The following is a 121,896-nucleotide window of genomic DNA, read 5'->3' on the forward strand; positions in this document are numbered from 1 at the left end:
TAAATGTTTTATTTTATTTTATTTTATTTTATTTTACCAGGAACAAACCTCTCCTTTACAAGAATGTCCTGTCCTGTCAAAATTGCAGACCAACAACATGTAGAAGTTACAATTTAAAAAAACATCAGAGCCACAGCAGAACAAGAAACCAGGTCAACATATACTGGATCAGACAGAGGTGTTATATAACATTATGTGACATTATAAAATCATCAGTGTTTGGTGACAGGCCTGCATGTTACTGAATGAGTCACGGCACACCTTTTCATTTTATTCTAGTGTTTATTTGACTGTTTTTACTTCTATCTCTGTGGCATTGTGGTTCTGTAAGTGATACAGAGTAAACGTGCAGCATACAGAGAGCTGTAAATTTACATGCTAGTGCTTTCGGCAGCCTGACTAGAGACAGTGATATGTATCACGTTCGGTGACATGTAGCCTGCAGACTAACAGAGCCTGACTTCTGTCTTGACAAGTGACTGCTGGAAACAAGTGTCATGAGTGTGTGTTTGCAAGAAGCTCCAAAAATCCTTCAATTAGGTGTGTGTAAATAATAAAACACTGACAAAACCCCCATATTAAGTTAATACAAACATCACATGTAAAGATCTACTGGCTGTTAGCTTGCTTAAATATTTAGTGCAGTTTAAGTTGAAGTACTGAGACATTATTTATTATATTAAGTACGTTGTGTGTTCATTATATTAATTTATAATCTGAATGTGTAAACAAATGTGTAAAAAAAGTAGTTATGCCTTATGACAGTAGATGAACATTTATGTTTTCAAATGATTATGAAAAAGGTTTTTATAATGACATTATAATTTGCTAATTAATAACAGTGACGTGGAACAACAGCATAAAGTGGAGGCCCAGTATAAACTCAGTGTGCTATAATTTTAATAATAAAAATAATTCCTTATTCACACGTCCAGTCAGTATTTCATCCACATTCTTATTCTTGTTGTTGTCCCTTGTCTTGTTACGATTTTTAATGTGTTACCTTTTGTATAAACCATTGTTTTGTACTTTTGTTCTGAGCAAGGAACAGATCGCAGTGTCACGGCAGCTGCGGCCTGTAGCATACACCATACACCATATACCATTATACTATAGGAGTACCCAGTAGAAACAATGGGGATGAACATGTTTGGGTGTCTGCTGCATGGTTGTGTATATCATTACGCGCAGACTCCTCCTGTTAGCAGTAATTACAGACACGTCCTGCTGGCAACACTCGCATTTTATTGGACCTTATGGCTTTGGTAAAGCACCTGGACCCAAACAGTGTGTTTGCCAATCCGGACCACTTTTTTTTTTTTTTTTTTTTGGTTAGGCCCATTTCGTCCAAATTTGCTGTTTTTCTTCCACACGCAGAGAGTCACCGTGAACTCAAAGATTAACGCAGACTGATATTTTATACGCGTAGGCCTATTTCAGCACCAAGTATAAAAGTGTTGAGTCCTTTTTTTTTAATAAACTCTTGTCTGTCTTTGTTTCTCTTTAATGTGTTCATATAGATTGCTTGTTGCAGGACCACTTACAAGCTGAAATCGCTGCATGCTCAGAGGGGACACAATGTTAAAATCATTTACGCAACTTTAAGTAATACAAAGAAAATGCTGCGTTTTAACAGCGCAACTATCGCAGAATAAACTCTCATTGCAACAGAATATTCTCTGCAGAGTGATGAGTTATTGATGCAGGTGATCTGTCCCGTTTGATAAACGCTCATATCTCCAGAGATCACCGTGGCTCCTCACTCTGCACAATGAAAGAGGCCTGCTCACGCGCCGCTGCTTCAAAGTCGCAGTCAGATTTTAAATGCATGCTCTTGCGGATGTTGGCTGGTGGGTTACAACGTGTTTACCGGAGTGAACAGTGGTTCACCGCTTCACAATTGGTGTGGGCTCTGCTCGCTGGGAGCAACGCGACAGTGCCACATTTTTATGAAGTATGAAGAGAAAAATGATGAGTCTGGGCTGATGGTGCAAATCCTGCAGATCCCGTCCTTCAGCACAAATAAACGGACTGAGTCAGGATGACTATATTAAACATTGTTGGAAGATACTGCAGCAGGTTGGTGTCACTGTGTCATCAAACACGAGCCTCAGTGACGACACGAAGTCCATTCATGATTTGCACTGGGTGCTGAGGTTACACAGTGTCATTATGAATCTTTTTTTTTTAATATTAATATACAAATACTTATAATTTCTCTACTGGCCTATTTGCTGTTTTCCAACTCGGCCTATGGTCCTGCTACTGACCCTATTGTCTCGTTGTTTTCCGCTTTCTTGCACAGAACACACGTTAAATTCACTCAAATCAGCAAGTTCGATTAAAGGTGTAGATTTCTCCTTCAGTAGTTACAACATGTGCATTTATCCCCCCGTAAAAATATTAAAGCAGCATATACATTTTATTTTTGACAAAATTAAAGACATTTCAATTATAAATTGGTGCATAAAAATTCACCAGAATGCAGGAAACGGGGTGTTTGACGGTCAAGAAATTTTGCCCCAAACCCTTCATATGTGTCCTCCCCAAATATTGAAACGAAACCTACGCCCTTATCATAATTATTATTATTATTACGGACGTGTACAGTCAGGGTTTTTTGCGAGTATTTGTGCTTTTTTTAAAAAAATGGGGACGACATGTTTTGTTTTGTTTAAAAAAATGCATAGCCCACATCGCTCAATAAATACTAATATTATTATATTGCTCTTTTACCATATAACATATTAAAATATTTTTATTAGACTAATCATGGATTCAAAGCTTTTGCTAGATTAAAACTGATAACAATAAAAAGAATAATATAATACAATTACATACAACAATAAGAATAATTTGATCATGTGTTTAACATTAAAGGACAGTTGAACCTGTTTTTTTACAACGTCAAATCCTTAAGTAAATAAGGTCTAACTTAAATAAGGTCTATAAACGATAGGTTTTACTCAAGAAACGCTGTTTTATCCGAGCACCGGTGGTCAGGTGACCATATGAAATTGTGGAGCTTATAAATACATGTTATTCCTCTGTGTAAATGTAATTATGAACACCTATTCTTTCGCATACTTGTTTATCCAGCTTCGTTGTCCTTGTTCTCATAGCTGTTACGTCCTTTTATCTGTAGGCCTAAATACACTGAGAGCGATGCAAAACCCGAGTCATATCGCTTGTGTACTTGGCCAATAAAAATGATTGTGATTCTTCAGCATCGTAATAAGTCTCATAGAGAAATCACTGATGTGGAGCATTTATGAAATTGGGCCTGTCCCAAATAAAATATCATTACACTCAACACACACAAACATTGGTGTGGGTTTTGTTTTAAGGCTGGGAGTAAGGCAAGAAAAAACTTACTATCCTACATTCTGGTGATTTTTTTTATTATTATTCTATTTATTTAATTTTTGGCAACAGTTTGTGCATTTTCTGCGCCAGTTTATGGTGTTAATTGGTGTCTTAGATTTTGTCAAAATAAAGGTCTTCTGCTACTTTCAATTTCTTTATTGGTCTAAATATTGAGGCGGATGTGTCCCCTGCGTCCCCCTGAAGTCTACAGATATGGCGACATGAAATCCAATAAGTGCACTCATGTTGTGTTCTCAAAAAAAAAAAAAAAAAAAAAAGTAGGCTATCATGGTGTATAACCAGGGGCAAAACTGTGGGGGCATTGGGCTGGAGGGGCCTGTAGAGAGAGCAGGCCCTTGCATGAGATTAAGATCTTCAAAAATAAATAAAAACCAAAATAATTAGGCCTATAGTGTCCTCAAAAAGGTGAACCCATCTGTTGTGGGTCTCTTTTTTCTTTTTATTTATTTCTTTTTAAATATGCTTTATATAAAATCTAAAAACTATTCAATGGAATGATTCATTTCTTACCTTTGTTATTTTTGTCAGATATGCAGGGATGATTGCTGGGTAATATTTATGTTGATGTTGTCCAATTTGTTTCAAGACAATAGGCTACATATAACGAAAACGATTTCCGTGGTGCTGTTTAGCTCTGTTTTCTGTCGTATAACCCATATAAAGTTGATTTAAACACGCATCAACGTGCGTAAAATAACTAACACCAAATGTCTTGTGTGCGCAGGTGGAGATCCCAAAGACAACGTCATCATCCTCATCGTCATCCTCCTCGACAGCGGGCGATAAGAAGAGTAAAGGACGGACAGGATGGCCTCAACATGTCTGGGCCCTGGAACTCAAACAGTAGCGCCTCCTTCCCTCCATCCCTCACTCCCTCCGTCCTGACAGCACCCTGTCCCTCCTCCAGCTCCTCCGGGAGAGTGATGGGACAGTCATAGCGCGCTCTGATGAACTGTACCGGCGCTCATTATCATCATCATGACCTCTCTGGATCGATCGAGAACGGTGGACGCTTGTGTAGCTCCGTTCATGTTGGTGAGACACGAAGAAAGTTGGAGTTCCTCGTAGAGCATGATTTCAGATTTATAACTCCCCACACCTTTCATCAGCGACCCCTGATTCCCTCCTTAAATTGTACCCCGAGAAAAAAAAACCCTCATGAAAATTTTAACCAAAAGAAGGGGGTCGCCAAATGGAAATATCCCGCATGTTTTATCAATCATCATTCCCCTATAATTCAACATATTTGATGTCAGTGGAAACTTTAGGACAGGCTCATTTAAAATACAGTCTATAAGCTTGGATGTGCGTCACAGCAGCTGGGTTGGATAGGTTTGATAAAATCCATCGTACATTTGAATCAACAGGAAACACTGCAACCAGTCCAGTCTAATGAAATAGGTGCTGTTTGGTGGATGGGATGTATGCCGAATTAAAGAGTGGTCTATAAAAGCTCTCAGGTTCTGTTCTGCCAGATGTGTAGGGCCCTACGTTTCCACTGAGCGAATATACCACTGCTTAGATAATGAACGGAGACCGGCGGAGTCTCTCTTCCTGCAGAGGGGAAACAGGACCGGGATAGGCGGAACCATTTCTCCCCTTTCTATCCAAACACCTCCCATTAAAACCACCACCACCACACACACACACTCTCTCTCTCTCTCACACACACACATATATGCACGGGGTGTTGACGTGCTCTCTGCTTTATTTAACGGAATATATTTATGTGCAATGCGGCCGTGAGAAGGACCCGAGCAGCCACTGCGCTGACTCACACCGGACATTTTACTGAGCAGGCCTACCTTTGATTAAACGACAAGGTGTATGTGAAGTCTCTCTCTCTCTCTCTCTCTCTCTCTCTCTCTCTCTCTCTCTCTCTCTCTCTCTTTTCTCTCTCGCAATTTCTGGGTTGTAAATGTATTGACGTCACGGTGATGACGACGTGTCCGTGTTGTGGTGTGAAAAATGTGGTGGGAGACTAAAATAATGCTTTATGTGGGGTGTAAACAGTGTCATAAATTTAATAAACCACCACCTGGTGATGCAAAGTGGATGATTTCTTACTTTCAGTGGGTCAAAGTGGATTGTGTGTAAATTTAATACTGATGTCTGAGAATGAGTCAGAAGTAACAAGAGAAAGTTTCCACATGTAGCTCCAATGAGCATTTGGACTCAAGGAAAAAAAGACATCAGCCTAAAAGTGTGTGATGTGCAGCATTATTATGAACATGGCTCCCTATTTCAAAGCAAAAAAATGACCAAAAAATAATTTGAAATAGTTACTTTCATGTCACGACAAAAACGGAGCCAGGATTTAGTGTTAGAATTCTGGACAGGGACAAAAATTAGATCATATGTGTGGATTTTGTGAACTTGTGCATTTACCCCCACCCTCCCCCCAAAATATAAATAAAGAAATAAAAATAGAAAAACAAGAAAAATAAATTTCCATTATAAGTTGATGGAAAAAGGCACAAATTGGTGCAGAGAAATTTACCAAAATGCAGAAATTTAGTCTCTGATGCTCAAAATTTCCTGATGAGGACCCCCAAACCCCACTTCATATGTTTCCCCCTACAATTTGAAACAATACCTACGCCCCTAAAGAAGATTACAGCCTGTGTTGCATAGAAAATGTGTGCCAGATAATAAGATACAGATATTTAAAATTGTAGGACATAGTCTTAATTTATTTTTTAGGCTACCCTTTTTCTTAAAGGCATCTAAATTTTAGTTACAAGCACAAAAAAATTAGTGTGACTTCATGACATAAATACATATTTTCTAATGTAATTGTTTGTTCTCAACTTACAAAAAAAAATAAGGGTTTCGACTCTGTGTTTGCAGCTACAACTGCAGCCTACAAACATCTAACAGCCTCATTAAAAACTCAGATTTAGTTAGACAATATGGTTTAACAATAGTGTTAATCCTATTGTAATAAAGATCTGAAGAAGTGCAGTTCATGTGCCTTATTCACAGCTGAATTACAGATCAGGCCTTCAATAGGCTGTATCTTCAAGTTTGCAGTGCAGTGTGAGGCGTATTAAAATAGTGCAATTGTTAAGTTCAAGTCTTGATAAGCTGGAAAATATGTGAACACAAAATGGCATTCTTTTTTTTTTCTTTAAAAAAGGGGGAGCAGCGGCCCTGCCTTATGAGGTCAGATATTAAAATTATTACCCAACATCCAATGAACTCCCAGCAGATCTTGCAGACGGTTCCTGGTTCATCTTTTCACTTCCATGTTTCTCATGGTTGTGTGACATGTAGTTTTTCAATGCAGTGGATGATTACAACAGATATTTAGCATGTTTTCCCAATGGAGAAGCAGTTTAGAGATGACTGGGTTGAATTTGTGATTTGTTCAATCTCTTAGGCTCGATTGTAAAGCTTCTGTGCCATGGTGTGAGTATAGTGATCATAACCAAAGAATGATGGAAAAAGTACAAAAAAGTCTTCAAGTTGGAAGAAAAAACATCAAAAGGACCAGAAAGGGCCATAGTTTACACAACAGGGCCCAGTTTGAAGCCTGGGGTCCACCTTCAGGAAAATCTGAGAATTAGCATTTCCTGCATTCTGGTGACTTTTAATGTATGTAAACAACCACAAAACCTAAAATCAAATCAACTTGGGTCAGAACTTTTTTGAAAACGCAAACAGAAAGTTCAGGTACTAGTAAACAATGTGATAAAGCCTCCTAATCCCATGGTGCTGACTCTTTCTCACACTTCTCTCACATTTTTATCGTCCTGAGGGATTCATTTTACACAGTGTTAGGAACCTGGAATTGTTCGTCCATTAGCAATGCATGGATCGGCTCTGACGTCATCTGTACACATAAATTATCCACATGAATGACTTATTTTCTCCAATTTAGAGACCTGCACCCACATGGACATTTCACTCCCCCTCCACCAGTCCCGATAGGCTTTGTACTGTATTGATGTATGAGTGTTTTCTTTAACAACATGATGATTACAGAGGCTGCTTTCAGTAACTGTAACATTTCCATGCGTGCAGTGATGTCACTGCTGCAAATATCGTGGGACCAAACTAAAAACTGTAGCCTTAAACTTGACAGAGGAAACAGAGCTAAACTTATAGCTTGTGAAATAATCAGTGATGTCACCGTGCTGTTCCTCGAGGCGCACAGTGGGGATGCACTTCTAGTTTCTGCTGTGGTGATGGCTGCAAGTATTTAATAAACCCAATATCATAAGTGTGACGATATGGTATCATCCATCCATCCATCCATCCATCCATCCATCCATTTTCATCCATTTATACGGGGCCAGGTCAGGGGGGCAACAGGCTGAACAAGGTACTCCAGACGTCCCTCTCCCCATGCAAGGTTTTCCAGCTCCTCCTGGGGGATCCCGACATGTTTCCAGGCCAAACAAGATATATAATCCCTCCAGCATGTTCTGGGTCTGCCTACCAGTTGGATGTGCACCCAGGAGGCATCCTGATCAGATGCCCAAACCACCTCAACTGGCGCATTTCGACACAAAGGAGCAGCAGCTCTACTTTTAGCTCCCTCTGGAAGTCTGAGCTCCTCACCCTATCCCTATTCTGAGCCTAGCCACCCTACAGAGCAAACATATTTCAGCCACTTGTATCCGCAATGTCATTCTATCGATCTCTACCCAAAGCTCATGACCATAGGTGAGGGTCGGAACACAGATGGACCTGTTAATAGAGAGCTTTGCCTCCTGGCTCAGCTCCCTCTTCACCACAACAGTCCAACACAATGCCTGCATCACTGGTGACGCGCAGCAAACTGCCTGTGCATGTCCTGTCGTGATATGATAACATCTACAGTAGACACATCTTTCAAAATTCAGCTAATGAAGTGCTCTGAAACAAACAGGTTAATGTCCCTGTGGCCTCGCTCCTGGATCTGGCCATGCTAAGAAGCATCTACACCTGAAAGCATAGATCAGTTTGTGTGTCTGCATACTGTACGTCTCTGTGATGTCCATCTCTCTTCACATCAGGAAGAAGGAGAAAAACAGGTGCTAAGCTTCAGGAGACTTGATGTATTTAACTATTCGCAACAGATCCAAGATAGTGTATCATAAATTCAGCAGTGAATGACATTCAGCAATTATTGCTCTCGTTTTGTTAGCAGTGCCGGTCGTATTTGTGTAACTGTTACATATTACGTTGGACAGCAGGAGGATTTGTTGCTGTGTTTGCTGCCTGTGTTGACACACTTCTGTGATTTGTGACACAGATGAGGGAATATCGGAGCCAAACATTCTCATATTCCACGTGAATAATAACCAGGAGACTAATGTGAAAAGTTCTTCAAAGCAGACAGAAGGTAATAAATTGGATAAGTGATGTAAGTCTGTTTTGCTTCTGTCCAAATATCAATTGCACGAAAAATGTTGGCTTTGGACGTTTCAGCAAATCACTGATATGTTACATTTGCATGTTATTATGAAGTGCATACATTGAAACTTCACATTGAAACTTTGTGTTTCAATAATGCTGTGGTCAATGTGTGGTCAGGTTTAGGCACAAAAAACACTTATGGTTACAGAAGGTCATATTTTGGCTCAAAATACCTGGTTTTTGAGGGTACACTCCCAGCAGGAAAAGCATTGATGTCTTCGTAAAAAGCAAACTGCTTTACATGCCTTAAAAGCCACTGGAAACACAGCAACAGGTCACTACAAAACACCCACATTTGGTGCCTAAAAAGCTGTTGGAAACACAGCAGTGACTCATTAGATTTGTTTTTTATTTGTTGGTCTTAAACAGTGGTCTGCAGCTTGGCAGGTGTCTCGCCTGGGTGACACACCATCCACCATCCTCTCCTCTTCCTGATAACAAAGTCAGCTCATTTACTATGCCACTTTAGAAATGTTGATATGATATGAAATGTACAAATGTAACGTATTTGTTGTTTGCAGAAATGTACAATGCCAACATCATCTGGAGGCTGGGCTGCGTCGACGTTAATACATCACTGTCAAAGTCATATGACTTTGACAGTGATGTTTGCTGCTGCACCTGCTGTTTCAGACAATAGGCTGAGATTCTTGCAAGCAAACCCTGCAACATTCTTCCCAGCAAAGGCCTTATCATGTTTCTGTGGCAAACTCTCATGTGGAAAGTTGTGATTGGTTTCACTCACTTCTATAATTTTCGGCTGCATTTGATTCTGGTGCTGGCAGCATTTTTTGCTGTAAAGACCACAAAGGAAATACTGAGGATTTTTTTTGTTTTAAGTTAGGCTAGGTTTATTTTAGGGATGCACAATATTGGATTTTTTGCTACTATCCAATATGCCAATATGTAACAACTCATTTGAGCGATAACCAATATCGAAATATCCACTTTTGTCCCCAACTTATTTCAGTGATCATCTAGTCTCTTCTGTAGTGGAATTAACATCATATTATGCATGCATACTCTTATCGTGATGGCCCACCAGTAGATGGAGACATGAAATACAGTACTTTTAAATGTATGTAATATTCATTCATTGTGCAAAATAACAATGAGCTTGTCATGTAAACCTTATCCATACTGGAGAGGGAGATTTTCTTTATCACAGATAACCATTTTCCCCCAACATGGGACAGGTTCTGTTTGGTGCATTTTGACCAAAAATAAAATTGGCTCAGAATGTGAAAAGTTGGTTCCCAGCTGCAACAAAAAAAGCAGGTTTTCCTTGAAGACATCAAAAGGCATGTCATATTCTACAGCTTAGAAAGAGAGTCCTGCAGGAACAGTCCTCTTCATCTCCTTACAACTGATAGTTGGTCCGTGCTTTTTTTAAAAAATAAAAACAAACGTGTGATAACAGAATAAATCCCTGCGGGAAATCAATGCAATCCACTATATTGCTACTGTTTACTTCCATTGTGCAGTCACTAAAAATAATAATACATTAATTAATTCATTCATTTTCCATAACCAGTTATCCTAGGGATGTGGAGGGCCTGGAACCTATGCCAGCTGACACTGGGCGAGAGGTGGGGTACACCCTGGACAGGTCGCCAGACTATCACAGGGCTGACACATAGAGACAGACATTCACACTAACATTCACACCTACGGCCAGTTTAGAGTCAACACTTAACCTAACAGGCAATTTAAAGTCACCAATTAACCCGCCCTGCATGTTTCTGGGTTGAGGGAGGAAGCCGGAGTACCCTGAGGAAACCCACGCTGACACAGGGACAACATACAAACTCGGCATTGGTTGCACACAGATCGTTTGCTTTGGCGGCAACTTACAGAATTGTGTTAGATTAACACAAACTATTGATGTTCAATCAACACAAATACTTCATATTGATACAAAGTAAGTGAAATTTGATTCAATTAAGTAACTTAAACACTTTCATAATATTACTTAAATACAATTTGATCACTTACATTGTGCAGCACCCTCGGTTGACACATCCTTGCTAAATTGTACCAAGGTTTCAGAAGTCCTGAAAGGAACCATTTCAAGATTTCAAAAACTGATAACTACTGCAACACTCCAATACAAAAGCATTATCCCATCTTAAGACTCAGTAGCTACCTAATTTAATAATTCTATCATAAGAGCCACTTAAGCACATATTTATATTTAGTAAAAATGTCTGTGTTGATGTTGCATATCATATAGGTTCTGCTATTATTTAAGTTTTTAGTTTAATATTTTTACTAGTAGTAGACTATGCTAAGGTTATGTTTACATTTATTTTATTCATGTGTTAGAATATAGGCAAGTTTTTATGACATGCATGGTGCCATAAGGCAGTTTAGTGTGCATGACAAAAAGGAGACTGTTGACAACGACATGAAGTTTGTATTGGTTTGGATCGTAATAAGTTTTTGACCAGGTTATGCAGGGTATAAGTGTATGATAACGGGTAATACAAGGGAATATATAGAAATAGGATATCAAGTCATTAGTTGACCGTACGAGATAGAATTTCAGAAGGACTTGGCCTGTTGTTTTGGGGTTTTTTTGTATTCCCAATAAACGTTGTTCAACTTTTTCCCTGCCTCATGAGTACCGTGGATCTTCTGAAAAGGAACAGAAACACGAGTCAAAACCGAGACATCTCACAGACTTTGCGGCCGAGGAACTATGGAACTTTGGTGTGTTGAAACGGCCACTATATCTGTTAACTTAAAAACTTAATGTCAAAAACGATTGTTATCAATAGTTGTATGGCGTACACTGGTAACTAATATAGTGACAAACAGACACTGTGTATTTAGGCATGATTTATGGATTGAATATGAGTTTTAGAGCTGTATCGTTTAATGATTTGAAATGTTTCTCCACCCACACAAAATTAAAATTCTTTGGTTTGTGGTTGATAAATAATGCTAAACTTGTACCGGTCAAACCCAGTAACAAATAAACTCCACAACTGTAGTTTTGTCACATTGACAGCTAAACACTGACACACATTCAACCAGCCCTACAGAACAGTTATTGACATGCTCCCGCTCTTCACATCACCATGGTATCTGATGGAGCTGTCACTCAGTTATCCATTGATAAGGCCTTATCTCTCATCCCAGTCGGTATGTTGTTGGGAGACGGGGGGAGAAAGAGCTTGAGAGGATTTTTCTCGTCCTGACAAAGACTAACGTGAGATGTAATGGCCTGAGTCTGGCCTCAGGTGAAGACAGGAGAGCAGATAATTAGTGAGAGAGCTGGCGTCAGACAGAGTTGACCCCACAGTGACCGGGACACAAAGAGACACGCACACAAATACACACGCTTCAACCTCAGGAAGCTGTTTGTCTCTGAGTCAGCTATGGGGAGCAATGAAGCTAATGACTATGAATTTACAGTATGACAGTATGGATTCATATTTTACTGCACAGCTATAAATATCTTGTAAAATACCACCTCTACTGTTACTATTAGACACTGAGCAATTATCGTGTAACAAAGCTGAGCCAAAGCTGTTCCTGAAATAATAATATAGCAGCAAACCACTATTTGATATGTAAAGCTATGGTAGTGTTAAGGTATAATGAGCAGAATAAATGCAGTCGCCATAAGAAAATGTTGGAATTGTACTTTTCTGTAAACCACAAATACTTTGCATTTGTGGGTCCATGTGTATCATATCAGCATTTCTAAAATTACGTAGTTAATAAGCTGACTTTGTCATAGGGAGGAAGAGGGAATGGTGGACATCTGCCAAAATGCAGATCACTGTTTGAGACCAACAAACAACAAAACCAGTTGTGATTTAGCGAGTCATTGCTGTTTTTCCAGTGGCTTTTTGGGCACAAATCCTGGATGTTTTGTAGCGACCTGTTGCTATTTTTCCAGCAGGGATTGTTCCCCCAAAACAGGTACTTTAAGATAAAACATGATCTTTTCCTGGGTCCATGTCATTGGTCCTACAGCCCATTAGTCCAACGCTCCGCGGTGCTGAACGGCTCCCAGTGGGCGTATTTCTGCCTTGATGGTGCGCTGCGACCGGCTCTGGGTCAGCTGGGAAAGACTTGAGGCGAAGCAGGCTCACGGCTTATGTGTTTGACACAACCCTAACCAAGTGGTTTTTGTGCCTAAACCTAACCAGACCTTAACCACAGGGCATCATGATGATTTCACAACAACGGGGATGTCGGAACAATGGGCTGTCGGACCAGTGGGCAGTTCCCCTTTTCCTATCTATAATAGCGTTTTTTGTGCCTAAATATAACCACACATTAACCACAGCTATGTTGAAATGTGAATGTGATAATGAGGAAACATAAGGTAGCCAAGGTTCACAGAGACAGACACTGCCAAAGAATTTTCTGGCAACTGGGGCAACTAATCTCACTCCAAAGTTGTCAAAATCCGGTGCTTTGGCAGTGACTTGCGATTTCAGACACTTACGAAATAAAGCTGTCCCTTAACGCTGGCATGGTACGTGGCCGGTCGCTGTTATAGTTAAATGGCATTTGGCAGTGTCAGGGGGAAACGCAGCAGGACAAGAACAAAAGTTAAGGCGGTGGATGGGTCAAACAAACACCAACCTTCACCCGGGAAAACTGTGTTCATGTCCCATAAGATTATAAAGCCAAACCCTCCTCTTTTTTCCTAAACCTAACTATGCACTTTTGTTGCCGAAACCCAACCGTGTGCGTAAGTTGTTGAAAGAAAAAAAAAGGTCAATTTTCATTGTTGTACCGACTTAGTGCGTTTATTTTGAAAGAGACTGTATGTAAATGGTACATTTCCTGTGAAAACGGAAGTGTATTTTGAAGGAAGACAATGCATGTAACAGGCAGAACTTGACATGGCGTCCCAGAACGTCAACAACCAACACATCCAAGGTACCTTTGACATCGTATCTGGACGTGGAAAGCCCATGACCAAACTTCAATATGAAACGAGGTCGAAGTGAGAATGTGTTGATTGGGTTGGCAGAGAATGAAGTCATGCCACCTCTCTGTGGGTTGTAATCCAAGCTTCTCCGGTATTTTTTGTGGTTGATGGTCTGGCGTTGCGTGCACATGAATTCCTGTGAGTCCTGTGTGTGTATCCCTAGCTAATCGCAACCGCTTTGCACTATGGAAGAAACACTCATCACATATTCACGTGCTTGGTCATGGACTTTCCACGTCCACATACAATATGCAACGTACCCTGGGTGCATTGGTTGTTGATGTTCTGGGACGCCCTGTCAAGTTCTGCCTGTTACATGTATTGTCCTCTTTCAAAATACACTTCCGTTTTCACAGGAAATGCAACGTTAATACACAGTCTTTCAAAATAAACACACTACATTGGTACAACACAACGGATTGCCGTTTTTTTCCTTCAGCAACAAACTATATAACTATATTTTACCAGTTGTTCTTTTTTACACACTGTTGCTGTTGAGCATGTGCCAGCCTTGCGACCTAGCCATCCATTCACTTTTGCCTGCATCTTCTGATACCTGGCCTGGACTCACTATCAATGATGTATCCTGGGACATTCAGGTGTGTTGGGTATTTCAACATCAAACACTTTTGCCCAGGTGACCTAGCTGAGGCTGTGTCTTTACTGTATTGAGGAAATGATGCTGAGTGCTACAGTGTAGCCACAGCCCTTCAAAGCCTGAGGAAACAACCTCCACATGTATGTACCATGTTAAAGCCTCATCTGTAGCAGTGACAAACCAGGCCTTTATACTCACCTTCTTCTGCTCAAAGGCTTCCTCAACCAATTGACTCCAATGAGCTTGGGCAGCGGGATGAGGATCTGAAGCCCCACACTTGTCCTTGGTGCTGGGCTGCCTGGCAGTGATCATACTTCTCGGGTTTCAGCCCTCAGCTGGTGGGCTCACAGGTGGTCCTGAACCTTGAGTCTATGATGATGATGATGATGATGATGTGCAAATCAGAAACAAGTAATGGTGATCCTCAATAATGTGACATGCAGGTTCGGAGCATGCTAAATAGTGCAGTAAAACCATGGCTGAAAGCACAATAAAGATGGACCACCAACTAAACACAGCACAGACAATGATGTTTCCTAGATATGACACAGCACCCCCTTTGGGCCAATCAGTGATAATGATAGGATGTGACTTGTTGGCTGTGTAGTCATGGTAGACTATTGGTGACTGGTTGAGTCATGTAAGTAGCTGTCTGGGGCTGGTGTGTGAGTCTCTAAGCCTAAACTTCATCTTTCAGGGTAAATCTGAGTGTTGCTTACACACCAAAGCCATTACTCCCAGTCCAACATGTCCCTCCTCTCCAAGAGATTGTGAAAGTCATCATTGCCTCTCTTGAGATTGCAAATTGAATACGTCACCCTGTATTATGTTGAATTTGTGGAGAAAACATTTTTCTGGCATGCTTCTGTTGAACAAACTGAATAGAAGTCATTGTGGGCCACATTCAACAACAGCAAAATTATATCTAAACATGCTTTAACAAACTCTCAAACAACTCAAGCAGTATAATCCAAGTCATGAGCCCTTTCCAACACTGTGAATCATCTTTCACTTTCAGTCCCAGTCAGAACAATACTACACCACATTACATTTTACATACTACATTACAAAGAAGACATTTCTGAAATAAAGATTTTGACATGACTATCCTGTCCATTATGAGCAGTGCTGACATCACACCATGGCTTTCGGGGGAACCCTATTTTTCAGGGGGTGGGAGGGTACTGCAGACATGCATGCATGTACATGAATTTGCCCACCTATGTGCAAAAATTCCATCAATACATCTTAATTCCTACAGCAATATTTAGCCTGGGACAACAAAGAAATGGAAAAGGTGTTCACCATCCTACATTTTTTTTTTTTAACCGCTCTGTGTTGAGAAACACTACAAATGCCAATGCACAGTGAACAGGCAGTGGTTTGCGTTACTTCATTCAACATATCTTCATACATTGGTTCATATGATATCTAACATATTAGTGCCCAACAAATTAGCGACCCTACTGGTTGGGTTAAAGAAAAGACTTGGTTGGGAGTCATCACATTACCTATCTGACATAAAGTTATGTAGGCTGGGTTTAAGAAAGTAAAGTTACATACTTAATTTTAAGTTAGATTCTTAATGTAAAGTTACGTCGTAAGGTTAAGGAAAGTAAAGTTAAAGTGACACTTACCTTTCTGGAAATTTTACACTTTTCTTTGTTTAGGTTAAAATGCTGATGGCAAACTAAAATGTAAGTGAATTCCACCAGAGATACAAATTCATAATTATACCATTCTCATATGGTTCTAAGAAAACTCCAAGCGTCCCATCTGTCTTCCCCACGTGGAGGCCTCTGACTGACGTAATCGGCTCGGCTTTTGAGCGTTGGCGAAGACTGATGCAGCTTCATCCTGAGCTAGAAAGGGACGAGATGGACGCAGAGTTTCTGCTGGACAGGTATTTTTAGTTTGCCTCTAATGTACAGTACAGGCCAAAAGTTTGGACACACCTTCTCATTCAATGCGTTTTCTTTATTTTCATGACTATTTACATTGTAGATTCTCACTGAAGGCATCAAAACTATGAATGAACACATGTGGAGTTATGTACTTAACAAAAAAGGTGAAATAACTGAAAACATGTTTTATATTCTAGTTTCTTCAAAATAGCCACCCTTTGCTCTGATTACTGCTTTGCACACTCTTGGCATTCTCTCCATGAGCTTCAAGAGGTAGTCACCTGAAATGGTTTTCCAACAGTCTTGAAGGAGTTCCCAGAGGTGTTTAGCACTTGTTGGCCCCTTTGCCTTCACTCTGCGGTCCAGCTCACCCCAAACCATCTCGATTGGGTTCAGGTCCGGTGACTGTGGAGGCCAGGTCATCTGCCGCAGCACTCCATCACTCTCCTTCTTGGTCAAATAGCCCTTACACAGCCTGGAGGTGTGTTTGGGGTCATTGTCCTGTTGAAAAATAAATGATCGTCCAACTAAACGCAAACCGGATGGGATAGGATGGCATGTCGCTGCAGGATGCTGTGGTAGCCATGCTGGTTCAGTGTGCCTTCAATTTTGAATAAATCCCCAACAGTGTCACCAGCAAAACACCCCCACACCATCACACCTCCTCCTCCATGCTTCACAGTGGGAACCAGGCATGTGGAATCCATCCGTTCACCTTTTCTGCATCTCACAAAGACACGGCGGTTGGAACCAAAGATCTCAAATTTGGACTCATCAGACCAAAGCACAGATTTCCACTGGTCTAATGTCCATTCCTTGTGTTTCTTGGCCCAAACAAATCTCTTCTGCTTGTTGCCTCTCCTTAGCAGTGGTTTCCTAGCAGCTATTTGACCATGAAGTCCTGATTTGCGCAGTCTCCTCTTAACAGTTGTTCTAGAGATGGGTCTGCTGCTAGAACTCTGTGTAGCATTCATCTGGTCTCTGATCTGAGCTGCTGTTAACTTGCGATTTCTGAGGCTGGTGACTCGGATGAACTTATCCTCAGAAGCAGAGGTGACTCTTGATCTTCCTTTCCTGGGTCGGTCCTCGTGTGTGCCAGTTTTGTTGTAGCGCTTGATGGTTTTTGCGACTCCACTTGGGGACACATTTAAAGTTTTTGCAATTTTCTGGACTGACTGACCTTCATTTCTTAAAGTAATGATGGCCACTCGTTTTTCTTTAGTTAGCTGATTGGTTCTTGCCATAATATGAATTTTAACAGTTGTCCAATAGGGCTGTCGGCTGTGTATTAACCTGACTTCTGCACAACACAACTGATGGTCCCAACCCTATTGATAAAGCAAGAAATTCCACTAATTAACCCTGATAAGGCACACCTGTGAAATGGAAACCATTTCAGGTGACTACCTCTTGAAGCTCATGGAGAGAATGCCAAGAGTGTGCAAAGCAGTAATCAGAGCAAAGGGTGGCTATTTTGAAGAAACTAGAATATAAAACATGTTTTCAGTTATTTCACCTTTTTTTGTTAAGTACATAACTCCACGTGTTCATTCATAGTTTTGATGCCTTCAGTGAGAATCTACAATGTAAATAGTCATGAAAATAAAGAAAATGCATTGAATGAGAAGGTGTGTCCAAACTTTTGGCCTGTACTGTATGTAGCTATAACGTTATATAGTTACAACGTTATCTTCTCTTGGCGTGTTACACTCGCTCTCCTCTTCCGTGTATCAAACGTTACCTTGCCAACGCCTACGTCTATCATAGACGTAATGAGGATGTAATGGAGGAGGGGGGAGTAGGCCTTTGGAGGGAGGTGGGAGTTGTGGATGTTCAAATTTTTTCTAAGTGCTGTGTGAAATGCAAGAAAGGTAAGAGCTGCTTTAAGTGAGTTAGGTTTATAAAGTTAAGTTACATAGGTTAGTTTTTGGAAAAGAGTCATGGTTGGGAATCATTACGTTACGTACTTAACATAGTTACGTACTTAGTGCATTAAGTGAAGACATATTGATGTACCTTGAAATAATTCAAAGTTTACTTCGTTTAACGCGGGACATAAACACCAGTCTCCTGAAGGAAAGTCCTGTGTTTGTTTGACCAATACACCACCACAATCTGTCTCTTTACGCAGACTTTCGCTGTTTATAGTACTTCCATCTTTACTCCTATCAGCGCATTTGTCACATGATTACATGGGTTACAAATTCTGGTGCATTACTTTTTCTAGGTCTGGCTGTTGTCACAACTTTTTCGTATGTTTTCCTATAAAAAAAACAATCCAAAGTCATACATATCCCACATAATTTGAAAGGCTGCGATCACGTGTCCAGTGCACTCATGGCAGTAACAAGGAAGCAGTCTTGAGCACTTGTTAGGAGGCAGGTTGGGGTGGTGGATGGGTCACAAAAAACAGGACTTTCGCCCAGGAATTTCTCCTGGGGTCACGTGTTCGGATCTGTGTGAACTTTCAGTCAATTTAAGGTAGATCCTCACCAAGTTTCTTTTCCTGACCTCCATAACCTTACATTAATTATGTAACTGTATGTTAAGGACGTAACGTCATTCATGGGGCACAAATTCATAGGATATCACACAAACCGTTCTATGAGAACACATTGCATAGGCATAGATAAGAGCAGTGTGTGAGAACAGCCTGCTTTGTTAAACAAACCAGAGCGAGGCTGCATCCCACGGCCATTACACGCCCACAGGCTCAAATTTTAACAATATACGGCGTGTGAGTGCACCTCTACGCATCTATGGCCACAGCAGGACTAGACAGGAAACTGATATGCTTGAATAAACACACACATTGAAAAGTTCTTATTGGCCTATTATTTATTTTATTACCTAAATATACAAGAAAATAAGCATTTATACAGGAAAAAAAGCAGCAGTGACCCCAAAAATAACAGTTTTAGTGTTTCCCCTGAATTTCTTAAATGAGACTGTCTGGGGAGCTCATGTCTCAGAGAGCATATTTCAGACCCTAATTATAAGTAAAAAGAAAAAAGTATATCCCAATGGTTTTAATTCATAAATGTATTAAACATTTCAAATGTTTATAAAGACTTGATATAACAATACATTTCTGAGAACTCACAAACAACAGATCACACATTTAAGACAGTGAAACATTAAATGCTCAACAGGACATACCAGTATCTAGGTTTATAATTACAAACCTCCACAAACAACACTATCATTACACACACACACACACACACACACACACACACACACACACACACACACACACACACACACACACACACACACACTTATCTCCCTTCACGTCTCCTGTCTGTCTATCTGCCGGGCCTCTAAGTGCCGTCGACTGGCGAACATGATAGATGACTACGGCTGGAATAGAATTTTTCCCTGCGATAATACCAAAACATCTGGCAGCCATTACTTCATGCAGACCCCTCCCTTTCTCCCTCACCCCTCTTCCTCTTTCTTCCCCTCTCACCTCCCCACCATTTTGTGCTGCTGTGATTCCCCTCCACCAGGGGGCCTCATTTCTTACAAGTGACCTGGAAGGGTTTTTTTTAATCTTTGAAGGTTCCACTTTGCCCCCGAAAAGAAAGATAAGGATGATGCTTAAGATACTGACCCCCCTAAATGAAGACAGTAAGTGTGCATTACTGCAAAACAGAGGGTAACTGTGGCTGCAGATGATGCTTCCCAGATTACAACTCTTTGCAAGGCACTTTTGACACTTCAGAAGCCACTGTTTGTTTGGTGGCTACAGTAGTGCATTACCAGTGAACAGCAGTGGAGATAGGTGATGATGTAGCGGCTTTCATTGGGAGTGGAGGGAGCACATACAATTGCAAATGTGTGCGTTGGTGTTTTCAATGAGGGAAAAATCAGCACGTTGAGGGTCGAATGGAAAAAGATGAGAAGCAGAGGAGGAGAAGAAAAGAGAGGTGGAGAGGAGAGGAAAACGGAGAGGAGGGTGGGCCCTTGGCAGCCTTTGAAACAAACCCCCAGGTCACTTTATTCACCCTATAACTGCTATGACGCAACACTTTACACACGCACACACACACACACACACACATACAGGCATGCACTCACACCACATAGACAGATAGGGCTTTCCATCAAAAGAGACTATGACAAAATGTGTTTTTTCTTCTTCTAATCAGCCCTTGCCATAAGGGGGAAGTATTGGATTCATTAGCAGCCAAACCAAAGACAGCCAGCCCATTGTTCCCCTTTTATAGACGGTAGAAAAAAAAACAGAAAAGAGAAAAAAGAAAGAACCAGGAAATAGAGAAAAAACTTGATCTGGAGAATTTATAGCTTCTTACCATATGGAGCCTTCTTTCAATTAGGCCTGTGGAGAGCAATCAACAGCACAGCATGTCTTCAGCCCCACGGCCTGGGACACAACATGGGTCACGCTGCTTTTTTCCAGCTCGGTTCCAATGCAACAAACACAAAGTAATGGAGTCAATTTAGCCTTGGGGTTTTTTGCGTGTGTTTTGTTCATTTTCATTTTTAATTATGTTCTCAGCAGAGAACGAGTTACTTGGCTAGATTGTCAGTTTACAGGCACTGAAGGGGTGACAGTGGTGTCAGCCATGAGATGCAGGAAGCATTGGCTCTCCATCATAAAGAAGACGCCGCCATCTACATATGTGCATACATATCTAAAGTCTGAAGCTGATTTATGTACAACTCAAATACTTACGCTTGTTTGCTTGCACAGACAGTTTGCAGCCTTGTGTTCTGTCGTGTCAGCCATTTTAATTTTTTGAACTTTTATTCAAGGGCGTAACTTTGATTTAACATTCTCAGCCAAACTCTGAGGGCGGCCCACATAATAGCATATTAGCACTATTTCTGTGGTTTAAGAAATAGTGCAGTTTTGGGGACACAAATGGGACCAGTGGAAATTCGACCTCAGCTTTTTATTTATTAGGTTTTTTTTTTATCTTTGTCATGCCAAACTTTTAGCCCATCTCACACAGAATTATAAGACATCATTATTTATCAAACATAAAATAAATACGCATGTTACAGTTACAGCATTATATATTCTTTCAAGTGGCTTTTTTACTTCTCTCTCAGGCCTTCTCTGAATAATTGGCTGAAATTAAGAAATGGTTCATGTCTCTTAGTCAACTTTCCGTAAAAAGGACAGCAAAATATAAAATCAGCATCATTCACACAACACATTGAACAAATCTGCTTTTTCACACCTATGTACAGCTCACCTTTGGTGTCACTTCAGCAAACACCAAATATCCATATTTTATTTTGTAAATTATAGATATATGTAAACTATAGATCTATATCTATAGATATAATTATCTATAGATAATTATAGATACAAATTAAATTTTTGACAGTCCACTAGATACAGTTTGCCAAAATAAAAATGATTTAAGTGAGATGAACAGACTGAAAACTTTCTCTTTATCTAGATAAAAACAGATGTTGACAAAGTTTTCTTTAGGGACCTAATTTTCTCTGGCGTTCCTACATGTGAGGAACATCAAAGACATCTGATGTACAACTTTATGTGTCGCTTGGATGAGTAGGAGAACGACATCATAAAGGCTCAAAACAGCCCAACGATGAGCTGGTTTTAGTACTTTGGTACTTGGTGCTTTTTATTTCATATGTCTTGTATGTATTTTCTTTTATTGCTTTGGACCGTCTTGAGAGTCTGAAATAAAGTTTGAGTTGAACTAAAGTTAAATACATACAGCTTGTGATAAAATGTTAGATCTCAGCAGGGCGCATAAAGATCTTTGCCTCTTAGTTGAGCGTGATATAATTCTCTGTATCATATTCATATGCTATCCTGCTGTGAATGCGGTTTTTATTTAGTACATGTATCATCAGCTAATTCAGATTCTCTTAACAGACTAATGGTCTTCCTTTTATTATCAAAAATGTGTCACCAAACGCAGGGTTGTACATCAGTGTGGACACATTTTTAACCATAAATCTAATTTATATCTATCTAATTTAATAGATACTGAATTGCTCCTTAAGGTTGTGCCATCACTGTATGAATGTGGGTGTGAATGGGTGAATATGGCTCTGTCGCATAAAGCACTTTGGGTGATTGGAGTCCATTTACCATTTTATTTGTGTACATTTCTAGTTAAGTGCTGTTTCATTGCTGATGTCACCAGAGTCATCTTATAGCATCACTCACAAAGCAGCAATGATTCATAACCTATTCTCATTTTTAACGCAGTGTCTGTGACTTGTTGCTTCGTCCTGCAGTGTCGAGTTTTAGAGCCATATGTGTGAGCTTACATCACTGCAGTCACATGAGCACCAACATGTGTTAATGAGCCTGGCTTCCACTGGGAAGAATTCCATTCAATCATTTTGGGTCATGGACTGGAACTCAACAGAGCAGTTTAAAGGCTGCAACATTTTTTTGTTTTCTAGTTTTGTAGTTTTCATGCTCTGAATCAACTGCAGAGGTCAGTGAGGTCAGACAATTATATGATGACCTCCATCCAAATCATAAACAGGAAGGGTCACCCCGTCAATGCTCCTGCTATTATCAGTACGGCTCTCTAACCGTGTCGTGGTCGAAACAAAACCTCTGAAATGAAGTACATCTATAGTAAAGCTGTAGAGTCAGTCTCACAAATATTTACCAACCTGTATTTTTATAATAAAATGAAGTTCATCTAGCATTAACACTAATAAGTGTAGATAATTTCCCAAACATTTTTTAAACAGGAGGTGATTTTACAAACACAACAGTGTGATGACTTTGTGGGGCCATTACATTTCTGCTATAGGATGTTTTTCAGTCTAAGTCAGATAAATACAGTCTGAAAGGCTTTAAAATAAAACCTGTTGAAACCTGAAAGGGCAACCATATTTAAAGCTCAGGCGACACCCAGTCCTGAATGGAAATTCAAATTAAAGCCACAACCCTGTGCTTGTCAATACCTACACTGTAAGAAAATGTTTCCTTCTTTAGCAATATTTTGCATATAATGATATCTCAGTCTACTTCTATGGTTTTATATATATTAGACTTTCATGAAACATTTCATAAAATCATTCAGTCTATAACTGTTTTTCATTTGTACATGTTTTATTTGATTTTTGGCGTACAGATTTAACTATAAATTGTTTTTACTTTATAGAAATTTAGACATAATGACATTCAAAGTTGGAAAACAATAATTACATATTTTTGCAGGTTTATAACTTGGGCAAAATTTTGTCACTTCTTTTTTTTTTAACGTGGATCTGTACATAAACATATGTACAAGCTAAAAATATTACAAAGCAAAGCATTCCAAAAAAAGAATTTAAAAAATCAAAGCCATACTTAGGCAATAAAGAGTAGCACTGATAATCATCTCCAATCTGATGCTGGAAGCCGGTCATCTGGAATTTAGCTGCCCTTTTTATTCGCACATTTCCCTTCATGATCACTGGGAAAAAAAGGATTTAGGTCCTGGATCTTTAACAGGAGATCCAGGACCCCTTGGGTGTCCTTAAAGGTGCTGCAGAGAGCCGCCAAATTATTGTGTGATAACTTTTTTAGAAAAATGTCTTTTCAAAAATTTAAATACGTCTGAAAATACACACTAACATGGAGCTGACATATTTTTCTTTTTCTAAAAATGACTTTGTGAAAGCAGATTTTCTTCCCTCACGCACATGAAAAGCAAATACAGGTCAAGACAACCAGATATGGCCCTCTGCCTGACACCCTCCATCGACCCAGGTTAACATGTAGTTTAATACAGTATATGTAGCAGGGGGTCCCTCCTTGGTCTCTTTTTCAGCTAAGGCAACCTTGGCGTAAAAAGCACTGAAGACCCCTGATATGGGAAAATTGCCAAATTCAGAATGTTCTATCAATTTAAGTGAGTACCTTTTTCCATGTTTATTTGTATTGCTCAATATCACATACTATACCTACTTGCTGACCCAGCTGAGCTCTCTGAGAAGACAAATTAAAACCTGAACACATAAAAGTGAAAACAGCAAAAACATTCGGAGAGGTTGCTTTCATTTTATTCTGGCTTAATTCACCTTTTCTCTGGCGACACTCCTAAAACAATCTGCAGCCTTACTTCCTGCTGCTGATGGACTTTTAGACATTATCACACTTGAGTTACATCAGTCCACTCTTCACTGTCTCCCTCTGAGTGTTTTCTTATCTTAATCTGAAGATGCCTCTATGTTATGTTCATCCTCTGAGTCACAGACCATTTAGTACAGACCACTGGTTCTTCCTGCAGCTTCCAGGTGTTGTAACTAGTCTTTCATTGGGTGACTTCAATCCTAAATCCTGCAGCTTTGTGACTTCACTGTCTGAGCTTGTCATCAGTATCGACTTCAACATAACAGTATGTATGTGATGTCATGCTTACTACTGACTGCACTGATGCCTTCTTATCACCAGTGAGTTCTACAGCAACATGGCTGCATCATGTATCAGTGAGTTACTGAACTCACACAGGTCTGATCGGCCTCGGTTTGAAACACTCACAGAGCTTCCTGTCTTGGCTCGCAGGTTATGAATAGTCTCCCCCTGGGGGTCAGGTCAGTAAACTGAGTGTTTCAAATCTGAACATATGTTTATCGCTTGTAACTAACTGTGAAGCACTTTGTCATCCTGATTTTGGAAAGCGCTACATAAAAAAGGTTTGTTAATGTGTATACGACTGTATGTTTTCTCTTCAGTCTCATTTTCATGAAGCCAAGATTCTTGTTCCATTTTGTTGACCCATATGAGTCAGAGCTCTTTAGAAAGGGGATTTTGCATATCTCTTTTTATCTCTCCATAAAGAAAATGTTGTCACGTTTATATGAATTAAATGATATGTAAATGTGGCTATGAATGATGCACCTCTCTGTGAAAACCATCAGAATATAGACAGGAATAAAACTGAAAATGGAAGTGAAGTAAGAGTATGAAGAAAAAATCTCATTTTAAGAAAACGGCCTTTAAAGATATAAAATTTCAAACATTTTACACCAAAAATAAGATACTGGAGGTGAAAGGGGTAAAAGCTTTAACTAATAGATATCACCATGACACTTCCGCCATTGGCTAGTGACATTCAGACAAGTTTTCTGAATGATAAATATCATCTGCATCATTTCAATAAATTTCCAGGACAGAAATTTGAGCAAAAATTAACACCTAAATAAGTATTTTTGACATTTTCTTTCTCCTAGTCTGAAAGAAGAAATGTTGTCAAAGCAAAATAGACTCAAAATCTCAAACTGACCAGTACCTGAAAATGTTTTCATCTGTAGTGTCTCCCCTTAAAGTTAGTTTAACCTCTTTGTTCTTTATTTATATTCATGTTGATCTGTTCTTCTGTTATTCTTGCTTTGTGGTTTTATTCAATTCAGTGTAATAGTTTTAATGTGTTGAGTTTTGGTTGTTTGTGTGACGTGTGACACAAATGAAGTTATTGCTACTGAGGCCATGCAGAGACGATTAGAGCCCATCCAGCTGAGACGTGTTGACTGAGTGATTGTGTGTTTATGTGCTAATAGGAATGTCTGATGTCCCAGACTTCCCAAGTCAGCTAAATTACATTCATGTGTCATTGTTGTTGGTGAATCCAGCAGTCAGTGTGAAGTAATGAAACACTGCAGTGTTTAATTCACACACTGAGGGCTTCTTCCTTCTGTTTAAAGACATCATTTATATTATTTCATTGAACTATTTTTTAATTTTGAATCATAATTTTCTGCATCAAAGTTGCATTTGAGACAAGAGCAAGATTTTTATGTGTCATTTTGTTTGGAACGAGCTGGAAGGAAAGGTGATTTCAAGATTTGCTTTTCGCTTACAAATCAGACCCTTAATGGAGTCATGAAAGAGTCTATTCTGCATTTTAGGATTGTTTATTATTATTATTATTATTATTATTATTTGAATGTCAGTAGTCATGAATGCAGTGTTGTAGTACAAGATTAATCTCAGTACCAGTTTTTGAATGTCTTGATCTGGTCTTGAACTCGAAAGCAGTTTTATGTGGTCTTGTCTCCGTCTCGGACAAAGAGGACTCTGGATTTTAATTTACTCCAGTTCAGAACACAACCATGAAGATATCACTAAATTGCCTGCACAAAAAAGAGAATAAAGATGATGAAGTTGATTTCAGAGCGTGAATGGTTGTCTGTCTCTATGTGTCAGCCCTGCAATGGTCTGGTGACCTGTCCAGGGTGTACCCTGCCTCTCGCCCAATGTCAGCTGGGATAGGCTCCAGCTCCCCCCGCGACCCTCAAGAGGATGAAGCGGTTAGAAGATGGATGGATAGATGGAAGTTGATTTCAGCTCCTTAGTGTTTGTATTTGTTTGCTTGTAGAAAACAAAGAAAAATTCCCACACATAAAATTCACCTCTGCAATGCCTTTCTGATTATTTTATGAAGATATTTTTGATGCAACACTTACACACACACACACACACACACACACACACACACACACACACTGATGAAACACATGACTAATATCATCTAACATACGATCTATTATATATTAGAAATACTGATGCCAGGTATTTTGCATTCATGCAGTGTTGCATTCACGACCAGCTAAATCGAGACCAAGACAAGACCAAGACTGTGAGGGGTTGAGATCAAGTCAAGACCAGACCAGTACGAGTCACACACTGCAGGACACTCTCACAATAAAACGTGGGACATGCAAACCATAGGCCCTCCTCAACTTCCTCTTCATCTTCTGAAAGATCCACATGAAAAACACTGACAAAAAACACATGAAGATTCATGTTCATTTACCTCTTTCATCACCATACTGTATATTTGTGTGTGTGTGTGTGTGTGTGTGTGTGTGTGTGTGTGTGCCCGGCCTGTTGTCAGATCTGATGTTTACCAGACGCATACGCTACCGTAAGAGAGATTGAATTTGTCCCTGACGAAGCAGACAGGCGCACAAACACTCACCTCCCTCTCCTGCTGCTCAGGCCTCAAATAAAAATTCAGATAAATTTCTATCACTAATTACAGCAGCAGTGTTAACAGGAGCAGGGAAATCCAAATTAACATTTTCAAACAATGGTGGTATCACTAACATGTAGGCAGCGACACCTGACTTTAAAACATGGGACGTGTGTTGCCTTATGATGCTGACATTTCATATTATGGATTTCTAACAGGTGACAGGTTTAGAAGACTTCACTTTACATCGGGGATGCTGGGGACATGTCCTAAGTGGAAGATTTTGTCCTCTAATTTTTAAAAGCATAATTTCTCAAGCCCTGAAATATGCTCTAAAAAATAGATTGTTCCTGAATGTTGTGTTTTGCTGTTTTGCTTTACCTGTATCTCTATTAGGTGTGCAAAGTCACCCTATAATCCCCTTAATGCACCACGCTAACCTGAACCACCATAACTATCATAACCATCTTCCTGTTACATTGCCCTGTTTCAAAACCTTTATTTGACCAGATGAAAACCAGCTGAGATAAAAAAAAAAACTCCTTTTCAGTGGTGACCTGGCCAAGAAGGCTGCAAGGTTACATCGAGTACATGTCAATTATATACATGCATACAAAAACAATACATCATTAATGGCACAAAATTCCCAAAAAGTATAAAACAGAACTGCCATTCCCCGTGGTATTTAACATATGTCTTAAAAACATAGATATGAATGTGTATGTGGTTGTGACATTGATGTGATGACCTCATGCAAGTGTGTGTTGGTGCATGTGTACACATTTATATGCTGCTATCTGGATTATCTAAGCTTTGTTGTATAACACACAATAACAATAAAGGATCTATCTATCTATCTGTAAAAAGAAAAAGTTGAATGTACAGGTAATGTTCAATACATACAAATAAAAAGGCATCAAGACATAACAGAATTGTTATTCATTTTGGCAAGAGCACATTATGGTAAGGACGTCTGTTAACTTTTGTTTAAAGCTGGTTAGAGAGATTGAGTCCAGGAAGCAGGTCATTCCAAGACCAAGGAAGCCACAATAATATAGACTGGCACCTAAACAATTATTGGATCTAAGATTTTGTGTATTTTGTACAACTAAAAACTGAGAGTATCTGCCTAAAATATACCATGTCCTGCATCATTTGACCAGACTGTACAGTGTGATGTGACGAGTCCTGTAGCCCAAGTTTGATATGTCTCAAAGCAGCATGATAAAGAGGGTCAAGTTTGGCTAAAGTAGTGGGACAAGCAAATCTGTAAACTGTATCACCATAGCCTGAGACAGGAATGAAGTTGAACTTGAACAATCACTCATACGCTGCATAGGCTAAGTGAATAATTCAACTTAATTATTGGGAGAATATGTAGGTATATTCAGGAATTTTCACATATACTCTGTAAATAATCTGTCAATTGAAGATTAAAGCAAAACTGTTGAATTGTTAAATCTTAATTAAAAAATCTGTATAAACTTTCTGTGGGCAGACTATACAAATATAATGTCACTGACTTAAATCATTCCTCTATAGCAGGGGTGTCAAACTCATTTTAGTTCACGGGCCACATACAGTCCGATTTGATCGCAGGTGGGCCGGACCAGTAAAACCACTGCATACACCTTAAAATTTTTCCTTATTTGTTTGTTTAAAGAAGTAAATTTTAAAAACACTAATCAATTTACAGATGACACACAGTCTGTGATGTATCCAGAAGTATAAATGCAATTCCAACAATATTTCTCAGTTTTTCCACGTTCAGTCAGTCGACTACTCACTGTCATCACATGTGCATTTTTCTACACATTTCCACTCCTGTGTCGTAATCCTGACCTCACCACACCAAACTAAAGTGAAAGAAAAGAAGTGTATCGTGGACGGGGTGGAAAAGCCTCTGAAGCAGCATTTTACATAAAGTTAACTTGCTCCTTAAACCTGGCACCTCTTAGCCTTCACAGGTGTATCTCTATTAGGTGTGCAAAGTCACCCAGTGGGTCAGATTGGTTGTATTTAGTTTGTATAACATCCCAGTGTACAGCTGGTGGTGCATTGTGTTCAAATGTGTTTCCAATATTTTTGCCCTCCCCAAATATGTAATTGGGGTGGACAAATTTCATATAATTCAGTATCTATATAAAACACCACCACCCCAAACAACCTTAATACTATAGAGAGTCAATAAAAACTTAAAGGAAAATGTATAAGCTTTTTTGAAAAGTAAAATTAATGGCAGAGCTGTTGTATTTGGCTGCATTTGATTGTACTGGTGTATCTAATAAAGTGGCCAGTGAGTGGCCAGTCAACAACTGAAACATAACTTTGTACAGAGAGAAGTTGAAGGATGTTCAGTGTCAATGCGTTCAGCGTTTTCTTTGACCCGGCATTTACTCAAGCGACATGTGAGCACAGGTGATTGCCACTTTGGTTAGACTTCAAAATTCACTTGTCTTGTTTTGACATCACTCCATCAGAAGATTCTATATCTTAATTTAAATTACCTTTGGGAAAAAAAGCCTGACATGAATTCATTCCCACCTTACACTCACTCTTTTCTGTCCCTCCTTTATTCTCCTTTGATTTACTGCAGTGTGAGCAGGTCAGTCGCGCTGGCAATTTATTGGTCATTAGTTGCAATGTTGGCAGGTCTCACACCTCTTAATCCTGGGTGGCCCTCTGCCTGCCTCGGCCTCACTAACAGTCCAATCCAGGAGTTTGTCTGGGGGGAAAACCAACCCAATCTGCAGAAGAAATGTTGGCATTGTAGGTTTCTGCAAACCACGGATACGTTACATTTGCAGGTTATTATGTAGCGGATACACTGAGCATTGACATTTCAACAGTGCTGTGGTTAGCATGTGGGTAGGTTTAGGCAAAAAACACTTGGTTAAGGTTAAGAAAAGATTGTGTTGTGGCTTAATATAGCCAGTTTGAATGGCACAATCCATGCTGGAAAGGTTGCTACAGTACAACTACGGTTGGTGCCTGAGAAGCCGCTGAAAACACAGTCTCAAACAGTGGTCTTTAGCATGGCAGGCATCTCGCCTAAGTGACACAGCATTCACCATCACCTCCACCTAAATTATTTTGTTTAGAAAAAAGTCTCTAGTGGTACAAATTGTGTCCGAATTGCAACAACAGCTATTTTAACTGTTGTGTTGATTGAAAATACAGTCACAACATGTCAAGAGCAAAAATGCAATACATTAATTTCTCTTATGCTACTGTAAATACTCAAATAGAGCACCGTCAATATTATGGTGTATTTGTCATATGCAACCAGGAGAGTTGTAAGGGAAAGAAGGGGCATTATTTTCTGTGAGAGACTGCACACAAGAGGCCATCTGAAGAATGAATCGGTGACTGTTAAGTGCACGAGTGGCGACTTCAGAGACTAAAACCATTGGAGAAGGCTGACTTGTTGCAACGTTTGCATGAGGCACACTGCACATTACTTTTAAACTCGGTTTAACCGAAGTCTTTGATTCTTTCACTTATTTTTTTTTCTTAAAATCCAACTTTAATTGACATTTTATCACTGTTTTTGTGTAAAGGAAGACTGGCAATTAAGAATTTCATTGTACAGTGTAAGTCGCTGACTTCTTTTACTGTGCATATGACAACAAACTTCTTGAATCTTGAAAGACACAAACCCGAGAGTCAAGTTTATCACTGATCTCTTTTTAAATCACAATAGTGATGATGAATATTTAAATAAATATGTATAATACCCTGCCTAAAGGATGCTTGCACCAGGCACTGCAAGAATAAGGCAAGGAGAATCGTTAAAGACCCCAACGACCCAGATAACGGCCTTTTCTCCCTGCTGAGGTCGGGAAGAAGGTACCGAATACACAAGGCCAGCACGGAGCCCTCAGGCCACAAGGATCCTAAATGAAGACCCTGCCTTAGACTGCCCAATCTTATCTTCACTTTTAAAGTCTTTTTTATTGCACAAAGTGAAGGAACTGACAGGATTACATTTTACTGAGATTACTCTAATTTAATTTGTCAAATAAATTGATGAATTGAGTGAAATACAGTTGCATACTTTTATTTCTAGGGGCGCGACAGCTCCCATAATCTCTTTCTTTAAGTAGAAATACAAAATGCGCTCCAAGAACTTGCTGCTTCTTTCTGTACTGAGCTGGAGTGTTCATTATGGCCACACTGTAAATTTAAGTCTTGGACATGTTAAGGACTAAAACTGGTTCTTATTTATTATTTTCTTTATTTAAGGAAAGGAACAATGTGCATTAATCAGCATTTTAACAAATATAAATGCACCTGGATTAGCTGAAAGGCTAGTTTTCATCAGCAAAGGAGAGTGTAATTCAGAAAATAGTTTGCAGTGCTTTGTTTGATGTTTTTATCTCTTGTCTTAATTAAAATTAAATCTCAAGAGAGCATTTTGGTTGCATTAAAGTTCAATAAAACCAAATTAAAATTCAAATAGAGCAACATCACGTTAAGCATGGTATTTAAAAATGAAATGCGGATGTCATGTCAATAATACACATATAATATTGCATAAATAATCCAGTGCCTCTTGAATTATGTCTTTCTCTCCATTCTCCCTTTGTCTCCTTCCCCGAAAAATATCTGGTTGCTTTTTATCTATTAAGTGTAGTGCTCTTTTTGTAGACTTCGTACACTCATATTTTAAGTGTAATTCATTCAAAAAAATTAACTTTTTCCATATATATCATGATAATATCTTTATTTTAAACTCTTTTGGCCTCAATAATCATGTGATGAAAGTCTGATATCATGCCAGCCATATTACAGATAGCACTGAAATATTAGAAACATGTTTCTGGGGTTTAAGAGGAAAATTTTCACCAGTGGAAAGTCTTACTAATTGATAAATCTGACCAGTTACCCACATGAGACACTAAATATTTCTATCAATACACATTTTTATTTCGTAATGTTCTCAAACCAATTTTAATCCACTAACTGAGGGAATTAAATCAAACAACTAAGGTCAGTGATTTTAAATGAAGCAGATAATGACAAACACAATGAAAAATTCAGATGACGCAGTAGAAATAAAAAGACTACTGACTGTTTCCGGAGCCAGAGGGTGCTGATGGCAAAACTTCAGTCACCTTAAGTCTTTATCCTGGATTTGAGAACAGCAGAGAGTTCCTGTTTGCGGATCTCGGGCAGACAGATGAAATAAAACCAGGTATAAGCCTGTGTTGCACTGATGCACTCGCTAGAGGCAAACAACAACCACTCCTGGTGATTCACCCATTTTCTCTCTTTCACTTGAAATGGAAGGAGACGTAATCGTTCAACAACACCCCTGGGTCTCTGACACCCATCCAGCACACTTGATCTGGAAATGAGACTGTTGAGAAGAGATACAAATTATCCAACAACACAGGTAACTAACAACATCCCCCAGCACACACACACACACACACACACACACACACACAACTTGCTATAAATCCTGAGACCACCCGGGTCTGGACAGACCACCAGGCCGCCCAGTCCACCACTGCATGTTTTTGATCAGCAGGTCTGGGAACACACATAAAACCTGGTAAAAGGTGGACACACACACGTATACAGAGCCATAACACTGTCACACACACAGCTACACACAGACACACATGGACAATAATGGAGCCCTGGGTTTTATGTTTATAGTTATGTCTGGCTGTGAGTGCATGTGTGCGCGTGTGTGTGCGCCTAACACCATTAGGGCTGTGTGTGACATGATGAGAACTAATGGGCTGACTGATAGAGGCACACACAGTAGGGGAGTGGGTGTGTGGATGGGGATTAACATGAGGGACACCAGAAACACGGCCGGGGCTAATTAATTAGAGTCGAGCCAGTGCAGTCCACAAAACGATGTTGAGATATTTTTGTATTGAAGCTGCTGAAAGTGTCAATGATGTGGTGCAAGAATGAGAAATTGGATTTAAGTCTCTTTAAAAGAAATTCAGTTTGTGAAAAACAAAACAAGCTTCCTGTTTCAATAGAGGAACAGTGAGTGAGATTTAGGGGGATTTAGCGGCATCTAGTGGTGACGACTGCAGATTGCAACCAGCTGAAACTTCTCCTGGTTATGATTCCTTCAGTGTTCATTGTTCAGGAGGTTTTTTAGGTCTCTTCCTTTCTAAAACAACAGAAAATCAGTGTTTCTCCTACACTGTCTAACACATCGCAGACTGCCTGCTTGTCCAGCACCTGCTAATGTGTGCTCACCTCTTTTCTTGGATAACCTAATGTGTGCTTAGTGTGTTGTTTCTGATCCAGACATTCAGGAGATTTTTAGTGTGAGCTAAGTTATCCACAGAGGTCTCTTCCTCTCCAATTATCACACCCAATGATTACAAACAATAAAAACACTGAATAAAGTTGTTCACTTACAAATCGGTGATTTTCAGATGCTGTTTGGCATGTCTTAGATGGCACGCTAGCCCAGCACCTGCTAATCTGTGCTCACCTTTTCTCCCTGGTAATTTAAGATCCAGACACTCAGGAGGTTTTTATTAGGAGCTTTATTGAGGTCTCTTCCTCTCAAAAGCAAATGGACTCAGTGATTTCAAGCAGTAAAAACAATGAATGAAGCAGTTTCATGTTAAAAAAAATCAGTGTTTTTCTGATGCTCTTGTCCAGGAGGTACTGCTAACTACAAAGGAGAGTGCAAAAACATGAATAGCCCTACCTAAGGCCAGTACTTGGTTTGTCTACTCTGGGCTAGTGTAGAAACATGAGGGTGCAACATGGAGATCTCTGTAAACAAGGACATCCTTCCTAGGTAGATATAAATGGCTCATTCTGAGGTAACTAAAACAACGATTCTTATTTTCAGGTAAAAGAAATTATACTGATTACATTATATTCTATTTCTGCTAATATACCTCCCTAAATCCTACACACTGAACCTTTAAAGATTTTGGAGCATTGATAAATAACAAACATGTCTTCAGATCTCTGCAGTGAAGTAAAATGTGACCATCTGATTGTTCACTCATGTGCACCAGCTAAGTGCATTAGCAGCACACAGCTACAGCTGTTTATCTTTGAACTAAAAGCTGTGTATTTAGGAAAAAGTAAAGAAATGAATAAACTATGCCTCCACCAACCAGTCAAGTTGCAGTTTACATCCATGTCTGTACAGACTCACGTGAAGCCATGACAGAAGAGAATGCTTCAAATGTGGCTGTTGATGAAAAGAAGCTACAAATTTTAAAACATGGATGCTTCACACACATCTCCAACCTGACAGCACAGAAGATCTGTACAATCAGCACAGTTTCAAGGTGGACACCCAAGATTAGTGACACCAATTCAGCCAAACGTCTCCCTTTCTGTTCCTGAGTTATAACGTTGAATAATGGTCAGCAATGTGTTCTTAAAGAACATTATGATGTCACAGTGAAGCTGACCTTTGACCTTTTGGATATAAAATGTCATCACTCTATCCTATTAGACATTTGTGTGAAATTTAATCATAACTAGTGTATGAATCCTTGAGTTATGGCCAGAAACATATTTGTGAGGTCACAATGACCTTTGACCTGCTGTAGTTAGTGTGTGACTCCTCCTTTAAAGAACAGACTTTTCCAGTTGGCTACACTCACATCTGCACTGTAAAGCTGCAGTTAACTAACTGTTCACATGTCAAAGACCCCTGATGAGAAGTGTAGAGAACCACTGTTTGCTCCCAGGAGTCTCTTCAGTGACACAGTATGGATCACCTGTGGTTAAAATGGATGTGAAGCACTGCTGATAGTGGACACGATGAATTTACTAACAGAGCCAGTTCTGAGTCTAAAACCATGCTAGCACCCTCTGGAGGCCCTGAAGCTCACTACATGCACCTGGTCTAAAGCAACATCACCAACCATCAAGCGCTGCGATTCCTCTACTACAGTGGTTCTCACACTGTTGGGTGCCCCATATGGAAATGAAACAAAGCTGAACAAATATGATTTATGTAGGGAAAATAAATATGCTGATGCTATCATGCTCATGTTAGTTACTTCCCCAGTTATTAAATAATGATTGATAAAAAATTGTAGGCTGGTGGGGGCACAAAAGAGGGAGGACAAATTTGAGAACCACTGCCATAACAAAACACTAAATGGTAGCCTCTCACACAACAGACTTGGTGTAATACATTTTTTCTCTGGTTTGTATTGACAAAAGCCAGCGTATTGTAGGCTATTACTTCTGTTATTATGAATGATAAGGTGTTATATAAAAGTGATGTGGAAAAATAGGACATATACCATCAACTTGTCAAATAGTGACGTTATTTTATTAGTTATTTTTATTAGTTGTTTTTAGTTTTAAATCCTCCCTTTTACTTATTTATTATTATTGAATTAAATTTGATTTTGTTAACTGTGCAATGAATTTTAATCTGTCTACAAGGGCACAAGTTTAATTTAAATATTGTGGAGAAAACATAGAATTAATTATGTTTGGGGGTCCTCCGTCAGAAATGTTTTGACTGTCAAACACGTAATTTTAATGCACCAATTTAAACCCTTTCTGCATCAGTGTATGGTGTAAATGTCTTTAATTCTGTCACATTAGACTTCCTCTGCTACTCTGATGATTTTTTTTGCAGGGTGGACACATGCACATGATCTAAATATTGCGGGGGACGTGTCCACCAGTCCCACACCCCCATTTACGTCTATGTCTGTCAATTCTTGTGAAACTCAATAAAGATTTAAAAAAAATAAAAATAAAAAGAAAGTTGTGTAGTGAATACTTATTTTACTAATTTACTTACTAATTTTCCAGCATTGTTTTTTTTGGGGGGGGGGGGGGTTTGTTTTTTTTTTTTTTTACCACGTTTGTTATTTTCACACTAGCACTCCCATTTAAATAGTTTTCTCCAAACATAGTGTCAGATTTAAAACAAAAAATTTCCCTTATTGTCCATTTTTTATTTGCAATGTATCACACACGAACAATAAAACCTACAGACAGCATAAAGTGTTTTACGCTGGAGGCGGGAGGGGTGAGGGGGGAGACAGGTTTATCGTCCTGCACACTGTTGAAGGCTCCTAATCCGTTCTTAGAGGATAGAGGCTTAGTGAGACCTCAGGTTAGGTTGGCCACAAACATTGCCTCAGAGAGACACATCTAAACAACCGAGACCTGCTATTAATGTACACTTTGGATTTATTCCCTATTCCAGTTTACCTTCATGTGTGCGGATCTGTCTGCGGCTCTGACAGCTGTCTTCCGCTCAGAGCTCCTGGATTAATTGAAGGAGATAATCATTTCCACTGGGCTAATTTGGAGGCCATTTTAATAGCTGTTGTAGGCTAGAGGAAGCATTGTTGTCCGGGACTTGGGAGGCTGCCTTTTTTATCTGTTAATTAATTTATTTGAAGCACAGAGTTGTCAAGATGAAGGACCGACTGGCGCAGCTGAAGGAGGTAAGCCAATTTTTTTTGTTTAGGTATTTGTAGCATTTAGTGGGACACCTGTTGATAGCACAGGCCTACTGTCCTGCAATGTCAATTAAACTCGGCTCCTGTGCCCATATGTGTGGAGACATGTCGCTCAGTGTGGGACAGCTAACGTTTATAATAACATTTATGCCATTTTCATTAAACAATACTAGCTATATTTCACCAAATATGAAAGAAAAGAACTAATATAGTAGCCAAATACTTGACAAATATATTAAAATATGCTTTTTATTAAAAACAAATATGAATATAACTTAAATGTTTTAAAGGCTTTTATTCCTACAGCCATTAGTCTTCAGTAATATTCAGTAAAAGCTTGTTATTGTGCAAGGACAGGATTAATTTACTGTTTAGTTTTAGGCGTGCAGAGGGTAGTAGTAGCGCGTGCGAGATGGCCTAACTTTAACCTGCAGTTGGCCTGACGTCACAGGGGCGCGCACGCAAATTGCTGATGAACTGAACCAAGGTGTGAAACATGTGGCCCACGGGCCAGAACCGACCCGCCAAAGGGTCCAGTTAGGCCCTCTGGGTGACTTTGCAGACAGAGGGGAAGGTTGATCAGTCCATAGGGACTTGGGTTGGGAACCAGAGTGTTGCAAATGGTTGGTACTACACAGGAGTGGACAAGTATAGAAGCAGATGGATTTATAGTTAATTTAGCTTTTTAGATCCTGCTAAAATCACATATCTGCTGTCATAAAACCCTGTGGCAAGCTAATTTGCTTTCACATCACAAACAAAACGGACCCATCTTTTCAAGCACTCTTGGTTCGGTTGAGTGGTCTGCACCAGGGTTCAACTGAAAGCTTTCAAACAAAGGAACTAACTGAGCAAGCGTACCTGAGTTTGTTTTAACTGAACCACACAGGTTAGGTGTGACAGCACCCAAAACTTAGTTTGACACCCCTGCTTGTGAGAGCAGCTGTCCGTAGTGTGGATCATTTTGAATTAAACTAGAAATTCAAGGGGGACAGAATTAATTATGGAGAGGTGACAATGCTTCTTATCTTATCCCAAAGATATCAAATGTTTTTACTTGTGTTGTTGGTGTAGTTATGGGCTGCCTGTGTGTATTTCATCCTCAAGTTCAGTATTGACCCTCGTTTTAATTTGCATGTGTGTGTGTGTGTGTGTGTGTTTAACAGAAGAGTGATGGAGGCGATGACATTGAGATTCCTGTGGAGAACCAGAACTTTATGGATGATTTCTTTACTCAGGTACTCTGCTTGTGTCTGTCCGTCTGTCTATTTTTGACATTTCATCTCCCAGGAAATGCATTTCTGTCTTACTGATGTGTGTGTGTGTGTGTGTGTGTGTGTGTGTGTGTGTGTATCTGTGTGTCTTTCAGATCGAAGATATCCGCACCAGCATTGACAAGATTGACGAGAGCGTCACAGAAATCAAAAAACTCTACTCCACCATCTTGTCAGCCCCCACATCGGACCAGAGTAACAAACACATATACACACATATCTTCAAGTTACTTCCTGTTACTTCTTGCTGTGTGTAATCTCCCTCTGCTCTCACTCTTTCTTTCAGAAACACATGATGACCTTGAAGCCGTCACCAACGAGATCAAGAAGTCTGCCAACAATGCCAGAAACAAACTGAAGAGTTAGTATTTGTTCTTTCTACTTTCTTCTCAGTCCAGAAAATTCCACTTAACTCCATTATATTGAGCCAGCACAGGTTTTTGAGACAGATACCTGAAAACCTTTACATATGCACTGTTCTGTGTATTTTGAATATCTGTGTACAGCCTCTTTCACAACGATAGAATCACAGTATTATTTGTCCCGTCCTTTGTCTGTGTGTGTGCATCAGCTATCGAGCGCCAGCTTGAGTCAAACACAGATGAGAGGGCCTCAGCTGACCTCAGGATACGCAAATCACAGGTCAGACGATCTTAAATAACAATATTAAGTTTGCCTAACCCGGCGTCTACTGTACACTGAACTGCAGCTCAAACTTGAAGAGGTTTAAGTTTACACATTTCTTAAGCAGGTGGAAGTTTTTATCCCTCTTTCCTGTTGTTCAGCAAAGATCCACAAACTACTTTATTTCTGTTCTGTGAATATAAACTGTGCTCGAGCATTTCCCCTCTGTGGTTGTGTAACATTTAAGACATTAAAAAAGAATTACGGAAACGTTTTAAGGAATTACCTCAACTGTGGCTTACACACAAGAGCACATTGTTTACACTGATTGTTTCAGTGGAGAGTTTTAGTGTCCCACGATGGTTTAAATGCTGGGATACTGGATATTACTGTTGCAGAGGCTCATCAATAATAACTGTGTTGAGGAAACAATCAATATTTTGAAAATGCTTTGAAATGCCAGCACTTCATGTTTTTCCTCAACCTCCTCAAACCAAAAATAGAGGCACTGAAGGCTATTAGTGTGAGTTGAAAACTCACTAATATAGTTATTTAATGACATGCAGGGGAAGCCCAATCGCCAGGAAAAAATGTTGGCATTGTACATTTATGCAAACCTCTGATATGTTACATTTGCATGCTTTTTTGTAGCGGATATGTTGAAACTTCATGCTTATTTATGTTTCAACATCAGATGATTAGGTTTAGGTATAAAGGCTACGGCTAAGGAGGCTAAGGAAAAGATTGTGTACTGGCTTAAAAACCCTGGTTTTGGCAGCACGATCCTGGCAGGAAACACAGCAATAGTTTGCTAAAAAAAACAACTGGTTTTGTTGTTTGTTGGGCACTAACAGTAGTCTGCAGCTTGGTAGGCGTCTCACACACCTAACTGATGACTCAATGACAGTCAGCTCCTAAATTGTACTACTTTAGAAATGTAAACGTGATATTTAAATGTAATGTTTCAGTGGTTTGCAGAAATGTATAATTTTCTTCTGGCGACTGAGCTATACGCCTTGTGATATGTTATTGACGTGTTATGTGACCGCTATTACACATTTACATACTTTTTAAGTCAGTTAACAGGACATCTGCCTTCTCATTTCCTCCAGCATGCTATCCTGGCCAAGAAGTTCGTAGAGGTGATGACAAAATACAATGAGGCTCAAGTTGACTTCAGAGATAAAAGCAAAGGACGAATCGCCCGACAGCTGGAGATCAGTGAGTTACAGTCGATTATCACAATTAGGCAAACTAACAAAATAACATCACTCAGTGTTGATGAGGACACAGGTTTAGCGGAGGTACTCTAATCATTTTGGACTTGGCGCTCATGGCTCCATCGATTACTTTTACATTAAGATTACATTAATGCATACTGATTTTAAAGTTACTCTACCTGTCACAGTCACACAGTAAGACAAAAACATGAGTTTCAAAAATAAATTGCAAGACTGGCTGATATGGCAGAAGTAGGTATCACCCCTGTGCATGTGGTGCACATACTCTACAAATATCCCTAGTGGTAAAAAATAAAAATCCACAGGGTACATTTAACTACAGTCAGGCTGAATCTACTTTACACATACTGTTATTAGTGATTTCTGTAGCTTTAATTTTATTATATCAGGCATATTGTTTTATTTTTTTTATTATTTTGTCACTTGACACTTCAGTGTAAAGTGGCTCTACTTCTCACAAGTCAGGGCTTTAATACGTCAGTCTGTCCCTACCCTCTATATTTAACCACGCCTGTCAGCTGTAGGTATTTATGTATAACACTTACAACGGTCTTTTCTGCTCATCACAGCGGGGAAAGCAACGACTGATGAGGAGCTGGAGGAGATGCTGGAGGGAGGCAACGCAGCTGTCTTCACTGCCGGGGTATGACTGACACTGTGTGGATATACATGTCTTTGTAATACATGATTGTAAACTGAATATTACTGGTTTTTGGTCTGTTTATCAGCCAAAGCAAGACATTTGAATGTGTCACCCTTGACTTTTGGCAGCATAATTGATGATGGAAATAATTGTTAGGTGCAGCCCTAAATACAACCTGCAAATTAATGTAATCCTGTGCACTGTAATTGCAATAAATACTTCTATTGGGTCAGTCCCCTGCTAAACTCTCATAGATATGTCATTAGATGTCAGAGTTTGTGAGTAATTGTGTCATTGCAACAATAGTAACTTGTTCTCTGATGATCTTTTATTTATCCTTTAATATATTCTCATTCTTCAGCTGGTCTCATTTTATTGTTTCTGTTTCACCGCACATCCCCTCCATCCTCAGATCATGGACTCTAAGATCAACCAGCAGGCCCTGAATGAGATCGAGGCTCGTCACAAAGACATCGTGAGGCTGGAGAGCAGCATCAAAGAGCTCCATGACATGTTTGTTGATATCGCCATGCTGGTTGAGAATCAGGTACACACACGCACACACACACACACACACACACACATACAAACACAACGACAACAACTCATGATGGAGATTCAGATGTACAGTTTTGAAACTGCGAGAAGTTTGAAAAATCTAATTTGAACTAAGACTTCAAGATGACACTCTCCCTATAATAAAACTGGGGACTATTAATAGGGCTTCATTAGTGTTTATACGCAGGTATTGTAACTATACAGGTTTTCCAAATTTGAGATAAAGAGGGGGTTATGTTGTGTTTTTTTTTTTGTTTTTTTTCTAAAAGAAAACCTATTGTCCACTTTTTGGATGATATTTTGCTGACTTGATTTTTTGAATGAATTTGATAAGGTACAAGTATTGTAATTTTTAATAAAGCATACAGAAAAGGCCTGGGAAACACTGTTTGTCCTCCTGCTTCATACAGTAGTGTAATACAAGTTGTGGTGTTTGATATTTTAGGAAAACTGTTCAGCTCAAAATAGCTCTCATTTTTCCCTGACAGTCATTTTTTCCAGCCACAATCATTAATCGTGTAGAATACTGGTGTTGATATCAAAACCACTCAGTAGGAGCTTTAAGGCTTTGAGGAGTCTGGGTGGAACTCAGTTAAAAGTCAAGGCAACATTGACCTCATGTGGCCTGTTCATTTACTCCTTTTCCTGTTTTGTCTGTTAACTTCTGGTCACCATTGCTGACTGTAGTTAATACAGGTCAAAGGTCTTGGTTCTGGTTGCTAAACACAGCCTGTTATATTTCCACATTTATCAGGAGGTCATGTCTCTTTCCAGAAATCATGACCATGTAACTCAAGATTATCCCTGTGAGCAGTTTCATGTAGGAACTACTTTCTTTCTACCAAACCACACCTGCCAGCTGTATCACAGTGCAGAAGAAAGTGTGCATCTACTGATGGACGAATGGCTTGTGTTTGTGACAGACCTAGATGTAAACATTAACGGTGTTCTCCTTGGCTGAGATTTAGAGCTGCCAGTAGACCCAGAACAAAGTCTGTGAATGAGATTGAGTAACTGGGTCATGATCTCTGTAAAGAGACATTTCTGTTGAGATTTTAAAATGCATTTTTTGGCACTTTGAACACCACAAGCTGAGTGCCATCTAGTTCCATTATATTGGAAAGGAGGCAGACATCTCTATAGCTGATATCTCCAACACTCTGCAACTCTCACCAAAATGATCTAGACTGATATATAGCACTACAGGTGAGAGGAAAAATATGTCATTTTGTGTTTGGGGTAAGCTGTCCATTTAATGAGCTTCCTTTTAGCTCAGTTAACATTAGCTTACAGTGTGTTGCAGCAGCAGTTTGATGGGGTTTTTGTGAAACAAGCAGGTTATGAAGTTGTTAACATTTTTTACATTCTTCACAAATCACCAAGCCATGTGATTTTTAATTTGTAGGTTTGGAGGCTGACTTAGAAAGATGAATTAAAAACACTATCTTTCACCCAGTTTGGTCATATACATATTTTTTAGTGACAATAGAATTTGGAATAACCAACTTGTTACACGATAATAATCCAGTGTCATGGAAACTGGACTGTGCAGCGCAGTGGTTCTCAAACTCAGTTCAATAATGTACTCCTTTGGAATTTTTTTTTTAGTGAATTACCCCCTGACCAGCAGATTGTATTTGTTGCAGTTGATAATAAGAAAAAATTGGTTTATTCAACTTAAATGTACATTTTTATTGAACTTATTACAATATAATTCTAATAATTATAATTTAGGAATTGCGCATGACTGATATTTTTTTAATTAACTTTTTATTTTAAAACTCACATACTCCCTGCAGTACTCCAAAGTACCCCTAGGGGTACCCATAACCCCCATTTGAGAAACACTGGTGTAGAGTACCAGTGTTAACTGACCTGAATTTACTCTGACACTATGTGATTTCATTCATTCATTCATCTTCTAACTGCTTCAACCTCTTGAGGGTCCAGGGTACACCCTGGACAGGTCGCCAGACTATCGCAGGGCTGACACATAGAGACAGACAACCATTCACGCTCACATTCACACCTACGGACAATTTAGAGTTATCAATTAACCTAGTCCCCAATCTGCATGTCTTTGGACTGTGGGAGGAAGCCGGAGTGCCCGGAGAGAACACACGCTGACACGGGGAGAACATGCAAACTCCGCACAGAAGGGCTCCCACACCCGGGATCGAACCGGCAACCCTCTTGCTGTGAGGCGACAGTGCTACACTATGTGATTTGAATGTAGAAATATTCTATCAACAAACATTTTATCCTTCAGTCATCTTTTATGATATCATATTGTTATTAACTATAATAAAACACAAAGACCAACACAGTCTGACCAGTCACAATGACTTGTAACAGCTGATCCAGAGCTGTGCAGGAGAACTGATTTAATAATCAGTGGGTGTTTGTCACTGTTGTACATGAAAGTCTCTCATGTTCTTCCAGCTCAGTAATTCCTTCACGCTGCCCTTAGATTATAAAACTGCTCAGCTATTTGATAAAATGCAGGTAAAGGTGATCACAAGCAGCAGATGTCCACCTCCATCATCAGCATCCATCAACACATGTTATCTGTTTCATCCTGTGTTCTCCTCTCTCACATTATTCTATGTCGTCCCGCTCTCCTGTAGGGTGGCATGATCGACAGAATTGAGAGCAACATGGACCAGTCAGTGGGCTTTGTAGAGAGGGCTGTGGCTGACACCAAAAAGGCAGCCAAATTCCAGCAGGAGGCACGCAGGGTGAGTTGAGACTGATTGAGCAGTAACGTAGATGTAATACTATGTTGAAACATTTTTAGAGTCATAATACTAATGAAGCCAATTTCTGTGTAATGAAAATAATGCAAAAAGCTCTAGTAAGTCATTACACTAAATACACTTTCGAAATAATGACTGAAAATAATGAGTTACTATCCCAAAAGTAAGAAAAACATCACAAAAATATTATTTTGAGACACTAAGTCATAATTTTGAGATAAGTATGTCATTATTTTTGAAATACTAATTCATTCTTTTGGGTAACTTCTCATTAATTTGAAATATGAAGTCATTATTTTGACATATGTAAGTCATTATTGAAAATACTAAGTCATTGTTTTGCGAAGTTTTTCATAAGTTTGAGATATTTAGTCATTATTTTAACAAATGTAATTTTGTAAATACTAACTCATTATATGGGGACGTTGTTATTATTTTGAAATACTGTGTCATTATTTTGAGCCAAGTAACCAGTATTTGGAAAAGTTACTCATTATTTTGAGATATTAACTCATTATTATAAGAAAGTTTGTCATTATAATGACTAAAATGGGCTTCTATACATAGCTGATAGAGTTTACTGTAGTCTTTGTTTCCTCCTTTAAGTTATGTAGACTACTAATTCTGTAGTCCCAACCGTATTGAGACTACAGAATTACTCCTGCGTAGGTGGCCCCTTTTGCACTGTTCATTGATTTGGCTTTCTTAGTATTAATAACCCCACACTGGACAACTATTCATAAAGACACCCTTGTTTTCACCCATGTCACGCTCATGATTTTACTATTCACAAACATGCCTCTTGGCCATTGACCATGGTGTTTCTCTTTAGGAAAAACCAACCAACTTTGGTCAAGCCTCATTATTTTGGATTTGCCATTTGATGAATAAAGTATAAAATGAAATTACCCAGACAGTTAGTAACATTGTGCAAGACTGTGTTTCCATCAGACATGTTATATCTAATATTCTATGACTTTAAAAAACAAAAATTCTCTCTTGTATTAATAATCCTAATTGTAGCAAAACGAAAATACACAAATTAAAGAACTCAGTTTGTTGTATCTCTGAAATAAAGGGAGGAAGACCATCTGAACTGTGGAGCCACATTACTAACCACATTTTAGTTTACAGTCTGCCTTCTACTTCAGAGTAGACCAAACCATGTTTCAATCCAGTGGAAGGTCCTGAGCAACAAAAATGACCCAGTCAACAGACACATAATATTGATAACCTGGTCTTGAGCCATCTGGGTTTGGTCTTGAATCAAATCTGAACATGCTCAGTTTTGGATTTGTCTGGAGTGACTTTAACTTCAACGTTGTAGGAGAAGGTAATGTAACACTGTCCTCTTTTCTGTCTCTGTTTCCTTTTCCCTCCTGTTCTCCAGAAACAAATGATGATCTTCTGCTGCTGTGTGATTTTGGCCTTGATACTCGGTTCCTTTGTCTACAGCTTCTTCAAATAGAAAGCCTGAACGAGGCCCCCCACCAGCTGAGTCCACAGCGCCGGATGAGGCAGAGCAGAGCTGCTCTCAGATGGTCACAGATAGAGCCTGGGCTCAGTTTACTGTCATTTAAACCAATTCAAAACAGAAATAGAGGCTAGAAAACATTTTCATTTGTTCTCAGTTATTTCTGAATGTGGTATGACAACTTTCTTAATCTTCTCAGGGTGTCCCATATTTAAATTCACTTTCACTGCAGTGTCTAGATAATCAAAGTCATGTCCAAATGGAGCTCAGGCGTGAAAGGAGAACTTAATATGACTCTAAGGCGTTTGGACTGAGTGTAGCTGCTTCATAGAGATTTAGATCAGCATTCATGAGCTGCAGAATTCAGTGAGAGTCACATGATCATAGGTTTAAACAAAGTATCACTAAATCAAAATACAGGGTTCCCATGCTTATGACATTTCTGGAAAAAATATTAAATCAGAAAAACTGTTTTCCAGGCCTGGAAGTGGTCTGGAATTAACAGAATATTTTGATATACCGTATTTTGGCTAATGTTTAAAATATGTTCATGTAAATGCCAAAGCACGTCTAATGACAAACAAATTATGTTTCCTGTATACTAACTTAAAATCTAGTGCTGCGCTGTGTGACCATCAGAACATCACTACTATCATGTGATACACATAGACCAGACCAGCATCCCATCATTGCCTATGCCAGAGATCTGAGGCACCTGTGAATCTGAATATTCACCGTCACGAGTGTTGTGTTGTTCGCGAACAAATCGTTCAAAAGAACGAATCTATTGAGTGAACGTACTGAACTGAATCACTCCTGGAACTGATTCGTTCATTTATCAGTTCAGTTGGGCTCAGGAGCAAGCGTGCAGGCTGGGAGTGGAACTGCAGATTCGATCCGTGCGAATGATGAATCACTTGTGAGTCGCAAGGCAGCCAGGGTGCAGGGAGGGACTGCCTACCATGTAATGAATCACTCGGTGAATGAATCCCTCAAAGAACGACGTAACCCCGATCCCTGATTGATTCAAATCATTTCTTCTCAGCGATACAATTTCATAGGGACCATTTTCTCCAAGCTAACGGCTAATGTAGCCAGGAGTCAAGCCATATCAACACAGTCACACACCTCCCCATTGTTTTAACAAACTTAGTTTCCAGATATACAAACTTAAAACGTTAGGCTGGCCAGTAATGAGACTCACCAGTGCAGGACAGACGCAGCAGCAGCTCAGCCGTGTGTCAGTTCAGTCAGACTATGCAGTACACAGTCAGGGCTCCTCCTGCCAAGCACTGAACGATTATGTGAACGAATCTTTTGAATGAATCTTTTTAATGAACTGATTCTAGTGATTCAGTAACATCTAAAGAACTGCTTTGCCCATCACTAACTGACACTGTGATAATCTCTTAACGATCTCAATAAAATATAAGGTGTATTGTAGAGCTGCACTTAAAGCAGAATGGATATTATCTCATAAGATTCAAATACCTAAAAGACACTGAATATCAAAACAGTGAAAACTAATGAGATAAGAATGTTGTCATATCTAAGAAACAACTGAGAATGATTTATTTATGACTAAGGAAGGAAGAGCAGTGGCTGTTAACATTTGAATGAAGTGTAGCATGACTGAATGAATACCACACTGCCCATCATCATGGTGCAGATCAATGCAGTCAGTATCTGAAGTATTGAGACAGCTGTTGTTATTCTTTTGTACATTTCTCAGTTATTTGTGTTTTGATGATGAATACTCACGATGTTGGCTGCATCTAATGATACATGCGCCTGTTGTGACTCCATGTTGGGCCTTTATTTACATCATATTTTCAATTTAATGAGGGAAGAAAGTCACTTCACCCATTGGAGTTTTGACGTTGATTAAAACATGACTGATAGTAGATGCTGTATGATCTTAAAATAGAAGTAAGTTCTGAAGGTGTTAGATTAGTGATGGGAATAAACACAGCTCTGCTTTATTTTATTACACTGACACTGCCTTGGGGGTGTTTTACTGCTTCAGGTTTTTGTTGTTTGTGAGATTGCTTTAATTTTTAATATCTGTGTATGTGTGTTTTACCCCTTCTTCTTTTTTAATGATTGTATTTCCAAAGAGGCTGTTTTTGTTTCATGCCATGGTTTGACTCTAGTTGGTCTTTTCACATTTGCATCCTCCCTCTTTGCTCTCCACAAACGCAGTCAATAATACTGCAGGTGTGGGCTGACACTGACACTGCAGCACACTCTTGTGATGTCAGTCTACTTTTCAAAGCTCAGTAAGTATGTTCTATAAAGATATCTTTTTGTCATGTCACTATTTCCTGACAGTAGTACATGAGACAGATAATCTCCACTGAATGCTCCTAATGGCATATGCAAGACTCCACCACACTTGAACAAAAACAACCAATCAGAGCCAAGAGACGTCGGTTTCCAGTAAAGCAGTGTTTACTCGTTTTATCTCGTTTAGGTTTAGGAAAAAAGAACAGGGTTTGGCTTTATAATTTTACAGGATGCGAACACCACTCTCCCGGCTGAAAGTCCATGTTTGTTTGACCCATCCATCCTACTCGGACTTTCACCGCTTTCACCTTCCCTCTGGTCCCGCTGCGTTTCTCCCTGATGCCGTTGAGCACTGTCAAAGTATAACAGTGACTGGCTGCGAATCATGACGACGTTAAACGATGCCTTTTTTCATCAGTCTGACGCCTCAAGTCACTGCCCAAGCGTTGGATTTCGCTGACTTCGAAGTGAGACCGGGTTGGTTTACTTGTCTTTGCCACACTGTCTTCGGTAGTGCAGCATGTGCACAAGCAGTGATTAACACTGTGTTAGAGACTCCTCCTAAACTCTGATTGGTTGTTTTCATTCAGGTAAGGTGGATTCTTGCGAATGCTAATAGGAGCTTTTTTTTTTTTTTTTTTTTTTTTTCCACAGATTATCTGTGTCATGTACTACTCTCAGGATATAGTGACAGTTATTTATTATAAAAGTTACCTACTGTACCTTTAAACCAAATTTGGATTTTATCTTTTTTAATTTGAGACTAGATTTGATCATTGGTTCATACATGGGTCCGCAAAAGAAAGTGTCACATTTTAATGTTGGGTGCTGACATATTGTGTAGAATTATTTTTGGGAACAATACGAGAAGTGTTTTTTCTTGTACCCATCTAATTTTCAAGCTGCAACTGGAGCACCTGACAAAACATCCCTGTGGATGTCATACTGTGTGTCTCCTGCTTTCTTCAGTGGCTCATGCTGCTATCAAGTGCACCTCGGAAGCTCCCACTAACATCTACGTTTGAAAAAGACTTGAAATAATAACAAAGTGATGCCACACTCTCTTTTTTCTTGAGGAATCAAGCGGCAAACTAATAGTTTGTGTTCCCAAACTTAAATGGATAAAATATATGTCCCAACAACAAGACATCTGGGTCACCTGGGCTTTCCACTTGTCACCTGGGTTTTCCATTCTACCTGTGAATATGTTTCCTGACTCTAATAAAGGGTCAGCAGTTGTGGGTGTCCACATGACTGCGGGAGGACCTCACCTTCTTAACCATGTTTCCAGATGGCTAAATGTAAACCTTATAAAAACTGTAATAACATTTTATCTTAAAATAATAAAAGAATACTATTCCTAGGTGTCAAGTGTGGATTCAAGGGGGCAGGTTGGAAATTTGAAAAGACTAATAGTCAACAATGGTTCAGTCAGTACATCGGCCATTCTATTCACCTTTATGATTATTGCTAGGTTGTCTGACACTCTTGACAGTATGTAAGGTAGTGTGATTTAGTGTGTCCTCCTTTCCTGCTTACATTATTTACAGCCTGTCATTTTGTAGCTATTCATAATGGAAGTTATTCTATTGTTTTTCTTTTGTAGTTTGTCTACTTGTCGACAAAAATAAAATGAAACTGTTATTTATTTTTGCTTCTGAGTCATTATTTACCTTTTTCAGTACTGCACTGCGCATCACAGATTGGCGTGTTCCTCTCGCTCGCCGTATTCAAGCCGCACGTATTTGAGAGACAGGTCACTTCCGCCAATCACAAGAGCTCTGCAACATTTTCCAGCCAATCCACACAGGCTCGTCTGAAGTACACTTCCATTTATGGACCTGCGAGCACTTCCTCGTTGAGGTGAAGGCTACAAAACGTGTCCCTCCGATGCGAGCCTGTGGGAGTTAAAACACAGGACACAGAGGACGTCACACATCTCGGATTACTGAAGGCGTTAGTAAGCGGACGGACCTGTGTGAATATGGGGGTAAGTATTGTAAAACGCGTTATTTTTTTAAGTAATTCGTGTTATTTAGGAGTGATGAGTAGTTATATTGGGTAATGGGGCGGTAGCCAGTGCGTTGTATCATCGTGTGATTGGCTCCTTCGCTTGACTGACCGTTTGTTTGCCCAGCAATAAACGTTATTGAGAGATATTAACCAATGAAGTGTAAGGTCGTTTTCGAATTGTGCTGTGATTGGTTGCTTTCCAGTTCCTTCATATGTCCATTGGTTGCGCTTGTCCAATCACAGGTCACAAATATTTCTTGTGATTGACACCGCTGTAATCCAATGAACACCTCGCCGGCTTGTCTGTGATTGGTCCAATGTCTTGTTGTGGGCGGGTCATCGTGATGTTTTGTGATGGGATGGAAAATGGCGGCTGTTCGGAAACCGCATTAACTTTACCATACTAGTAACAAGAGCTGCAACAATTTACGCCCTTTTCGTGCATGAAAAATATCGGAATATTGCTATTTTACACGACTTCAGGTCATATTGAGTTTTTTAATCGATATAGACAGGACGACTCCCAAAACGCTAACATTTGCTGGACACGACTTGGTATCGTGAAGGCAAGGAACAAAGCTCGAGTATTTAGACAGTCTTAATTTTATGATAATGATATTTTTATGGAAATTTCCACTGCCGTTCAGTGTGTTACGTTAATGTAAGCTTCGCATATCCAGTCGACGTTGTTTCATCAAATGTGTTAAGTTAGTGTAGAAAAACGTTAGTTTGAAAACGTTGACGTGATTTGAGTTTTAGAGCTCTACAAACACAGCAACGTATTGGTATCTCAGTTAGCTAACGTTGGTCAGGAGTCTCTATTACTTTGTTTTTTTGTAACATAGCTAAGTTAACGCTCGCTGACCAGTAAAGCTACCGAGCGTTGTGAACACACGCCTTCCAGCTGTTTGTTTACTATCTAATGGAGCCAAGTGGCGCGGCGGTTCAGTTTAAGGTCGTTTTCTGATGGGTTCACGTTACCTTCGTACTCCGTTACCTTAGTTGAATACCGTTATCTGCATTTGGCTGGACAGAGCTCCAGTCATAATGGATGACTCCAAGCCAAGGTACAGCAAAAGGCTGGTAAGTTTAAAGGGAACCTGGCCACGCTGGTCCTCTCTTGTAGCAACACTGCCTCCATTCACCAATCGAAGATGGTGATGCAAGAAATTGGTTCTGTGTGTATTTGCTTTACTTGTTACCTGTAGATCAGTTATTGGAGTTATTGCAAGGTATAGAAGCAATGACAAAAGTTCAGCTCCTTGCCAAATGTCTTTGGTTTTTAAAAACATAGTGCAACTTAATTTTGAAGCTGCAATTTTATTTACATACAGAAGGACATACTGTAAAACGATTAATAGCCTGGGCTTTTATTAGCTTAAATCACTGCAATGGACAGGCCTACATTTGGGACAGGCGTCTATATGGTAAAGGCCTTTATTCCTTTCACACAAAACTGTTGCCCATCACATATCAGGAAATACAACCAAATTGTTTATTTAAAACAGTATGAATATTACTTGTACTCAGAGAAAGAGAGTTACGTCAGTTATGTCACCCAGCATACCAACACAACACCATTTTATTCTGCTAAAATAATACTCACAACTTGGATTTATTTTTATGAAAACCCTTTCAATTCTTTTGATTTGAGGACCCTCACACACTAAAAGAATATTAGTAACCTACGGGGTAATTGAGGAATGGACACATAATTTGAGGTCGCCAACAACCTGCTTTTATACATCTGAATAACTTCTATTTAAAAAAAAAAAAAAGTGAACTGCTGTACAACCAGACCAGGCATCTAATAATAGAGACAGGCGTATATTTGTCAAAATATCTAGCCACACCGGGCTAGAAAAAGGGACTGGGTGTTTAATTGAAGTTTTACAGTAGTTTAACAAATAGTATCATAATATCATGTTTGTATAAAAAAGAAAAAATAAGATAAGATTAGTATGATCAACCGTTACACGATTCACCAAGTAAAAAGGAAGAGAAGTGCAATGTGTTAATGATACATTTCCAGAGTCCAGCCCTGGCTGAAAATGGCTCTCTTCATATGTATAATTATTAATGTATTTTTGGCCTATACATTTCAAGAAGTTTGAGTGCAGAAATGTTAAACATATGTTTTGAGACATTGTTATCATTCTGTAGTTTGTCCACCAGAGATTAGAGAGAGTTTTGTTTCAACTGTAAAATGCCTTGTGGCTACATGTCAAAAATCTATCAAAAACTGTTAACATATAAACAAAGGTCTGTTATTTAAGCTCTTGCCAAACAAGTTTGCACAATGCTGCTTAAAGATTCAGTGTGTTTGATTTAGGAGCATCTATTTGCAGAAATTGTATATGATTTTCATTTCTTTGTTGTCATAAGTCTATTAACACCTGAAAATTAGGATTAGAAAATAGAAATAGCGATAGCTTAGAAATAGCCATTAATATTTACATTCAGATTGGGTTCTCTTCCACAGAGTCCTCCATGTTATTCTACAGTAGCCCAAAACTGACAAATCTAACACTTCCTCTAGATAGGGCTGTTCATGTTTTCGCCTCGGCCCCCGTAGTTCTCCTACTCGCTTGGCACACGGGAGAGGTTTCAGTTCTTCAACCTCAATGCTAGATGCCACTAAATCTAAATCCTAATCCTAAAAGCATTTAGCTTCCTGTAAGGCCTTAGATTAATTAATTAGTGTTACAATTAATTTACAAATTACTAAATGTTTTAGTCTGAAGTCTTGCCCCTTGGCTGCTCTAGAAAATGGATTGTAAAACATATTTATTCCCTAATGCACTTTCATGTGTGGCATTATTTAATCTTGATAGTTTGAAATTTGTATGGGTGAGACCTCATCTCTTTATGGAGCATTGCAATTGAAATAAATCCAAGCGGGCACTGAATTACATAAAGGCAAATATGAAACCACTGTATTAATACAACACTGTATATTAATCTATTGTGTGCATGAATGCAGACACCAGCGAAGAGGTGGGAGAGATTATGGAGCACAGGGGGGTTGGGGGCTCAGCCTGGGATTATCCCTGTGTCACCTGTCAGGACCTGGGTCCACCCTGGAGCAGTAGTCTCTCCATCAGTTGGAGCCAATGTTTGAAATCAGTGTTAAGATATTTTGTCTGTTTGAAGGGAATCACATTTCATAATACAAAAGAAGTCACCACTTGTAGCTGATGTTGCTTTCCATCCAGCTTTGTGTCCAGGTTTTGTCTCCACTGAAGCTATTTTCAGATGTGGCTTTTCTCAGCTTTGTTATAGCTGAACACATGCTCTTCAGTTTTTAATGGGGTTTTCCCCTGATGTTGTTTATTATGACATGAATATTAAGAAATGAATGCTGTTTAAATGTTTTGAGGTTCTCTTGGTGAGGAAGAAAGCCTAGTTTTGTATAAATTCCACCTTTAATCTCTCCATAGTTTGTAGATATGATCTGATGGATTCGGTTCCGCTCCTGGTTTTGTCTTTCTTCCTTCCACCGTTTGTCCTTTCTCTGTGATCTATGCCTCTTGTTGTATTTTCACCTATCCACCCTTCCTTCCATGTCCTTAGCGGGCCGGTACCCGGCGACGTTACCATGACGATGGCATCTCAGATGAGGAGATTGATGGAAGGAGGATGTTTGACCTGGAGGAGAAAGTCCACAGTCAGAGGTTCAGCTCTGACCAGGTCCTGCGCATGGAGGGAAAAGGTAGCCGAGTGCAGTCAGTGAGGTTCACATGGTGTGTTTGTATGTGAAGCTGGTTCTCAGGGTGGACAAGCTCAGTGAAAAAGGCTCATTTTAACACCAGACAGGAGTTGTGACAGAGCTCAACACAAATTGCTGCCTTGCAATAGCAAACATGAAGACTGTTTGACAGCGCTGCTTCCTTCCTGTCAATGGCTGACACACAGATCACCATGACAGAAGTTTTAAATATGCCACATGCCATCATATCTGATTGTCTGCAGTGACACTGTCTGTCGCGACCACCACTTTCAGCCAGGATTCAGGAATCTTGAAAAATAAAACAGCCAGCAGTGAATGATAGAAAAACAAAAATGAGTGGATGAAAAGAGTTTCTCGGTCACATTTTAATCGTTTGAGTTTTTGTATTTCTTAGACTTCACGTATGAGTTTGTCCAGAGAGGCGGCCTGAGAGACCCAATCGTTTTTGAGAAGCCTGAAGGACTGGGAATCAAGTAAGCTTCCTCGTAATTTTTGTCTGTCCTTTATTCTCCTCATTTACATCTACCTTACTACTTCTTTCTTTTTCATTTCGTCTTTAGTTAACTTGCTTGTTTGCTATTTTCTACTGGGGGGGAAAAAAAAAAAATAAAACACTGACATTACATCTTGTTCTGTAGGATGCCCGATCCTGATTTCAGTGTCAATGACGTCAAGATGTTTGTTGGTAAGACTTAAGAAATTAAGTTATCTTTCTTTGATAAATTAGTAGTGAGTTTAGTCTGGGCAGCAAAATGTCACTGAATAATACCAGCCTGCTATGACTAACCATTGCTAAATACCCCCCCACAGGAAGCAGACGTATGATAGATGTGATGGATGTGAGCACTCAGAAGGGGACAGAGATGTCCATGGCCCAGTGGACACGTTACTATGAGACTCCTCCGTCTCAGAGAGAGAAGCTGTATAATGTCATCAGCCTGGAGTTCAGCCACACCAAGCTGGAGAACCTGGTCAAGAGACCTGCCACAGTACGTACACACACTACTAAAGGCTCATATGTGTGTGTGTGTTATGCGAACGGAAGTACTTAAGCAACTGCAGGGAATCTGTCTCTGTCTGTGTACTCTCAAAGTAGTAGTATGTTGTCTGTTACCTCAGAGAAACTGTAAAATTCAGCTCATGCCTGTCTCATTTGTTTTGTTTTGTTCTGTCCGTCTCGTGTTTGCGTGTGTAGGTAGATCTAATAGACTGGGTGGACAACATGTGGCCTCGTCACCTGAAAGAGAGACAGAGAGACTCAACCAACTCTATCAATGACATGCAGTACCCCAAAGTACAGAAGTAAGTTCCCCATGTTATCTTTTCTCTTTAGTCAAATCTTGAGAGGGTGTGACTGGCAAAATTACTCGATACATTCAATACACGAATTTCTTCATTTTGAGATGATATAATGAATTGACCTTTATTGACCTGATGTTTGCGTGTCTCTGCAGGTACTGTCTGATGAGCGTTGAGGGCTGCTACACAGACTTTCACATTGACTTTGGAGGCACCTCGGTGTGGTACCACATACTCAGAGGGAGTAAGGTGAGGCCAGAGGTGGTTCAGTCTTCTGTTTTACAGCCTCTCAGTGTCAGGCTCATTTAACGGGTGGATTTTTAACCAAAAACATACATTCTTTTCTTTTATGCTGTCAGACAAATCATGTTGAATGATCTGAAGATGTCCAGATTAGAATGGGAGGGACAGTCTTCATTGATTTCAGTGCAGGGATCAGATTGTGATTTGAGTTGCATTGCTGTGTGTTTTCAGGTGTTCTGGCTGATCCCTCCCACCCCTCAGAACCTGGAGCTGTATGAGAACTGGGTGCTGTCGGGGAAACAGGGAGATGTTTTCCTGGGAGATCGAGTGTCTGACTGCCAGAGGATTGAACTGAAGCAGGGCTGCACCTTCATCATACCCTCAGGTACTTTTAAAACAGGGGCAGGCAGAAATCTGAAATAAGAAAAAAAGAAAGGTTGGATCTAAAATACACCCTCCTCCTGCAGCTCTCCTCTCTCTCTCCTAAGCCCCTCCCACCAGACAACGATAGGCATATACATGCCCTTCATACAGTAACCCAATGTTAGACAGAGAGACAGATCTAATGTGTATATCATCCTCAGGTTGGATCCATGCCGTCTACACCCCTGTGGACTCTATGGTGTTTGGAGGGAACTTCCTGCACAGCTTCAACATCCCTACACAACTTAACATCTGTAATATAGAAGACAGAACACGGGTAGGGGAAAATACTCTCTGCTGAAAGGTGTAAATGACAGGAAGTGATGGATTGTATGAAGTTAAAGTGCATCTTTCACCTCCACTGCAGGTTCCACTGAAGTTTCGTTACCCCTTCTACTACGAGATGTGCTGGTATGTGTTGGAGCGCTACGTCTTCAGCATGACGAAGACCTCCTACCTCACACCAGAGTTTCAGAAACACACGCTGGGCATTGGTATGTAAACAGGCAAACGTGGGGAAGATGTATGATGTCATTTATTTTTTGGTGTAGATATGCTGTAATTGGAACGTGCTCCTTATGTCAGGTCTGAAGAAGCCATCCAACTCAGATCCAGCCAGTGAGCAGGTGAAGGAGGAGGAAGGTGGTGGCAGTGATGAAGAGGCTTCAGAGCAGCAGTCTGACAAGCCTGCAGTTAAAGTTCATTTGACTCCTCTCGAGCTGGAAGGAATATGGAACCTGCTGGGTAAACTGGAGGCTCTACCTTCCAACAAGAAGTGTGTCCCAGCAGGCATACACAACGCCCCGGCACTCATTACACACATCAAGGTATGACTGGTCTCCGTGTGTATGTTTTTGTGAGTTACTGTGTTTGTCTTAATGATGTTTAATGCTCTCCTGCTGACACCATTTGTCCTTACCCTCTGCTGTCCTGCAGGCTCTACTGAAGGAACACGCCAATGACAATCCCAAACTGTCCTACACAGGAAAGCCCATCGTCAAGTGGCCAAAGAGGGTAAGTTTTCATATTAGTAATAGTGTATCTTGAAATATAAAGTCAGAGACAGCTGGACTTGCCAGGTCATTGGTATATGCCACATAAAAGTGGTTCACATTATCCGAAAGGAGTGAATCTGAAGATGAATTTGAGTTGCAGTTCAGCACTGTGTCAAGTTTTCCTGGTCACAAAACATCACAATCATTAAACATTGTGTTTTTGTTAGGTGCCTATTCAAACTTTGAAAGATTAGAGTACATAAGGGCTCACAACATTATGGTGGAAGTATGTGATGGCCATTCCCATGCTTAATTGTGTTTCATAGGTTGTTTCAGCAATTTTTGGGTTGACCCCATTTGTTACACAGATTTGGTGCTAAATCTAACCGGTTTTTACAGCTCAACAAAAGAGAAAAATGGTTAAAAATCCCTCCAAAATACCACATTAAGACACCAAGACCTCGAGGAACATCGTAGAAAAAGCCATGCCATGATTTAGTGTCCAAAACTTGTGACATTCAGAGACTTCAGTAAGAATAGCATTTTTGGTGATTAGATGGCGAGCATTTCTGTTCTGTAAACTGCTCGGAAACCCCATTATTGTCAGTATACCTATGAAAGCCATACATCTGCTCAGCGGCTGATGTCTTTAGTTTGTGGTTGCAAAGTTTCACGAGGCTGTGGTTATACTAGAGTTCACAATAGGTCATTTTATACAGTGAGGTCAAGCTACAGTAAAATGGCTATTATGGGGACTAACATCATCACACATGAATACAGATGAGCTCATTGAAGCCACAAGAGTCTCAGATATCCACTCATACCCACTTTATGCAATTCCAATACTTCTTAGGAACCCTAGTATGCAGAAATATTAAAAACAGTAGGTAAGAATAACATATACTGTATGCAGAAAACTGCAGGGGACTATTTTAAAGTGGGCATGTGTGTAAAGGCAAGGCTCGTGGGTACCAATAGAAACCATTTTTATCCAGATATCTAGATGAGACGTCAAGGGACCCCTGTGAAAATAACTATACCAGTTTTTACCTCAACAAAATTTAGCCTAACTTTTGAGCTTTATTTAACCCACTTGGTACCAGTTGAGTCATTGAGTCAAAAATATTCTCCATATTTGGACCCAGTGTTCACAACAAATGCTGGCTGTTGTTCTTGTGTTTATTCTATTTTTCTCTCACCACCTCAGCCATTGATCCATCTTTACTTTTCTGCTCCTCTCCACCAGCCCTCGTGGTACCAGCCTCCTCCTCCTCCACCACCTCCTCCTCGCCCTAAATTGACCTCCACTCCCATCGTTCCACGACCACAGAAACCAGCCTCTTCCATGTCTGTCCTGAGACGGCGCAGGGTCAGGTAACAAAGCAGAGATTGGCGTGAATGTTGTTTTAGTCACACTAACTAGTTTTCTGTTGCTTACATGAGACCTCTCTTAGTTCAGCTCAGCAAATACCAGCTGTCTGAAGCAGACAACGTTGAACTATTTTACGCCTTCAGAGATCATCCATGTGCTGTTACATTTTCTCCTTCTGCAGGTGTAAGCGCTGTGAAGCTTGCATGAGACCAGAGTGTGGAGACTGTAACTTCTGCAGAGACATGAAGAAGTTTGGCGGACCAGGGAAGCTCAAGCAGACGTGTGTGCTACGACAATGTCTCTCTGTAAGAAAGTGTTTTTTACTTATTTATTCATATATGCTGGAAATATCTGTTTTGTAACTTTCCCTCTGCCCCCTCCAGCCGGGCCTTCCTCTGTCTGCAGTATGTGAGATCTGCAAGGAGCCCAATCAGGAGGAAACTGGAGACCCCTCCCTCACTCTGATGGAGTGTTCCAACTGTGCACAGATAGTCCATCCTGCCTGCCTCACGGTACAGTGCACACACACATACTTAGGCTCTGTCTGAAATTAGTCCCTATTCACTATACAAAATGCGATATTTATTGGCCGCCATTTTATTTAAGTTTCTGAATTCTGAGTGTAACATTTATGCTCTACAAAGTTCCCTAAAACAAGTAAAATCAATGGGATGTACATTTTTTTTTATTACTGACATTCCCATACTTCTCTAGACACTTGACTGTCCCACTGTTATTTAAAGATGTGAACTAACCGCATACACTTGACTGCCATGCTGTCATTACAGACATGTGAACAAACCACAAAAACTTGCATCCCACTGTTATTACCGACATGTGAACTAACCTTAGATGCTCGCGTTCAGCTGTTATTACCAGGCCCTGAGGGAGTGTGCCGGTGTTTGAGGCCAATTTTCGTAGTGACCAAACAGTATAATTACATCGTCATGTGATGCCCTGTGGCCCAAAGGATTTGTTCCCATTGACTTGCATGGGGAGAGAGAGACATCTGTAAACTCATGGATTAACTCCTTTTGAACGTCACATGCCCCACAAAACGACTTATTTCATTATCACAATTTTATCAGTTTGGTCTGGTAACATTCACAGAGTCTAAAAGAGTTGATCATCTGGGTAATGTTATACATGGCAGTTAAATTTTTTTTTTGGCTTCATGTAATAAACATGGCCTCGTCTCCAATGCTGTGTCCAGTTCTCTGTATACATCCATGGTTGATAGACATGTGAACTAACCACAGATGGGGTTGGGTACTGAACGCTGTACTTAAAAGAGTACTGACCGAATAATCTTGGTACTACCAAGTACTGATTCACGTTTAATCAATCTGTGCTAAATTTCAGTACCCAAGAGCATACCTGGGTGAGAAGGCTGTGTTCAGACAAGGGGCAAAACTATCGTTGCAGCGCCAACAGTGTCGTATTTTACTTTAGAAATAGCCTAGTATCACTGCTGTTTGTGACTGTTTTTTTTTTTTTTTAAATTACTGGTTAATCCACATATGTGTCAGTTGTACCTAAACAGAGCGCGAAAGAGACGAGCAGACACATGCAAGCAAGCAGACAGATAGACGGAGCTTAGCTTTATGTGTGATTAGAAAAAAGAGCAGAGGAGCAGAGTCCTTACTGGTACTGATTCAAACACCAACCCTAATAGACCCTAAAATGTCCCGCTATTATTATGTGACTAAACCACAAACACTCCTCTGTCCCGCGGGTATTATTGGACGTGAACTAACCACAGACACTCGTCTATACCGCGGTTATTTTAGACGTGAACTACCCACAGGTTTCATACGATGTACTGGAAGTTTGACTTAAGAAATGTAAGTACTGGAATACCTTGAAAATCAGACATTTTCCAGATTGGTCCATGAAAAATGGTATTTAAATTGAATTTAGAGGAGAACAGAATGCGAAATTATTTTACGAAACTTACTATAAAAACGTTTAATCTTCCAAAGCCGCCTGGGCGGTAACGCTACATGAACTCCGAGCGCCAATCGGTCGGTAAACGCCAGTAAATAGTCGGTTCCAGGATGTTTCGCCAGCCCGCAAAACTGTTACACTGGAGCAGCGTCAGCCGTTACGGCGGGTTTTCAGCTGTAACTCCGCAGTAAAAATGTGGCCGTGTGTGTCTGACTGTGAATGGTGGAGCCGCTGAGTGGATCTGTGGAGTTTGTTAGTCGCAGCGATGGCTGTTAGCAGCTAGCTCCGCTTGTTAGCCGATGACCCGCAGTAGAACGGGCAACCGCAACCGCCGCACTTCACATCTGTATCCCGCAGGACTCCACTCAGCTCTGGACACTTCTCGAGATGATTTATGGATTAATTGTTGTTTGGCAGGCAGGTAGGAGGCTCGGTTATCTGGGAGTGTAGCTGTGATGTAAATAAATAGTCCGAAGTCAGTTTTTATCACAGACTGTGAGAGGACATGATTTTAAACCTCCAGGCTTATTGCAGATTAAGAAGAAGAATAGAGGCTGAAATAAAGTTTATTCTCTGCTTCTTAACAGTGAGATCGATAAGTCAGAGTTTGTGGTTAATCTTGGTACAAATAGTTGTCACAAATTAGTTATTAATGGTCTCAGAGTTTGTGATTTTAAGCTTTTCAAATGATCAGTAAGTGTGTGCTCAGTCATTCTTCAGACTTGTTAAAAACTCCCCTGGTGAAATGCTGGATTGTACATGTGTTGAAATCATGTGTAGCTGCAGTAAAAAGCTTATATCAATGAGGACGAATCACAAGCACTGTTTTTAAGAACAATAACAATAGTAATCAGGTATAAAAAGGGTTTTAGTCTTGTTTATCTTTTATTTATTTGTGTTTTTATTTTCTCTCTTCTTCCTTTATTTCATCCATTGTTCACTAACAATATGCCTGCATCTGCCTCTTCAGGTTCAGGGTGAAGGAGTGGTGAATAAAGACCTTCCCAGTTGCTGGGAGTGTCCAAAGTGTGTCCAAGGGATCACTGACCAAGAGGTACACAATGCCTTCTCATCAACAAACACACACACACACACACACACACACACACAGTCTCAGGGTTTCCTACTTCTTGTATGTTCGTATATTGAGCACACTGCTACACACAGACCTCTGAGTCTCTCTTGCACTCAGTCTATTAACCCGCCGTTCACACACACTTGGTTGCAGTGTGTCAAAGCTAACGGGTATTGTGTGTCTCCTGTCTGTTTGTTTTTCATTGTTTATCTATTTATTGTTTTGTTTTTTGGTTGCTTTATTTTCTGTTTTTCTTTTAAATTTAATTTAACTCCGTCAGTCATCAGGCAGCGATGAATCGTTGGCTGCCGGCCACCAGCAGCACATCCGTCCCCATGGCCCCCTGGTCCTCAGACTGGGCCCCGGGCCCTCTGCTACCATAGGGGGTCCTGTGGGCACCCAGCAGGATGGGGAGGTGGTCCGCTGTGGTTTCTTCCCTCCTCCTCCTCCTCCTCTTCCTTCCTGCTCTTCCTCCTCAGCGTCACTTCTATTGGTGGCGGCCCCTCTGCCTTCTCAGCCAATCAGCTCGAGACTGGTGAGAGGTGCCGTCTACTCTGAGTACATCCACCCGTCTGTCGAGTGCACCCCACCCCTTTTTTTCCATTTCACCTTTTCAAGAGAACAGACACAACTCTTGGTGTAAATTTCACCACTGAAACGATCTTGTTACAGACAGATGGATTTCCTATTAAAGAATTCTGTTTTGATAGTTTATACAAGAGTAGTGCCTCTTCTCTCAGACCGTTGGCTGTTTTCATTTCGGAGCTGCCCTCAGCTCAGATTGGTTTCTGTGCTTTTTTTCCTTCTCCATACTTTATAAATTATTTTTTTTCCTCATGGCTGATTATAACAGACAGTGCGTAGCTGGTTTACTCGAGTTAAGACAGTAAGCTTTTTGACAAAAGCATTTCTCCAGGTTTGGGTCGCACTCAGACCTCGAGTAGTTGATGTGCTGGAAAACAAAATGAAAGAAGTTAACTAATGACTGACAACATACAAGAGGTTTTCAGTATAGCTGCATGATATGCAAAAAAAATCTACATTGCAATTATTTTGACAGATATTGCGATAGTGATTTTATTCAAATGGTAATTTTTGCATTTCATTCTGACTGAAAAAATATATGTGATCGCTATGTGAATGTTGCTGGGGTCTGTAAGAAAACGAGCATGTTCCCATACGTCTGAAATGTGTTTTGTAGTTCAGGGCATCCCTGTAGCACCACAACGCTTCATTTATCATGGTATATGTTGTGACACATTTTCTCTTTATCAAAAAGTTGCAGCTCCTGTGATTTGGAAATTGCACTTGGCCATATTGCAATTTAAATAATATTTCGATTTACTGTGCATGTTTGCTCTTAAGATTTTAAATGTTATCAGCACACTGCTGGACACATCAGTCTCCTCTTCTTCAATGTCAAAAAGGACTGATGTTGTTCAGCCTTCGTCTTCACTCTTTCCTCTTGAATATCTGGGTGTACTGATATTGAGACTGTATGTCTTTTCTTTTCACTGTTTTGTTTCATCACAGCAGTAACTGACTGTTTGAATGACTTTTTTTGTCTGTTTTGTGAAAGAATCTTGTGAAATAGTTGTTGTTTTTTTTTGTTTTTGTTTTTTTTCCTTTCTTTTTTTGCTCTTCTGCATGAAAATTCACATTTCTGATGTTAAAAATCTGACGTACCTGTAAGCAAAATGCAGGTTGACCTAACTCACTCAAGTAACCATATTCCTACATAAAACCTATTTCTGCACCAATTAAAAATGATCTTGAGGTCTTAAAAAGCAAGTGTCTGACACCTGTAGACATCCTGCGCTGTTATTTCTAACTAAAAAGTACTGAGTACCGTGCGATACGTTATAATAATGACTATGACCATGAGGATGTACTCAGAGGTATTCTGATTTTTAAAGTACCACAAGTTGCACCAAAGGATGCTCTACATTACTTCATGTTGACTTCTTGCCTTCAGCTTGTTTTTGTGATGATCTATACAACCTTAATTATGCTTATGTAACTGCACTTTTGTAAGTGTGAGTAGCTGATGGCAACAGCTTTAGTTCTGGGTAAACTCTTCCTTTAATGAATCACAACATAAATTATTTTGCCATTTGTGTGTTGCTTTTAGTGGAGGTTTGTCCAGTGTTTCATGATGTTCCTTCAGAGGCTTTACCACATGAAAATATTGGCAAACACATTTTCCCCTTCAGATCATGAATGGATTAGACATGATCAGAATTAGTTATTGAACATTAGAAACATAATGGCACCTTCTGCCCAAAAGTATGATCGGCATTGGAAGACTTCATAATGCAAGGCCAAAACTATCAGCTAAGTCAGTTTCTTAAATCACTTCTGATATTGACATTATTTTCTTTTCCTGTCATCAGTCTAAAGGAGAAAAAGGTGAAGGCCTCCCAGTGGTGAGTATTTATTCTGGGGCCTCTACTGTGATTATTTTTCTTTTAATAGCCTCTCTAATTTAAGGTCTCCTTACAATTTCCTTTGTGTCTTTTTCCCCCATACCTTCCTCCTCTTCCTCCATATTTTCTTTTTCATTCTGTGTTTCCTTTCTTTTATGTTTTCTTTCTACCTTTCCTCCCATTCTTCCCTCTATCCCTGTGTGTCCAGAAACGGAAATCTTCCACCCTGCTGGATGCTCGTATGGCTAAGATTTACCGTCGACACAGACACAGCCGCGATGGAGACGACTCTGCCAGTGATGACGATGATGAAGGTTTGTCTATGTTTTAGAAAACCCTGACATCCAGATATCTTTTGTTGGGATTCTGATCACTTTCTTCTGACCTGTTCACCTCTCCCATCCATCCATCCATCTCCGCAGCCTCTCAGAGAAGAAAGATGGCGCTCCATGCCCGAGGGGGGGGCCACTCTTCCAGGAGGGGCTTTGGTGCCAACAGGAGAGGCCTGCTGAGAGGAGGCTCCTCCCACAGAGGGAGCAGAGGAGGAATCATGACTCCTGGCTCCTCCTCTGTCCTCAGGCTCAAGCGAGGGATTGGCATGAGGGAGGGTGGACGGAGGGGACGAGGGGTGAGGCTGAGGGGAGGCTCCAGGATGCAGCGAAGAGGAGACGAGTCAGAGGAGTCGGACGATGACGACGACGATGACGAAGAAGAGGAGGAGGAAGAGGAGGACAGTGAAGACGGAGACAAAGAGCGACTGCAACGTCGACGGAGGAGGAGGCGCAGGACAGATGATGATGAAGATGAGGATGAGGACAGTGAGGGGCAGGAGTTCGACCCTGAAGAGGAGGAGATGGACACGCTGGAAGATGAGGAGGAGGAGGAAGAGGACGTGGAGGAGGATGGCCGCTGGGATTCAGACCCAGAACCTCCAGTCCTCTTGGTGTCTGATTTGAATGATGACCTGCTGAGTGGCTCCTACCTAACTGTCACTCTGCAGCGCCCCCACAAGGCCAAGAGACACTCTGGTAAGACTTCAGGTTTCAACAGCGACATTTTAATCACTTTAGATTTGGTCGTAGTATATATTTCCATAACTGAACTGTAAAGTCAAAATTAATGTGTGAAACTCAAACATGTTGTCGTTGCTCAGGCTCCATAGTTCCAAAGCTTGAAGCAGCGATGGGTCTGAGGACGGCTGCAGTCGGTGCTGGGGGTCAGCAGGGCTTCATCCAGAGGAAGACTGCTCTGTCCAAACCTTCACGACTTAAGGGCGCTGACACCACAGGAGACAGCGTAACCCCAAGAGGACCTGGCAGGTAGGGCTCAACACAAAATCAATTTCAGTTTAATACATTGCTGCTGCTACTCATGATACAAAATTTTGTTTTTTGGGTATTTGAAATTTAGCCCCACAAGTTAGGGGTTCACTTTTTTTTTAACCATTTTTTTTAAATCAACTTTTTTATTGCCTAAATTTCTGTGATTTAAAATGAGAGGATTGAAATAACTTGCTGCTTTTATTGTGGTGCACGTAAGGTTACGTCTTATCTGTTTCAACAAAAACAAAGCCGAAGTGAGAAAGCAGAAATTGGTGGACAGTCTGAGAACGGACTTTCAGCTGCTTCAATTGCAACTGGAATTTAGCCAGCCCAGCACAAACTTCTGCCGGATCCACAAACCTTCTGTTGCTGCTGTTAACACAGTTTAGACAAAGCCCGCTGCCCACATATTTAGTTTGAGTTGCTACAGCCACTACTGAGTCCAACTCTGGAGCTTCCGTCTGCTCTCCTCCCACAAATATTCTCCCAGCAGCAGGGAGAGATGGTCGGTAGCAGTGGCGGTCAGTGCTGATATTCCTTGGGGAACTAATACACCCATGAGCCGAATAACATGGGAGTTGACCAGCTCCAACTTCGTTCACCAGACAAACAATAGCTGACTCTTAACCAAAGCTTTCTTTAAATCAAACTTGAGTGCTCTGTAGGCTTTACATGACTAGTAACTATTTGTCTTATGCGTGTCACGTCATTTACCCAAACACTATTCAATATTTTTATGTCATAGGCCACGTCTACGGGGTAACCATGGCGACAGGGGCAATAGAGATCACTCTGCGACTTCTTCAGAGGAAGAGGACACTGCTGCTCCTCCTGCGCCCTCCTCCCTGTCTCCTCCTTCCCTGCTGTCTCTGCCGTCCTTCAAGGACGTGGGCAACGAGAGAGGAGGGGAGAAGGAGGTGTGGGTGTCTGTGTTCAGGTACCTGCACAGAGCCGAGCTGCTGGCCTGTATGACCGTCTGTAAGGCGTGGTACAAGTGGTATGTCACACTCTTTTATTCTACAAACAAAACACTCAACAAACTCAACAACTCTGACATACGTTAAACCAATCATGCTTCACCGTCCTGTGTAGGAGCTGTGACAAGCGTCTGTGGAGTCACATAGACGTGAGTCGGTGCAGCCCGCTCAGTAACCAGGCCCTGGCTGGGATCATTAAACGCCAGCCCACATCTCTGGACCTGTCCTGGACTCCTTTGGCCAAGAGACAGCTCAACTGTCTGCTCACCAGGCTCCCAGGTACAAACACACACTAAGGCCCAATCCCATTTCATATTGAAACTGTCAAACTACTGGAGGATCATGCAGCCCTACCTCCCTACTCCTTCACGTAAATACGGAGGTGGAGGGAAAGGGCTAAGTGGTAGAGGCAAGAGGCGTATTTGGGATTGAGTCCTACATGAACACACACACACACACGTCCCTCTGTCCCTACATGTCTCATTCCCTCCTCTCTCTCTGTCTTTCTGTGTGTGTCTTCAGGTCTGAGGGAGTTGAGAGTGACTGGTCTGTCCTGGTCCTGTCTGTCAGCGCTGGTCTCTCCTACGCTGCCCTACCTGCGGCTGCTGGACCTGCGCTGGTGTGAAGGCCTGAAAGACGCACAGATTAAAGAGCTCATCACCCCGCCTGGTCAGTAGCAGCCAAAATGAGCAGCCCCTTGGCGAAATGGGCCTGTAGTGGTATTTCACTGCAGATGGTTATTGTGTGGATCATTGTGATGACAAATAAAATTACACACAGATAATATGGTGACAGTAGGATCTTCAACATGTCCAGAAAAGTTGATATAACTTAACTTACTTAGAGACTTCACCTGTTCTTGGCAGTGTATCTCAAGTGACCTTTTCTTCCATCTCTGTCTGTAGGTTCAGAGTCGTCTCGCAGCAGACTGAGGAACATGGTGACGCTGTGTCTGTCCGGTCTGGACATCAGTGAGTCCACTCTGAGGCTGCTGCAGCGCCACATGCCCCAGCTGGAGAGGCTGGATCTCGCTCACTGCAAGGAGATGTCAGACTCGTCCATCGCTTTACTGGCAGCAGCTGGGACTCACAGCCGCAACAGTCTCACTGAACTCACACTGGCAGGTTGGTGTTTGAGCACAGTCACACTCCCACTGGTCGAGCACATGACCTTTCATCTATCTGGTTCTTAGGAAGGAGTTAAAATGTTTATCATACTCGTGACACCACTTTTAAGAGCATGATGCCTCTTTTACCTCTTCAGCAATCGTTGGCAGAGCCGAGATAACTGACTGCTAAGAGCACTTTAACACACTAACTAACTAGCCTAACTTCTGTGTGACCAGGTTGCAGTGAGCTGACGGACGGCTGTCTCTCGTACCTGAAGCGTCTTTCCTCTCTGACGCTGCTGGACCTCAGAGGCTGTAAGGGCATCAGCAGACGCGCCTGCGACGCCTTCATCTCTGACCTGTCTCACGTCGCACTCTTCTGTATGATGGAGGAGAAGCTCATCCAGCGCCTGGATTAACACACACTGTTAAACGATCAGCTGTGAGAGAGGGGAGCTAAAAACTGTACATGCTCAACCTATTGTGTGTTGTTCTTCAAAACATGAGGAACTCTAAACCAGAAACATTAAACGTGACCAAACTGGCAGCTCCTAAAACCACAAGTTCTCCTGATACTACATTTAAATAAAGACCTCTTTCACATTGTAGGGAGGTTTATGTTTTTTCACTATGCATGACACTAGGCCAACAGTTCTCTCTCTTCCTGTCTTTGTGGCTAAACACAAACAAGCTTTTTATTCTAAAATTTCAGACTACTCCTTTATAAAGTCCCAAATTACAGACTGAATTGACTCCAAAGATTGTTGTAAGTTCTTGGAGGTTCACGTTCTCTTCATATCCTCTGTCATTGCCAGAATGACCATGCACAAAGTATACCCAGAAGAAGTCTGGCTAAATATGAAACTACCTTTACTGTGTACAGACTGACGCAGGATGACATCTCTTCATTATTTGGGAGAAAAAAAAGGGGAAAATAGACATTTTGGTTCACTACACTTGAACAAATATATTCTGTGTGTGTGTACAGTGAATCCCTTGTGTGTATATATGTTTATTTTTTTATGTTTCATCCATGTTAGGATCTGTCAGACAACTGACATTGTACATTTTTTTCTAACAGTGTTAAAAACTTAATAAAAAAGTGAATGGTTGAACTTTGTGTTTGTAGCATTTGTTCAGGAACTAAAGCATTACGTGTATTATACAAACATATAAAGTATTATACTTAAAAGGGACAGCTCTCCAAAATCAAACATATTTTTCCTCTTACCTGTAGTGCTGTTTATCAGTCAAGATTGTTTTGGTGTGAGTTGCAATGTTGGCAATATCAGCTGTAGAGATTTCTGCCTTCTCTTTGATATAATGTAACTAGATGGCACTCAGCTTGTGGTGCTCAATGTGCCAAAAGTACATTTTAAAAACTCCATGCTACTGACTCTTTTCAGAAATCACAACTAGGTTACTCAAGATAACCCACAGACCTTGTGAGCAGCTTCATGTATGAACTATTTTCTTTCTACCAAACTCAGGGTTCCTATGCAAGTATGGAAAAGTATGGAAATACATTTGATCAATTTCCAGGTATTAAAAAGCATGGAAAATGAAAAATAAAGTATGGAAAAATATTTATGTTCCCAGACTATTACCACTGTTCTAAAATACTGTTTTCTAAAATAGAAAATTAGGTATTTCCAAAAAATTTTTTAATCAATCCGGGTTGTGTTTTATGCCGGGCCAAGCACAGTTTGTGTGAGAGCAAACATCTCAGAAAACATACCGCCCCTTTTACCTGATTGACAAGTGGTATGTCCAGTCCGCTGCCCCATGACCCTCCTCCAGCCCCCCAGGTATCAAGTTTCACTCCAACATTGCACCTTCGACAAGAAGACGAGTTTCACGTGGTTCACAATGGGTAGATGCAAGTTTCTGGATGGATGGCTTGACAATACCACATATAAATACTGGTTGGCCAAGGATTCCCAATTCACACATAGAGCTAGATGCAAGCTTTGTGTGAAACCGTTTGACATCGTCAGCATGGGGGAGAAGGCGATTCTGAGCCACATGAAAGGAAAAAACAACGTCTCGTTACTGCATCGCTTGCACCCAGAGTCCCAACCTTTTTGCCTCAGCCCAGACATTGAACTTACCTGAGTTTTTATTTGCATGCCATTATGGTACTTGGCTACAGTCGCCTATTAAGAATAATTAAATATGATGTGAAATATGATACACTGATATATTTACTCAGATGTCGCATATTCTCTGAAAAAAAACGCAGAGAAGTCTGGACATTAGGGTATGGAAAAGTATGGAATTTTGAAATTCCAAATGTATAGGAACCCTGCAAACTACACATGCCAACTTAATCACTGCACAGAAGGAATTTTGCATCTCCTGCTACTTCACCTGGCACCACTGAGCTAGGTAATGTCCTCACCTGAGGAGGACATCATTCATGTTTATATGTCGCACTGTCACATGAGCCTCTCATTCATTAGTAGATGCACGCTTCCTTCTGCGCAGTAATACAGTCGGTGAGTGTAGCTCAGGAGAAAGAAAATAGTTCCTACAAAAGACTGCTCACAACAAGGCCTGTGGATTATCTTGAGTAACGAGGTCATGATTTCTGAAAAGAGACATTAGTGTTGAGTTTTTTAAAATGTATTTTTTGGGCACTTTCAGCACCACAAGCTGAGTGCCATCTAGTTCCATTATATTAAAGAGAAGGCAGACATCTCTACAGCTGATATCTCCAGCACACAATCTAGACTGATAAACAGCACTACAGGTAAGTGGAAAAATATTCGTATTTGATTTTAGGGTGAATTTTCCCTTAAATATAATCTCAAAAAAATATGGACTCCTGTGGTTATGAGCCTGTTCGGAGGCAACCAGCTGTGCTCACATGGGAGCATCAGGTGCTGTGAGCTCCTTCACTGCAGTTTGTGGACAGCAGAGGGCGCTGCTGCTCTAACACTGCAGACCGACTTCTGTGGCTATTCGAAGCACCTTTATACAACAGATTATACTGTGCAGCTTATTTGTCTCAACTGAAACCAGTTTAATGAGAATATGAGACAGACAACTGTTTTTCACATTCCTCCTCTCACAACACTTTTTCTTTCATTTCACACAAATCAAATTATATTATGTACACCATGAATCCATTTACTGTTGATGGTGGTGTAAACATATGGCACACCACATTTTGGATATGTCACTTTATCCAAGTATGGCAGTGTATAAAAGCATCTTTGTCTTGTTCACAGTAGGATGACATTTGTTATTCAAATACAGGTCTTAACAGCTCTGCACCTTTAAATCAGTACATGTTCTGTAATGGCTAAAATCAAACCTACGTAGCTGAAGGAAAAACAGTAACGCCTGCATACTTACTCCATGTCACAGCTTTTGATAATTATTTCCTCCTTACCCTGAAATCAAACCAACACCAACAGTGTCTGCATGTTCAGTGAGATTATGTACCTTTTGTAATTAGGTGAACTGACCCTTTATCGATAAACAGTTTACTTCCTATTTAAAGATCACTACAAAGACACAGATGATCCAATCTCAACTTTTATTACAAACCAAAAATTCATTTACATCTATGCAGAAACACCATCGCACAGTGTGTGTGAGTCATCTGTGTGTGTGTGTGTGTGTGTACAGTGTGTTGAAGTGCACATAGGAGAAGTTTCCCTTGTTGGCTTTCTCCCAGAAAGTCTGTTCTGGCAGAAATCTCTTCATATTAACCAAAACTGTAACCGAGAAATCTCTTTCTGGACGGAAACCTTCAGGGAAAACTCCTCCCAGCTGCTGTTGAAAGTGGTCCTGTGTGTGTTTGTGTCTAGTAGCTCTTGGTGGTCTCGTATGTTTCTGGGAACGGGAGGCTGACGTGTCCACTTCCAGCCACCAGAGGCAGGATCCCAGCGTTGGGAACGACGTTCCATGACAGTGTCAGCGTGATGTTCTTGTTAGCCCTGAAGAGGAGACAGACATGACAGTTAGTCAGCAAATCACATGACAGATGCTTGAACTTAAACCTCAGATTTTATAATGATGTTAGTCTCTGAGGAAAGATGCTATTGAGTTGCATTATGGGAAATCTAGGATCCAGGATTTTTGGAGTCCCATACAGGACATGTCAGCCTCTGCAGTTTTGATTATAGCTTTTTTTTGTATCAGTTTCCCATCTTTCCACTAACTTAAACTGCTGGATCAATCCTGTAAATTTGGCAGTTTTTAGGTCCATAAAGTGACTGACCAAATCCCCCACATATTGTTTTTTGGCAGAATGGGAAAGCCTCTTTGTTGTGTTGTCACATCCCTAAAGACAGTCAGATCTTGTCAGCCTTAACTCACCTATATTTTTGAGTGATACTGAACAACAACTAGTCTTTAATGAATCTGCAGCACAGTCTGCGTGGATGCCAGTTCGGGATTTTCACAATTTTTACAGGTGGAAAATTGACAACGTTGGTGATTAATATAATGATAAAGGATTTTAGTCATTCACAGATATTAACCTTTGTGTTTAAAAGTACAGATAAAAGAAGTGTTAACATTGGAGCTTATCAATACCATGATCTTTAATTATTTAGCCCCGGGGTCTGATCAATACCAGCAAGATTTACAGGGTTAAAGCTTCACACATCTAATGGAAAAGGGCATATGTTAAAAGCGCTGCCATTTTTATAAACTGGTCTGTGTAAGCTCTTGATCCACAAAGTAATTAACAACTATGATAAATGCTTTAAGTATATAGAACAATATTTCTCCCTCAAAATGTGGTTAGGCACAAGTATATAAAATGGCAGAAAATGGAAATATTCAAGTAAAGGTACCTCAGAATTGTTTTTATTCATGTGCCAAAAGAATGAACCAAAAGGATTTTGGTAACCTTTGACAAATCAACTAGCACCTCTATCAGGTCCAATTTCTACTCATAAGTAAAAAAATTCCAAACCCCAGATGCGTGTGTGTGTCTGTGTCTAACCTGAGTCCGTTCCCGTCATCGAAGAAGAAGTATTTGGACTTCATGTCTCTGAGGTTCAGTTTGGTGTTTTCACCTCGAAGGACGATCTTGTCCCACAGCACCACCTGGTTCAGAGACTGACACACACACACACACACATACACAATGTCAATCAACAATAAAACTGTATATGAGACAGCGTTCGCTCATTTTCATCTTATACAAAACAACTTCACAACACTAACTGATCACTAACAGAATCTTATTTCGTTATGCAATATCACTGATCACATGCTGATCTGAAGAACGTGCTGAATAAACCCCACAGAGACAAACAAACCTGAGCTTGTGCTTGCGTGTGTGTGTGTGTGTGTGTGTGTGTGTGTGTGTGTGTGTTCACTATGACTTACATTGCTCTTTGTGGTGTACTCAGCTGACAGATAGAGAAACAGCTGTTTTACGTTCCAGTCGAAAATTGGCTGCAAATGTAGGACAAGTTAAGGAACAACGTACCACAGGAACCAGAGGTGTCTCTCATCACACACAAGGCACAAGAGCAACTCTGCAACCACGTGTTTCATGATGAGACGTCACTAAACAAGACTCAAGATTAGAACCTGGTGAACGATTGCTTAACTGCCCGACACGCAACACTGGCTGTAACTAAAATAAGCTTTCTTTCTTCTTATTACATGCTCTGTGCACAACAGTACATGTAGGATTATGAAGGATATCAGCTGCGAGGTCAAAGGTGATGAAACCCAGATCACTGCGCTCTCTGGGTCCTGTGAAGTCATCAACGTTCTTCCTGTTTAACAGAGAGAGAGAGAAGCAACATTAAAGAAGAGAAATGATGGAGGAAAGAGGAGGAGATCTGAGGGAAAACCTGCCTCCAACCTGAAGAATAAGTTTAAACAGAAGGAAGACTGATGGTATAGAGCTGATTGTTAATACATTATTTAAAAAAACTCCTTTGAAAGCTGCATGAAAACACATCTGACTGAGAGTGAAGGACTTTGGAGGTGTTAATGACATTCAATCTAACTGGTGTCACTCACTATATATTGAATAACCTTTGACTAAAATAAATGTTAAACATCTACAAGTGTTTCATAAACACTTTGCAATGCAGTTATTGAGGTTTTGACCTTGAATTACTTGCAACAAATTATTTACACGCATGTAAATGCTCTCTCAACATGAAGTGCATTTTTGTTATTTTAACAGCAACATCCCCGGGGTATTATTTTCATTTTTGTTTAAAGTTGCATTAAATTAACCACAATCGACAGCATTTCATATTAAGATTATTCCATTGTAACTTGTATTTACTGCAAAAGTCAAAAATCTAATGTTATTTTTACATTACTGTTCCCTGATCTGTTTTCAATCCAGAAAGATTTTTTCTAAACTTTTCTGATTGCAGATATTTTGATCATTTTATTTAGTTTAATAGCTTGGTACAGCAGGGTTGTCGGAAAATGTCTGATACAGGTGTGAATGTTACCGGACATTTACTAACAATATCAATTAATTCATAATTTCACCAACTAAGTTTTGGTTAGGGCTGGACAATATATATATCGATATTATATCAATATTGTGATATGAAACTAGATATCATAAATACTGTCTTTTCCTAGTCTTTAAGCTGCGTTACAGTGAAGTGATGTAATTCACTGAAATAAACAGACTGTTCTGGCTGTTCTATTATTTGCCTTCACCCACTTAGTCATTACATCTACATTACTGAGGATTGCTCATCAACAATCACACTGTAGGGAAAGATTGAAGAGCGTGTATTTGATGGAAAGCATAACGGTCAAACTCAAACTAAGGAATTATGCTTTCGATATTAAGTGGACACCAGTCATACTACAGTTGCAGAGGCTGATTAAGGACACAACTTCTCTCTCTCTCTCTCTCTCTTTTTTTTTTTTTTTTTTTTTACCCCTTCCTGTCTCTGCCCTCCAGAGTTTCTCAACTAGCATAAAAGTGTCTTGTTAAATATCTGGGTGGCTGTATATAAGAATTAGGTTATTTGGGTACCTGTGTCTGTGTTGCCTCTGTAAACACAATATGAGCAAGATAGATCGTTGCAAAGCTTACATTATGTGATGCACCATGTCTGTTTGCTCTCTGATATATAAGATTACATTTCTCAAGTGCAAAAAAAAAAAATTCTTTTGTTAGAGCGCCAACAGTCAACTCTATATCTATCTCTCAAATATATTGTGTTATCTAATTTTCTCTATATTTCCCAGCTTTAACTTTTATTAAATGAACTTTTTATCTCAATTTTAACTTTTCACATGTCTCTGGATTTAATGTCTTCACACAAACTGTCACACAACAAGTTTACCTCAGGGCAATATGGTGTAAAATGAACAATTCAGTGATCTAATTCGAGATTAATAATGTTATGTGACCAAGTATTCAGTGACAACTCTCAGTGCTTGAAAGTTGTGCATGTTTACTGGATCTCTGTATCTGTGCTATGTCATGAATTCATCAGTAGGTGTGAGATGAACAATGAAGCTGTTCATAACTGCTGCATTAACGTACATGCACTTCTTGTCTGACTTTAGGCTGCATTCATAGTTACAGACTGATACAACCTGAAAAAACACGTATTCATTCAGCCCCACAGCCACAGAGTTTCAAGCACAGTAGATATGAAACCGTGCAGTTAAACCAAACACCAGCAGGCCCTGCAGGCTGAGTCTGCATAAGAGGAACGTCAGCATCCAAAAACACCGACTGTTAGGACCGGTGGTCTTTGAACTGCTCACTTCCGTGTGCATTACAGCATCAGTTATACATGCTTATATAGCTATAATACAGTACAGCACAGTGGGAAAGCAGGTTAAGTCAACAGCTGTTACACATGATGCTCGATAACGAAATCTTACAGCATGACTTTGGAGACGTGTATGTCCACAGGAACTCTTCTGTCTTTGAATGCTGTCGTGACGAAACAGCCGAAAGTTAAGGCCGCCATGACGCTCAGGGAGAAGGCGAATAACGAGTTAGCTCTCGACAAAACCGTATTCATGTTTAAAGAGCAGCTACAACCACAGGAATGATGAGAATAACAGTAAATCAGTAAGAAACGAAACGGCCGCTAGCTGCGGTGTACAAACCGGAAATGTCGTTTCATACACTAAACGAACGTGTACTTCCTGTTATGCTTTTCAAAATAAAACGAATTCGCTTGTTTGTTTGTTTTTTTTGTTTTGTTTTGTTTGTCGTCGAAAGTCACGTTAGATAAAAGCAATTGTTTTGTATACGAAAATGCATTCTTTCAAAAAAATATATATATATTAGTTGTCTTCATTGACGCAGGCTAATATTTGCAACAGACTGGCAGAAAAATATGCAACATGTTACTCAAACACTCATTTTAGACAATCAGCTTGAAAGAGTGTGCCGTAATTAAAAAAAAAATATGTAACTCATTGTAGTAGTGGAAGTGTCCTTAAAGATTATTTTTACTCTCCGGTATAAAATACGAGCGACGAGTAAGCGGAAGAGGTACCTCCTTTTTTCAATAACTTTATTAACAGCGGACTCGAGAACAACAAGGGGTTTGTGATGGACCTATTCACAGATACACAGTCACTACAGTCCTAACTGTGGATTGGTAATTTATTGGTACACCGAGAAAACTTCCTAATTTAAAAAAAATGTAAACATATGTTTAAAACATATTTATTTAGGTATAGTATTACCCTACATCATACATGTTTGTATGTCATTTATATCTACAATATATCAGTCAGTCAGTTGTTAGACTCACATTAAAATGAAGCTGAAACCTATTTTATTTCTCTTACCTCTTTAGGGTCAACTTCCTGTTTGATGCTGTTTGTCAGTACTGAGATAAACCTTCTGTTCTGTGTTATAGCCTGTTATCAGCGTATGGAGTTTTATTGCATGGTTATTGCAGTTCAGTACAATGTACTCTTACATCAAGAGTTGGTGCCATTTGACTAATTCAAATAGGCTCTTGACACGAATGTCAATATCAACATAATTGCCAGTCTTAAATTAAACTGGCTCAGACCTCACATATAATAATAGCGTAAAAGTATAATATAGAAATAAAAATGCCAGGATCACCTGGCTGCATCACACACACACACACACACACACACACACACACACACACACACATACACATACACATCACAACATTATAGATCATACAGATAGAGTCTGACACAACACTTTTTGTACCAATACTTTAAAATAAATAGCCTAGATAGGTAATGATAATATTATGTTGGGCTTTATGAAACATGTGCGTATATTTCCTCACAGTTTTTTTACATTTGTCATTTCACTGGTTTTTGCCTTTTGTTACTATTTGATACTATATAATAGTTTACTTCTCAAAATCTCAAAATACAAAGACCTCTGCTTTTAAAATTAAACTGGATTTTGCAATTGATTTTACACTGAATGCACTGCAACATTTAAGTTCTGTGAATTAACCTCATATGTTTTAATGTGTACATGGAATTCAGACTGAGGCTGCCAAAGTTTGACCTACATTCAGTTAGTATCTCTGTTCTATATATACAGAAGCTGCTGCTTAAGTTACACTGCTTGTTGCATGTGTGTGGTAGAGGGGGCACTACCTACCTACCAAGCCTTGTTTTGTATACAGGACTAATGTTGGTTATTTGGTGTATCTGGTCCAGTCAGTGAGAGTGCACATTGAAATTGAAATACCGTACACAAATGTGCATGCAGTACTAAAATGTATCAGGATTCGCAAAACAGTCACATTGTTGCTACGCTAGGAGCCTGGCAGGAATAGTGAATTACATGTATATGTTACTAATATCTCATTTTTACACCAATACACCACAAAGACATAAAGTTAGAGTAATGTTATGCAGTCATGAAAGATAGCAGAAAAACCCTCAAAATTCAGAAACCAGTCCAAAAACATAGGCCTGTCCTGGAAAATATGTTTCACTTTACAAGCTTACTCAGCATCCATTTTTTAAAGTATTCAGAGAATGGGCAGGTTAAATTTCATTTGGTATTTTATTCCACTCCTCAGCCCCTGTGCAGAGGAACGTGCTTGTATGCTCGTTAGATTGGGTTGTTTCCAATCAGAAACACTAGCCTTTGTATTCAGGCCACACAAACATACTGTTAAAACCTGGTTAAATAATTTGGAATAATTACAGACCATAATAAGGTTTAGATGTTGAATTCTACCTTAAACAAGGCGCCACTTCAACTCCTTAAAATGGTTTTGGGCTAATATGCATAGACTTAGATTGACCCCTCATTATTTTGTTCTGAGCTTTCTGAAGCTTGTCTTTTGTTCTTTCAGTTACACCACTGTACCAGGTTATGCAGGTGTAATCATACTGGCATCGAACTAACAGTGCAGCTATTGTCCTCATGGTTTCCTTTTCTTGCCAGATACTTTGTCTTTGAATGGGCCTCCCGATGACAGAAGGGGGCATAGATTCACTGGTCACACACTGCTCCAGTTCACATCCAATATTTATGTTTTACTGTATCTTTGTAAGGGAGGATGTAGTTTCTTCCCTCCTGCGCACAACAGTGCACTTTCATGTAGGCCTACATATCACGCAAGACGAGACTTCTCCTGCACTGAAGCCTCGGGCTCCTCGTATAACTATTGGCAGCTCACCTGGGCGAAAACATCTGTTTATTCTATTCATTTATCAGTTCAATCACAGGTCCATTTGTCCATCTGCTGTTCTTGGACTTCTAAGACCCCTGTGGCCATGCATCTGTTATGCTATATTAACTCTACATCATTACATAACCGACCTCTGCCTCCTTCTTTGGGTAAAAATATATCCATTGTACTGTTTATGTTTTTAATACACAGAGAAAATCATCCACTGTAAAGCCTGTAACATTATGTAATTTGCACTAATGTATGTATTTGACTGGGCACTATCACTGTACAGTGTCTTAACTGTTAAGAGCCTACTCAGCCTTTTAGCGTTTTTTTTCATTGGTAGTAGTCGTTACACTGTGGCTTGTCCTGAGTCTTTTAAGCAAAGCTAGCTGTGGATTCCAAATCCACAAAGGAAAAGTCTTGGAGGGAAATACTGGATTTAACAGTTCATAGACAGATTTGTTCACTTTTGCTGCAAGGTACCAAAGATTCATAAATACCTTACTGCAGAGTGGCCACCATATGGTAAAACATATTAATGATTAAACCTATTAGTGATGTTGATAAGCTAATTTAGACTTAATAAGGGTGTGTTATCTTCATTATAAGATTCAAATACACTCATCGGCCACTTTATTAAGTACACCTGTTTTACTGTTTGTTAACACAAATAGCTAATCAGCTAATCACATGGCAGCAATTCAGTGCATTTAGGCATGTAGACATGGTGAAGATGACCTGCTGAAGTTCAAACCGAGAATGAGAATGGGGAAGAAATGTGATTTAACTGACTTTGAATGTGGCATGGTTGTTGGTCCCAGACTGGCTGGTCTGAGTATTTCAGAAACTTTCACACGCAACCATCTCTAGAGTTTACAGAGGATGGTCCGAATAAGAGTAACATCCAGTGAGCGGCAGTTCTCTGGGTGAAAATGCCTTGTTGATGCCAGAGGTCAGAGGAGAATGGCCAGACTGGTTCAAGATGATAGAAAGGCAACAGTAACTCAAATAACCACTGGTTACAACCAAGGTCTGCAGAAGACCACCTCTGAACCAACACGTCCAACCTTGAAGCAGATGGGCTACAGCAGCAGAAGACCACACCAGGTGCCACTCCTGTCAGCTAACAACAGGAAACTGAGGCTACAGTTCACACAGGCTCACCAAAACTGGACAATAGAAGATTGGAAAAACGTTGCCTGGTCTGATGAGTCTGGATTTCTGCTGCAACCTTCAGCTGGTAGGGTCAGAGTTTGGTGTAAACAACATGAAAGCATGGATCCATCCGGCCTTGTATCAGTGGTTCAGGCTGGTGGTGGTGGTGTAATGGTGTGGGGGATATTTTCTTGGCACACTTTGGGTCCCTTAGTACCAACTGAGCATGGTTTAAACACCACAGCCTACCTGAGTATTGTTGCTGACCGTGTCCATCCCTTTATGACCACAGTGTACCCATCTTCTGATGGCTACTTCCAGCAGGATAACGCACCATGTCACAAAGCTCAAATCATCTCAAACTGGTTTCTTGAACATGACAGTGAGTTCACTGTACTCCAATGGCCTCCACAGTCACCAGATCTCAGTCCAATAGAGCACTTTTGGGATGTGGTGGAACGGGAGATTCTCATCATGGATGTGCAGCCGACAAATCTGCAGCAACTGCGTGTATACATGGAATATGTAGGTACATATATAAACTGTAATCTGATCAGAAGCCAGATTTGATGTGATTCACTGAGATGATCCTATAGAGGAACATGTAGAGTTAAGGATCAGAGTCCATGTGCGGTTTTATCTGCCAGGCTGTCAGATACAGCTTAGCATTCACTACGCCAGAGCATGCACGCGCACACACATGGCTTAATAGTGTGTGTGTGTGTGTGTGTGTGTGTGTGTGTGTGTGTGCAGGTCGTCCACTTCAAGGTTAAAAATAGTTTCCCTCGTCCACACGTGGGCGCGCATGTGAGATGGTCATGTGCGCCGAGCACAACAAAAACAAAGCCGTCCAGCCAATCACATCCCTCCACCCGCTCCCAGCCCTGCCTCACCCCGCTCCTCTGTGGCTCGCGCTCCTCTGCTGCAGTCAGTGTTATTTGAGCTGTGAGCGCGTGAGGTCTGGCCGTGGCAGCATGCCAGAGGTACCGACCAGAGCTCCGGAGATGTCCCGGAAAAGAGGCGCCGAGCCCGGACCGCTGCCCGAGCACGTCCCGGAGAGGAAGAAGGCTTGCTGGGGCATCTTGACCAGCCAAGGTCGGTACTCTTCTGCTCTGTGGTTCAAGGCGCAGGTTGTTTACGCTGCTGGGTGGAGGTGGAGGGTTTCTGCAGACGGTGGTCAGACCCGGAAAATACAGGCTGGTAAAGAATTAAAAGTAACAACATAAATATGTTTTAACATTGTAGGTTTGCGGGTCATGTTTGACATTTGATGCTGGGGCCTGACACTAATGTTCCCATTATTGACAACTCCTGACAGCCTGACTCCATCTGTGGAGTAACGACAGGTGGAAGACAAAAAAAAAAAAAAAATAGGAATGGGAACAAGGAAGATTCTGGAAATAAAAAAGTGAGCTCTTCTGGGGACAGTGCATATTACAGAAAATTGCTATAAACATGCCAGAATTAACCAAAAGGCTAGTTTTCATCTGTAGTCCCTGACAAGATACTAAACAAAAAACAAGAAAAAGGAAAGATACAACACAATTAAGTCAAGTCAGATTTATTAATAGGGCACACTTAAAAACGATAAATGGTGACCAAAATGCTTCACAAAGAAAAAAAAAACTAAGAAGGATCAAATACAAACAATCATAAATAGGATAATTAAGTAATAATTAAGTTAAATTAATGAGAGCATACAATATTTTGACAACATCAAAACACAAACATCAAAAATTATTGCACAAGTGGACAAGTGGAAATTTGTGGTTAAACTAAAATAAAATTGACCTGTTGCATCAGAAAATATTGAGGTTAATGGTAAAGCAGCTACATGACAACATTAAAGCAGGCTGGCAGCTGGCAAAAAGCTTAAAATACATGAAGCAACTGGACAGTATTAAGTAGCATTAAACAATATTAGTAGAAGCATGCAGGCAGTAGGCTAGCCAACACGAAGCAAGCAACAGGAAAACATCTAGCAGCGTTAAGGAAATGTTAGCAGATGCAAAGATAGAGATGAAAGTTAAAGTTAAAGATTGAGATTGAGTTAAAGATACACCAAAAATTGAGCTACAATAAAAAGTAGTTAAACTCCTTCATTAACTATTCAGGATGGTCACTACCGCGGCAGCAAAATGGAATCACTGTTATAACCTGTGTCCTACCCTTGAATTATCACTGTCTTTTTGTATCTACATGAGCTTGAATTAGAAAAAAAGTAAAATAAATTCTGCACTATATCTGCAGCACTATCACTTGACATAGGAGAGTATCATGTTTGATTGAGACTGTACTTAGTGTTGTTCAGATTATATGACAGAGTTGGAAAGCCTCCTGGAAGGTCAGATTATAGTGCACGCATCATCTCCTCACATGACATAAGATAATATCAACATACGTCTTATCCAACAGTCATTAGCACATATCTGTATGACCAAAAATACTGAAGAAAATAAGAAATCATTAATTTAATTTAATGATAAGCATATCATTTTGTCAGAGATGCTACTGACTATTTTACAAAAAAAAACCTGAAAAAAAAAAACCACATGACAAAGATGGTTTTGTCTTTTACAACAGCATATATAGCAAATGGCTCTGTTTTAAATTAATGAGAGTTATTATTTGAACACAGGCATATGTCCAAGTTGGCAGTCACTCATAATCGCCCATTCTCCACTGAACACATTGGTGGAGGACCCACTCTCACTCCCTATGGGCCCCCCTATTTCATGGGCCCCAGTGCAACCGCACTGCCTGCACTGACTATATTTACGCCCCTGGTGTCCAGCCACACTCTCTGCAGCCAGTGTTCAGGAGTGCTAGAGGGGCTCTGAACTGCCTGCAGTATCATTACTGTCAAAGTTTCCTGCAGTTTAATGTTTAATGAAATTTGATATACGGAACAGCACCAGACAATGTTAATCTAGATTTAAAGCTACTTTTCTTGACATCCTGAGATTTGTGTGCAAGCTAGTAACAGAGTGAGCAAAATGACATTACTGCCTGTTATGACTGAATGCTTCCTGACACAACAATGTTTTAGCCATTTAAAACAAATGCCTGTTTTGCCTTAAAACGTAATAATAAGGTCATGATATATTATTATAACAACATGCAGGCATTTTCAGTATGATTCAGGACGGTTCAGTTCTTCAATAAGGTAGTAGCTGATGTCGTAGAGATGGATGCGGCAGTAGCTCAGTCAATATGGGTTGGGAACCGGCGGGTTGTGTTCAAGTCCCCGTCCAGACCAAAATATGGAGCGTGGACTGGTAGCTGGAGAGGTGCCAGTTCACCTCCTGGGCACTGCTGAGGTGCCCCTGAGCAAGGCACCGAATCCCCCAACCGCTCGGAGCGCCTGTCATGGGCAGCCCACTCTGACATCTCTCCACTTAGTGCATGTATAGGTCCAGTTTGTGCATGTGTGTGTTTGGACCTGTGTGTAATTGACAACAGAGTGAAAATTTGAATTTCCCCTCGGGGATTAATAAAGTAAATGAAAAATAAATAAATAAATAAATAAACAGTGACAGAATTACATGTGACTTTTGGGCAATATCAAGCCAATCCATCACTCTGCTGTACTAAACAGCTCATGACTTCTCCTCCATCACTGCTGTGAAGGCTTACACAGGGTGTCTGCAGGTCTTTAAAGAGTCCTAAAATATCTTAAATTCAGTTTATAAATATTAGGCCTTAAAAGTCATTAAATAGTCTTAAACTTGAATTTGTGAGGGCTTCATTGCCACAAAATGTAATCCAATTTCATTTAGCTATCTTTCTTTTTTTCTAGCCAAAATAATTAAAGCTGTCCTTCATGAAAATCCATATTTCTGATGTTACAAATATTCAAACCTACTACTGAACCAAACTGTGTCTTTTTTTTTTTACCTTATACTTACCTGCCTTTAAAATGTAGATTAACATAACTCACTCTAATAACCATATTCCTACATAGAACCTACCTCTGCACAGGACCACACATATACTACTTACTTTTATCTGCAAGAAAAATATAATTTGTCCAAAAAATTACTCTTAAATTTGGTATAAAATATCTAAAAAGGTCTTTACATTACATTTAAGTGTCTGATGCTCATAGACACCCTGTTACAGCTGCATGTCCTGGCCATGCTGAAATCATTTATAAGAAGTGAGAGGTGCAGGGTGGGTACGGGACAGAGCCTGGCTGTGTTTGTTATTCAGTTGCATGCTGCAGTGCTGCTCATTTGTTCTGATGCACATTCAGTATCTGCAGGGAGCAAATATTCCTGTTATAAACCCCCTGCAAATTCATCTATTCCAGACTGAACTGGATCTGAGCTAATGAAATGTCTGTTTTTGAATACATATAAATGAGGATGACATTTGGACAGGTAGCTACTGTGTGAGGTAAAGAGGGAGGTCATCTGTGTTGTTGCTGCTTATGACCTTTCCAAAATGGCTGCTGTTGTGCACCACCAGGAGGAGGTCAGAGACCATCTAAATATGGCTGCTGCCTCTGTGACAGCCTCAGCAGATTAGATGAGAATAAGAGGCCTTTCACACATGTTTTTCATGGCAGCTTACAGCAGATTGAGTCGTGGGTTAGCTGGTTTAAACAGATACAGGTTAGTTCTGCCTCTGACTGAAGCAGACAGTCAGTTACACAGCTACTTGTTCAGTTAGCTTGTAAGCTAGGTTATTATTAGTATTTGCAGTGTGCTGTCAGTGTTCAGTGCAGCCAGTAAGGTGATCTGTCAGTGTGAAAGACTCTACATAAGGACAAGCAGAAGTGTGGAGGTCCATTCGCTTCCACTTCATTCAAAATGACTGATATCGACTGGTGGCAGGCCGCGCCGTGGGGAGACGGAGATATGGGTATGTTGTAGCTAAGACTGTCTGTGTTAATATGGTGTATACTTTACTGATGCCACAGCTGTTTAAATAAAGCTCACTAGCACTAAATGTAACCACAAGGAGCAACACTTAAGCCCTGATTATTTGATTAAAATAAATAATTCAAACTACATGTAGAATTTTGTGTAATGTTAGCATATCCTATTTATTAATCTTTATGTAATTTAGATGGCTATCAAGCAACAGCCAGGGACTGTGTGGTCCATGGTTGGTAGTCTCTTACACAGACGCCAATGACATCCAGGGCGCCCTCTGCAGTCCACCTCTAATGTGAATGAAAATCACTCACCCATCACAATATTTTATGCAACAAAAAGGTGGAGTGAGAAATATATTTGCTAAATGAGACAGGAGAAGTTGGATATATATTTAATTTGATGCTTGCTCTGTAGCAGTTTATTTTTTTGGTAAAATTCAGCTCAACCCGGTGCCTCTGACTTTGTATAAATCATGTTAGTATTCCTCCTGATAATCCATAAGTGCTATTTAAAACTCCAGCAATAGGTGAAAAGGTGATTTCTTGGTGCACCCTGAAAAATGGTACCAGTTTTTGAAGGATGACACATGCCCCAAAAATAATTTTTAAAGCCCCTGTAGACTGTTTATTTGATGATAGTGTCTTCAAAATGAATGCGACAGCAGGTTTTAAGATATGCTGAGTATTGTGAAAAGACATATTGTGATTTATTACTTGTTTTCAATAGTAAATTATGTCCCCAAAGAAAACTTTTCAGCATCTGTTTTATCTGTCTGTTCATCTCACTTAAGTCATTTTTATTGCAGCAAAGTGTATCCAGTGGACTGAACATGCAATTGATTTTATTATTGTAGTAGGCTGCTAAAATACTAGATTGTATTTGCAATATAAATAATTAATCTAATAAAAAATTGATACTTGGCGTCCGAGTATCAAGACAATATTGCCACACACAATATCCTGGTATTGAGCTGTATCAATTTTTTTCCCTGCGCCTAGTTCTGATAAAAAAAATCAGTGGAAGATCCCCACCATATTTTGCTGTCTATCACAGTGTCTAGATAGATAGATAGATAGATAGATAGATAGAGCTTCATTGTCATTGTGCAAGACAACAAAATTATAGAGCCCTCCTAGTGCATGGTGCAATTAAACAATTAAAAAGGGCAGATAAATATTATTAGCACTATTTAATTGTACCACAGCCCAGGTTAAGATGGCAAGAAGCAGATAGGCTACATACAACCACTGGGAGACACCGAAGTCAGATATTTGTACCAGAGTGCTGTCTGGGGCAGTGGAGATTAAGCATGATAAATATAGTGTGTCTGTTAAGAGATAGATTTTGCTACACTTGTAACAAAATTGTTTATTCTGTTTCCTTATCTGCGTGTATGTGTGTGTATGTGTGTCCAGGGTCATGGGCAGATCGCTCCCCTCTCCATGAAGCAGCTTCTCAGGGTCGACTGCTCGCCCTGCGCACTCTGTTGGCCCAGGTAACATCCTTACACACACCCACACACTTAGCGTCTGGTTTATTCAGTTGTAGTACAGAAACTGTTGCTGACTTCTGTCATCTCAGTTTAAATCATGCAAACTCCACATCGATAAATCAAAACAATAGTGTTGCTTTAGCTGCTGCTTCTTCTCTGGCCCCTCTCATCACACACATAACCCACTCTTCCCTCACCACTGGTATTGTCCCCTCACCCCTTAAAACAGCTGCTGTCACTCCCACACTCAAAAAACCTGGTGCTGACCCCAACAACCTCAATAACCTCCGTCCTATCTCTAATCTTCCTTTTCTTTCCAAAATCCTTGAAAAAACTGTTGCCAATCAACTTCACTCTCATCTGCTCCACAACGATCTATACGAACAATTTCAATCTGGTTTCCGTCCCCTTCACTCCACTGAAACAGCCCTCCTAAAAATAACCAATGATCTCCTCCTTGCTGCTGATTCTGGTCTTTTATCCATACTCATCCTGCTTGATCTGAGTGCGGCCTTTGACACCATCTCCCACACCATCCTCCTGGACAGACTTTGCACTATTGGCATCACCCACCCCCCCCTCACCTGGTTTAAATCATACCTCTCTGGCCGCACTCAGTTCATTCAGCTCAAATCATTCACTTCCCACCCCCTCCCAGTCACCACAGGTGTGCCCCAGGGCTCAGTCCTGGGGCCCCTGCTCTTCATCATTTACATCCTCCCACTTGGTCACATCCTCCATAAGCACAATATACAGTTACACTGCTACGGATGACACCCAGCTCTACATCTCCTCCAAACCGGACTCCATCCTCCCACCTTCCTCCCTCACCAACTGTCTCCTTGAAATAAAGTCCTGGTTCACATTCAATTTCCTCAAATTAAACAGTGACAAAACAGAAATGTTAATAATTGGCTCTAAATCCACTCTCAATAAATCCAATAACTTCACCATTCCATTCGACCACTCCTCCATCTCCCTTCCTCAGGTAAAGAGTCTGGGTGTCATCCTCGACAGCACACTCTCCTTCACAGCACACATTAACAACATAACCCGGTCTGCCTACTTCCACCTTCGAAACATCAACCGCCTCCGCCCCTCTCTCACCCCTCACACCACCGCCATTCTGGTTCACAGTTTAGTCACCTCCAGACTTGACTATTGTAATTCCCTTCTGTTTGGCCTCCCCCAGAAAACCCTCCATAAACTTCAACTGGTACAGAATTCAGCAGCTCGCATCATTTCAAGAACACCATCCACTCACCACATCACACCCATCCTGCAGCAGCTCCACTGGCTCCCCATCACATACCGCATTCAATACAAAATCCTACTCCATACATACAGAGCCATCCACAGTCTTGCCCCTCCATACCTCTCTGACCTCATTAATATCTCTGTACCTACCCGTACCCTCCGATCCTCTTCCTCCATCCATCTCTCTGTCCCCTCTGCTCGCCTCGTCACCATGGGGGGCCGAGCATTCAGCCGCTCGGCTCCTCAGTTTTGGAACTCCCTCCCCCCTGACCTCCGCAACACGGACTCCTTACCCCTCTTTAAAACCAGACTGAAAACCCACCTGTTCAAACTCTCATACTCCGTCTGATCCTTGCACTGTCCATTGTATTTTATTGTTTGTTTTTATCCCTGTTTTTATGCACTTCTGTACTTTTGTAAGGTGACCTTGAGTGCCATGAAAGGCGCCCTTAAATAAAATGTATTATTATTATTATTATTATTATTGAATATTCTCCATGTTGACAAAAACAGCACAAGTGATGTTAATGACATAGTGCATAGAGACAATTCAGGGACACACATTTGGGCTGCATCCTCGATGATGAATGCGATTTGGATATGACGACTGATGGGACCAAGTTGGACCAGTCTGTTCCAGTCTGAAGCAGTGTCAGTTGTCATAGTCAGGTGGTCATAGTCTGCAGATAAAATGGTATAGTGTGTGTTATGTTAAGAGTCTAATGTGAAGTCTTAAGATCCAGTTGCTGCCAGTTGTTCTTATATGTTTTTAAAGATGTTGACTATATAACACTTATAATTGACATCGGCATCCAATGATGTCATTCATTTCACCCCAGGGAGACACAGCAGTAAATCAAACTTTTCCCCTTAAGTTAGCTTTGTTTTACAAAATTCACTCAGCTCTATTTCCCTCTGTAGGCTATACAGTCCTTTAAGCGTCTCCATCCAGGATCTCACCTAACTCTGAGCTTTTTCTTCCTTTTTTTGGCCTGTTCAGTGCAAATTGGCGACCAAATTTGTTTTGATAAAAGAACACAGTTGGTATTCTTGTGGGATTTGCATGGTTGCCTACCTCCAGAGCTCCAGCAATTACTGACCACTGCTTCAGTGTGTCTTTTGGTGTATTTACTCAGTCGTAATGTCCCAACTCCTTCCTGACTGTCAAAGACTAAATAATGTGACTAAGTTGGTTGAAATTCTCTTTATGTTGGGTTTTCCCTTTGTAGATTTCAGCTTGTCTTCAGCTTTGTCCCAAGTTTTCTGTAATCGATCCACAGTTCTGCATTAAAGCTATGCTTCGTCCATCCCCTTTTCAGGCCAGGCGTTGTTGTCTCCTAACTGTGCTGTCGTTGTATTGGTATGTTGGTGTCTGTAGTCTGTTCTGTCTGGTTGCTGTGGTCTGGTGTGAAATAAATGCACAAAAAAAAATATATATCACACATATTGACAAAGCTGTGATGATGACATCCCTTCCAAACAAGAATAAATGAAGAAATGACCCTGGGTGTGTTCTGCTAAAGTGTGAAAATGCCATTTCTGTCTGCCTTAAACATTCTGTGTCACTTGATGTTGGTCTGTGTATGCACTGACATACTTGGCAAGCTTCATGCTTCATGATCATTCAAGCTATTCATACTTCCGGCACAAAGATGACAGTGCATTTTAACTCACATCCCTCAACAAGATTCCCTTTTTAATCAATTCATTTTTCTTTCTTTTTTTTAATTTTTTTATTTACTGCCTTAAAGAGAGTGAACATAAACTGCATCAGTATCAAGCAACACCATATGAAGACCTTTTAAAACATGAAGAGGAAAAGAAAATAGAAAAGAAATTAGAAATAGACTAACAACTGGGGACTAAAAACTACACAGGAATGTTTTTCTGATGCATAATTAAACCAGCAATCACCAGAAGAAGTCCTGAATACATCAAATTATCGTGCCTCACATACGATATTGCCACATTGCCAATTGAATTTGACAGATAAACCACTAGATGTGACTTAATAACTTCCTTTACAGGTTATTTTTCTCCAACGGTGTTGAGTACATTGTAGAAAACTATATCTAAGATGCTTTTCTCGGTTGTGAAGAAAGACAAGCCTGTTTTAAATGAGTTTTAATGCAACAGCTGATGCAGCAATGATAAAAAGTACAGCTGGTGTGTGCAATAAACTGCACGTGAGGAGCCACCAGTTTCTACTGCTCAGGAAAATGTATTATTATGATCCAAAAAAATGTGTTTTAGTAAAATAATCTATGAAGAAAAGTTGTGCAATGATTATGTTTGCTCACTGCTAATGGAGTACATAAAGAGCCAGTATTACACAGAGTTTGACAGAGAGAATCATGCCCTGAAGACAGAAGTCTGGGATTCTGGGAAATGAGCCAACACTCCAGTCACTATAATTTACTCCGAATTCATGCAAATCAGACACAAGTCAAACAGACGGACTGATTCAAACAAGGCAGTGTGCTTCCTAAACACCTCCAGTCATAATGCTGTGTACTTTGATTTTTTTTAGGGATATCACGCCAACATTGTCACCATCGATCATGTGACCCCTCTCCATGAAGCCTGCCTGTCAGGACACGTAGCCTGTGTCAGAGCATTAATAAACGCCAGAGCTAATGTGAGTATTCTTCCTCTTATCACCACCATTATTATATGTTCACAATGTGTCTGCCCTAAAACACAGTATAACTGTCATCCAACAGCTGCTGACCTTCATTTATCCACCAGTGTGTGTCCGCATGTGTGTTTGCAGATATAGTGACTGTTCTGTATTGTGTGTGTCCAGGTGAATGCCACGACCATCGATGGTGTCACTCCTCTGTACAACTGTTGCACCTCTGGGAGTGTCGGCTGTCTGGAGCTGCTGCTGCAGAATGGAGCGCACACACACACCACACACACACACTTCCCCTCGGCTCTTCACGAAGCCTGCAAGAGAGGTAACAAAACAGGAACCTTGTATGCAGTGTATTATTGACAGTAAGAGCTCACTGTGTAGAGGGTTATATGTATTCATAGTTGGAGTTCTCTGTGTGTCCAGGCGTCACCCCATCACCAGAATTTTGTTGAATTTGGCTGACTGACTCATCTCATTTGTGCATGGTGGCATTTTCAAAATGAAAATGATCAGCTAAAGGTTGCTACGACATTTATAGGTCAGGTTCACAGACAAATAAAATAATGGACGTAGTCACCATGATGTCACCTCATTCAAGTAACGGGAGCACTAAACTGATAGTTAGCCACTCAGCCGACGAAAGTCTCTAAAACTCTTGCTCTATGGGCTCCACGATGTGGAAGATCCGGGTAATTTCATAACGTGGAAATAGAGCTTTTTTTTTTTTTTTGGCTTCATGTGCATGAGCAGCTGTCATAGGAATAAACACGGTTCCGCCTCTGGCGCTGTATCCAGCTCTCTTTATACATCCATGTTATTATCCCTTGAGTTTGGCATTTTGGCCGTCGCCATCTTGGATTTTTGGAGCCAGAAGTTACCACATTTGGACGAGAGAGCAGCGCTAACCCTAACCCTAGCTCAGTTAGCACTGTGCATTTACAGCTATGGTTAATTTTAATAATTTTAATGCTAATACTGATTTTTATTAGTGAAAGGCTCAAAAACAGTAAACAAAATGTATTTGACGGTAAAACTGAATGTCTGACTCCTTTATAGGGTCTTTTAGTACAACCAAACCCTTAACAAGACTTTTTTAGGCAGCCAAAACTTTATGATTAACTTTAAGGAACTGAAAACATACTGAAATAGCAACAGCTAGCTACGCCTATACTCTGTGAATCTGGGGTTACACCAAGGTGACATAGCCAGCTTTGTCACCGTGGTAAGGACAGCATCCGACTGTGACTCAAAGCAGCCACTGCCTTAATTATGCATAACTTTAAGTCTTAATAACATTTAAAGTGGTGAGTTTCATAAAAAAGCACTCCCCTACAGTTGCTATGAATGTGGAATTTAGCTACAGAGACTAAAACTGTTTTTGTACCAGGCTGTTAACATGTTTATTTCTGCTGTAAAGTTGGACATTTTAACTATGGGGATTGACTCGCTCTTGGAGCCAGCCTCAAGTGGCCATTGGAGGAACTGTAGTTTTCATCACTTTTGTGGTGGCTTCATTTTTCAGCCCCAGAGGTTGCCGCTTGATCAAGTTGTAATGTTTAACTACAGTAGTAGGGTCACGTCCTGGTTAGTGCTTCATAACAGAGAGCACAGTGGTACTACTTTAGAACTTAACTCAATAACTTTAACTCAGTAACTCAATTCAAACATTTTACTTCATCAGAACGTTTGTGAATGTTTCATCATTGTGTGTGTGTGTGTGCAGGTAATAGTCAGTGTGTCGAGTCCCTGCTGTCTCATGGAGCAGATCCAGACTATGAGGTGTCCCACTTGGGCTCTCCTCTCTACATGAGCTGTTTAAACCAGCACACAGCCTGCTCCAAGATTCTGCTACACAGAGGTGAGTCTTATTTACTACAATTTCCTTTTAATTAAACTTGTAGCACACCTGTATCTGTGTTACCTCTTGTACTGGAGCAGGCGTACCACAGTTTTCTATGATTGTTTTGTGGGCGGGGGTATTTCTGGTCCAGAAAATGAACAGCTTTAGCCAGTGTGCTCAAAGCTTTGCGAAATTAATCCTGCAGAGTGAGCAGTGATCTTCAGTCTGCAGTACTAGAAACCCTTTCACTTTAAAGGGAATGTTTTGGTGTAAGTATTGCCTAATGCAACTGTTGTTTATTTATCTCTCTTCATCACCTTACTGTGGCCATTATACCCCTCTGAGGTTGTCTGTTGAAGGATTAATAGAGGTTTTGAAGGAGTGAATGTTATGAAATGTTAAACAAGAAAAATGCTAAAAAGTTAGATGACAAAAACATTTCTTAATCAACCTGTGAGGCCTCAGGATGTTTTGGGACCCTCAGGTTGTGATCCACCACTGTAGGCTGTTCCTATGCGAAGATGTTATGTTTGCTTATATTCATCTAAACTCCAATCTGGAAATCCATCGGTAAAAAAAAAAAAAAATTCTTTCTACAATGTAGATTGCAGAATCTGTCTTGAGAGATTATCTAAACTCTAATAAAGGGTCAAATTCTACTTCAAATCCTCGTTCACCTCTATTCTACCTGCACTATGACAAAATTTAACATGTAACACCTTCTCTCCTCTCCTTTGTCCTTGTCTCCTCCAGGAGCAAATGTTAATGTAGGCAGAGGAGGTGACAGCCCTCTGCATGCTGCTGTCAGACAGGACAATGCTGATCAGGTGTCAGTGTTACTGGACTACGGAGCAGATGTCAACGTCAGAGACAGTAACAATCAGCGGCCTGTGGAGGTAGCGCCTGCTGGTGGAAAAACACAACAGCTGCTGCTGACATTTGAAGGTACTGCAGTGACTCTCAGCACTGATGCGTGGACCCACTTGAAATTCAAGCTGAGCTGTATCACAACAGTTACAGGAAATCACCCTGTCTCTATCTCTCTCTAGTTTCTCCGAGGAGTCTCCGCCAGCTGTGTCGTCTCCAGATCAGGAATCTGATTGGTCGATCCAGACTGACGCTGCTGCCTCTCCTTCCTCTTCCCTCGCTGCTCACTCAGTATCTGGAGTACACATAGGATGATGATGCACACATGCAGAATGGCAGGGAAAAGCAGCTACAATTCAGATGCCATTTCTTTGACATTTTAAATTTGGATGTGCCAAGTCCCTTGTTAACCACATTTTAAAATAACATATCACAATGTTTTAAACTGTATGGTTGAGTTTTGCTTCTACAGTGTCATCACATCAAAAAATACCTAAGATTTACTCTGCTGCACACTGTGCTCTGCTACATAGTGTTGCCTTTGTGTTGCCGTAATTGAGACAATCTCTGTTCATTTCAAATGTCTACTTACTAGGACTTAAAGGAACAGAGTGAAAGATTTAGGGGGATTTAGTGCCACCTGGTGGTGTGGATTGCAGATTGCAAGCTGCTGAAACTTCTCCCGGTTAGAATTCCTTCAGTGTTCATTGTTCAGGAGGTTTTTAGTGTGACCCATATTATCCGCATAGGTCTCCTCCTCTCCAAAACAAATTGACACAGAGATTTATACCACTAAGAACACTCAATAGAGCTGTTTCGTGTGTTTCTCACATGATGTTTGGCACGTCAGAGACCAGCCGCTAGCCCAGCCCCTGCTAATGTGTGCTCACCTTTTTTCTCTGATAACTTAATGTGTGCTAACCTTTTATCTGATCCAGACATTCAGGAGGTTTTTATTGTGGGCTGAATTATCTGCAGAACAGATGATTTAAACCTTTTTTGTCTAACTTAAGATCCAGATGTTGAGGAGGGGTTTACTGGGAGCTGAATTATCTGTAGAGGTCTCTTCCTCTCCAAAACAAATGCACCCGGTGATTTATCATAGTAAAAACACACAAAAAAAGGGCAGTTTAACACTGAAAAATTCCTGATGCTGCTTGTCATGGAGGGGCTGTTAACTACAGTAGCCAATGCAAAAATGCAAATGGCCCTATCTAAAGCTGGGATACTGTAGAAACATGGCGGTGCAACATGTTGGACTCCATGGATGAGGCTCATTTTAAGGTAACGAAAACACATCAATTCTTATTTTCAGGTGATTATATGCTAAAAAAAATTCATATTGTATTTTATTTTTGCCAATATATCCCCCTCAATCCTACACACTGGACCTTTAAATTTTCCCTGACAGATTATTGTCTGACTGATAATGACACCTGATCAACTGTGAATTAATTTTAGCTCTTTATGTTGGTAACGCACAATACATCATTTTGTACATATTGGAATTTATTTTCCTTCGGCAAGTGCTGGACTTCACGTGTCTATGTATATGTAAATACCAATAAATGATCCATGATGTGACCTCATTGAGCTGTGTATTAGTCTCACCGATCACCGCAGTGAGCACACAAGGGTTACAGTATCAGTTTGCCAAAACAGTATAAGGGGCCAGGAGACTGTTGAGCTGAATGCATCTCTGTCTCTGTCATTACACTGTTTGCATATTGAGTCAACATTATCAAAAGGTCATTTCTCAAGGGTTTCATTGTGTGAGTAATCACTTGTGGTTGGCTGCAGACTTCAACACATTTAGAAAGCGGTCTAGGAAGATTCTCAGTCCAAGTCACAGAGTCTGAGAAGTACAACTTATTTGTGCTGCTGTTTTGCTTGGCAGTGTATTTCCTGACATCTTTTGTCTAAGGAATGGTGACGTGAGGTCTGAGGGTGTTCTTAAAATTACCTGTACACACCTATGATCCAACTCCCCAGCCAACATTTGTTTGAATGGCTCATGTGGGTAGTAAATGGGCTGACAAATGGGTCCCCAATGGGACTGTCTGCGGATTCCATATTGGCCCCATGCCAGTTGCCCACATGGGTGTGTTTACCCAAGTTGGCCCCACATGAGTTATGCTAGTGGTACCTGGGTACCAAGAAGATATAGGTCCAAATGGGCATCTTATCTGGGGCCCACTTGGATAACGCACCCATGTGGGCAATTGGCATGGGGCCAATATGGTCAGTCCATTGGGTACCCATTTTTCAGCCCACTGACTACCCACATTGGACCCACATACAAATGTTGGCTGGGTCTGTCCATGCAGTCTTCAGATGTGTTTAAACTGACAACCATTTTCAAAGAGACAACACTCTTACAATAATCTTATTGTTCTTCAGCTTTGATTTCATTTCTGTAATATCATTCCCCCCATATATATTAATTTGTGTCCATTCCAATTATCACTTGCTGCTTCTCCCTCACTATATGAGACCTTAGAGTTTTTATTTCTGCATCTGTATATGACGTGGCGTTGAGTAAGGAGCCACAGCCCTTTAAATAATTGATCCACGCGTCACCCAACATATGAGGTTTGAAAAACCAGACAGACCTCTTGTCTCTGTCACCCCACACCCACTAAACCTGCTTGATACGCATGAGTCCACGAGTCAGCCTGAGCTATGTGAGACACATTTTGAGTACTTAAAATTTGGATGTTAGAAATGTGGTGACAACATTACAGACTAATTAATACATCAGGCAACATTATTGCTTGTGTGAGGTGAGCTATTTAAAGGTAAAGGCGTGAGCCTCTCTCAGCTGGGCAGAACTACACTGTGGGGGGCTGCTACACTGGAGCAGTGTCAGCAGTAGCAGGTCACAGAGACCAACTGTCAAGAAGGAGACAGGGATAAGACCCGGAAAGGATCCGTTTCCATCAGCCTGTTGGATTACAAAATATCATTTAAGCTTGAAAGCCACAGTCGCGCCACCGCCTGTCGAGTTAGTACAAGCCTTGCGGTTCAAACTTGCAACATCAGCAGCGAAGTAGTTGTTAGCCGCCGCCGCCTGCCTCTCCTGCCAGCCGGTTAGCCCCCTTGCTAGGAGCAGTAGCAGCTAATCTAGTTTAGCTAGCTAGCTGTCGGCAGCCTGGCTACCGGGGAAGAGTTTCTAAGATGAGGCTGAAAGTAGGGTTTCTGCTACGGAGTTTGCTCGTCATTGGGACTTTTCTTGGGTTGGTGTTGCTCTGGTCTTCTCTGTCACCGAAGCCCAACGACGACAACCCCTTTGGAAAACGGGTGAGTTGACAACAGCAGTCGAGTTAACCTGAAGTGTCTAAGAGGGAACTAACAGTTATCAGTGTTAGCATAACTCCAACCCAACACGCCGAGGTGTGTAACACACGTAGCTATGTAAAATGAGTTACAAGTGTGTGGGTGATGAGTAATGGAGGCAGCGGGGTCGTAGGAGCAGATTGCGTGTCTTTAATATTAAAAATATCACTCTTAATATAGCGACATGAGAGCACGCTTTCATTCAGGTGTTTGCTAGCTCTAATACATTGGTTGTCATGGAGATTTGTTCCTAGCTAGCTACTAACGCTAGCTGCCTCTTTACTTAATGTGGTGAATTCACATATTTTGATGTACAGTTGCATCCTTGTAACATCACCTGTATTCACACGTTACTGTCTTCGTTAAGCTACCTTCCTAAATCTCAACACGGTCATTCCAGGATACATGTCCGCATATGTCACCACACTGGTGTCGTGTGCCCAAGGCGGAACTTAAAGTTGACATTACTGCAGGTATGCCTGTCCCAAAAGTCCTGCTTTCTAGTTTAGAAACTGTCCATAACATAGTTTTACTTTGGTATTATCATACAGCAAGTATGTGACGTGATATAACTTTCTACAAGATCAATTAGACCGTCAAATTATGTTTGAGCTTTTGTTTTTGGCACAGTAAATGCGTCACACTTGATCTACTTCAAGACATGAACTGCAACAGGATTAGGAATTATCGGTATGCAACCGTGGACACAACCAGTTGGGTTATGTTGAGGTACTTTGGATAGCATATCAATGTCTAAATCATCTTGTGCTACCAGCATAGGTAGGATATTCAAATCACATTATAGTTAAATAATTCTAACATACAGTGAGTTGCACAGTTTAATAGTCTTTAAGGTCCAGTGTGTAAGATTTAGGTAGATATATTGGCAGAAATGGAATATAAGAAGTATGTTTTCTTAAGTGTTACTTGAAATAGGAATTATTATGCTCTTATTACCATAGAAAGCTGTTTATATTGACAGGGAGCAGGTTCTTGTCAACGGAGATCTCCATGTTGCGCCGCCATGTTTCTACAGTATCCCAGAACAGACAGTTTTTTTGTGTTTTTACTGCGATAAATCACCGGGTGCATTTGTTTTGGAGAGGAAGAGACCTCTGTGGATAATTAGGCTCACAGTAAAAACCTTGAATGGCCAGATCTTAAGTTGTTAGACAAAAAAGGTGAACATACATAAGCAGGTGCTGGTCTATCAGTCCGTCTGAGATGAGCCAAACAGCGTTGGAAAAACATTTTGTAACACCAAGCTGCTTTATCCAGTGTTTTTACCAGTTAAAATAATTGGGTCCGCTTGTTTTGGAGAGAAAGAGACCTCTGCAGATAATTCCACTCACATTAAAAACCTCTATATAGGGCCATTTGCATTTTTGCATCTGCTTCTCTAGTTGGCAGCCCCTCTGTGACAAGCAGCATTGTTAAAACATTGATTTTGTACTGTGAAACAGCTTTAACCAGTGTTTTTACAGGTTTCACCAGTTATTTTGGAGAGGAACTGACCTCTGCAGATAAAATGGCTTCCAATAAAAACGTCCTGAACAATGAACATTGAAGGAATTCTAACTGGGTGAAGTTTCAGCTGCTTGCAATCCGCAATCCGTACCACCAGATACATAATATGCTGTCAAAAGTCACACTCGTCCCATTCATAACCCTGCACTGCTGTCTGTCCCTTTTACACAGACATTGATTTAGTGCTGTTACTGCCTCCTTTGCCAGCTTAAAGTCAAGACAACTCTGATTGTACCTTTTATATAGAACGGCGAGGTGGCATAAGGACATGAAATTCCCGCCTTGAAGAGGCAGTGTAAAAGAGGTTATAGATCCATTTAGAGTAAAAGTGTGTCAACAAGCTGCCCCTGTCTTCTTTACATATGTTCTCAAATTAACATAATTTACAAAAATATCATTTATCAAGTGTTTCAATTACTTGTTAAGTGCATAATGTGTGCTGATTTTTTCATACCCAGCATTATTTTAATTCATTTGTTCTCTTTGTAATTTGTTGGCCTTCTGGATCTACACCTTGTATTATCAGGTTGAACTCTTGGTATTTGTGAAATTTCATCAGCTCTGACGGCAGTTTGATTTGTGTGGGTGTAATTGAAAATGTTCACATCAGCACAAAGAACATAAAAGAAAATCCATGAAGAGAGTACAATAGTATACTCAGTTCTTTCAGGCTGCTTCCTTCTAATGTCATGATGTGGAGTCTTTAGGGCAGGGAACTTGTTATCTGTTACACGCTACCGCCTGTAATTGGCCTTGGATAAACACAGCAGAGTGATGAGTTAAGTTGCGTGGCTGGTTAATGTTTGATCACAGCATCATGATAAATATTAATCCCTCTGAAAGTGACTTGAACATGACTCTGTGTATTGAATACACAGGTAAATTGTTTTTGAAACTTGGAAGTTTGTCCTCACCAAGATCTGCAACAGCACTTCTGTCTGTCCACTCATGTCCCTCTTAGTGCTGCTTTATGAATCAATTTAAGATTTCATTACATTAGCTGTGGTTGGTGAACATTTTCGGTATATTTCAATTCAATCAATTGGTGCTTTTCCATGTTTCAGTTTCATTGTAATCAAGGGGGTCAAATGTGACTCAGCTACCTGTAAAAGCACAACTGTAGATCAGTGGAATAGTGGAAAAACCATTGCCAGAAATGTGCGTCACGTCACCTATGTGCTTGTGCGCGTCGTGTGTGTGCATGCATAAAGACAAACAAAATGGAGCCCCACTTGTAAATGCATTGGTTTGAAAATTCCAAAAAATCTGGAAAAATTAGTTTTAAAAGCTCATAATGACAAACCCACAGAGAATTAAATAGCTTGCATTCACCCATCTCTGTTAGTGATTACTTTTGACAGGCTCTTACCAACTCCAATTAATCTTCCCAAATGAAACATGTACCTGCTGTGTTGTATCCTACTCACTGTCACTCGACCTAAAGTTAGTCCAAAGCCATATTAAATCATGTATTTGTTTATTATTTTTCATTTGTTTGTCCCAGCATGCTCGACGACTGTATTAATGTGCATCTGTGTAATGTCTAACACCCTCTGTCATATCCCTCAATGCAGGATGAAGGTGTGCTGCCCAAAGGAGACTTAGCAGACCAGTTTAAGCCTGTGGTGCCCTGGCCTCATGTGGAAGGGGTGGAGGTCGACCTCAGCTCCATCAGACTCAAACATGGTGAGTCACAGCTCCATTTTCAACAGCCCATAAACAAACCCGGCTCCTGAAAAGACTCAGGCTTTTACTGAGCAAGTGCAGGCATAAAGGTGACCTCTGCTATTTTCCATGTACTAATACACAAGTTTTCTTTGTGTGACTTTTACGAGCAAGAAGTATTTGCAAGGTAGTTATGCTGCTGCACACTTTATCAAAAACAGATTATCGAAGAGTAAATGCAGGGTAGTGAACACAGAACCCAGAGCAGGTCTGGAAACGGTTGAATTTACTAAACAGACGACAAGGGGGTTACAATATTTTGTTACAGTAATACATGCATGGTCTCACAGAGGATTAGGATAATGGAAGTTAGTATGAGGACAGATCTTTACAACTCTGATTATTACATAATACATTTTCAAAAGTTAGGATATTTCACCACATTTGATCAAATTAATTCTCAGAGTCTTCTTGCTGACACGTAACCATGGTAACCAGTTTCACCTTCAGTTCTACCAGTAATTTAAAAATGATTTCAAAACTACTTCTCATTATGCCGAGCACAGTAAAATCTTATACTTAAACTTAAATTGAAGCGTTAATACATCACAAAGCTGCCTTGGTGGCTGTCCGTTATGAATATTGTCGACTACCGCATTGCATTTTGGGATTTTATGCAGGCATAGTGTCAAGTGTTTGCATGCTGTAATATTTTGGTGTCAACAGTATGCAATTCATGTTTGTTTCATACTAAGGTTTCAGAACATACTGAAAACTCTCACATATGGGATTAGTGTAATAATTAACATGTTAACAGACACACCTTTGGACTTTTGCGTTCATGGGGCTAGTCCCGCTGTTGTAGTCCAGCCAAAAAATTTGTGTAAATACATTTTAAAATGAAGAACAGTACGCTTAGACACTCAAACAGCAGAAGGGACCTGCTTTCCCTGGACCTATAGATTCTAGGTGGTATCAAGCGTGTTGCGCAGTAGCACATTACAGTACTAACATTAATTTTTCCAGTAATGAGTAGTGTAACTAATTACTAATAGAATTTCAGTAATAATATAACAATTAGTCCAAAACCAAACAATTCGTTACATCGTTACTTTGTTAGCACATTACTACTGACTTGAAATACAACAGTCATGCCAGCGAACTCATTGTGGTAATTGTCGCGCTGCGCAGGCACATCACAAAGCTAGTTGGAAAAGCTTACCTTAGCAGCTGGAAATATTCTAATCACTTTGATTTTGCCAGGAAGAAAGACAACAAGAACCCTGTTGCTGCAGGTGGTTGAACTAAAACTCTTTCCACTACAAAACACACGTCCTCAAACCTCTGAGGTCTGAAACACCTCATTTACTATAACTGACAGCACAGCAACGAGAAGCTCCGGGAAATACATCCCACCAAAGGGGAGCCCTCCTCAGCTGCAGAGGTCGGCTGTAGCCCTTCACTGGCTAAACATCTCAAACTGGATTTTACTCAGTGTCAGCTGCAGGCTACAGTGATAAAGCTTGTGACTGAATATGTGGTGGATGAAATGTTGCTTCACGAGTGACTCTCCATCCTTCAGTCAGAGCATTGGGAAAATACCGTCACAGGCAACAGAAATACCCCATTTCAAAAAGAAGCTATCTAGCCTTAGCTACAATTAACGGTGATTACCCTGACATTCACACAGAGGCTGACATCTGAATTTGGGGAAATACGCAATTACCAATTTTATGGGGTGTAACGGAAAAGTAGTATAAAAAGTAGTGTAATGAATTACTGCTGACAGGGAGTGTTAAGTTAAGTAATATTATTACTATTGAAGAGTGATGAGTAGTAGTAATATATATTACATTTTTAGATATTTATATATTATATATTAGTTTTTTTGGATACAGCTTTATTAGAATTTGTATTTTTGATATTGTGTCATCTTTGGTCTCTGGTTGTCACCTCCAGGAGGGGCCAACAACCCCCAGAACCCTGACCAGCAGCTCAACCAGAAGCAGGTGATCCAGCAGCAGTATGTGACATTCAAACCCCACACACAAGCCTACACCAGCCCCGTCCTGAAGAAAGGTATCCTGGGTAACTTTGAGCCCAAGGAACCTGAGCCTCATGGGGTCCCCAACGGTCCTGGAGAGGTCGCCAAGCCTTTTGTCCTGGGTCCGGAGTACAAAGACTCCATCCAGGCGTCCATCAAGGAGTTTGGCTTCAACATGGTGGCAAGTGACATGATATCACTGGACAGATCCATCAGTGATCTTCGCCACGAAGAGTGAGTACTGCTGTTTATACTGACTACAGGTTCTGCCACCTCTGTTACTCACTGTATTGTTTAACTGTAATCAGCCTTATATCACTGTTAGGGCAAGCTAATCTTGATATTGAACGTGTGTATTAACTGAGCACTACACTTGACAGCATTCAGTGTGTCTTGAAGGAACAGTTTAATCTTCTCTTCCAGATCCCACAGGCCAAAGTCTTTACAAACAAATGAAAGCAAACACAATGGTAGGATAATTTCTGTCGCTCTGGGCTGTCTGCATGTTTAGTTTAAGTAGGTGAACACCTCAAAGCAAGCTGGCCCAGATTTGTAAAATACGGTCTTTGAGAAATGACAGTGATTCTGTCAAGTGAAGAAGAATTACGTACTTTATGGTTTTCCACATGTTAATGTAATAAACCAGCTCACACACCTGGGCCTGGTATTTTAAGGCATTTAATCTAGATCAGAATTATCTGACTTTTGTAATCCCTTTTTTGCTCTCTCAGATAAAATTGATCTTGTGCGTTTGTCTTGGTTTTTTAAAGAATTTTCAGATTGGATCTTTTTGATCCAGATACCACAAGATCTGGATTACAGAATCTAGAGTTCCAGTCTTCGGGTATTCGTCCATTTGTTGGTTAAAGTATTCATTAACACAGACGTAAACCTACAATTTTGCCTGGGGTAGCAAAAACAGGGATTACAAAACCCGGATGGTTCTGATCTGGATTAAATGTTTTAAAATACTGGATTGACTTGCCTTTAAAGTAAACACACACACATGCAAGCACATGCACGCACACACACACACACACAACAAGGCAGTAAGGCATTACTCATACACACCCCACTAAACAAGCAGCCTTTAACCATTCTGACAGATGAAGATTACACACTGTGTGTTGAGCCAGTCCTTTACATTACCACATCACGGATGCACCATGTTTGCCATTATGTCAGTCCCACCCAGTGGTTTCAGATGCTCTAACATAAGCCATTCCTCAGCTGTATATTTTACTGTTGCCTTCAATGTAACATCCAGCAACAAACAGAGAAAATACAGTCACATGATAACACATCAGAAACCTCCTCAGTTACGCACTGTTTTCATTGGATTGTTGTTGCTTTAGATTCATGGATCAACATACTCCACACCCTATACAGACAGTGGCAACAGCAGTGGACATGCTGTATTTAGACAATGAAAAGCCAAGAATCCACAAGTGAACACAACAAGAAACTGCAGTACAGATTAATGGTCAGATACTCCTTCATTGTATTTGACATAGAGGAGGAGACGTCTGCCGAAGGGTGTGTCCATATGTGTGGCACCTTAAAAACTCGTGTGAGCTGCACTGCCATTGGTGTGTTTTATCTTATCACAAACAATGTGGAGAAGTGAATGTTTAAAAAGTTCCTTGACAGCAATTTTAAATGAACGATTACACTGAAATAAAATAGTGATATATTTAAAACTATGTACAATTTCTAGTTCCTCATCTGGTGAGCAAATACTGTAACTTTAGTTTTACTGTTATCTACACTGAATGTCCATTATCTACAAAAATAACACATTTTATCAGTTGCCTTTTGAAGTCCTTCTTTTGTTGATAGTATCGTGTATATGTTAATACCATGAGTTATAATATAACTTAGTATCTTGATGTCCCCATGTGGCCAGTTAGCATCTATTTTGTACCAGAAATTCCTCTCGATCTTTGATAAATTGTGCAAATAATTGCCGGGATAGGTTTTCACCTGGTCTGACCCCAGTCAAGATAACAATAAAAATTAGATTTGGCAAAAACACAGGACTTAATATGGCTGTTTAGGTTCTCAATGACATTAAACAGTCTACCATTAATAAATGCTTTCTGCAGTTTTAACAAGCGTGCATGCCTCCATACTTTATCAAATGCTGTGCTGTAGTCAGTGAAGGAGCAAAGCAAAACAGTTCCACAGCATGTTTAAGTACAAATTAGTACGGTATTGTAGGGTTGACTATTGATACTTTCACAAAATGTTTACACAGTGAGATTTTTGATGAATAATAATCAGTAATGTGGATATAATGTCATTGAGTGAGGTGAAGCTGCACTGGAGAGGTAGTAGCAACATTCCTAGTAGGGAACCTATGACATGAATGTAACTGATCTGCATTTGGCACCCTGTCCCACCCCTCCAGGTGTAAATACTGGCATTATGATGACAGACTGATGACCTCCAGTGTGATCATAGTCTTCCACAATGAAGGCTGGTCCACGCTGATGAGAACCGTCCACAGTGTCATCAAGAGGACTCCCAGGAGGTACCTGGCTGAGATAGTCATGATAGATGACTTCAGCAACAAAGGTGAGCTTTCATCATTTTCCTCACATGAACTATAAGGGTTGGAGAAAAATGTAATCTTAGTTGCACTGTGATTATCTCTTGGACAATCCAGCATCAATGCACAAAAATAAGTAACAAGACTAAAGAGACCTCCCTTAGCTCCAGTGTCCGGATTCCAATAGCTGACTGTCACCATGGTGAAGTCACATTTTGTAGCAAGGTTGTGATTGTTACAGGGTGCACTGCAAGCACAAGATATTTTTCATTCTGTGCACCAAGAGGGAAGGACATTGATTTTTAAAGGAACTGTACATCCTGACCATTACCGCATTAATATAATAGCGAACCACTATTTGCTATCTAAAGATATAGTTGGAGTAATAGCATCCTGAGCAGAGAATGAAATCATAATCTCTCTCACTGTGTTGTAATCTGAGGTTCTCTGTCTTATGTTGTGTTAGACAATCCAGCAGTGCCTACATGTTAGTGCCTATGAGTCCCTGTGAGTGTATCCCACTGGCAAAATAATCACTGCCACTTCACACTGTGCTCATACAACAGTACGCTGATGTTGTATAATTATTTCCTCTTACGCAAGCGCAGAACATACGTGCTGGTTGACTGTTGGTTGAAGTCTTTGCTGTGTCTCCACTCTCCATGCGCAACTTTCTGACAGACACATAGGCGAAATGATTGTTTTCTCAACGCAAGAAACTAGGAATAATCATACTTCTTAGAACGACATTTTGAGTGACTTTTTTTTAGCTCCTATTTCAGTATTAGGTATTCTCCCAGCACAAGAGGAACCTTAGTGACATAACTGTACATTAATTGGTTGAACACTTGAACCATTGTAGCACCAGCCATTTTTAGAATTCATAGTCTCTATGAACCTCCATTTTCTCACACTGATGTAACAGAAAAGAATTCAACACATCTAATCACAGAGTTCAGAGTAGAGCTTGCTACTGTTTAATTGATGGAGACTGGACTGTCATGGATATATGAAATGTAATGTAACTCTGCAACAGTGACAAGATGGTGGGAAGAGCAAAGATACATTGATTCTGTGCAAAGATGAAAGCTGACCTCAATTTATTAAATCCTCAAATAATGTCAGGTGTCAAACAAGTACCTCTGTTAGTGGTTTACACACAGACATGTTATTGTGTAAAATGTAATATTGAAAATCAGTTCCGTGTGTGTGTGTTTAGCCCATCTGAAGGAGCGTTTGGAGGACTACATCAAGCAGTGGAACGGTCTCGTGAAACTCTTCAGAAATGACAAGAGGGAAGGACTGATCCAGGCCAGGAGTATAGGAGCCAAGAAGGCCACTAAAGGACAGGTATGATATGATCTTACTGCTACTGCTGCTGTTGATGCTGCTGCTGCTGCTGCTGCTGCTGCTCCTGCCACAACTACTGTGTGAAAAATATGTTAGTTTATAAAACTGCAGATAGAGTCTCTAACTCTGGGCTCTCAACTTTATACTAGCTGTAAAACACTACTCAACAGTTAGTAATATTGATCAGACTGAGACTGTGACATTCTCAGTACATACTAAGTGTTTGTGTGTTTGTTTTTTAGGTGCTTATCTACCTGGATGCTCATTGTGAGGTTGGAATCAACTGGTATGCTCCACTGGTTGCTCCGATTTCAAAAGACAGGTAACACACACACACTCACACCTGTTCAGAGTGTTTTAGCATCTTGGGAGGTGACAGATGATTCAAGGCTTTGGTCAGTGAAGACATCTGAAAGAAAGCTTTGTGTTTTGATGCATGATTAATTAAACTGGTGTGGTAAATTCATTCATGTAGTTAAATTTGTCATTTTATTAGGCTGTGTGTAATCTGCCCACAGGCACTATCTGTGGCCAATGACTTGAATGTGTTAAATGCCTGAAGGAAGGGATGTCCCAAACCTGTCTCATAGATCGGACTGGGGACAATCAAGACGTTTTTTTAACTGATCAGGGACTGCGTATATTGAGCTATACAAAGGACTCCTGATTGGGGGATAAAAACTTGATCAGGTCATCACTACCTGAAGGGGTGAAAACCCTTTTTGATTGTATGTTTTTATTTGTTACACACAACCCCATTCATTGTGGAAGTGACCAATACGAGAACGAAAATACTCGCAACAGTCAATATTTCTATGCAAGGTCATTGTACTCAACCTTTTAAACCTTTTGGGTAAATAATTAAATATTTGCTTTGAACACTTTCACTCCAGAGTACACCTGAGGGGTCAAGGTTACTCTCTCCAAACATGAGTTCTTTGTGTGCTGCTGTGAGAGGTAGAATGATTGATCTTACAAGTTTCACCAGTTAAACAAACAAACAGCAGTGAGGGTGGAATACGATGAGGCCGCAGTGGTAGTTTGTACGCTGCGTGGGTGGATGCTGACGCTCCATATGTTTTCCTACTTTTTTGATCTTTGCCAGTGACATGCAAGATTACTCAGATATTCAGATCTGTGTTCTTACCTTTATTCTAAACTAAAGCAGCCTGTTCATGAACAAAATTATTACTATTTTGCATTTCTCCTCTGTCCTGATCCAGTGATGGAGATAGATTAATAGTATATTACAGATGTCTACATCTCCATCCATTGCTCCAGATGTTTTACTCAGAGAAAGTTTCTGAGGTTGTGTCCATTCTTATCACAACATTAAATCTGCTTTTTTCTTAAAACATCTCACTAAGACAGGAGAACGAGTTGTTTGAAGACAAATTTGGGGTGGGTGATTTTGGGCATTCCTGTTCATGCAGTCAAACCTGCCACAGTTTACTACAACACTGTTGCTGCAGAATTCTGTGCCATGCATACAGCGGTTGAATGTAACTATCAGAGGGAAATATTGTTCTTTTATGGCACTACATTTATCTAACAGGTTTAGTTACTTTTCCAAATGTGTTAATTTTAGTTTTTGTGATAAACTGAAGGATGAAGTGTTCTTTTATGTGTTGAGAAAATTCCCCTGCTTCTTAAGCCAAATGAACTCTTTAAAAACCCTCCTGAATCAGGGGAGAAATGAATCATCATAAAGCTGAAAACAGCTGTTTTTCTGACATCATGAAAAGATTCATGGTTCTCACAGGACTGCCGTCTACAAAAAATGTTGCTCTTATAGAATATGATGCATTGCTGTAAATTATACTACCCAACGAAGGGGTTAAATAAGCACAACTTTAAACATCTCCAGTGGTAAAACTCAACACACACATTAATGCAGCAGTAATAGTAATCCAAAACCATCAGATATAATACTGCACAGTGACTATTTTTAGGACTTTAAGTACATTTTACTGATGAAGTTAACATGCTTAAGGTTTTTAATCAAGACTTTTACTTTGATTATTTTCACAGTACGGTGTTAGTATTTTTAACTAAATAAAGGATCTGAATACTTTATTCACCACTGCATACACACAGAGTATTTATGTCCTGGGCAATATATCGATGTTATATTTATATCATGATATGACACTAGATATCGTCTTAGATTTTGGTTACAGTAATATCTTAAGTGTTGTCTTTTCCTGGTTTTAAAGGCTGCATTACAGTAAAGTGATGTCATTTTCTGAACTTACCAGATTGTTCTAGCAGTTCTATTATTTGTCTTTATATCCACATGACTGATGATTATTTATCAAAAGCTAATTGTGTAAATATTTTGTGAAAGCACCAATAGTCAACCCTACGATATCATCGCAAAATCAATATCAAGGTATTCATCACAGCCCAATACAGACAAAGGTTTGTGTGTGTCTTTGTATGTGTGCGTGTAGGACAGTATGTACAGTACCACTGATAGACTATATAGACGGTAATGAGTACACTATGGAGCCCCAGCAGGGTGGAGATGAGGACGGCCTGGCTAGAGGAGCATGGGATTGGAGCCTGCTCTGGAAGAGAGTACCGCTTAGCCAGAGAGAGAAGGCCAAGAGAAAACATACCACCCAGCCCTACCGGTACACACACCACAGCAGCCAGCATGCTAACACTCATCCCTGTTCTGTTTGTGTCTCCATCTCCCATCCCTTCACCCCACCTGTCCTTTCCTCCACTGTGTCTTGCTCTGTCTTGGTCTTTGACACCCCACCCGATGTCTTCGTGTTTTTACCGGCACTGCTGTCCGCACTTGCCTGTTTTTATTTCCTTTCGTGTGCACCCTCCCCCCCCTCCATGTATCTTGTATGCATGGCCCCAACCCCACTCTGTCAGAACGGTGTGTACGGTGCCTCTGATCGATTCTATCCACGGCCAGAAGTACACCATCGAGCCCCAGGGCGGAGGAGACGAGGATGGCTTTGCTAGAGGAGCCTGGGATTGGAGCATGCTCTGGAAGAGAGTTCCTCTGGGAGACAAAGAAAAACAAAGCAGAAAAACTCGCACTGAGCCATATAGGTACAGAAAACCAATGCCTCCTGACTAATCTGGACAGTGTCAACACAGAAGACCAACATATCCCAGCTAACCAGGACAGAAGCTTATGATATGTCTGACATTAAGACTATCACTACCTCGACTTACTTGTGAAGAAATTCTAATTCTAATCTAACGGGTATAAATACAGACTCATCTCAGTAATACTACCTAAATTAACCTTAAAAACAGGAATATTGAAGGGGAACTGCAGTATTTTTCAACCTGGACCCTATTTTCCCATGTTCTTGTGCCTGAGGGGGCTTTTACGTCAGGGACCTGGGCCCGGATCTGAGTACACTTGACCTTAAAGTACAGTTTGTATGAACGCTGTGTACAGCAACCACCATGGTATGCTGATTTATGCCCGAGTTTGCTTGAATAGGTGGTCTCGAGTGTGGTTCGTGTACTCTGCACATAGCTGTCAGGTGTGAACACAAACTGTACCAAACACAAAAGTGTACTGCTATTTAAGGCAACAACAAGGAGTTTTTAACCGGAAACAGTAAACGGAACAATATGTTTGTGAGATTTGGACACAAAACAGACAGAAACAAGTGAAGGGTATCAACATTTAATTTAAATACTGTTAGACACTCAGAATAACAATCTGAGCCTGTCGGTGACAAAAAAAGCATGTTTAACAGACGTAAACTGACAGAGCACAGTTGCCTGTAGTGATTACATTGTAGCCTGTTTTGCAGCTGCCAAATGCAGCGGTCTCTTGGTCTCTACTGGACCAATTTCCAAAGTTGTTGGTCCCATGAGTCACTAAGGGTGTTTTCAGACCGAGAGTTTGCTTGCTTTGGTCCGAATCAGGGACCTAAGTTACATAATTGCCTAGAGTTGGTATGTGTTCTCACGGCAGCATTCACAAGCAGACCAGATTAAATGCCTTGCACGAGAAAGCTGCTCTTGATTGGTCAGAATTTCCATGCGGGAAAATCCAGTAAGTAAACAAAACATTGAAGATGACTACACTTTCAAGATGAACATGACACTTTCTAATGTCACAGTGGAGGGACAACTACGCAGGTTGATTTTAGCGCTGGTCATCGTGGACCGTGCTGTCATTGTTCATTTTAGTCAAACCATACAGTTTGAAAACGAGGCGTGGCTCCAACTAGAAAACAATGTTTTGATGCATTGGATGTGCTGAATGTGCATATTAAGGCAGTACAGGAGGAGGTGCACGTTAATAATCCTCCAGGACTGTAAAATGCTCATGTTTAACCCAAACAATGGGTAATGTGACTACAGCTGGTTCGGATTGCGGTTGGAACACGTTCTTACCACAAACAAACCGCACCAGAGTTCTTTTGTAACCTGACCAAGACCACCTCTTCAAGAAAGTCTTGGTCCAGTTGTAATGAGTGCGATTGTTGTGTTCACATCTGCCCAAACAAACTGCGCTTAGGGGGGAAACGAACTTGAATTCGATTGAGCCGAACCAAACAGGGCAGGTGTGAAAGCACCCTTAGACACAAAAACATGGGAAAATAGGGTCCAGGCTGAAAAACACTGAAGTTTCCCTTTGAGAACAGATAACATGTATCATCAGCTGATATTTAATACCAGTTCTGCAGATATTTACATTTGGAAAACTTTAAATACATCAGATATTTTACTGAGTCTAACTCTTACTGCGTATCATAACTAACCAACTAAACCAAAACCATCTAACTCCTCTGATGGGGAGGTACTGTCCTGTCAACTGACCACCTGTGTGCTTCAGTGTTTCTACTGTTGGGAGTTCATTGGTGTGTTGTTGGCCCAGTTTGTTAAATATATTGGAATTTACTCTTGTTCGTCTCCTACTCTTAGTCTGACTCTCTGATGGTTTTTGCTGTAACTTGTTAATGGTTAACTTAGCAAAGTATGTCCTGTTTTTTGGGGAGTCTGTGAATCTACCTTTTCTTTTTAGCCCACTTGAACTACATGGCCTTTAAAGGATTATGTCTTTGTAGGGAAGAGGGAGTAACGAATCTGTGTTGGGACATGTTGTCGTGTCTTTGTCCGGGAGCTTCTGGTGTGAATTGGGTTCGGACCGGGGCACCATCACCCCCACCTTTCCTAATTGCTTTTTCATTTCATCCTGCCATGCTGTCACACTTTTTTCTCCACTTTTGCTTTCACTAATTTCTTTGCTTCTCTGTCAGTCTGATGTTACGTTCTGTGTTCTCATTGTTGTTATTAATACAGTGACTGACTGACGGGGCTTTATTGCACCTGCCAATATTTACACAGAGTTAACAGTTTGTGATTTTCAGACCAACTTCAAAAGAATAGATGATGTGATTATTTTGACAGAGTAAGTTAAGTGTGAAGAGTAATGTTGTTTGAGCTTGTGTCTGTTTCTGGACATGCGTGTCTGTCTTCATACCCGTAGGTCTCCAGCCATGGCAGGTGGTCTCTTTGCTATAGAGAGAGACTTCTTCTTTGAGCTGGGTCTGTATGATCCTGGACTGCAGATATGGGGAGGAGAGAATTTTGAAATATCATACAAGGTACACATGGAATGGACTGGTTTATACACACTGAGGCTAAATAGCAACACACACGTCACTTAAAATGGTTCACAATAAAATTCACCTTTTTATATTTTTCTAAATTCCTGTATGTTTATGTAGATCTGGCAGTGTGGTGGCCAGCTGCTCTTTGTACCCTGTTCTCGTGTGGGCCATATCTACAGACTACAGGGATGGCAAGGCAACCCTCCACCTGCACATGTTGGGTCATCACCTACCCTGAAGGTACAGTGGCTCACACTTTGAAACACAAGGAGCCAGATGCATAAAACTCTGTGTAGATTCACAACCAAAATGTATTTAAATCAGATTTATAAAGCTATGTGTAAGCATGGTTCTGTTTTACACATCATTGTGGAAACTAGTTCAGTGCCCATTTGGAACGAAGTGATTGCTCGACCTGTAGTATTGCTGCTCACAGCTTTCTTGACTCCTCAGACAGTTTCACACTTGACACTGCACTTCTTTAGGTCCTGCGCAGTAGCCCCAAACAGCTAAAGATGTATTGTGATGTTTAGATGAAAATATTGAAATATTTAAAAATATTGACTTATGTTACTATTGTAACTTGCCGTACCAAGAAATAAAGAGGCCCCAAAAACACCTTAAAAATATGCAACTTAATGGTATACAACTTACCTGTTTTGTACTTTTACTTGTACTTCAGAGGAAAATGTTGTACTACCACATTCACCTGACAAAGATATGTTACTGGTTATGTTGCAGATTCAGATTTTACTCACAAAATACAACAGTTAAAATATGTTTCATTATTATTCATTAAACTATCCAGCATTATATTACAGTTCAAAGCACCACCTTAAACAGACATTAATACATTAGTACATTGAGCTGATGATGCCTTTCTGTCATGCTTTCACTTTCAGTAAAAATTTGAATGCAGGTATCCATAGTTTTACTCTTAATGATTAATAGTTTTAATTCAGAAAATGATAATGTTTTGAGAACTTGTCCTGCCCTTAGGAAGACCAGTATTTCCAGTTAGAGAAAGTGTGGAAAGTAAAGCAAGATGGTGTTTACCTGGGGCTCCAAATCCCTAACATTGGTGAAATACACTTAGCAGAGGAATTCATTTCCAAGTTGGCATGATAGCTGTTGTTTTGACATAATTATTGCGGTTATAAAGTAAAGCATGGCTTTAATTATTGGAGGTATTTTGCTGGCAGTAATGCTATTGGTGTTGGGAGGTCAAGTAACAGCTAATCGCAATCAGAAACATGAACATGACGTGCTTGACTCTCTGTATATTCAAAGTTGATTAATATTGAACATGTTACGTGTCCAAACTGTACCAGATGTGACTGCACATCTTTGGGTCCCCAGCAATACACCCGCCAAATGTGAAGTAGATGAACAGTTGTTGAGTTACACAAAGACAGACAGAGGGACAGAGATTCCTTCCTTTACAGTGAGATGGGTATACGTGCACAAGCGTCATTTCCAGTACCACATTTGGCTCCAAATTGGATGCAGACATGCCCTGAATTACCTGTTTGCATGCCACATACTAACTGTACCTGCTCGACTTCTTGTTTAACAGTCATTAAATGTTTAAAAGCTAATTAGTGGTTTAGTTTACAGCACTCATATTGTAATACTGACTGATCCAGGCAGCTTCACAGTACAGGACAAATTGTAAAAGTCATAACAGGAAAATAAAATGATGCCTTCAATCTGAAATTGGTCAGAAAATGAATTAATTAACATTAGTTTCTAAATATTTTTTATTTGGAAATCCAAACAAGTACAAAAATACAGTAAGTATATACTTAACACAGTAAGTACTTGGAATGATATTTCCATTTTTCCTTTTCTCCCACTCCAAACGAACAACCCACCCACCCTAACCTGGAGAGCACCCAACTACAGAAGCACAAGAAAAGAGAGTATATGTATACAGACAAGCCAATAAGTACATGTGCCCACACACAGTACATACACATACATAAACATACACAGATACATGAGAGGCCACGATTAGCCACGCACACCGCCACCATGTTCATGCTTATTCACTAGTGTCCGGTCATACAAGCTTGAACCAGTGCAAGAGTAATATAAGTACACTATATTGTACACGGTGTTTATTCCTAAGGGACATTATACACAATTGGAATGTAAGGCGAGCCCTGACAAAGATATAAAGTGACTTTCAATAGAGGAGGGAGGGAGAAGGAAAATAAATAAATAAAATAAAAAGTGGGGGGGTGTAAGAAAGAAATCACAACAGAGGACATAGGAAGGAGAAGAGAATAAATAAATAAATAAATAAATAAATACACTTTACCAGTTTACTATTAGTGAAACTGTGCTTAGACCTACTGTACTCTATATCATTAAATATCTTGAATTGGGAAATTTTATTACAGGGCATCAGGCAAAGTTTTGAGTTTACTTAAATGTGTCAAAACTGGGTTCCAGATGGAGAAGAATTTGTCACTAGATCCCCTAAGTGAATATTTAATCTTCTCTAACTGTATGAAGAGAGTGGGTGTTTTGATTTCCAGTGTAATAAAATTCTCCTGCGAGCGAGCAACGTCGTGAAGGCAATAATATTTTTGTGGCTTTTCCTAAATACGGAGTATTGGCCGACTGTGATTCCAAATATAGCTGCTGCATTGGGTTGGAAATCAGTATTAAGTGCTTCAGATAGAAATTTGAAAATTATAGACCAGTAAGTTGTCAGAGCAGGGCATGACCAGAACATATGAGTCAAGTTGGCTGGAGTGTTCTGGCACCTGTCACAACTTGCATCTGAATCAGGGTACAACTTAGCTAATCTTGCTTTGGAGAAGTGAGCTCGATGTAGAACTTTGAACTGTATTATACTTAGTCTTGCACAAGAAGTACTATTGTTTACTCTTTGTTGCTGCAACTTTTTTACCTGTATTAGACTATGGTGATCTCTTGTACATGCATGCCTCTGCTCAATGTCTCCATATGGTTGACTCAGCCTACCATGCGTCCCTAAGGTTCATTACAAATTGTAAAGCACTGACTCATCACTGTGAGTTGTACTCTCGGGTAGGATGGCCCCCCCTGGCAACCTGTAGGCTCCTACATTGGTACACCTTTATATATAAGGCAATTCTTGGTCTGCTTCCATATTACCTGTGTGTTTTCATCACGCAAAAAAACACCGGGCAGTATTCACTGCGTTCTCAGGACCTCTTTATGCTCTCTGTCCCAAATGCTCGGACTGAAATTGGGAAAAGGGCTTTTGGGTATTCTGCACCCTCAGCCTGGAATTTGTTGCAGAATGATTTAAAACTGAAGGAGCTCGTGTCGTTAAATGTTTTTAAATCTAAAATGAAGGACTTGGAAGCAGTTTCTATGGGATGTCGATGTTTTTAGCTTGACTGTTTGTACAAATTACTCCCAGAAACACTTGTCTTGACTTATTGGTAGTTTTTCTTTATGCAAATTTTAGTGCTTGTGAATTGTACTTGTTCTCCCTGTATGTCTCTGTCTGCAACTTTGTGTTTTTGCTGCTGACCGTCTTGGCCAGGTCTCCCTTGAAAAAGAGATTCTTAATCTCAACGGGACTAACCTGGCTAAATAAAGGTTAAATAAAAATAAATAAAATAAAAATAAATTTGTAAAGCATAGTTCCATTAACATTAGTTTCTAAATGTGACTTTGATTCATGTGTTACAGATCTTTGTGTAGACTGCCATAAAATCAGAGGCTGTTAAACTGATTATCAACCCAAACAAATAATTATTATTTGTGTCATATGAAGCATAATACTGTGTGTGTATGTGTGCAGAACTATGTTCGTGTGGTGGAGGTATGGTGGGATGAATATAAGGACTACTTCTACGCCAGTCGTCCAGAAACTCTCACTCTAGCCTACGGAGACATCAGTGAGCTGAAACACTTCAGGTACAACACACATACAACAACATATGCACACTTTGTATTTATAACTGAATCTTTACACTTTCATGCTTTTGTTTTACTTGATCAGACCTTTCCACATCTCTGCTCCTGTACACTGTCTGAGTTTAAGGCTGCTCCAGACAAACGTTGACAGTTGAGAGATGACACAAAAAGAAAAGTCCACTAACAGCCAATTTAGAGCAAACTTTAGAGGGCTGGAGCATACTGATCGATTTGCAGCCTTAAACTGTGCAAACAGTCTAACGTTTTAACACCACTGTTTCTTCATCACAGTCAAAACGGACAAAGACAAAATGTGAACACATACAGGCTGAGTTTCACCTGCAAGGATTAATTTTGAAATGAAATCACTGGTTAACTTAAATCATGTTGCACCAAACTTTAAAACGAGCTTACAATTAAGAAAGATTCAGTTTAAACCTCTTCAAATGTCTTATTAGTTTTTACTCATTCTGTTGCTACGAACATTGAAACTCTAATTTAAAATGTGATGCAGTATTAACTTTAAACTTACATTTGAGGAGGTTTAACTTTTGAAATGGCTGCCTTTTTTAAATGGATAGAGCAAAATAATCAGGTTCCTTGATGAAAGTTAAGGGTCAAATTCAGCCCAACTGAGTTTTATCATGCTGAATATGTCGTTTTCTGTTAAAACTGTTTGCCAGTTGCTGCCAGAGAGTCTCTTTTTTCCTGTGCTCCTGTCTTGTATTATTTGGCCATATTACTTTATTAATTCGACCAACAAGTTTTTCTCAAAGGACGAGAAATCCGAGCCTCTCAGCTGAGCCATCATGAGTTACGACAGGCTAACAGACCAGCTTTTTAACTAGCTAGCAAACAATTCTACGTGTTGAGCAATGGATTCAGAGCAGCCAAAAGTTAATGGTATCCACCCCTCTTTTACAGCCTATTTATTAGGTTCCTGCAGTATGCAAAAAGTTATGTATTTATTTATTTCAATTTGAGTAAGCAATCATCTGCATATTGATTAAATTCTATTTAATTTTGGTTTACATCAATAAACTAAATGGAGATAGAGTTTAATTGTGCAACACAACTTTGCTTAGTTTTAAACCTGGATTTACTCATTTTAAACCTAGTTTTACTAAACTCCAATTGGAACTAATCTTAGATTTAATTAATCCTTGTTGGTGCAACCAGCTACACAGTCAACCCAGAACAGATGTACAGGTCTCCTTGCATACTTGGTTGAACAGGATTTCAAATCTATTGGATAATGGATAAAAAGGCAGGAGTTGCCACACTCACTGTCCGAGTGCCACGACCCATGCACCATGTATGCATTATATCCATTATTCATTTATTTATGCATTTAAAAGGAGGTCTTTTGCTCTAAAATTCAACATCTGAAATAAGCTGAAAGGTCATGAAGTTCCTCTATCTTTTTTAGAACTGGTTATGAAATGAAAACATTATGTAGCGGCTCATAGTGAAACTGTAAGTTAACAAGTTATTAATAGCTTGTTTGCTGTTTGTTGTCAGGGAGGAACATCGATGTAAGAGCTTCAAGTGGTTCATGGAGGAAATAGCATATGACATTCCGCTGCATTACCCTCTGCCCCCTAAAAATGTAGAATGGGGAGAGGTAGGTACACACACACACACACACGCACACACTGTTTCTGTCATGGTTGTTAATATATGAGTAATATACTGTGCCATAACATTATGTGTGTGTGTGTATCATTTCCATGTGTGTGTAGATCCGAGGCTTTGAGACAAGTTACTGTATTGACAGTATGGGACACACCAATGGAGGCAATGTGGAAATAGGACCGTGCCACAGGATGGGTGGCAACCAGGTAATCAACACACACACCCACACTGTGCCTCATGTGGTGTGTTGCTTTAGTTGCCTGCAGAGACCTGCAGATGGAGATGGTCTTGATCTGGTTTGGTCTGGTTTTTGATGAGCTTGAGAGGCCGTTTACACATACGCGGGGATTTTGATAAACGGAGACATCTTCCTTCGTTTGTGCCCTTCGTTTACACGCAAACGGAGATTTCTCCTCTGAAAACGAGTCTTTCTAAAAACTCCAGAGTGGAGATTTTGGAAAACTCTGGTTGCGCGTTTGCATGTAAACTGAGATAAACGGAGATAAACGGAGTTATAGGCAGCCCACGTCACAGTATGCGCCGAAACTTGCGCCTGTGTAAAAAGTGAGACCTATGTTGCTATGGTGACAATGGATACATGGAAGGCTTGAGCTTCTCGTTACACTGCCACCTACAGGTTTGGTGTGCTCTTGTGTATATATACACGGGTAAGTGTAAACGAAGATCTTTTTGAAAACGGAGACGGTGAAATGTCCGTTTATGAAAATAGCCGGCAACGTGTAAACGGCATCTAATATGCAACAGCCTGTTGGACTCCATGTCACTCAGTGACGTAATTCTGTCTTAACTCGCCATGCTCTATCAGGTGTTTTGTAATTTTGGCAATTTTCCTTCTTGATTTTAACTCTCAGAACTAATTCTTGTACATTAGTAGTTGTTGTTTGGGGTTACATGATGTGTTATTTAGCTTGGTGTAAATTCTCTATCTTTCTGTGTGTGTGTGTGTGTGTGTGTGTGTGTGTGTGTGTGTGTGTGTGTGTGTGTGTAGTTGTTCCGTATCAATGAAGCCAACCAGCTGATGCAGTACGACCAGTGCCTGACCAGAGGGAGTGATAACTCAGCTGTCATCATCACACACTGTGATCAGAACCAGCACACTGAGTGGAAGTACTTCAAGGTGACACACATACACACAACTGATAAAAACAAAAGATTCACTCCTCAGTGCTCGTATTTGACGTTGCTCTACTCACCACTGTGTGCAAAGAGGAAAGGATGAGAGCACACTGATGAGTCTGAGACAGAAAGTAGAAAGTGCTGGAATATTTCAGAAAGACAACAGTTTTTATATATTTTTCACAGAGGGATTCATTGTCACCAGTGACAATCATCATGTCACCGGTGGAAGGAAGATTAGGAGGCCTTAAACAAAGACTTATTTTACAGCTTGAAAGATGGTCTTTTCATAAAACTGGGCTGTCAATGAAGTAGAAGGACACAAATATTTTTTAAATAGGTGCCGCATGACCAGAGAAAACTGGGCTGTGGCATTTGCTTTTGCTCAAGGGGTAGAAAACCTGCAACTAGCAGTAGGCACTAAAGCTAAACAGTGCAGGCAATACAGTAACAGAATCTTGGTTTATATTTTATCAGTGCTGCTTAGTTTTACAGTTTGATCTGAGTTTGGTCTGAGTTTAAGAGAAAGAGAGGCAGGTCACTTTATTGATCTGCTTCTATACTCTGTGTTGGTGGCGGGCACACGAAAATGTTAAAGTACAGTCTGTGGTTTGAGCAACAGCCCTAAAACAATCTGATTTCAGCTGAGATGAGCAGGGAGATCTGGGTGTTGGTAAGATGGAGAGAAGTTTACCACAGTTAATTGTCATATACTACCCACATTGTTATGATACAGAGCTGATTGAAAAATCAGCAAAGTATCCCTTTAATTTAAAAGAAGGCTTTTAAAAAATTCTACCGTAGCCTGCACACACTCAACCAGTCATTGATGGTGTCACAGTATTCTTAATATGATCTGTACTTAGGGTTTGGTTTGTACAGTTGGAAAAAAACTGCCATCTGATCAGCCACCACTAGATGGTAGCTCAAGCAGGATTTTTAGCCTGTGTGTAGTTAAAGGAAATATTTCATCCACAAACGACTATTTATGTATCAATTACTCATCGCATGTTACTTTGAATCTGTGAAGAAAACTTTGTTTAATACTCATGTTTCCATGGTGAAAGAAGAATCCAAAAAAGATGATTTTGAGATGATGAGACGAGGACTGTGACAACAGCAAAAATATATGAAAACATACAAAGTAAAACTCTGCATATGCTCATAGACAAGAGGCTCAGACTTGTGACAGTGTGAGAAGTAAACATCAATGGCCTTCTCTTTAGCTGAGCTGTAACATTAGCTAGCTACAAGGTGCTATTTGAGCTAGCAGTAGATGTGCACTTCCTTCTGCATGGTGATTAGGCTTGCGGCTGTGGCTCGGTTGAAAGAAAACGGGGGTAACTGAACTGTCTAAGTCCACCACTACTATAACTCACGGTGTGTGTGTCAGTCAGTGAACCACCTGCATGTTCAGCGACAAAGCACAGTAGACAACTGCCTCAAAAGTCCTTAGTCACATGATTATTGCCCTTTTGAAGGCATGTTTATATGTAGCTGCTGTGGAATACTGCAACAAGCCTCAGAGCTCCACTTTGAGTCAGAACATCACGATCACATTGCCTTAAAGTAGATCAGCTCAAATGTTCCCAAGTTGAGTAACTCTGAACAGATCCACGTTGGACCACAAACTCTAATTGGATAAAGTTCAATTCCAGGAATCCATTTTGGAGGAGTGGCTTCTGAATTCCTGTAACAACACTCATAGTGATGTTCATCTGTCCTCTCCTAACAGGGAAATGTCTGGACCGCTCCGACCTGCTCCACAAGGTCTTCATATCAGACTGTGACACCAGTAAAACCACTCAGAAGTGGGAGATGAACAACATAGTGGCTGTCTGAAGACTGAGCAGCACGCACAAAGAAAACCACTGGGAGCTCGGAGAGGAACAAGTTGACTGTATGAGGACACGCACACACCAAGAAACACATCCATACTATGAGTTTACAGATACATCAAGCTGATACTGTCCTTTTAAAGAAATAATGTTTTGATATGAGCCACTCAGTGTCAGTTTAAAGATACTGAATATCACCAGCTTCAACCCAAAACCGTTGGTTGGTGCTGTTGGTTCACACAGTCATGCATTATACAGACACATAGACACTCCAGATGGTAGAAGAAGAACTGGTTTGTGTGGAGCCTGAAGTTGCTGGTCCTCCGAATCACCTCAACACTGAACCGAAGACATGTTGGGCGCCATCTCTGTCTTTCATTGTGGTTTTGTTTACACTGTGTCTCTCTGTTGGTTCTTTTTGGGCTCTCAGGTCTTTTCTAAACCACTACATTGATTTCTGAAATTAATCACATCAGCACTGACTATTGAACAGTCGCACTCTTATTAGACCTTTTCAGTCAAACTGATTAGCTCACCTACCAAAGAGTCCTTTAAGTTGGTGAAGGATTCAATGAAACATCAGCGCGTTTAGCCAGGTGACATGTCTGTATATACGCTAGCTGGTGTAATGCTTGCTGTCATATACAAGTAAGATAAAGGGGATAGTTTGGGTTTATTGAAGTGGGGCTGTGTGAGGTACTTTTCCAGAGTCAATGTATCACGTACAGTAGTTGGCAGTCAGCGTGCTCCCTGTTTGGAGAACCAGATAGGACTTGCACCCCAGACGAACAGCAATGAATTTCTGCGGATGAAAATGTTGAAATAAAAAAAATATATATATAAAATAAAAAAAGGCCTACCTATAAACATCGAAATCATTCTAAGAGGATGCTATATTTACAGTATTTTAACCACTTCACCTTGCTGTCAGACAGCCCGTTCCTTTGGCGCTACATTTTCTCAACCAAATTACTTCCATCTTCCAGTGCAAAAGTGCGAAACTGTACTATGCACTGTATAACGCTGCAGGTCAGCTGTTCAGATCAGAGAGTGCTGTTGCGTGATCCGACTGAAACAACTTTTCAAAGATGGTGTGAACTTGTTTTTCAGAGCTGTTCAAACAAACAATTGAAAACAGCTGTGGCTAGTTGCACTGAATATAGACGTTAACACTCCACCTGCAAGACTGAGACACCTCAGCGTTTGCAGTAACATTTTTCTCGATCATTATGCAAAACCACCACTAAATGAGCAAGAGACATTTTGTGAGGAGCACTGCTGTACTGAACTATCGGGTAAGATTACGCTAAATACCTACAAATAAATTTAAACTTGCTAAACAGCCAGTAAAGGGTGAAGCACTGGAATCCTCTGAGTCACAAAGATCCTGAGGTTGTCGTATAACCATGTCCAGACAGCAGTAGCTCTTCAGATCAGTAAGCATGCATTTTACAGTTCACAGTGAGCTTCTGCTTTCTGCTTCTGCTCTTTATGGGCCTCCCGTTCCCACTGAAGTTTCTCCTCACTCTCTTTATCGGCCCATTCAGTCTCCCTCCGCAGACGTTCTTCCTTTTGTATACTCTGGTTCGTAAAGTTACAATTTTGTCTCCACAGTGAGGGTATTTCATCGTTGCTGCCATAATCACTCCATTTTTTTTATGTTCTTATATTTGTTGTCTCCTTATAAACCACTGAAAGCCTGACTGAAACAGTGTTGCATAGTGCTTTTGCGTAAGAATATTAAAGTTATATGGTTGGGAAAATGTAGTGCTAAATGAAAGGGCTGTCTGAAAGCAAGGTAAAGCAGTGAAAAGAATCTTAATATAGTGTCTGCTTTAGCTGATGCTGACATTTGTAGGTATGCCTTTATTTAAGTGGTTAAAATAAGACTTGCTTCTGGTGTGCCAGTGCCATCTGGTCCTACAAACGGAGCGTGCCAACCGCCATCTACTCTGTGTAATACACTGACTATCGATAAGTATCTCATGCAGCCACACTTCAAAAATCCGAACTATCACTTTAAGATGGCATTTAGGCTGGAGTCGTGCGATAAAATAGGATGTCAAAAACTAAGCATTTATTGGATCTGTCAAAGAAAGAACACTCAGGTGAGCCAAATCTTTGTCACAGAGGAATCACGTCAAAGTGGTTGACTCGGTCACGGTGTCACGGCGACAAACATGAGCGTGAAAGTTGTGGCTTGTTTTATCTATGTAAACAATCAACATGTAGAGATGACAAACTGTTTCTGCTCGGCCATGTTCGGTCATCTGCTTCCTAAAGGGCCAACACGCCAATTTCGTCATGCCAGTCAAACTACATGAACTTTTCTCCGGAGCCAAACCTGACAAAGGTGGAGAGGCCGTCCAGAGAGAGATGTACCTAACGCTCCTATAGGCACATGCTGAATAGGCTCTAACTGACACTGACGTATTCTAATATTGAACTGTATGTGTTTGTTCTTCACATTTGCACTCCACTCTCTGTGAAAGGCGCTTTTAGTGTCCCTGATAAAGGGACACTGTTAGGTTGAAGATAATACAGTAATCTAACAGGCTTAAAGGGACAGTTCACCCCAAAAATTAATTATACATATTTTTCCTCTTAAGCTGGGCATACCCATATGATTTGACCCGGTTTTAGAGATGTTTAATTCCAGCTCCCGGTGTATGAGTATATCATCTGAGACGTAAAGCCAAAGCTCATGATTTATGGAAAGACACATTGCTGTTGAGTTTGTCAAATGTATTTTGTCGGCGCTTTGAGCACCACAAATCGAGTGCCAACTAGTTCCATTATATTTGAGAGAAGGCAGAAATCTCTACAGCCGATATCTCCAACACTCTGCAACTCACACCTAAACAATCTAGATTGATGAATAGCACTACAGGTAAGAGAACAAATATGTATTTTTGATTTCAGGGTGAACTGTCCCTTTAATTTGACTAATGAATTAGCAGAATTTAATTCACCACACTGTTATTAAAAGCTTGACCAGGACAAAAAGAAACTTATGAAGATGAAAATATACATAAAGCTTCATACAGCGTTAGATTCTCTAAACCATCTCTAAGTGCATTCCTAGTGCCATGACTGAAACTATCCCATCTAGAAGATGCTTCAAATGCACAGTAGCATGAATATAAGTGGCTTGTTTTTCTGTTGTTCAATTTGATTGGTTATCTTTTACTTCTGTTAAATTCTATAGGCTAGAATTCATTCTCATCACTTCCTACAGACACTGAGATGCTTTAGAGGAACTTGAATATGTTACGGTGAGCTCACAGTTGGGAGAAGTTTTCCCAGAGGGCTTTCTGCCAGAAGGAGATTTATTGGTTAATGTTTAAAAAAGAAAAGTTGTGTTTTGGGTTAAAATGAAAAGATTGCTGTCAGAAAATGGGATCTCTGGTAGAAAGCCTACAAGGAAAACTTGTCCCATGCGTGGTGAGCACATCTTTAAGAACAGACTGAGGACTTGTGAACTGCCTGCCTTACTGACAGTCTTGAAGAGTAATTCAGTAGCTGACCAGTTGTCTGTGACTTTAGTAACTGCCTGTCTGAAAATGAAAAAACAAACAAACACTGGGTTGTCGGGCTGGGGAGTGAAACCAGTGAGAAATACACAACGTGTGGTGGGGGAAACGGCGAATGAAGAAAATGTGGGTGCTTTTTTGGTATGTTAAAGGGGAAGAGGGTCTGGTGTATGGATGATCATGTATGCAATGTTTTGTACAATGTAAATAGACTTTCTTTGTAAAGACGATCACGATGCATTTTCTGAAGGGCCTTGAATGATGTTGTAAATATCTAACTTATAGCAGAAATTTAATAATATGGGCTGAGCGGTGGGTGACGGAGAAAATAAAAGACCTGATTTTTACTACTACCACTGTGTGCTCTCCTTGTTATTGTGATTGCAGGGAAATAAACTGCACCTTGACATGGTGCTGGGGCAAGGCTGGACACAGATGGGACGTGCGACAATTTTGGACGAAAAAAACTGACTCAGTGTGCAAAGGCCTTTAAAGTGCTTGTTTACGCCACAGATTGTTGTTATGAGTGTCTGACAACATTACAAATATGACTCTTTGGAGAAGTAAATTTTTTTTTCTCGTGCCTT

The 121,896-nt window shown here is 40.3% G+C and overlaps 6 protein-coding genes across 8 annotated transcripts in view; 5 read left to right on the top strand and 1 right to left on the bottom strand.

Moving 5' to 3' along the window:
• The window catches only part of hand2 (heart and neural crest derivatives expressed 2), a 10,296-nt gene extending 4,514 nt beyond the window's left edge, over positions 1-5,782 (top strand). The window contains exon 2 of the mRNA XM_049570676.1: positions 4,112-5,782. Within this exon, the coding sequence (XP_049426633.1) occupies positions 4,112-4,234 (123 nt within the window). The 3' untranslated portion in view covers positions 4,235-5,782. The remainder of the gene's footprint in view (positions 1-4,111) is intronic.
• Positions 5,783-36,587: 30,805 nt separating this feature from the next.
• Positions 36,588-45,228, top strand: stx3a (syntaxin 3a). Its single transcript, XM_049570652.1, has 10 exons — positions 36,588-36,617; positions 37,799-37,870; positions 38,002-38,101; positions 38,193-38,267; positions 38,478-38,548; positions 39,643-39,751; positions 40,341-40,414; positions 40,827-40,961; positions 43,600-43,710; positions 45,119-45,228. Exons 1-10 carry the CDS (start codon positions 36,588-36,590, stop codon positions 45,194-45,196), a joined length of 855 nt encoding a protein of 284 aa, XP_049426609.1. The 3' UTR covers positions 45,197-45,228.
• A 4,098-nt stretch (positions 45,229-49,326) lies between these two features.
• Positions 49,327-67,533, top strand: kdm2aa (lysine (K)-specific demethylase 2Aa). Of its 2 annotated transcripts, none has more exons than XM_049570481.1 (25): positions 49,327-49,478; positions 53,075-53,213; positions 53,626-53,704; positions 53,870-53,916; positions 54,042-54,220; positions 54,427-54,533; positions 54,686-54,779; positions 55,005-55,158; positions 55,358-55,473; positions 55,564-55,690; positions 55,782-56,023; positions 56,133-56,210; positions 57,438-57,565; positions 57,745-57,868; positions 57,947-58,075; positions 60,481-60,564; positions 62,979-63,011; positions 63,220-63,325; positions 63,434-64,039; positions 64,165-64,330; positions 65,079-65,330; positions 65,426-65,589; positions 65,833-65,979; positions 66,216-66,434; positions 66,656-67,533. In XM_049570481.1, the coding sequence occupies exons 1-25, from the start codon at positions 49,473-49,475 to the stop codon at positions 66,835-66,837; spliced, it is 3,708 nt and encodes a 1,235-aa protein (XP_049426438.1). In that variant the 5' UTR covers positions 49,327-49,472; the 3' UTR covers positions 66,838-67,533. The 2 variants fall into 2 exon arrangements, with proteins under 2 accessions (XP_049426438.1, XP_049426427.1); XM_049570470.1 differs by lacking the exon at positions 49,327-49,478 and adding an exon at positions 49,828-50,584.
• A 2,423-nt stretch (positions 67,534-69,956) lies between these two features.
• spcs3 (signal peptidase complex subunit 3) lies at positions 69,957-74,512 on the bottom strand. The gene is made up of 5 exons (XM_049570718.1): positions 74,273-74,512; positions 72,093-72,168; positions 71,771-71,845; positions 71,382-71,497; positions 69,957-70,365 (listed from the first exon to the last, which is right to left on the bottom strand). Exons 1-5 carry the CDS (start codon positions 74,413-74,415, stop codon positions 70,233-70,235), a joined length of 543 nt encoding a protein of 180 aa, XP_049426675.1. The 5' UTR covers positions 74,416-74,512; the 3' UTR covers positions 69,957-70,232.
• Positions 74,513-79,005: 4,493 nt separating this feature from the next.
• On the top strand, positions 79,006-92,758 carry asb5b (ankyrin repeat and SOCS box containing 5b). The gene is made up of 7 exons (XM_049570565.1): positions 79,006-79,287; positions 84,491-84,570; positions 88,355-88,462; positions 88,631-88,784; positions 90,186-90,320; positions 91,056-91,247; positions 91,352-92,758. The coding sequence occupies exons 1-7, from the start codon at positions 79,011-79,013 to the stop codon at positions 91,477-91,479; spliced, it is 1,074 nt and encodes a 357-aa protein (XP_049426522.1). The 5' UTR covers positions 79,006-79,010; the 3' UTR covers positions 91,480-92,758.
• A 1,054-nt stretch (positions 92,759-93,812) lies between these two features.
• Positions 93,813-121,656, top strand: galnt7 (UDP-N-acetyl-alpha-D-galactosamine: polypeptide N-acetylgalactosaminyltransferase 7). Of its 2 annotated transcripts, XM_049570530.1 has the most exons (15): positions 93,813-94,469; positions 97,607-97,718; positions 99,657-99,975; positions 102,152-102,318; positions 103,512-103,642; positions 103,885-103,964; positions 106,096-106,278; positions 109,122-109,239; positions 109,363-109,485; positions 113,051-113,166; positions 114,688-114,790; positions 114,909-115,007; positions 115,811-115,939; positions 117,045-117,048; positions 117,647-121,656. In XM_049570530.1, the coding sequence occupies exons 1-15, from the start codon at positions 94,347-94,349 to the stop codon at positions 117,778-117,780; spliced, it is 1,941 nt and encodes a 646-aa protein (XP_049426487.1). In that variant the 5' UTR covers positions 93,813-94,346; the 3' UTR covers positions 117,781-121,656. The 2 variants fall into 2 exon arrangements, with proteins under 2 accessions (XP_049426487.1, XP_049426479.1); XM_049570522.1 differs by lacking the exons at positions 106,096-106,278; positions 117,045-117,048; positions 117,647-121,656 and adding an exon at positions 106,532-106,714 and having other exon boundaries at positions 115,811-116,056.
• The last annotated feature ends 240 nt before the right edge of the window (positions 121,657-121,896 follow it).

Source organism: Epinephelus fuscoguttatus, linkage group LG3, assembly GCF_011397635.1.
Source record: "Epinephelus fuscoguttatus linkage group LG3, E.fuscoguttatus.final_Chr_v1".
Lineage (NCBI taxonomy): Eukaryota > Metazoa > Chordata > Actinopteri > Perciformes > Serranidae > Epinephelus > Epinephelus fuscoguttatus.

Excerpts from the sequence above, each read along its gene's own strand:
- asb5b (XM_049570565.1), top strand. The coding sequence starts at position 79,011 with ATGTGCGCCGAGCACAACAAAAACAAAGCCGTCCAGCCAATCACATCC. Across the intron at positions 79,288-84,490 it reads GGGCATCTTGACCAGCCAAG|GGTCATGGGCAGATCGCTCC; the intron begins GTCGGTACTCTT and ends ATGTGTGTCCAG. Across the intron at positions 88,463-88,630 it reads TAATAAACGCCAGAGCTAAT|GTGAATGCCACGACCATCGA; the intron begins GTGAGTATTCTT and ends GTGTGTGTCCAG.
- kdm2aa (XM_049570470.1), top strand. The coding sequence starts at position 50,549 with ATGGATGACTCCAAGCCAAGGTACAGCAAAAGGCTG. Across the intron at positions 63,012-63,219 it reads AAGGTGAAGGCCTCCCAGTG|AAACGGAAATCTTCCACCCT; the intron begins GTGAGTATTTAT and ends CTGTGTGTCCAG. Across the intron at positions 65,331-65,425 it reads TGTAAGGCGTGGTACAAGTG|GAGCTGTGACAAGCGTCTGT; the intron begins GTATGTCACACT and ends CGTCCTGTGTAG.
- galnt7 (XM_049570530.1), top strand. The coding sequence starts at position 94,347 with ATGAGGCTGAAAGTAGGGTTTCTGCTACGGAGTTTGCTCGTCATTGGG. Across the intron at positions 103,643-103,884 it reads AGAAGGCCACTAAAGGACAG|GTGCTTATCTACCTGGATGC; the intron begins GTATGATATGAT and ends TTTGTTTTTTAG. Across the intron at positions 103,965-106,095 it reads GCTCCGATTTCAAAAGACAG|GACAGTATGTACAGTACCAC; the intron begins GTAACACACACA and ends GTGTGCGTGTAG.
- stx3a (XM_049570652.1), top strand. The coding sequence starts at position 36,588 with ATGAAGGACCGACTGGCGCAGCTGAAGGAG. Across the intron at positions 36,618-37,798 it reads GACTGGCGCAGCTGAAGGAG|AAGAGTGATGGAGGCGATGA; the intron begins GTAAGCCAATTT and ends TGTGTTTAACAG. Across the intron at positions 38,102-38,192 it reads AGCCCCCACATCGGACCAGA|AAACACATGATGACCTTGAA; the intron begins GTAACAAACACA and ends TCTTTCTTTCAG.
- spcs3 (XM_049570718.1), bottom strand. The coding sequence starts at position 74,415 with ATGAATACGGTTTTGTCGAGAGCTAACTCGTTATTCGCCTTCTCCCTG. Across the intron at positions 72,169-74,272 it reads CACGTCTCCAAAGTCATGCT|GAAGAACGTTGATGACTTCA; the intron begins GTAAGATTTCGT and ends TCTGTTAAACAG. Across the intron at positions 71,498-71,770 it reads AGTACACCACAAAGAGCAAT|TCTCTGAACCAGGTGGTGCT; the intron begins GTAAGTCATAGT and ends TGTGTGTGTCAG.